Source organism: Staurois parvus, unplaced genomic scaffold, assembly GCF_062004578.1.
Source record: "Staurois parvus isolate SC_StPar_1 unplaced genomic scaffold, SC_StPar_1.0 ptg000017l, whole genome shotgun sequence".
NCBI classification, from domain to species: domain Eukaryota; kingdom Metazoa; phylum Chordata; class Amphibia; order Anura; family Ranidae; genus Staurois; species Staurois parvus.
In genome coordinates this window covers 13,881,339-14,007,073 of record NW_028317813.1, presented here as the reverse complement: position 1 = coordinate 14,007,073, position 125,735 = coordinate 13,881,339, and the positions used below count along the sequence as shown (strand labels likewise).

General features: G+C 42.2%; 1 protein-coding gene across 2 annotated transcripts; it reads left to right on the top strand.

Moving 5' to 3' along the window:
• The first annotated feature begins 12,111 nt into the window (after positions 1-12,111).
• On the top strand, positions 12,112-90,474 carry RAB5B (RAB5B, member RAS oncogene family). 2 transcript variants are annotated; one of them, XM_089680160.1, is made up of 6 exons: positions 12,112-12,266; positions 56,759-57,027; positions 57,604-57,755; positions 66,278-66,400; positions 69,702-69,795; positions 85,693-90,474. In XM_089680160.1, exons 2-6 carry the CDS (start codon positions 56,865-56,867, stop codon positions 85,806-85,808), a joined length of 648 nt encoding a protein of 215 aa, XP_089536286.1. In that variant the 5' UTR covers positions 12,112-12,266; positions 56,759-56,864; the 3' UTR covers positions 85,809-90,474. The 2 variants fall into 2 exon arrangements, with proteins under 2 accessions (XP_089536286.1, XP_089536290.1); XM_089680164.1 differs by lacking the exon at positions 12,112-12,266 and adding an exon at positions 12,487-12,610.
• The last annotated feature ends 35,261 nt before the right edge of the window (positions 90,475-125,735 follow it).

Here is a 125,735-nt window from a genome sequence, read left to right as displayed (position 1 = left end):
TATAGCGGCATACACGTGCCCCCTACCCGGAAGTACAAAATCGCGTGTATATATAAATGCTCCCAAGGAGCTTATAGCCCTAGCTTAAAGTTTTAAGGACACACACATTAATTTTCCCAATGTCTGCTGCAGTTTTTATGATGGCACTTTACATATACTCCAGACTGTTACGAAGAGTGATCAGATGAATTGCATTTGAAAAGTCCCTCTTTGCCATGAAAATAAACTTAATCCCCCAAAAAAAAACATTTCAGCCCTGCCACAAAAGGACCAGCTGATATAATGTCACCCCTGATTCACATCTGTGCGGGTGGTGCTGCTGCTGATCCGCACAAAAATCTGTGCAGCCTCACCACCCGCACAGAAATGCGGACCAACGTGCGGGTGCCATTAATTCTAATGGCATGCCGCCCACACTGGAAATCGCAACCGTACTTGGAACCGAGGTTCCTGTGTGGGCTGTTTTTTATGAAGATATGCAGTGACTTCTTCCCTGCGTGTCCCGGGCATGGGAGTTCATTCAAATGAATGGGCTCTCCTGCCCATGCAAAACATGGCCCACAGGAACACAGAGATGTGAACCTAGCCTCAGTGATTCTTTCATTAACACAGGTGTCATTGTTGATGAGGACAAGGCCGTAGGATGGAGTATAGCCTGGTGTCAAGTAGGGCAGCAAAGAAGTCACTTCTCTCCAGGAAAAACATCAGGGACAGACTGATATTCTGCAAAAGGTACATGGACTGGGGTAAAGTCATTTTCTCTGATGAATCCCCTTTCTGATTTATTTGGGGCATCCAGAAAAACCTTGTCCGGAGAAGAAAAGGTGAGCAGTACGATCAGTCCTGTGTCTTGCCAACAGTAAATCATCCTGAGACCATTCATGTGTGGGGTTGCTTCTCAGCCAAGGGAGTGGGATCACTCTCACAATTTTGCCTAAGAGTACAGCCATGAATATAGAATGGTACAAAAGCATCCTCCCAGCTATCCAAGAACAGTTTGGTGATGAACAATGCTTTTTCCAGCATGATGGATCACCTTGCCATAAGGCAAAAGTGATAACTAAGAAGCTTGGGGAACAAAGCATTGACATTTTTGGTCCATGGCCAGGAAACTCCCCAGACCTTAATCCCATTGAGAACTTGTGATCAATCCTCGAGGCGAGTGAACAAAAAAAAAAAACTCACACAGATTCTAATAAACACCAAACCTTGATTATACAAGAATGGACTGCCATCAGTCAGGGTGTGGCCCAGAGAATGATTGACAGCATGCCAGGTTGAATTGCAGAGATCTTGAAAAAGAAGGGTCAACACTGCAAATATTGATTGTGCAGAAACTTAATGTAATTGTCAAAAAAAGCCTTTGACACTTATGAGATGCTTGAAATTATACTTCAGTATACCGTAGTAACATCTGACAAAAAGATCTAAAAACACTGAAGCAGCAGATTTTGTGAAAAGTAATATTTGTGTCATTCACAAAACCTTTGGCCAGGGCTGTACAATATAAAGTCCCTAACCTTCAGTCAAACATACACATTCTAGGCTTATGGGGACAGTCTGTCCTTCAGGAAAATGGGGAACCTGTTATTTAGTCACATTGATTTTCTAAAACTGGAGAGTGCAAAATCTGGTGCGGCTCTGCAAAGAAACCAATCCGCTTCCAGGTTTTATTGTCAAAACATAACCATTTGTCCGGCAGAGGATTTATCCCCCCATCTGACCAGGCCATTTTTTGCGATACTTTAACTGACAATTGCGCGGTCATGCAACACTGCACCCAAATGAAATGTCCCTTTTTTCCCCACAAATGGAGCTTTCTTTTGGCGGTATTTGATCGCCTCTGTGGTTTTTTTTTTTTTATTTTTTGCGCTACAAACAAAAATTATAATTTTAAGAAAAAAACAATATTTTTTACTTTTTTTTTTTTTTGCTATAAAACATATCCAGTAAAAAAAAATCAAATTTTGTCAAATTTAGGCCAAAATGTATTCAATACGTGTAAATTAATTGGTTTACGTGAAAGTTATAGCGTCTACAAATGGCAGTACATATACTGGAATTATTTTTTTTTTAATACTTGTAATGGCGGTGATCAGCGACGTATAGCGGGACTGCAGCAGGCATTCTGACACTGGGGGGGAACTGACTGTCACTGACATCCCCAGTGACACTAATACAGTGATCATTGCTAATAAAAAGCCCTGACACTGTACTAATAACACAGGCCAGGAAGGGGTTAACATCTGGGGCTATCAAAGGGTTAACTGTGTGTATTTCACATTATGTGCTGTTTTATTATGTAAGCATGCTGCTTTGTATTGCTCTGCTATGCTGTGAATGGGGCACTGTGCCCTGCATTTATCCAGTGTGGAAAATTGTAGGTTTCTGCACATAGTGTGAATGAGCCTTCAATTTTCTAGCATGTTGGCAGGTTATATGGGAGCATTAAAAACATTGCTAGTATACTTTGTTTTTTTTCTGCATTTCTAAGCCCATGTGAAAGAAACCTTATTATTGGATAGCTTAGCTTAGGTAGGTCCTCTTTATATTATAATTTTTGTAAATCTAAAATTGACTGTATGGTCAGATTGTAATTTTGTAAGGTGACCCGTACAGACAATTTAAGAGATAATGTGCCCTATTCTGCATCATGTAGACTTGTGGCCAAAGCAATTTACCCGTTATTTTAATTGGGGGGGGGGGGGGGGACAAGAAGAAGTGAGTATGTGAGAAGTGAGTATGTGGAGGATTGAGTGGCTATATGTCCTATTCACACTGGTGCAATTTCTCCTGTGTCTGCTGGTGCACTGCAGTGCACAACATTGGAAATTGCACCATTTCTATGCTGCCTATTTACAACAATGAGGCATACTACGTTTGTGGCCCCATAGACTTCAATGGGAGTGCAGGAGAAACACATGTACATGTGTTTTTGGCAGGGTTTTGTTCTTAAAGCAGTTATAAAGGCTCAAGGTTTTTTTTACCTTCATGCATTCTATGCATGAAGGTAAAAAAAACCTGTGTGCAGCAGTGCCTCCATGCCTCTCAATACTTGCCTAAGCCTTATTGTGATCTAGTGATGTGAACAACCGCCTTGGCTGTCCGGGGTCTCTGCCTCCACATTGGCTGAGACAGAAAGCAGGAGCGATTGGCTCCCACTGCTGTCAATCACAGCCAGTCAGCCAATGAGAGAGGGGGCGGGGCCAAGCAGCGGCTCCGTGAATGGACACATGGAGCAGTGGGTGCCCCCATAGCAAGCTACTTGCTGTGGGGGCACCTGACGAGAGCAAGGGGCCAGGAGAGTGTGCGATGGATGCGGGCTGCTCTGTGCAAAACCACTTCACACAGGTAAGTATAGCATGTTTGTTATTTTAAAAAAAATTATTAACCTTTAGAATCGCTTTCAAGCTGATCTCCATGTTTTGGCGAACTTTAGTTTGTTTGGACCAAGGTGGTCTGTAATGTCTCTCCAATCTAAGCATTGAAAGTTTGATCTCTGTAACTTACAGTTGTGATGAGATAGCGATAACACCAATCTTAGTTGAATGACACTGACAGTGACTCGATCCAGATGACACCTTGTAGATTTTGTGAAGTTTATTCCATAAACTGAGAGGATCTTACAACAATGAACATCGGATAGGTCAAAAGATCATAATGTGATCTACTTCATGAGACATGAGGCTTGAAGCTGAGGTGCATTACTGGGAAAATGAATAAAAGGGTGGGGCTATCTATGTAGCATGAACTAAACCAAACGAAAGGGAGGAGCAGAGACAAAATACAAAGAACACTTAAAGGCATATGACAGTCATGTGAATCATGACATGGTTCAAACAAACTATTTTACTTTGGTAACAGATGCAGTGGCTGTGTGCTGTATAAACTGTATGTAGCCTAAACGTTGCATACAGTTTAAAGCACTGAGTTCTGGCAGTGGGACAGGAACTTCCCATCCCACTCCGGGAACAAAACCCGGTCAGGCTGCTCAGCCATTCACAGGAGGCTTTGTATTTTATTTAGGAATACAAGACTCTTATTGGCCGAGGTGGAGACTGTGACATTATCCACCCACCTCAGCTACTTTCATTCAGAAAATACAAAGCTTCCTTCAAATGGCTTTGCAGCGCTCAGCCTGACTCGATTTTGTTTCAGGAATGTTCCTGGCCCACTGCTGGAACATAGTGCTTTATACTGTATTTAACATTTAGGCTGCACACAGTATAAAACCCCTGTTCTGGCAGTGGGACGGGAACTTTCCTGGAACAAAATCGAGTCAGGCTGAGCACTTTTGGGAGCTCCAGCAGCAAGATCTATCTCCTCTACATGTTCAGTACATGTTCCCACACCTCCTGTTGCATCCTGTATTATTTATAACAATACAAGGAAACGTGTGCTGACCTCATTGTGAAAATGTTAGATGCCCAGCTGTCATGCTGTTCCATTCTGAGTTTTGGACCCAGCCTAAGAAGTCAAACCAGCAAGATCAGCGTGCAGGCATACTTGTTTGACATGAAGGCAGAGGCTCAATATGACAGCTGGACAACTAGCATTCTCTAAGAAGATCACAATACCAGCCTTTATGGTTCTCTCTATTTTGATTTTAAAGTGTGTCCAAAATAAAACATTGCATATAGAATACAGCGTGCCAGTAGCAATAACAATGCAGACTTTGTTTTTCGGAGTCCTTCCTGTAACATAGTTTCACTTGGTGATCCGGCCAGCAAGTCTGTTATTTTTCAACTGCCCTTAACTTCCACCTTTCCTGGATAGCTTGAGAAAAAATATTTACAACTGACAGGTTCGTTTTTATTCATTTATGTAAAACCTTTATCCCAAAAAGAAACCTGTTGAGGCAACTGCTTAATAAGTGTTAGCTGGAGTTGGGTTTTATGTTGTTAGTTACTAATGTAAAGTCCGTCTAAATATACTAGTTCACACACTACCCTTTCCTCTGGCCATACAAGGATGGCCATGTTGCTCCCCCATACATACCGGGGAGGACTGAATGTAGCCAGCCTAAAATAGGAGGTGTTAATGGCCAATCACCAATGAAAATAAAGGAATAAAAGAAAACTAATGCAGCCACCACATCCAATGATTGGTAAGCTGCAATATATTACATTTTTGTTTTTGGGTTCAGTTATGCTTTATCTAACCACTTTTTTTGGCATGTTGATAAGGGTTAGACCTCCTGTCAGGTTTGTATTGTTCTTGGAGTCCCCCTTGGAGAGATTCACCACTTTATTGTCACTGAGAAAGTGAAGGGAATTCCAAAATTTAAGATCTGTCCCTATAAGAAAAGGTGAAGGGACATCTTGTAATGGGCAAAGGGCCAACTTTCTAAAGCAGCTTTTCTTAACCTTTTTACCTTCGAGGAACCCTTGAAATAATTTTCAGGTTTTGGGGAACCCCTACTAAAAACACTTCATTGGGGTCAGTGGGACAAATGCACCTTAACATTGGTGGTCAGTGTGATGAATACCCCCTTAGGGCTGGTTCACACCATGTCCGCACATGAATCTCACAGAAATGCACTGTCTGATTCAGACCACATGCACTCTGTTTGCAATCTGCGGCAGGTGTCAATAGAAAGCTAATAACACTCCAAAAGAAGGTTGCAGACGCAGTGCATTTGCCTGTACTGCCGCGCATGGTAATTCTTCCTTGTGATTCGGTGACGGTGCTTTGTAAAAAAGTACAGCATGTACTACATTTTGGTGTAGTGCTATTTTGAGCCCATTCAAAATGAATGAGATGAGACCACACCGAACCGCCTGCGAATCGCACAGCGCATTCCTGTGCGGGCATAGTATGAAACGGCCCTTAAAGCTGAACATTGATTTAACAGTTTCAGGAAACCGATACATTGCTGGTAATGTAATAGTCACATTTGTGTGTGCTCTCAACCCAAATGGCTGGTGTCATAACTGATGATGTGTGCAGCACCATGGCAGTTTCAGATCAAGCAGGGGCGTAGATGGCAGCTTCCTTAGCTGTAAAGGATAGGGGGATTTAGTTTCACTTTAAAGTGGTGGTCAGAATTACACTTTATAGATGGGGGGAAAAGATTGTCAAGCTGCTGACTGCCAATTGACTTTGGCCCCAGAGCTATGCGGGCGCTGCCAATCAGGACCATCAGTCACCGCTCAAGGAACCCCTTGAGCCTCTGGAAAAACCCTGGTTGAAAATGGCTGGTCTAAAGGCTCATTCACACAGGGGTTGGTAAAAGCAGGTTGAGCTGTGGTTGTACTGCCCCCTCACACCCCCCCCCCCCATAAAGCATAGCAGCCACTTAGGGTTGTACCCATGCTGTGACTATAATGCTTTGTGGCAAAGGTTAAACAGTGTGGTGCATTCAGCAGATGGCACGGTACATGAATACAATCCATTTAAGTGAACACATGCAATTGCAGTGAAAGAGCTCTAAGATCTAAGAGTGACATATCTCACTCAGAAATTTTCTTTGAGAGGGTGAAGTTCCACATATCCCCTTCCTGCCCAGGCCAATTTTCAGCTTTAAGCGCTGTCGCATTTTGAATGACAATTGCGCGGTCATGCAACACTATACCCATATGATATTGTTATCATTGTTTTTACACAAATCAGAGTTTTCTTTTGGTGGTATTTAATTGCAGCTGGGTGTTTTATTGTTTGTGCTATAAACAAAAAAGCAAAAAAAATTTGAAACCGTTTTTCTTTGTTTTCCATTATAAAATTTAGCAAACAGGTAATTTTTCTCCTTCACTGATGTGCGTTGACGGGTGGCACTGATGAGGTGGCACGGATATGCAACAATGATGGGCACTGATAGCACTGTTCAACAAATTTTTATTTTTTGCCAGTTTTGGAAACAAAAGGATCCATCTCTTAATGAATTTCACATTCTGAGTTCAAATATAACAATGAAATTTGTCAATTGGCTCTAGTTTTTCTGTAAACGGAAAGTTTTCTACTATAGGCGTAATGACTACATAATGCACAATAATTATATAGATAGATGTCTTTCCACAAATATAAAGCAAGTGATATTGACTACATAACAAAGCCTAAATAGCATAATATATTGCATAGGATTACCAAGAAAAATTATAGCCATAAGCTAAGTTGAATCATTTTAATACTTAGGATTCTCACTAGTTTTGTCTTCAGTTTGTGTCGGTTTTGCTTCTCTTGGCTTTTCTCTTGTATTCGAGGAAAGGGCTATCTCTTACAACTGCACGTGACTACACGCTTCAGGTTCTTCCTCACTTGACTCAACCACGAAGGATTCTGGTGCTTTAGGAATTGGTAGCCCCTCTCCATGAGGAACTGGACGTATTGCCGATGGAATATTTGGATAGTGCACAGATAACTTTTTCTTTTTATTTAGCCCTTTTACAATTGGAGGCACCATACAAAAGTAACAATTACTAACATGATCTGTTGGCTCTCTCCAAATCATTGGCACAGCGAAAGGCATAGATGCCTTTTTTCCATTCAACCATTGCTCCAGTGCCGTCCCACAAGAATTGCAGCATATATGTGGTGCCCAGCTCTTGTCCTGGTCTCCTATCTTGCAGCCAAAATACAAGTTGTAGGCTTTCTTAATCATTCCTGTTATCCTCCTTTTTTGTGAGATAAAAGTTATTTCACCGCAGATATAGCAGAAATTATCTGCTTTATTCACACAAGTTCGAGGCATTACTGAGTAGCCTATATAAGCATAAAACGAAATGTAAAGACGCTGTCGAACTACAATCAGCTACAGATACTGCAGCTTTTATGCAGTGAAGTGATGCAATTAAAGGCTAATATTGCATCATCTCAGTATACATGCAATTTTCTATTGGTCACCAGTATCAATTGCGCAATATGCAGCTGAAGTTGCATCATAATTTTGAATGGCTTACGTCATTAGATGGGTGAATATATCATGGAAACTAGAGCCAATCAACATTTTTTAGGGTCATTTTCGTTTTCAGCACCCCAAAATTATGTAAGATTAGCTAATTTTATGCCCAAAACTTTTTACCTGTTGAACAGTGTAGGTGGCACCGATGGGCAGCACTGATGGGCATGATGGGTGGCACTAGCTGGTGGCACTGCTGGGCAGCACTCATGGGGGGCACTGCTGGACACAAGTGGATGGCACTGCTGGGCACAGGTGGGCAGCACTGCTGGGCACTGATGACCGGTGCCGATCTGTTTTCTGACAACTGCTAGTTATCGGCAGTATCGGCAGCCAATAACTGGCAACTGCATTTACCGGTGACCTGCTGTGTCATTGGACACAGCTGATCACATGGTAAAAGGTTGCTGTGATTGGCCTTTTACAACATGACGTGATCAGCTGTCTCCATAGGACACAGAGATCGCTGGCGGTGCGTTCTGGGAGGGTGTCATATGACGCCCTCCCAGTTCTGGACAATTGCGCTGTAGCCTTCATTCGGTTATAGCGTGGTTGGGCAGTGGTTAATTATCATTTTACCATTTTTATCTTTATACTGCTAACATTAGTAAATAGGAAAGTATATTGTATTTACTTGTTTTAAACTATTTGTTTTTATGTTTCTTCAGTTACTTTCTGGTTTCTTGCTATCATACATCCCAACCACGGCACCACCTGCCCGGAGTTTGCATGTTCTCCCTGTGCCTGCGTGGGTTTCCTCTGGGTACTCTGGTTTCCTCCCACACTCCAAAGACATGCTGGTAGGTTAATTGGCTCCTGTCTAAATTGGCCCTAGTATATGTATGTATGAATGTAAGTTAGGGACCTTAGATTGTACGCCCCTTGAGGGTTAGGGACTCGTGAATGTACAATATATATGTAAAGCGCTGCGTAAATTGATGGTGCTATATAAGTACCTGAAATAAATAAATCCCAGAAGTCTTCTGCAGGGGAGGAGGGGTTTTCTCAGCTAAGCATGCCCTCCTGTTTGTATGCCTGAACTAAGGGCAAATGGATTCCAGGAAGTAAATGTTACATGAATCATCTGTCCATACTCAAGATGGTCACGGCCAGAAATTACAGGGGTTGTTTTTTTAAGTGATTTCTTAGCGAACTAAAGCATGGAGACTTGGATATATGGATGGGGGAGTTTGCTTTGAATAATATAAAATAATTACACATCATGTTTGCTTTGTGGTGATTAGATGCAGTGTAGCTCCACTTTAACTTCATCTTGCATCGCTGAGACGGGGAGTGAAGGGAGATTTCCCCAATGTTACACAGCCAAAAAAAAAAACCTGGCAAGGGATTTTAACCCCTCCATACCCTATCCAAAAACCTTTTGGTTTTACTTCATACACTAACCATTTAACCACTTGCCCTCCTGAGGATTTACCCCCCCCCCCCTTCCTGACCAGGCCGTTTTCTGCATTACGGTACTGTTACTTTTGCTGACAATTGTCATGCAATGCTGCACCCAGATGAAATTTACGTCCTTTTTTTCCGTACAAATTGAGCTTTCTTTTGCTAGTATTTGATCATCTGTGCTTTGATTCGCTACAGAAAAATAAAAAAGCGACAATTTTGAGAAAAAAAAATTATTTTGGACTTTTTTCTATTAATCATGTCCAGTAAAAAAAATCTAAACAAACAAATTTCAAATCAGAAATTTAAGCCAAAATCTATTCTGCTACATGTCTTTGCTAAAAAAAAAAATAAAAAATCCCAATACGTGTAAATTAATTGGTTTACATGAAAGTGATAGTATTTACAAATGGTGGCATATATACTGGGCTTTTTTTTTTTTTTTTTTTTTTTTTTTTTTTACTAGTAATGGCAGTGATCAGGGACTTATTGCGGGACTGTGGTGGGTATTCTGACACTGGGGGGAATTGACCTGGTGTTACTGACATCCCCAGTGACACCAATTCAGTGATCAGTTTTAAAAAAAAAACAAAAAAAAAACACTGACACTACTAATGGCACTGGGCAGGAAGGGGTTAACATGAGGGGCGATCAAAGGGTTAACTGTGTGCTATTTCATTATGTACTCTGTCCATGTGCTTCACTGTAATCACACTGCTTTGAATGGCTGTGCTATCATTGACTCTTGAAGATGTCAATCACCAGGTCCTGGCAGTGATTCATGGCTGGGACTGGGGGTTTGATGGAGAAGCTGACGGGACAGATCTCTCTGTTGTCAGCAGGGACTTCCCCTAGCAAAAAACTCAACACTGTAATTACAACACAGTACACTATTAACCCTTTGATTGCCCCAGATGTTAACCCCTTCCTGCCCAGTGTCGTCATTACAGTGGCTGTGCTTTTTTTTTTTTGCTTTTTTTTTTAGCACTGATCACTGTATTAGTGTCACTGGCGATATCGGTGCCAGTCAGTTCCCCCCCAGTGTCAGAATGCCCACTGCAGTCCCGCTATAAGTCACTGATCGCTACCATTAGTAGTGTTACTAAAAAAAACTAAATCCATTAAATATACAGCCATTTCTTGACGCTATAACTTTTATGTAAACCAATCAATATACACTTATTGGGATTTTTTTTACCAAAGACATCTAGCAGAATACATTTTGGTCTAAATGTATGAAGAAATGTAATTTTTTTTATTGGCTATGTTTTATAGCAAAAAGTCCAAAATACTGTTTTTTGTGTTTTTTTTTTTTTCTAAATTGTTGACTTTTTTTTTTTGTTTATAGTGAGCGCACAAAATAAAAGATGCAGCGGTGAACAAATACCACCAGAAGAAAACTTATTTATGGAGGAAAAAATTACTTAAATGTAATTTATGTACAGTATTGACTGACCATGCAGTTGTCAGTTAAAGTAATGCAACATCGTATCACAAAAAATGGCCTGCTCAGGAGGGGGGGTGGTAAATCCTCTGGAGGACAAATGGTTCTTAAGCCCTTGACACCGACGTCGCACACATATGCGGCCTCACAGAATTGGGCTTTTTTCTGTGGGGCTGCATATTTGCGTACTTGTCTTTGTGCTGGGAGTGTCCCGCTCGGCGCGCTTCGAGCACAAAGACCGTGGTGTCACTGAGAGCCCCGAGTCCTGTGCTAGCGATCGGGACCCAGGACTCCTGCTTCTGGGTCACATGATTGCTGTGATAGCTTCTGATTGGCTATCACAGTGATCAGTCACTGTACAGCCTGGCCCCCCTTGCTTTTTTTTCTCTCTCTATGAATGGAGAAGAGAGATACATTGTATCTCTTTAACTCAAAGCATAGAGAGAAAAAAAAGTTTGTAAAAAAAAAAAAAAAGATAAATATTTAAAAAAATAAAGAAAAATACCTAGATCAAGGTTTGATCTAGTTTAGTGCCAGGGTTAGTGCTTGGGTCAAGGTCAGGGTTTAAAATAAAATGGTGTCAGTGTGTTTTAGGTATAAAAAAAAAAAAGCCGAAAACAAAATGCGCACTATTGTTTCTGGGCTGTACTACAGGTACAAACAACAAATAATATACACATATATAGTATCACTGCGATTGTCAAGAGCTGGAGAATGTATTTTGGGTTGTTCTTTGGTGGTAGGTTATGGTAGTAACAAGAAACACACAGCTAAATAAAAAAAATTTTTTTTTTTACTATTTTGGGCCAGTTTTCCTTTGATAATAAAAAAAAAATCAGGAGATATCCATTACCATTTACCACCAAATGAAAGCAAAATTTCTCCTGAAAAAAAAAAATCAAGGTATAATCCACTTGGATGTACAAAGTAGTTGTGGTGATTTGCACAGATTACTATCACATGTCAACGTTGCAGATTTGTTTTACCCTTTGGCGTGAAAGGGTTAAAGATATGTTGTCATTGCTGGGCCTCTTGTTTGAGGTGATTGTAGCCGTTTTAGTGCATTTGCGACAGGAACAATTGAGTACTATCTGTGATACTTTTTTTTATTTGCACTACAATACAATTTTGAGGACAAGCTTTCAGGGAATGTCCCCTTCTTCAGGTCCAAGCAGTACTTGTTGGAAGGCCTGCTTTCCTGGCTGTAGTACTGTAGGACACACAGCTGTGGAACTATCATGCACCAAATAACCCCGCCCCCAGTCAGGATCACTTGGATCATTCCATTCAGAGGCGAGGACTGGCTGACCTCCTCATCTGACCCCGCCCCCTATCTCCGTTCAAACCTCCCGCCCTCCCCCTCTACTCTTCCCAGCCCCGCAAGTCACGTGACGGAGCTGCGTCACTCCGGGTACGATCACATGATTGTGATGTCAGCGCAGGTCCTCTAGGCCCCCGGAATCCAGCGTACACCGTCCGGCCAGGCGCACCGAGTGCGGGGGAGACCGCGGCTTCCGTTAGCAGGTAATTTCCGCCGGAAGGAGAGCGCCCGTAGTCTCCTTTCCTCCGCCGCAGCCTGCTGACCGTGCCGGCTTGAGGTCTGTGTTCTGCCGGTGTCAGCCCCATGAATGTGACGGTGTGCAACAATAATGTGTGAAGACGTGTCTCCTGTGTGAGCGTACACTGAGCCCGGACAGCTGACAGCCCTCCCGGACTGTGGCCGCGGCCTGGGCCCTGTGTCATGCCGGGTGAGGCCTGTAATGGTGACGTCTGGAGTCCTCCCATTGTCAGCGCTCACAGCCTGGAGTTGTCCTGTGTGTACACCGTGTGTGCTGTGCCCATCGCCTGGAGGAGACCCACCCCCAACGGTGTGTACAGGGGGCCGATCTGACACCCTGTGTGCATACATGCTGATGTGGATATTGCTTCTTCCTAGATGTTAGTACATACCACCATCATTGTACTTTTCTGCCTGTTCTATCCACAGCTGAGCTATGAAGAGCTTGTCATCCTCTGTAGAACAATCCATGGAACAATCTGTCTAGTACATAGTTTCTCATGCATGATCTAGAGCTACCCCAGTCAAAAATCCAGATCCTGCTGCACAAAATGGCCTCGATGCCCCATGCTGTCAGATTAGGAGTCCAGAACCAGAGTGAATATCCAACATAATGTTTGCAATGAAAAGGAGAACTCTCCCTTTAATGCAAATGCCATATCTGTAGGTTTTTTCTGTCACCCATAAAGCCTAGCCAAAATCTTCCCATTGTTTATGTTCCTACTATTGCCAGGACACACTGAGCTCTGCCACTGCTGTGATGGGGGATAGAGACATGCACTGCCCATGCTTGGCTAGAGAATTCGGATGCTCACTCTTCATCTGTGATGCAAGGGGCGATTGCCCAGCAAATGGCAGGTCCTGGAAATAAGGATGTAGGAATGTAAACATTGGGAGCATTGACAGAAGAGACCTACAAGCATGACATTTGCATTAACCACTCATCTGCCAAGTATGTTTATAAATGGCTTGGTAGACAAGTGGTTAAAGCAAGCTTACAACTGCTACTGCAGCCATTAGTTTTGTATCGGCTTTAACAGCCATCAAACAGCTTTCTGATAAAAGTGATCACTTTATGGGGCTGTAAAATTGAGCTCCCCTACCCTCACTGGGGAGCCCAGGATTGCTGGAAATGGCCTGCACAATGAGAGCAGGAGGAACTCTGGGAATGGAAATTCCCTCGTCCTTCCTGCATCTACTGACCCTGGATTGATGGTTGTTATGTAACTTCTTGGGTTACAGCTATCATTCCTTGGTTAGTGTAGTTGAGGATGCAGCTATTCAAGCACACTCAGTGTTTGATTAGCTGAATTGAGTGGAGAAGATATTGGAAGTCTAATAGACCTCCAGTGTCTCCCTAAAGTGATTCTAAAGGATTATATTTTTTTAAGGAAAAAAAATAACAAACATGCCTTTACTTACCTGCTGTGTGCAGTGGTTTTGCACAGAGCAGCCTCTTCTCGGGTCCCCTTCAGGCTCTCCTGGCCCCTCCCTCCTGTCGAGTGCCCCCACAGCAAGCAGTCTGCTATGTGGGCACCCACCGCTCCATGTTTCCATTCACACACGGAGCTGTGGCTTCTCCCCCCCTTCTCATTGGCTTACTGGCTGTGATTGACAGCAGTGGAAGCCAATTGCTCCTGCTTCTGTCTCAGCCAATGAGAAGGAGTCTCAGTATAGCTGAGACTCCAGTGCATGCCGATGGATCAAGAGGGGGCTTAGGCGAGTATTAGGGAAGGATGCTGCACAGAGAAGATTTTCTATGCATGAAGGTAAAAAAAACCTTAAGCCTTTAGAACCACTTTAAAAAAGAATACCTGTCACTGGCCCCTGATAGCTAAAAAAAAATTAAAGCGCCCTAGTCACCCCTGTACTTACCCATATAAAACAAAAACAGTAATTCTAGGGTCATCATTTATGATTAACTGTACACTGATCGCCTGTAAAGGCCGTTTACGTAAAAGGTGAACTTGGCGTTTAAAGTAAAACTGAAAGCAAAGTGATCTTTTTAGATTTGGTGTTCGTGGAGAACAGAAACACTGTCAGGCTTTCAGTACTGTCTGTGTCCACGTTAGGGAGATTCGCTCCAGAAATGGAAGTCAGGGTGAATCCAAAATTTTCAATTACCACCAGAACAGGAATAGAGGGGAAATCTTCCAATAGGAAACTTGCTTCCATGACAGTGATTTATAAGCGGATTTCATTCAAATTGGAAAGAGACCTTTTTCCTTCGTGTTGCGTCTATAGGACAGGAAGTGAAGGGAAATCTCCTTAAAGGAGAGGTACATCCAAAGCTCTTTTGGCTGTGCTGTGGATCACAGGAGTGCAGCTTGTTCTGCACTCCTGTGGATCACAGGAGTGCAGCTTGTTCTGCACTCCTGTGACCTGTTTTCATCTGACAGGAGGCTAAAGCCAGCTGTCAGTTTATGCCACTCAGCTGGTCTGGTGTGGGGAAAGATCCTAACTTTAAAGTCAGGATCCACCCCAGAGTATTGAGCTGCACCTGGGCCAGCTTCTCAGCGATCTCCCCCCGCAGGGGTTGGGGTGCTGCACAGACAGCGGTGACTGACAGTCACCACTTTCTGATCACAGCGGGGGAGGGGGTACTCGGCAATCAGTGGTCATGTGATTGCTCTGGTCATGTTCTCACACTTAGAGTCGGCGGGACAGATGCAGCATCGAACCAATTCTGCATCCACCTAGGTAAGTATAGTTAGGGGGGAAAAAAGACAAACTTCTTTAAGATATGACAGATGGCAAAAACAAAACTGACAACACTCTATGGAATAAAAGTCCAGCACCTTAAAGTGTAAGTTCACCTTTTCAGAAAAAAATGAAAAGTTGAATTAACATGCTAACACCACTCCATCCCAACACCGTTGGTGCAGCAGCTCTTCTCCCCTTTCCTTCTGCAGAGCTTCCAGAAAGGATCAGAGCAATTCTGATTGGTCAGCTCCGGCACAGAAAATTGCTCTGCTCCATCCTGAAAGCCTTGCTAGAAGATGTGGGATTTTTAAATCCCCAGAACGTTGCATCAGTTGCTTGGGTATTGACAGCTCATCACCCACAAAGGTAAGTACATCTGGAACCGGGAGGTGGGAAGGGTGTTCACCTTTTCATTTTTTTTTCCTGAAAAAGGTGAACTAACCCTTAGGGCAAGGCCAGTCTGCCATCTTGGTAGAGGTAGGGCTTTGCTTGTTTTATGTCATAGTCTCCAGCAAAGAGAGCAGTGATTAGCACAATAGTGACATTACCAAATCACACTTGAAATCTCCTGAGACTAGCTGCAGATGTACAGCTATAGGGCTGTAGGAACAGGCGTGCCTAAGCACTCCTTTACCAATGCTATTTTTCAGGGTACAGCTTAGGTACAATTTACAGTTATGGATCTTCACTTTATGAGCTGAAGCCCACTTGAAGGGCCTGTTAAGACTATGAATACATTGGTTATCATGTGTTAAAGCCCAACTCTGGAATTTTGTCAAAATCTGCCCTTGCAGTGGTAGAACAAGAGGCAGTATTACTTTTTCTAACCTCTGAACTGCTGTCCTCTTCTTCATAAATCTCTGGCATGTGGGCAGTCTCTCAGTGCCATCATGTACAACACAAGGCTATTAATGCTACATTGTACGTGGGGCAAGCTTGTGGTCAGGGCTTAAAGAAGGCTGGAGGAACCCTGTAGGGTGAGGAATAAGGTAAGTAGGCTGAACGCGCCTTTAACAACAAAATATTCCCCTGCAGTTGGCCTTCTCTGTATTGCAGGGGTGTTTCATTTATTTTATTTTTTTTTGTGCCTGGAGGCTTTTTAATTTTGAATGGACTAGCAGTGCACCTTATTGTACAACGTAAATTATGATTTACATCTGTGTGTTGTGGTGCTTCAGATCGCCATTGAAAATAGGTGTATTTATTACGTATAAGTGTGAATTGGCCTTAAAGAAAAACCTCATTTCTAAAGAGCAAGCAGTAGGCTGCACGGTGCCATAGACTTCAGAAATGCATCCTCTAAAATGTGTTCTTCTGTTATATGCAGCCAAAGGCACAGCAAGTATGGGCGACTTAGGTGTGGTGTATGACTTGCCTTCTAGGTGGTTCAGCTTACATATTCAGCTGTTTGACTGAAGTTCCCTTTTTATTTTCGGTGAAGTGTTGACTGGGCAGCTGTGTGAAAGTTGCATGTTCATTAGTTTCTCCAGGCATATGAACATTCAGTGCTAGGAAATTCACTTGATGACTCTTTCCCTCTGCTCCTACCTGTTTGTATTCAAGGATTTTCTGTGGATGTACTCCACACATAATTTTGACAGAAAGCAAGGCGCGATCATCACTGAAGGAACTTCATGGAACTGCAGTTTCACAGCAGAGTTGGAAAGGTAAGTAAAAGGCGTCCTCCTAATGAGCAATTATGTCATACACCAGATTCTAGCAGCAAGAATAAGTGGATTCTTGTGGCTGGGGTGACAGGTGTATATGACAGCACCTGTACAAAGCAATGACAGAAGAGAACAGCTGTGGTTCACAGAACGAATGGTTACCTGGGGTTAGTGAACACAGAAAACCAAAACCTCCTGCGCTGCCACTATACCCCAAAAGGAAACACAAATAAATCTATACCCCAAAACCAGGAACGGCTGCTAGCACCCAACTATATAACCAAATAGTGAGAAAACAGCGGGACAATGGTGGTGCTGTGCTAATCCTATATAAAGTAAAGAAAAACTACATAACACTAATCGGCAAAGAAGAATGAAAACATGAAAAAGGATGTGTCCACAGATCTGTGGTCATAAATGAAATATCAACATATATACAACACAAATAAACGCACCCAACTAGAAAATGGTGGACACACAAAGGGAAAAGAGTGCTGCACTACTCCTGTTCAAATGGTGAGCAAATCCAAGACATATGGGAAAATACACAAGTGAATATTGAAAACATATAAATATGAGAGTGAGAACGTAACCGCAAAAGCGTGATCATAAATGAAATATGACCATCCGATAAAGCATGAAACAAAAAAAAAAAAAGAAACGTGAGCAAGTCACGTAACACGTAGGACAGAGGTGTGGTGACGTCAGTTCCGGCGTGCACGGCAGCAGCCATCTTGCTACACCCATGCAAGTACACCCTCTGTGTTTTGTGCTGATTTTGAAGCTTTTGGGTCTGCAGACCCTGTTTATTCATTGTAAGTGGGCATTTGGCGTTTGCCTTCAAAAAATGTTCTAATTACTACACTATGGAACTCCTTTTTTTTGTTACCTCTTTATGGGGAGCGCATGAGAGGCTATCCGGTCCACCATTGCTGGAAGGGGGAAACCACCACTGTTGTTAACGGTTCCTGGATTACTACCTAAGGCCCAAAAACGGTATGTAGACCTTTTTGCTGAGCACCTTTCTGATGTGTGTTGGCCCCTAGGGGTCGCAGCATGGAGGTGAGCAGGCATTTTAGCCGGTGGTGGATACATTTATTATATTGATCACCGTACCTGTCACCAATCAGGTCTTACACGGAGTTATACCATTGGATTTTGCACAAAGTTATTTTGGACATTACACCATTTTGTTCACTTTTTTAATTTTTTTTGGCACTATCCGTCACGTATTGTTCATGCTTTTGTATATGTCTTTTCACATGCATTTTTTTTTTCTTCTATATATATTTTTTTTCTCTTGATACACTCACGAAATTACCCATCACATTGGGGTTTTTTTTGTTTCATGTGTTATTGGATGGTCCTATTTCATTTATGATCACGCTTTTGCTGTTACATTCTCACTCTCATATTTATATGTTTTCAATATTCACTTGTGTATTTTCTCTCATGTCTTGGATTTGCTCACCATTTGAACAGGAGTAGTACAGCACTTTTTTCCCCTTTGTGTGCCCACCTTTTTCTAGTTGGGTGCGTTTATTTGTATTGTATATATGTTGATATTTCATTTATGACCACAGATCTGTGGTCACAGCCTTTTTCATTTGTTTTCATTTTCATTCTTCTTTTCTGATTAGTGTTCTGTAGTTTGTCTTTACTTTATATAGGATTAGCGCAGCACCACCTTTGTCCCGCTACCTGGGGTTAGTGATGTATGTTTGAGACTTCAGTTTGGTTCAGTTTTCATGCTCACTGAAGTGAGTTTTATACACCTTGCAGATTGCTGCGCAGAAAAAAATCCGCATGTGATACCAGTGTTGTGGTGTGAACAGGGCACGTAGAGAACAATTGATTTCGTTGTGCCCTTGCAGAACGTGTGCAGGAAATCTGATGTCTCTGCACACTGGTGTGAATGGTCTTTTTGAAATTCCAACTATATTTTAATGAAGGCTCGTTTGACCTCAGAAATTACAGTATAGCTATTTTTATTCTAGGAGGATCACAAGATTATCTGCTGTTCGGTTGCTTTCTGTTAGTTTAAAGATATAGATCAGCTGTAGAAACATTAACTTCCTTGAAGCATTCATTGGAATCTTAATTCATTTTCTATTGCCCTCCAAGCTTGTTTACATAGCGGCAAGGCAATTGTTATGCAAGTTGGCCATGTCAGCCAGTCTCAAGGGGAGTTATTTACTAATATTGCATGGTGCAAAATTTGATGCATGTCTGCATAGAAACCAATCGGCTTCCAGATTTTATTGTAAAAATTTAATTAAGCTGGTTAGACGCTGATTAGTTACCATGCACAGCTACACCAGATTTTGCACTCTTCAGTTTTAGTAAATCAACCCCAAAGTGTCTTTCTCTGCTTTTTCACTCAGGCTTTTTCAAATCTGCAATAGTGTTTTGTACACCTTGAGCCCTGCTTCACACTGATGCGGTGCGGAATTCACAGCGTTTTCTGTGTGAATTCCGCACCTCATCAGAACCGCACCCAGAAAGTAGCCCGCAAAACGCGGTGCGATGTGCAGAAATGGATTGCATAGGTGTGAATACCCATGCGATCCGATTCTAGCGCGGACCTAAAAAAGGGCCCCGCACCTTTTTTGGAGGGGGAAGGGGGGTGCGGTGCGATTAGAGCCATAAAAAAAAAATCTATGGCTCCAATTGCACCACACACAAATCGCATGTGATTTGCACAAGAGTGCGGTTCCTGTGCGAATTACATGCGATATACCGCACTGCATATATGTGAACCCAGTCTGAATGTTTGCTTGGATGATTATATTTAGAAGACTGTCATCTAGTGTTTGTGGGTATCTTAAAGTATACAGTTGTGCTCAAAAGTTTGCATACCCTGGCAGAAATTGTGAAATTTTGGCATTGTTGTTGAAAATATGACGGATCATGCCAAAAAATGCTCTTTTATTGATGGATGATGATCATATGAAGCCATTTATTATCACATAGTTGTTTGGCTCCTTTTTAAATCATAATAACAGAAATCACCCAAATGGCCATGATGAAAAGTTTACATACCCTGTAATGTTTGGCCTTGGTACAGACACACAAGGTGACACACATGGGCTAAAATCTCAATTAGAGGTTAATGTCCCACATCTGTGGCTTTTTAAATTGCAATTGGTGTCCGTGTATAAATAGTCAATGAGTTTGTTAGCTCTTACGTGGAAGCACTGACTAGGCTAGATACTGTGCCATGGGGATCAGAAAAGAACTGTCAAAAGTTCTGTGTAACAAGATAATGGAATTTTATAAAGATGGAAAAGGACATAAAAAGATGTCCAAAGCTTTGAATATGCCAGTCAGTACTGTTAAACCGCCTATTAAGAAGTGGAAAGTTTGGGGATGATTATATATATATAATTATGTAGTGTGTATATATATATATTTATATTATAGTATATATATATATATATATATATATATATATATATATATATATATATATATAATTTTATTTATTTTTTGTGATCACATACACTCTGTTCTCAGCTGTATGAGGAGCTTAGAGAGCTGGGGGAAGAGAGACAGAAGCCCACTGGTCCTCCCAGTGAATAGATGTGTTGGGGGGGGGGGGGGGGGGGGTGCGTGTCAGTGAATAGCTCTCATGCCTAATGTGGTCAGGTTTTTAATAATAAAGTAGAGGGACTGGCAGCAACACCAGGGATTTCGTACAAAGGACGCAATACAAGGAGAACAGGATACTTTTTCATACAAGTACACAGTATAGTAGGTGCATATCAGGAATATGAAATGTTGCGTTTTCATATTTAAAGTCGATCTAGACCTAATTTATCAATTCTCATATAGGCATTACAATGTTGATTGTATTCCAAATGTTGTTTTAAATATTTTAAGCACCCAACAGACATGGGCAGTTTGTGGCCCTAGAGCCACATCTGGCCCTTTTGGTTGTCCCTGGCCACCCCCCAGTGACTCTATTGTCAGCATGCCTCTCAGCTTCAAAGCCGACAGGCTCAGAGAGGTAAGTTGGCAGATGTCTGTGTGAAGAGCTGTAAAAGCTGGAAGGAGAGAGCCTGAGGAGCTGATCAGTGCAGTGGGGAGGCTCAGTTTTGGCAGGAGAGCATTACCTAGGAGATTTCCCAATGCATTCCTGCCACTCTGTTACCCGTCCACGTTCTTCCTGTGTTAGTGCCAGCATGCTGCAAACCCCAGGAGCTATGCACCTGTTCTTCACTCCGGGTCAGAATCTGCTGAAACCTCCACTGTACAGATGTCAGGCACTCTCCTTCTAGTGACTGTGCTAGCAGCTCTGCCAGTTATTTCCCTGAGCCTAACAGTCACACATCTGCAGATTAGTTAAGGAACGAACCCCTGTGCCTGTCAGCTGCCTCACTGCCTTACTGCTTTTGTCGGCCTGCCCTGCACCAACATTGTGATCAGCAGATAAACAGAGTACATTTCTACAGTACTGCTTCAGATAATCATCAGTGTGCACACTGTTTCTTGAGCAGTTATACCTTTTATTACTAATGCCAGGTGTTTGTTTTCTATATATTTTTGTACTTACACCTTTCCAGTCCAGTTTTTTGTTCACCTAAGACTGCTTTCTTCTACTGGACACTTATATCCACTTCGTGCCTAGGCCAAATTTCAGCTTTCAACGCTGTCGCACTTTGTGTGGCAATTGCACGGTCATGCAACACTGTAACCAATTGAAATTTGCATCATTTTTTTTTTTTCACACAGAACTTTCTTTTGGTGGTATTTATTTGCCATTGGGTGTTTTATTTTTTGCACTATAAACAATAAAAGAGCAAAAAAATGTAATAAACGTTTTTCTTTGTTTCTATTATAACATTTTGCAAACAGGTAATTTTTCTTTGTATGATATAAAGGTGCCACGCTAAAGGTAATTTTTCTCCTTCACTAATGTGTGTTGATTAGGCAGCACTGATAAGGTGGTACGGATAGGCAGCTCTGATGGGCACTGTAGGCTGCATTGATGAGGAACTGAGCATGCTGCACTGATGGGTGACACTGATTATCAGTGCCCTGATGATCAGTGCTGATCTGCTCTGTGACAGCTGCCGGTTATTGGCAGTACTTTCCTCGCGCTGTGACAGCATGAGGAAAGCGATGCCGATAACTGTCAACTGTATTTACTCTGTGATCTGCTGTGTCATTGGACACAGCTGATCACGTGGTAAAAGGCCACCTTGATTGGCCTTTTACCTCATCACGTGATCAGCTGTGTCCGTAGGACACGGAGATCGCCAGGTGCGTACTGCTGGGGGCACACGGGAGGACATCATGTGATGCCCTCCCAGAACTGGCTAACCACGCTGTAGCTGTCATTTGGTTACCATGTGGTTAATGAAAATATTTTTCACTGTACATTAAACTCTGGTTTGGCCCTCCATAACTGACCTTGTTCCTCATGAGGCCCTTCAACCACTTCCTGGCACTTCCTGCCCAAGCCAATTTTCAGCTTTTAGCTGTCTCACAGATTGACGATCTTATTTATTTATATATATATATATATATATATAACTCTGAGACCAGAGTAATGTCACCATATGAACATTGTACTACTCTGGGGAAGTGATCAGTTTGTTTTTTGTTTTTTTTTTAATTTAACTGAATGAAATTGATTCATTCAGTGTTTTTGTTGGCCACAGCTAATCACAAGGCACAGATGGCCAGTGATTGGCCCAGTCTGTACCATGTGATCACTGTCAGCAATCACAGCTAGCCACACAATTTTGTACAATAGATGGCATGAAAGGAACCCATCCATTGTTTACAATTTTCATGTGACCTGCTGTGATTGGTCCGATGGACACAGCCGGCAACGGATCTTGCCGCAGCAAGGCGGAAATCCCTGAGGACTTCATATGGCACGCAATCAAGACAAAAGTCCCTCTCGGCCATCACTTTTCTTATGGGCCTGGGAGGGAACTGGTTAAGAAGATGAATTGCCCACCCCTGCTCCAGAGGAATGCTAGTTGAGAATAGCTGTCACGTACCCCCTTGGACTCATTGCATAGTCAGTTTCCCAGTATTGCAGACTCCAGTATGTCTCCTCTTATAGATGGCTCCTTTACATCTTTTTATCAATCTGATTACAGTGAATAGAAGTGCTAGATGTGGGTCTTTGCAGAATTGCGTTCTCTGCTGCTTTTACAGAATAAGCCCCGGTGGGTATTATTAATCTATGTTGGCCCTGCATGTACATTTTAAGTTTAACCCCTTAGTGACCTAGTTAATGCCTGAATGCAATTGTGAAAAGAATTAGAAGAATTGTCCAAGAGCCAAGGACCACTTGTGGAGAGTTTTAGAAACACCAGGAATTGGCGGGTAGGATTGTTTTACTCATCCACCATGGCCTGTATTCACGCTCACCACGCAAGACTCCATTGCTGAGGAAATTCACATTGAAGCTCCTTTAAACTTTGCTGCACAACATTTAAACAAGCCTGTGCAACACTGGGAGAATATAGTCTGGTCAGATGAGACCAAATTTCACTGCACATCACCCTAAAAACACCATACCAACAGTGAATATTGGAGGTGGGAACATCATGGTGTGGGGATGATTTTCACCATACGGTACTGGCAAACTTCATATCATTGAAGGAACGATGAATGGAAAAATGTACCAAGACATTCTTGATCAAAATCTGCTGCCATCTACCAGGATGATGAAGATGAAACGAGGGTGGACATTCAGCAAGACAATGATCCCAAACACAAAGCCAAGTAAACTCTCAGTTGGTTTCAAAGAAAGAGAATAAAGCTGCTAGAATGGCCCAGCCAATCATCTGACTGTAATCCAATAGAAAATCTATGGAAAGAACTAAAGATTAGAGTTTATAGAAGGGGCCCACGGAAGGTTCAAGATTTGAAGACTGTGTGGGGAAAAAAAAATCACACCTGAGGAATGCATGCGACTAGTTTCTCCATACATGAGGTGTCTTGAAGCTGTCATTTCCAATAAAGGATTTTGTATGAAGTATTCAGTTTCAGTTTGCGTGTTCAATATTTCTCCCTGTGTCATTCCATTTTATTATACATAACCTAATTTCTGAACTTATGTTTTGGTTTCTTTGTATGTATGAATTGCATGGGTTGTTATTGACATGGTGAAAACTTCATGTCAATAGCACCTTTTAGAAATCTATTTACTGCTGTGTTCAATACTTATTTACCCGCTGTATATGTGGCTCCATGGATAAAGGCCCACTTCCGTGAGGCGACCTGTTGGTGGGAGGAGGTTAAAGTGATCTGTTAAGATGAGAGTTCCCATGTTCTGTTTCTTCTTCATTTTGACCTATTCTTTTATCCTGCTTCTTTGGAGCGTGTTTTGTTAAGTCATTTCTCAGTGTGTAAATGCTTGGCTTTGTAGACGTTGAGAATGATTTTCTACAGAGCCCCTGTGTTTGCAGACCCAGTACTGGTGTCCAGATCTGGTCTTGAGTTCCTGTGCTCTGAACCATGCATGATGGGCTTAGAGCGCACACTAATCATGTTATGTTGAACAAGTTTTGCAGTAAGCTGGTAATGCCTTTCTTTTGTTTTCTTGTATTCTAATCATAATTTTGGGTCTTGCGTCTGTACTGAAAAAAAACCCCACACAGCTGTGAACATTTTGCATATTCTGTCTATGGCCACATTTGTGTTACCCACTTGCCAACCACCCACCTGCTTTTTACTGCAGGCAGGTGGCTTGTACAGGCACAATCCTGTACCTGTACGTCAGCAGTGGCTTCCAGTGATTGGGCACGGCAGGATTTTGTCAGAAGGTTTCAGTCAATGATACATGGCTGAGACCTGCTGATCGGCTGTATCCACCTTCAGCCCAGAGCCCTGTTTTAACAAACACAGGGCTTCGTACAGCACGTTGCACACTTAGACACACAGTTAACTCTTTGATCGCCCCTAGATGGTAACCCCTCCTCAGCCAGTGTCATTAGTACAGTGACAGTATATAGTATTATCACTGATCACTTTTTTACTATCGCTGGTGACCTCAGTGTACCTCCCTGTCATATATTGCCTGCTGCACTATCACAGTCCCACTATGTCACTGATCACCACCTCCTACTAGTATAAAAATAAATAAAAATGCAATATATATATATATATATATATATATATATATATATATATATATATATATATATATATAAATTATTATTATTCTTTCACACAAACCAATCAATATACACTTATCTGAATGTTTTTTCACCAAAGACATGTAGCAGAATACATTTTGGTCTAAATTTATGAAAAAGTAGATATTAAAAATTTTCTAATTGTAAAAAGTAAATTGTTTTTTTTTTTTTTATTATTTTTATTATACAGTATTTATATAGCACCAAAAAGTTTGCTCAGCACTGTACAGAGTAGTGGGGGACAGTACAGGAGACAATACAGTAACAGTATACGAGGGGTTCGAGGGCCCTGCTCTTTCGAGCTTACAATCTAGGAGGGAGGGGATAGTGGCACAGGAGGAAGTGGCTGTGAGGGATGGAGTGGTAGGAGGAGTGGAGGAGATCGGCGGTTAGGTGAGGGTGGGGGGTGGGGTAGGCTTCCCTGAAGAGATGGGTTTTCAGGGTGCGCCTGAAGGTGGGAAGGGCAGGTGACAGTCTGATGGATTGGGGTAGTGAGTTCCAGAGGATGGGGAAAGTCCTGCAGTCGGGTGTGGGAGGAGGAGACCAGGGAGCTAGAAAGTAGGAGGTCTTGTGAGGAGCAAAGAGTGCGGGCTGGGTGGTATTTGGGTATCAGGTCGGTGAGGTAGTTCGGGGCAGTGTTATGAATGGCTTTGTACGTCAGTGTTAGTAGTTTGAATTTAATCCGTTGGGCAATCGGAAGTCAGTGGAGGGAATGACAGAGGGGGGTGGCAGATGCGGAGCGGTTGGTAAGGTGGATGAGTCTGGCCGCTGAGTTCAGGATAGACTGAAGCGGGGATAGTCTGTGTTGGGGTAGGCCGGTGAGGAGGGAGTTGCAATAGTCGAGTCGTGAAGTAATGAGGGAGTGAACGAGTTGTTTAGTAGTGTCTGGGGTTAGGAACGAGCGTATTTTGGAGATGTTGCGGAGGTGGAGCCTGCATGAGTTTGCCATCGATTGGACATGGGGTTGGAAGGACAAGTTTGAGTCTAGAGTGACATCTAGGACTTTGGCTTGCGGGGTGGGACTGATGGTGGCGTTGTTGGTCGTGATGGTGGGGGTGGGGGCGCGGCCTGGGGGGAAAATTAGGAGCTGTGTTTTGGAAAGGTTTAATTTGAGGAAGTGGAGCAACATCTAGTCTGAAATGTCTATCAGTAGGTGGGTGATACGGGCAGAGACTAAGGGGGTGAGGCGAGGGGTAGAGAGAGGAGATTTTGGGAATGGAGGAGAGGAGGAGGAGTACAGGTGGCATATTAGGAGGGTAAGCGGAGTGGTGGTCAGGTGAGAGAGATGAAAGGTTACTCAGGGCGCAATGTTGCGGAAAGTCCGTCGTCCAGTGGCGAATCACGTTGACGTAGCTTCTTGTAGCAGGAGTTCGAGTGATTAGGATCTGGGTGGATAGGGATCAGTTCGGGAATTTGTAGGTTGTAAGTTCCAGTTAGCGTGAGTCCCAGGTTGGAAGGTTATGAGGGAGTCGCCAGGTGGGTTGCAGGTCAGGATGGGGTTGAATGTCCAATGGGCATGGGAGGTCCGGGATGGTGGGCCTCGACGAGGCAGGGCCGTTCTCCGGGGGTAGGGTCGCTCGCCAAGTCTACTCCGGGGGTGGATAGAGGGGCCTCGGGTCAGGCCATGTCTTGGTAGGCAGTGGCAGGTCTCGCTACTCACGGGGGTGGGCAGGAGGGCCTCAGGGCCAGGTCAGGCAACGACGTGGGAGGCTCTCGCAGGCCGGGTTCATCTGAGGGTTCAGGTGAAGGAGATGGGGACTGCAGGCCCACGGTTGCGGGCAGCGTGCCGTAGTGGGTCTAGATGATCTTTTTGACTGCAGGCTCATTGCTGGGTGGATTGCCGGAGGAGCATGCAGGGGTAGGCCTCACCAGGCCGGGTGCTGTAATTGCCTTGGAGGGGGAGACTGGGTGATACCGCTCCACCCTCCAGGTGCGTGTGAGGTTGGGGGGTCTTCACTGCTCACCTTCAATCGATTTTGGTATGGTGGGAGAGTGGTGGGCGGCCGGATCTCTGCTGTAGGCCGCGTGCTTGGTTAGCGCAGGCTGCTCCCCTCCGCCAGGTGTGGAAAGGGTAGGGGAGGCTTTCAGAGCTCGCCCTGATGCTGGTTGCTGGCTGTTGCAAGTACGCTTGTTTGCTGGGTGCAGGGTGGCCTGGAGTGGCCCCTGGGCCGACGGGTGCTGGCTGTTGTAGGGTGCTGGCTGGCCCTGAGTGGCCTCTGGGCCGAGGTTGGGTGCCAGCTGCTGGCTGGGTGCTGGGCGCTGGCTGTTGCAGGGTGCTGGGTGGCCTGGAGTGGCCCCTGGATGTTGGTTGCTGGCTGTTGCAGGGTGCTGGGTGGCCTGGAATCAGCCGAGGCTGGGTGCCGGTTGCTGCAGGGTGGCCTGGAATGGACCCAGGGCTGGTGGAGAGGGCCCCAGGGAGGCAGGCAGGTCAGCAGGGGCGGAGTGGCGGCGATTCGGGACGATGACCAGCGATTTCGGGTTGGCCGCGGCAAAAATCGAGGCCGCGGCTTCGTAGGCTCCGGGATTTGGCTGAAAATGGCCCAGCACCCCTCCCTGGGTGCTTATCGGGGGCCGCAGGGTCGTGGGGGCCCCTCCGGAGTCCACTGCCGCCCGGATGGCAGCGGATGGGGACTTGGGTGGTGGAGTTCCTGCCTACAGGAGTGCTCCGGTCGCCATCTTTTTTTGTTTGTTCAAAATTTATTGGCATTTTTGTTTATATAATAAAATGAAAAAACCCAGTGGTGATCAAATACCACTGAAAGAAATCTCTATTTGTGAGAAAAAAAATTATATAAATTTCATTTGGGTACAGCGTTGCATGACCGAGCAGTTACCACTTAAAGTAGCGTAGTGCTAAATAGCAAAACAAATGGCCTGGTTATGAAGGAGGTAAAACCTTATTGAGTGGTTAAAGGCCCATCTCTGAGTATTGGTTGAACCTTTCTAAGGAGACGTGTATACAGAGCTATGAGGGGGCTTTCATTGCTGACCGGCTGTTTCTGGCTTATTTACTTTGAGTCACTGACATGGAACAAGCATGTCTGCCCATATTGTACATAAATTGTGTAAGGTTTGCATAACTTTTCTTCGTCTTCCTCTTCCTCCTCCTCCTTGGGTTGGGTGGCAGTTCCGTGTCTTTAGAAAAGTTTTGTGCCATTGATTGGTGAAGTAGGTGATTTCCTGACCAGGATGGCCCTCCTTTATATATTGCCTATCTCTTCTACACAGATCATGTAATTTAATTATATAACATTGGTCACAGATTTTGCTGTTTCTACCATTTTTGTTGGAATTTGTTTTCAGCATGGCTGTGGAATGTTCCTTGAAATAAATATCTAAAAAACTAAAATCTTGTGTATGCACAAATGTTTTCTTCTTTTTGAATGGGACCATTTTCATCCATGTGGTTATGTAAATGCAAGCATGTTAACATTCATCAGCAAGAGCAAAAATGCACCCTTTTTTGTAAGAGAACCCACAGTAACACACTAGCCTTTGTGGTGCCACACCACGCAAGTTGTGCCTTGCCTTAGTGCTTTGAGATCCCCTTCAAAAATAAATTGCATCACACGTTGCGTTCATTGCCGCAACTGAAAACTGTGAATCAAGATTGAAATTTTTTTTCTGTGTTTTTGGGTGGAAGGGAGTTACTTCTATAGTTGTGCTGTCACTGTATAGTGGTTTCATAGAACTGCGCTAAGCGATTATGGTTTCAACTAGTTGGCCTGTGCTCATGGTCCTAAAGTAGAACTAAAAGCATTTTTTTCATTTTGGGTAGAGTAAGGGAGGGTTATAACCATTGTAACCTTTTTTTGCCATTTGTGTCCCATTGGGGATATTTTCTTTCACTTCCTATCCCATTACAAAAACAGAAAGTGAGAGTAAATCCCTAATATGAGGGAATCTCTTGTCACCAGAACTAGTGTCCCCAATGGAAGGTTTCCTCTCTATTACTGTTATGGTGACAACTCAACAGTTTCTTTCACTTTCAGTGATAACAGTAAGCAGGGCAAATAGGGTGAATCTTTCTAATGATACAGACAGTAAAAAAAAAAACCTGATGGGGCTCTGATACCTCTCCATTCTATGTAGGACAAAAAAAAGTTTATCCTTTGATTCAGGCTAATCAGACTTAACACAGTCTGCACGTTTTTATTTTTTTTTTTGCTTGCATCAAAGAGAGGCAATTGGTATTTGTGTATGTGTGGAGTGCATGCAGTTTTTGAATTTATGAATACAGTAGACAGAGTTTATCAACTTTTTTTCAGTCGAGGCAGTCATCAGTTGTTAGGACGCCAGCAGTTGGAATGCAGAGCCCAAGGTTGTGATGCTGCAGAATGAAAAACCTGAGGCTTTGTGTAACAAAACAGACTTGATCCACCCACCGACTTGTTGACAATTTTTAGGCATTTTTTAAAGGTGCCACTGAAGAACCCAGAAGGTATCCTGGTTGAAAAAGGCTGCAGTGCAGTAAATGCTTGCTGTTCACTTTCCTGTCTTCCAATTTTCTAACTCCATTAAAGTAGATGTAAACCCTAACTTTTACCCCCGGTTCACATATATGCGGCCGTGGGGGCCGCGGTTTGCGTGGGCACGAGAGCCCATTTATTTGAATGGACTCCCATGCCCCGTGATACGCAGGGAAGAAGTACCTGCACTTCTTTAGAAAACGCAGCCCACACGGGAAACTTGGTTCCCAGTACGGTTGCGTTTTGCAGTGCGGGCGGCGTGCCATTAGAATTAATGGCCCCTGCCCACGGGTCTGCATTCCTCTGTGCGGGTGGTGCGGCTGCATGGATTTCCGTGTGGATCCGCAGCGGCACCACCTGCACAGATGTGAACCAGGGGTAAAGTGATTGTAAAGCCTTAAGGTTTTTTACTTTAATGCATTAAGGTAAAAAACTTCTGTCTGTGATTTCTCCCCCCCAGCCCCCCTCAGCCCCCCTCATACTTACCTAAGCAACGTTGCCATCCAGCACTGTGTAATGAAAGCACTTATGGCTCTGTCCCTGGGCAGCTGCAGAAGTGATGTCAATTATTGTATTGTAATGTATATTGTTTGAGCATGCGTGGCCTTGGTCACTCAATTTTTTTTAATTTAATGGATGAAAACAATACTGATTTAAACAAAAATCATTCGTTCTGTAATCATACGAGAAAAATTTTTGTGCTTGTCCCTTCGGATAATTTTGCATGAACAATCAGATAATCGCTCCTAAAGCAGTATTTTTTTTGTCCGATTTTCATTGTACTAGGCATTAGAAAACAGTTGGGACATAGTGACAAAACGTAGTCACCCGATAACAGGACGTGTCTAAACACGGATTTTAATGTCAGGAAAGCTATCATGCTTTATTATAAATTTTCTATTTTCTGGCTTCTGCATACATTTTCATTGTCCTACAATATTACTACTGTGTTGCTCTGCAACCAGCTTGAATATACTTCGTTACATTACACAGCATGCAGGAAATGCCTGGATTTGATGTTTGTTGTTTTCAATGGATAGCATATTGCTCATTCTGGAGATCCTGTTTGTGCTTGCTCAGAGTCGCAGATATCAAGGACAAGATAGACCTTTCTGGCTTTAACTGGAATTGAAGTCAAATTCTTTAAGCCTGAATTTTTTTCCCCTGAACATTTGACAAGTGTATGTGATTCTCCTGTGCTATAGCATGAGCCAGAGCTTAGTTTGTGTGTGGTAGGTGTCTGCTCTACATGGTCTCAATGGTAGGAACAAGATGATGCATTCTTTTATAGTGGACACAAGGATAGGAAAGGCCAGGATGACCACCTTATCGTTACAGTGAATATTAAAAGTCTACACACCCCTGTTAAAATGTCAGGTTTCTGTGATGTAAAAAATTGAGACCAATAAATCATTTCAGAACTTTTTCCACCTTTTTAATGTGACCTATAAACTGTACAACGTAATTGAAGAGGAAACTGAAATCTTTTAAGGGGGGAGCATAAAAAATGAAAATAATGTGGTTACATAAGTGTTCACACCCTCTTATAACTGGGGATGTAGCTGTGTTCATAATTTAAGAAATCACATTCAAAACCATGTTAAATAGGAGTCAGTACACACCTGCCATTATTTTAAAGTGCCTCTGATTAACACCAAATAAAGTTCAGCTGTCTTTCCTAACATTTTCTTAGTTGCATCTTACAGCAAAAGCCATGGTCCACAGAGATCTTCCAAAGCATTAGAGGGATCTCATTATTATAAGGTATCAGTCAGGAGAAGGGTACAAAATAATTTCCAAGGCATTAGATATACCATGGAACACAGTGAAGACAGTCATCATCCATATCATCAGTCATCATCAATATTGGCACAAAACCTTCAGGCTTCTGCTAGAAAGCTGAACATGAAGAGGAACTTCATCTTTCAGCTTGACAATGACCCAAAGCATACATCCAAAGTTGTGGAATGGCCCAGCCAGAGCCCAGACTTGAATCCGATCGAAAATCTGTTAGATGATCTGAAGAGGCCTGTGCACAGGAGATGCCCTCTCAACCTGACAGATTTGGGGTGTTTTTGCAAGGAAGAGTGGGCAAATATTGCCAAGTCAAGATGTGCCATGCTGATAGACTTGTACACAAAAAGACTGAGTGCTGGAATAAAATCAAAAGTTACTTCAACAAAGTATTAGTTTAAGGGTGTGCACAGTTATGCAACCATATTATTTTAGTTTTTTATTTTTACTTCCCTCCACCTAAAATATTTGTTTGTTGTTCAACTGAGTAGTACAGCTTATAGGTTACATTAAAGGTGGAAAAACTCCTGAAATTATTTATCTTTGTCTAATTTTTTTACATCACAGAAACCTGACATTTTAACAGGGGTGTGTAGACGTTTTATATCCATCGCACAGTCAGAAGTCTGGGAGTATGTCTTAAAGTGTGCTGCAGTTTCTGTAGGATCTGGCTGTTATTGAATCTCTGGACTGGCTACATAAAATGTCCAAATCCTCTTGGCAGGTAAAACCATTTCTATAACTCTTTTATATGAGTTTCAAATGTAAATTTAGCTGATAACTTGATAAGTCAGGACTAACAAAAATTAAAAAAAAATTGGGGGGGCGGGTGTGTATTTTCATTCACACTGCCAGCTCCTTTTCATGTTTTCAGGCTCTGCTTGGCACCTTTGTTGCAAAAAGCCTGCTGTTTACAGAGCACAATATCTCTAGTTTAAAATTGTGCATACATGAATAAACCAGAGGAGTTGCTCCTTATTAGGTTAAAACTTCTAAAATATAAAATTGTACCAAAAGCAATATAGTTTACTTTTACGGCCCTTTCATACTGGTTTTCTAAAGAAGTCCACAAATCAGTTTTTCAGGCAGACCTTATCGGAACCTCCATGTGGGTCTACCTCAGTCTGTTCAGGATAATTAAAAAAAAACATATCGGACCAGAAGTAGCTGGATGTAAACGGACACTGGAGTCAGTTGACATCTGGCAACCCACAGATCTATCCCCTGCTGAGCAGAGCAGATCCCACTCCATGTGAAAGAGCTTTTAAATTGAACTTTTCAGGAACTTAACAAATCAGCATTTGTAAATACCTGTTGTTTTCCAATGTATCATTTTTCAAAAACAATTGCACCTGTTGGTAAAAAAAAAAAAAGCGGTTGACATTTTAGCCTAGGCTAGGCTGAGATGTCCATCTACTGTTGGTAGGGGGTAGAATTTCTTCAGTCTACTCTCACTCAAGGATCAGACTACAGCATTATAACCTTTTAGAGGCTGATCTGTGTGAGGTATTTGTGAATGCCAATTACTACACATTACCAGGGTTTACATGATTTCACCATCTGAACTAGCTTTTCAGCCTAGAAAGTAAATGCTGACCCTAGATGCTACCTATACCTAGATTGGTCTGGCTTTCTGATGAGAAATGCACATCATTGTATAGCTAACAGACCTACTGTGGTCTTTGAGAGATTATAAATATAATTACAGGCGTACCTTGGTTTACAAACACCTCGGTTAATGTAATTTTCGGTTTATGAATGAAAATCTTGGTAAAAAGAATGCGCGGCACTCGCTGCCTAAAAAGGTACAGGAGCTTCTTTGGCACATGTAGGACAGCCCATTCAACCGAATGGGCTGCTCTGTGTGCGTCACGTGAAAAAAAGGATGTGTGTTCCCACTATACCTAGTGTGAATTATATGTCTGAACTCCTGCACGTTTTTTAAGGCAAGACACTCACACAATGGGTAGTGAATCCTTTAAAGAACCCTTTAAAAAAAAAACACCCTTTAGTACACCCCCCTACACAAAAAACTAAACAGTTAATAACATTCTTACCATTTAGGAGAAAAATCTAATTGAATTTTCTTGACCTCGTCTTTGTAAATCAAAAGATAACTGCTCTGCCAAGGAGGGATTACATCATATCCTCTCCTCACTCTGCAGTAAAAGAAAACTACAGTGCCCATCAACCACAGGGAATTGTAGTGAATGTGGGTGTGAACATTAGGCCTGTACATGTTGAATGTGTCTGAGAGTATCGGTCCGCTCACCTCTGCAAGTGGGGCTGAATTACATCACTGCATCCTGGAGAAAGAACTACAGAAGGGATGTGCCAAGACCAGTGGCTGGGGGGATAGGAAGCATAGCAGCCACCAGTCTTATAAACAGGAAACCAAAGAGAATTACCAGTTTGATTTGAAAATTAATAGGCTATTTCAGAAAAACTAGTGAGTGAACCAGAAGATGGGTTACATATTTAGTGAGGGTAGGAAATTAGCCACCAGTAACCTGTAAAGAAGTTTTTGCCCAGAATTCTGCTTTAAGCACCCTTTAATCCTTTTGCTGCCATGTCTGTACAATGTACGGTCCTAACAGCAGGGTGTTTATACACATTCCAGTGGCTGCAGCCACTGGGATTCTGTATAAAATTGACACGCAGACTCCTGCCTGTCAGGTGGAAGCAGTCAGGCAGTTCCGCTCCTGCCGATCACTTCCACAGCCCCCAGTTCCGGTGCCCACCTCCCCGCGAGCGCGCAAGCGCCAAGTAACCAGGCTCCACTTGCCTATCTGTGGGTCCGGGGAGAGCCATGGTGGGTGGAGGGGAGAGAGGAGAGCAGACAAGCGTCCACTCCCCTTCTTTGTGTGACCTGGAAGGCAACATCTATGACGTCACTTCCGGGTCTCGGCTTTCACTTTCACAGCTAGAATAGCCAGGGAAAGATGTATTGCAATGCGGTTTACATTGCGATACATCTAATGGCACCCGGAGGAGACCCTGCATGTCTCAATAAAGAGAACCTGTTGCAAAACAAATCACATAGGGGACTTTGTTCCCTAAGTTCAATAAAAAAAAACATTTTTTTTTGTAAAAAAAAAATAGTTACATCCAATCAGATAACATCCCCCCCAAAAAAATATTTTGAGGCCCACCCCCCAGATACGCACGTATAAACGTTAACAGGGCGCCTACATGTGAAATTGTCGATTGTGATGCGCATGTTACATATCCTATTACAAGCTGGAGTGAGAGGAATAATTCTAGCACCAGACCACCTCCATAATGCTAAACTGATGACCTATAGGGGGCTTTTGAAGCAATATCTATAGAAAATATAGGGTACTGAAGTTTGATGCACTTTCATAGACGCACACAAATTTAAGCTTTGGCGTGTTCGGTATCTGTTTACTCGGCACAACCTCATCTTTTATATTTTAACAAACGTTTGAGTATTTTATTGCATTTGTTTGCCTTTAAATTCACTTTAATAGGATTTTTACTGAAATTTTGAGTTTCCTAGACCTTTGTAATAATTATAATGTGACATAAAAAATTGGAACTACCACTATTTTATTCTCTAGGGTATTTGCTTTCAGAAAATATATAATGGTTTGGGGGTTTTGTGTAATCTTCAGGCCTAAAATGATTTTTTAAATGTGTGCAGAAATGGCTCTTGCAGGAAAAAGCAAAAGAGGAACTCCAGCCATTTGCAGAAAAATTAAAAGTCAGCAGTTACAAGTACTGTAGCTGCTGACTTTTAATAAACAGGTACTCACCAGGCTCGGGATCCAGTTCTGTCATCACCCAGGCTGGTTCTGCACCATTCTTCAGGAACCTGACTGAGCTCTCTTCTTACCAGCTCACAGCTGGCACCCCACTGCGCATGCACAAATTGCACTGCACTTTCTGAATGGACCCACATCCTCCTGGGACTGGTGACATGTCCCAGGTGGTTGCTGGTGGGGGATGAAGTTTTAGATGAAGTTCTGCTGTAAAGAATTGTTAGCAATAGCAACAGCCACTAGTTGCCACTCTTGTACAAGATAAATACTTCTATTAGGATATTCTTGTCACTAGCCTTTATGTACTTTGTTGACGAATACTTTTATGCAGAATCTCATTTATTGTCCCTGCTCTTAAAGTGTCTCCTTTTTATATGCCAACAGACTATATGTACTTTTTTTCTGTAATGTTCACTTAATGATTAAGTAAAACCTCTGCTTTTCATATTCCTGATATATGCCTGCTATACCAGCTGTACCTGTGTGAAAAAGTATCCTGTTCTCTTTGTATTGCTCCCTTTGCGCTGCAGCACTGCATAAATTGACGCTATATAAGCGCCTGAAGTAAATCGATAAATTGTGTGAAAGCCATTTTTGCTATTTGGAACTGCTCTACTTTAACTGGTGATTGTGTGGTCATGCAATGCTGTACCCAAACAACATTTATATAATTTGTTTCACACAAATCGAGCTTACTCTTGGTGGTATTTGATCACCAATGGGTTTTTTTATATTTTGTGATCTAAAGGAAAAAATGTTGGCAAAAAAAACTATTTTTTACTTTCTGTTTTAAACATATACATTAAAAAAAAATCTAATTTTCTTGATAAATTTAGGCAAAAATGTATTCATGTCTTTGACAAAAAAAATCCCAGTAAGTGTGTATTGATTGGTTTGCGTGAAAGATATAGAGGCTACAAACTATGGTATGTATGTATATACACTATATTGCCAAAAGTGTTGGGAGACCCCTCCAAATCATTGGACTCAGGTGTTCCAGTCACCTTCATGGTCACAGGTGTATAAAATCAAGCACCTAGGCATGCAGACTGCTTCTACAAACATTTGTGAAAGAATGGGTCGCTCTCAGGAGCTCAGTGAATTCAAGCACAGTACCATGATAGGTTGCCACCTGTGCAATAAATCCATCCCTGAAATGTCCTTTCTAATATTCCATGGTCAACTGTTAGTGATATTATAACAAAGTGCAAGAAACTGGGAACAACAGCAACTCAGCCACGAAGTTGCTGACAGAGTGGAGTCAGGGCATGCTAAAGCACATAGTGCGCAGAAGTCGCCAACTGTATGCAGAGTCCATGGCTAAATCCCTTCATACTTCGTGTGGCCTTCAGATTAGCAAAACTGTACGTAGAGAGATTCATGAAATGGGTTTCCATGGCCAAGCAGCTGCATCCAAGCTTTACATCACCAAGTGCAATGCAAAACGTCAGATGCATTATTGTAAAGCATGGCACCACTGGACTCTAGAGCAGTGCAGACATATTCTTTTTAGTGACGAATCGCGCTTCTCTGTCTGGCAATCCGATGGATGTGTCTGGGTTTGGTGGTTGTCAGAAGAACGGTACTTGCCTGACTGCATTGTGCCAAGTGTAAAGTTTGGTGGAGGGGGGATTATGGTGTGAGGTTTTTTTTTCAGGGGTTGGGCCTGGCCCCTTAGTTACAGTGAAGGGAACTCTGAAGGCACCAGCATACCAAGACATTTTGGACAATTTCATGCTTCCAACAAGGTGGGAACAGTTTGGGGATGACCCCTTCTTGTTCCAACATGACTGCGCACAAGTGCACAAAGCAAGGTCCATAAAGACATGGATGAGCAAGTTTTGGGTGGAGGAACTTCAGTCCTGACCTCAATCCGACAGAACACCTTTGGGATGAATTAGAGCGGAGACTGTGAGCCAGGCCTTCTCATCTGACATCAGCACCTGACCTCACAAGTGCGTTTCTGGAAGAACCATTCCCATAGACTCACTCCTAAACCTTGTGGACGGCCTTCCCAGAAGAGTTGAAGCTGTTATAGCTGCAAAGGGTGGGCCAACTCAATATTGAACCCTACAGACTAAGACTGGGATGCCTTTTTAAAGTAAAGTATGTGCGTGTAAAGGCAGGCATCCCAATACTTTTGGCAATATTGTGTGTGTGTATGTATGTATGTGTGTGTGTATGTATGTATGTATGTATGTGTGTGTATATGTATATATATATATATATATATATATATATATATATATATATATAGTATAGGTTACTATTTTTCTCAGTAAATCTATTTTTAAAAGTGCTATTGACATGAAATTTTCACCACCTGTCGGTAAGTAATGTGCAATAAAATGAAATAACACAGGGAAAAAGTACGCTAACTGAAATTTATTTAATACTTCATACAAAATCCTTTGTTGGCAAAGACAGCCTCAAGACGTCTCCTGTATTGAGAAACTAGTTGCCTGCATTGTTCAGGTGGCCCATTTTTCCACACAAACAGTCTTCAAATCTTAAAGGTTCCGTGGGCCTTTTCTATGAACTCTGATCTTTAGTCTACCCATAGATTTTCTATTGGATTCAGGTCAGGTGATTGGCTGGGCCATTCTAGCAGCTTTATTTTCTTTCTTTGAAACCAATTGAGAGTTTCCTTGGCTTTGTGTTTGGGATAATTGTCTTGCTGAAATGTCCACCCTTGTTTCATCTTTATGATCTTGGTAGATGGCAGCAGATTTTTATCAAGAATGTCTTGGTAAAATTCATTCTTCCTTCAGCAATATGAAGTTTGCCCGTACTGTATGCTGGAAAACAGCCCCACACCATGATGTTCCCACCTCCAAACATCACTGTTAGTATGGTGTTTGTTTCTGGGGTGATGTGCAGTGCCATTTGACCTCTAAACATGGTGTGTATTATGGCATCCAAAGAGTTCAATTTTGGCTTCATCTGACCAGACTGTATCCTTCCAGTATTTCACGGGCTTGTCTAAATTTTGTGCAGCAGACCTTTAAACGAGCTTCAACATGCTTTTTCTTTAGCAATGGAGTCTTGTGTGGTGACCGGGCATACAGGCCATGGCGGTTTGAAACCATTGTACCTGCTAATTTTAGGTCTTTCTGAAGCTCTCCACAAGTGGTCCTTGGCTCTTGGACAATTCTTCTGAAAATTCTTTTCACTCCTGTCTCAGAAATCTTGCGAGAAGAACCTGGTCATGACTGGTTTATGGTGAAAAGATGTTCTTTCCACTTCCAGCTTATGGCCTCAACAGTGCTTACTGGAACATTCAGAAGTTTAGAAATCCTTCTGTAACTAATGCCATCAGTATGTTTTGCAACAATTAGGTTGCAAAGGTCTTGAGAGGGCTCTTTGCTGTTACCCATCATTAGATGTTTGTTGTGACACCTTTCTTGAGACTGAACCAGCTGATATTAATTTGCACTGATAAGGGGTGGGATTGCTTTCTAATTACTAATAGATTTCAGTTGGTGTCTTGGCTTTCCATCCCTTTTTTGCACCTCCCTTTTTTCATGTGTTTAATATGTTTTCCCTGTGTCATACCATTTTATTACACATAACTTAATTTCTGAATTTATTTGTTTTGGTTTGGATTGCATGGGCTTAGAAATATATTTGCCTAGGAAAATGGTGACCTGTACAATATTTATCTTTACCGTGTGTGTATATGATTAATAAATAGAGTCCACCTGTGTGTAATTTAAATCTCAGTATAAATACAGTTGTTCTCTGAAGCTGTCAGAGTTTGTTAGAGAACATTCGTGAACAAACAGCATCATGAAGGCCATGGAACACAGCAGACAGGTCAGGGATAAAGTTGTGGAGAGGTTTAAAGCAGGGTTAGGTTCTAAAAAATATCCCAAGCTTTGAACATCTCACGGAGCACTGTTCAATCTATCATCCGAAACTGGAAAGAGTATGGCACAACTGCAAACCTACCAAGACATGGCTGTCCACCTAAACTGACAAGCCGGGCAAGGAGAGCATTAATTAGAGAAGCAGCCAAGAGGCCCATGGTAACTCTGGAGGAGCTGCAGAGATCCACAGCTCAGGTGGGAGAATCTGTCCACAGGACAACTATTAGTTGTACACTCCACAAATCTGGCCTTTATGGAAGAGTGGCAAGGAGAATGCCATTGTTGAAAGAGAAAGCCATAAGTCCCATTTGCAGTTTGGGAGAAGCCATGTGGGAGACACCGCAAACATGTGGAAGAAGGTGCTCTGCTCAGGTGAGACCAAAACTGAACTTTCTGGCCTAAAAGCAAAACACTATGTGTGGCGGAAAATGAACACTGCACATCACTTTGAACACACCATCCCCACTGTGAAATGTGGTGGCAGCATCATGTTGTGGGGATGTTTTTCTTCAGCAAGGACAGGGAAGCTGGTCAGAGTTGATGAGAAGATGGATGGAGCCAAATACAGAGCAATCTTAGAAGAAAACTTGTTAGGGTCTTCAAAAGACTTGAGACTGGGGCGTAGGTTCTCCTTCCAGCAGGACAACGACCCTAAACATACATCCAGAGCTACAATGAAATGGTTTATACCAAAGCATATTCATGTGTTTTAGAATGGCCCAGTCAAAGTGCAGATCACAGATTATCTCCATCCAATGGAAGAGACATCCCCAAAAAGACTTGCAGTTGTAAGTGCAGTGAAAGGTGGTTCTACAAAGAATTGACTCGGGGGCTGAATGCAAATGCACTCCACACTTTTCACATATTTATCTGTAAAAAAAATTATGAAAACCATTTATCATTTTCTTTCCACTTCACAATTATGTGCCACTTTTTGTCTGTCTATCACATAAAATGCCAATAAAATACATTTACATTTTTGGTTATAACATTACAAAATATGAAAAATTTCAAGAGGTATGAATACTTTCTAGGCACTGTACTATCAGTGGCGGTGATCAGTGGGGCTGTGATAGTGCAGTGGGCAATCTAATCTATACTATGCACTGTTACTGTACTAATGACACCGGCTGAGAAGAGGTTAACATCTAGGGCAATCAAGGAATTAATTGTGTGCCTAACAATGTGTAACGTGTGTTGCTTTTACTAACAAATCTTTGTTTTTTATTCCTGATTGGTAGGAAAAAGAAACCGAGAAATCCTTCCCTCTGTTAATTGTCAACACAGGGCTCTTGATTGGACACAGCCGATCAGCAGGTCCCAGCCATAAATCATTGGCCAGGGCTCGCTGACAGACTCCCACTTTGTACAATCACAGCGTGTGTCGGGGAAATATGCGCACTCTATACCCTGGAGCAGGCAGCAACATACCAGTACGTGGCTGTGCCTGCATGGGCCACACATCCACAGTACATTGCAGAGCTTCAGTGAAACAAAAAATAAACACATAAAAGTCCAGCAGCTAAAAAAAACTGTAGCTGCTGACTTTTAAAGGCTCCTCAGCACCGGCATCTTAAGTGTGACACTTTACTGCTTCACAGCCGGGTTCCCACTGCGCCTGTATGAGTAGCGCTGAACCGTGTGAATGGTTTCAGTCTTCTGGTACCTGTCACATGTCCCAGAAGACTACGAGGGGGGTGTGGGGACAGCTTCCGCTTCCAATCACCTAGGCCAATTCCTCACTGGGAGCAGAGGAATAATAGTTAAAGCGGAATTTCCCCTTTTGGGTGGTGGTCCACTTTAAGCGGTTATTATATCCGCTTTTAATCCTGCCATTCCCCTCTTGCTGTTGTATACTATTTCTGATTCAGCACTGACCACACTAATCAGCCATCTTGCAAATAGCTGATTCATTTAGTGTTGTCAGTATCTGGAATTCAGTTTGCTTTGTTAGTAATGCAGAAGCCTTGCATTTTCCAGCTGCTTCCATCTCTTGCACTATTACCAAAAAATGCCCTGTCTGCCACTCACTGCAGGGATTCGAATGATAGCAGTCAATTGCCTGCACATCACCAAACAGTTCTGCTTACTGTAGGGACTTGGGTCGGAGGTATAACAGTAACATGATCACAAGTAAAAAGGAGAGAGTTCAGGTACTTAAATGGGGATTATTATAAATTAAACATCATGGCTTCATGCACAATTTAAACACTGTTTTTAAAAGACATTTTGCGTGTTTTTTTTGTTTTTCTTTCTGCCTCTGACCACCCCTTGGTGTTAGACTGTGTCCATGCACTAAACTCGGATGCCCAAAAATACCCAGTACACAGCGCTCAAGTCTGGTCTAAATCAATAATGGTTAGAACACTGTGTCGTGAACCAGGTGGAGAAGCAGAGTAACCTATATTTACGTATATGTGAAGGAGACAAATATGTACATCAGTAATAAAAAATGATAAATGTGGGTAGCCCAGAACTAGACAGTAAGGCTAAGTATGCTGCTATTTGGATCGAAAGGCCATACACCATCCACAAGCCCAGGGGAAGCAGTTCCTGGAAGCCTGCACTGAATCAATAACATCCTTGAGCCAGGCCCCCGGTATGACCACAGTGTTGAAGGGAGGGAAATCCTTCCAACAGTGCTATTTTCTGCTGACTGGGAACCTTCTGTGTTGGCAGAAGACAATGATTAGTGTTGCCGGCTCTAGAAAGCAGCACTAATCATTTTGGAAAAATCTGACAGGCTGGTTGTACTGAAGTCGATCAATAGATCAACTTCTGTGCAATCAGGGTGCCCTATACATGAATCGAAATTTCAGCCATTCCCTGCTGAACCGGCCGAATTTTGGTCCACGAATGGCCAGCTTTAGACTGATATATAGCGGTAAATAAAAAAAAAAAATACAACACAATAAAACATAGGATATAAACAGAGGATACACATGCATTTTTTTGTGTGTGTATTGCATAATCTAATGGATATTTAAAAGCACCTTTTATAATTAGCATGCATATTTTCAAAAACACTTATGTTTATGTAGCATCTGGGGGATGAAGGAAAAAAAAAAAAGTTGGGGAAAAGAGGAAAAAGGAAAAAAAAGGAGAGAAAATGATGTAATACATAATAATGATAAACAAATTGATGACAATAATAATAAAAATGATGAGAGTCAAAATTGATTAAGGTTTATGGGTAAAACCAACATATCCATATACAAAAAGACTAAGAAAAACCTTAAAGCAGAGTTCCACTCAAAAGCGGAAGCTCTACTTATTTGCCTCCCCCCTCTCCACTGCCATATTTGGCACCTTTTGGGTGGGGGGGGGGGTGTTGATACCTGTTTTTGACAGGTACCCACTCCCACTTCCGGCTCAGTTCGCCGCGGTGAAGTGAGCCGGAAGTTTGACTCCCTCCTCCCTCCCACATTCTCCTGGGAACTTTCACAGGTCCCAAAAGTCTGCCGCACCAATTAGGAGGTGCAGCGCAACTCGCGCATGTGCAGTGAGCACTAGGCTGTGAAGCCGCAAGCTGTCACAGCCTGGTGCCCACAGTTGAGATGCTGGCACCGTGGAGGAGGGAAGGGGAGAAGGGACGGCACAGGTGAGAACATTGCTGGACCCTGGGACAGGTAAATGTGTGTTTATTAAAAGTCAGCAGCTACAGTTTTTGTAGCTGCTGATTTTTAACAAACACGGCTGGAACGCTTTAAGAAAGAAGCAATCTTGGAAAATTAGGCAGCGCATAAGAACACACCTCAAACCTTGTGCGTGTAAATGCACATAAAACCGGTACATCTGAATAAATGAAAAACAGATGGACTCCAACCCCCCTTATTGATGTAAATGTTTCTCACCTTTTAACCTCAGAAGAACCCATTAAATACTTTTCTGATCTCAGGGAACACACAAAGATCTAAGGACCTGCTGCCTCTAACTGCTAGTCTTATGATGTTTGGAGTGAGTTTTGGTTATAGTCTCTACTGTCTTGCTCACTATTCTGGAGGCTTACTGGAGAGAAAGCTGTATCTGAGAGCCTGCAGGACCTCCCTAATTTTACTTCATCCATTCTGTGGACCTACTACCGCCACTGCACCAGGTGCTTCTTAGTTATTACGCCACTAGTCTTCAGACAGAAAGGAAAGTGTCAAAAACAGATCAACTACAGGGAGATCAGTATTCCTACAGACAATACTGGTGAATAGACTTGCCTTTTGCTTGCCTATTGTGGACACTGTGTACACATTACAGGTTTTTTGTCCCCTATGTTGGTCTTTCGAATCCTGTTACTTTCAGAAGGTATTTTTCCCATGGAAGTAAAAAGGATTTGCCTAGCTCAGATTTATCACTTTCTATTGCTAAACATTCTCAAGGCTATGGCAAGCACATCATTCTCATGGTCTGGGTGAATCCAGGAAAGGAAATGCTCCTGGTATGCACAAACTCTTATAAATGGACCCCACTGTTTTAATCCAGTTTGACTTTCCTAACCCTAAGCACATGCAGAAGCTAAGAAGTTGAAGGTATCAGGCTAGCTGGTCATGCACAGATTGCCACAAAAATCCCAGATTTATTGCTTCGTTTTTTAGGAATAAAAGCACAACCCATGTGATGTTGGCCCTAATCACAGGACACGATGGATTAACTTCTCCAATTAGCCATTGTTTCTGATTTATTGGCATCTGTAGAGGAATGTGCAAGTGGCTCCACACTAGTCTACGCACCATAATGTGTACTAATGTTGTAGTAATATGCTTACACAGTGCTAATAGGCTGCCTAATGTTCTTGTAAAAATCCAATCAAGCTGTATTATTATTAGATAATAATGAATGTACTTTATTGTATTATACATTGTTTTAGAATTTTACTATAAAGGTTACAGAAGATCACTGGGATGACTTCAAAGCCAAATATTATTTCTTTATTGTTCAGTAGAGGACACAAGTTATTCAAACGCAATTGGTTATACTAATGGAAGATTTGGACACTGGCAAACCAGAAACAGTGGTTAGTCAGGTCTAACCCCTCCCACTCCCAGAATGCTTCAGTTTTATTCTAGTGTACAAGGATGGTGGACATCTTTTCTCTACTGAGAGCGGTTTATCTACTTTTTATTAGCTATTTTCTTATTTTCAAGATTAATTTGTTTCTTTATTTAATATTACTTCTACTTTCTGCTGAACTAGGCTTTTATGCAGCTATCTGGATCAGCATATCCTCTAACCACTTGAGAGGCCGTACCTGGACCCCACAAATACTGCAGGGCCTACCTATAATGTGACCTTTTGGGTGTTCTGTATTTATTAGTCGTAGAATGCTTTCCAAGTAAAGAGCCATTGCACAGTCTCTGGTGTGACCCAGTTTCTGATGACTCTTTAATAAGTATGCCATGTAGGCTCGGCATTGGGGCATTGGGAATTACTATTCTTATTGGAACCATTGAGCATTCCCCATTGCCCCCCTTTTCCTTTTTGGCTTCCATGGGCAGGGTTAAAGTATGTTACCCCATATTTCTGATATGTGTATGTTGTAACATTTACAAAAAAACTCTAGCCATTTGAATCTCTCTGCTTTCAGTAGCTGGTTTGTGAGTACCATCCATGTTTTTTTACCTGGTATTCTCAATTAAGTTGTCTCTGTGAAACTCTTCAGATCCAAAGTGCTGGGGGAGCAGTACTGCTGCATCAGGGCTCCCCAGCACACTATTCACTAGCCATTCTGAAGTGGCCTACAGTGTAGATCCCCATAGACCTAACACCAACAGCCTGCATCATTGTTCCTTGTCCATATACATTTTATACATTCCCTAAAGTCCACAAAAATGTGGGGTGCCCTCCTGGAAAGCCAGTAATCTCAGGCACAGAGGTAGCCTGTTTGAACAAATTGGTAAATCCATAGACAGAAAGTTGCAACAGCTAGTCATGAAACAACCCTCCTTTTATCTTGGATATAGATGAGGTTTTGTGGAAACTATAGAATTTCACATCTCATCACAGATCACTGTCTTCCTGTGGGTATTGACTTGATTAACATTATAAATCTATCCCACACAATGTAAGCCAATACCAGTTGGTTGGATCAACAGCGTCCTCTGGTTGGGGCCCATAACGAATTCATTGTGGAGTCACTTGAATCTTTTGTACAACTTTTTTATCACTTTTAATGGAAAATAATATTATAGACAAAAACGAGGTTTGGCTTTCAGGAAGTCCATGGTAGGAAATACCCTTCTACACACCACTAGTCATAACCCATTGCCTTTTGCTAAAAGGAATAATTAATGAATGATATGGAAAGTTGGATTTTTATAATTACCTTTTTTAAAATCAGTTTCTTGGAGTTCATTAATGGACACAAGTCCCACCCTCTGTGTTTGTTTGTGATCTGCTCCTAGTACTCTTTTGTATGAAAATGAAGCATGCTAGGAGTGGAAGGGATTATACTGGCTTTTTTTTTTTTTTTTTTTAAATTGCCAGTGTCCTAATTCCAGATCCTCCTGTAGGTGACAGTTCTTTTCTGAATAAATGAATCCTGTTTCCCATAAAACAGAACTAAACTTTCTCGGTCATCATTACCTATTTGTAATCCTTAGGCTCCTTTCACACAGCAGCTCCACTCTGCTCAGCAGGGGATTTGTGACCAGATCCACTGCTGGATTGGAGTGGAACGAATGTTGGTGTTTTGTCATCCGTGCTTGTTCAGTGTCTCCACATTTACAGTGGACAACGGAGGACCTGTCATAGCTCTTTGGGTGGTCAGAGGTAAACATCAGGCTACCTCCAATCCACCACGTTTTAGGTCCTGAAAAAATTAAAAAGGATGCAGGCTGACCTGACTGGAATGCCCCAGTGAAAGGGCCCTTATGCTACTAGGGATGCTAGAGTTGGTACCACATCCAAAATATCTTTGTAGCAAAGAATCGCTCCCTTTTAAGGAGAAAAATGCAGCTTTTACTGGTGCCCAGGGAAGACACAAACAGTTGTAAAATTTATAAAACAAACACTTTATTTACAATGTATTAACTGCTTGCCATCCAGCCACTGCGGAAAAACGGCCACAAGGTGGCACCGTTGGGCAAAATCACGCTTTAAAATGTGATATTGCAAAACAAGTAGGGGGCGCGCCCGCCCTACCCGTGCCGCCGATCGCGGCCACGGGTGTCAATCATCGGGTCCCTGCCGGTCATTACCCACCGGGTCCCGGCGATTGCCAGCAAACAGTGGCACAGAGTACAGCTGCAGTTTACAATGCAGCTCTGCTCCCTGTCAGTTCCGAGCACACTGATCCCGAGAGAGGAGTTTATCTCTCGAGATCAGTGTGTTCCTGTGAAGCACCCCCCCCCCCCCCCCCCCGGCCACTAGTAAAACACTCCCCTCACACAGTTAACCCTTTGAATAAAAAAGTTAACCCCTTCCTCCCCAGTGCCATTAGTACAGTGTCGGTGGTTTTTTTTTTGCACTGATCACTGTATTGGTGTCACTAGGGATGTCAGTGACCCCAAGTCAGTTTCCCCCCCAGTGTCAAAATGTCCGCCGCAGTCCCGCCATAAGTCGCTGATCACTGTCATAAATCGCTGATCACCGCCATAAGTTGCTGATCGCCGCCATTATTAGTATAAAAAAAAAAATCCCAGTATCTTGACTGCCATTTGTAGACACTATAACTTTCACGTAAACCAATTAATTTACACGTATTGGGATTTTTTTTTAGCAAAGACATGTCGCAGAATACATTTTGGCTGAAATCTATGATGAAATTTGATTTTTAAATTTTTTTGCAGGACATGTTTTTTAGCAAAAAGTCCAAAATGTTGTTTTTTTTCTCAAAATTGTCAGTCTTTTTTTTTTTTTATAGCGCAAAAATTAAAAAAAAACGCACAGGCGATCAAATACCACCGAAAAAAAGCTCAATTCGTGGGGAAAAAGGACGTAAATTTAATTTGGGTGCAGTGTTGCATGACCGCGCAATTGTTAGGTAAAATAACACAGCGCGTTAAAACAAACCGCTTCTGTAACTGCTTCCTGACCGCCCTTATAGCAGAAATACTGCTACAGGGCGGCATGGGTGCACAAAATCACATATATATACACTTGATTTGTGCTCCCGTGGTTTTCACCCCCCTCTCAGATAGCGTCAGATTGCCCGTCCTTACACCAGTCATCACATTTAACCCCTTGATTGCCAGGAAGACGCTCATGCACAATAAACCTCCATTGCTAGTATAGTGTCTGAACAGATCAATATCTTTGATCAGATCAGCACTATACCAGCGTTCACATTAGTATAGCGTCCCCAAAAATGCAGCGTTAGTTGGATTAGCCCCAGCACCTGCGTTTAGCCCCTATGCTTACCCCCCGCCCTCTCCCCCAGCAAGTGCAGTGTCAGTAGGTCACTGTCACTTGATACATTGCACACAACCGCAGTGTTCGCAGAATCAGTCCTGATCTCTGTTAGCACTTGCCTGTAAATTTTGATGACTCTCATATGCAGCAGAGTGCCAGTACTAGTGCCGCACTACCTTTTGGTGAACTGGCGAGTACCAGCGGTCTAGTACATCTTGGTCTTTCACATACCTCTTAAATTGTAAGCTCCCAAGAACAGGGCCCTCACCCTCTTGTATTGAACTGTATTGTCTCCCGTTATACTGTAAAGCACTGAGCAAACTGTTGGCGCTATATAAATCCTTTATAATAATAATACCAGCACTGCAGTATGACTTGGTGACGTGGCGAGTCCTATAAGTGCAGTACAAGCTGGTGGTGAGCACAAGTATTATCCCGCAGCCACCAAGAATTCGCACACAGGCCCATAGAGCTCCTAGTATCCTTCCGGATGTGCTTGCAAATCCCGATTGACAGCCCACAAATTCTGCAGCACCTGTACTTCTCACATTCACTGCCCAACCCGGAATTCAGGTGGAAATAGCAAATTTAACTACTCCCCTTGATTTTTGGAGCTGTTTTTCACGGAATATCTGTATGCATTGATTGTGGATCAAAGCAATTTATATGCACAACAATTTATCGCCGCCAACCCAAATTCAAACCTTACCAGACCAGTCACATGGAAACTCATTACGGTTTCCGAATTTACATTTTTTTGGGGTCTAACCCTCAGCATGGACATTACTAAAATAAATGAATTGTGGTTGTATTGGTCCCCAGACCCGATTCATCATATGCCGTGTTCTCTGCTGCCATGGCCAGGCATAGATATGAGAGTATAATGTGTTTTATGCATTTTAATGACAATACACTCTGTCATCCTCGGGGTGACCCTGAATTTGTCATTTGAATTTGTCATTTGAATTTGTCATTCCACAAAATTCAGCCCCTCGCAAATCACCTTAACCAAAAATTTGCAGATGTCTATACTCCCCAGCAAAACATCTGTGTTGATGAGTCCCTCATTAATTTTTCTGGCCGCCTTGCATTCAAACAATTTCTCCCCAGCAAGCGTGCCAGATATGGGGTCAAAATGTAGAAGACCTGTGAGAGGACAACAGGCTATACTTATAAGTTTCAGATTTACGAGGGAAAAGGGTCACGTGGAGCCCCCCAGATGCCCAGACTACATGGGGAGTAGTGGCAAGATAGTTTGGAACTTGGTGTCATCCCTTTTTCCATATGGGGTACCACTTATACGTGGACAATGTTTATTCAAGCGTGCCACTATTTAGACATTTGTACAATCTTGGAACTGGCGCATGTGGCAAAGTGAGACCTAATGTGTGCCCACCATTAGAAGTGGGTGGATGCAGGGCAGTATAATCTAATGGTGGGCATACCACACACTTTTTCTGGCAGAGATTTCTACTCTTTTTTTTTTTTTTTTTTTTTTTTTTTTTTTTTTTTTTTTTTCATTCAGTCCACAGGCTGCATACAAAAAAAAAAAAAAGAACTTGGCATATACACCCAACAAGGACCAGCGACGTACTGGTACATCACTGGACTTTGAATGGTTATACAGCTGCAGGCATCATCCTCGTATCATTTTTTTCAGCCAGCAATCAGCTTTCATGTAAAAACAATCCTAGTGGCTAATTAGCTGCAGGATTGCTTTTACAATATGATGCCCTCCCCCGCTGCCTTCCACGGCCTTCTCGGGCAGACCCGTGCCATCGTGGGAACTTGAGAATGCAGCCAGTGTTTGTCAGCTGACGATAGAGCTGATTGGAGACCAGAGTGGTGCCAATCATCTCTATAGTCTAAGAATTCGGAAGCTACGAGCATTTCATAACTTCAGTTTTGCAGGATATAAACAGCGCCATTTGTAAATTGGGAAAGCATCTGATCACACTGATTTTTATTTGATTAGATAATGTAAGAGCAGAGGAGATATCTAGAGCCTGATAGACCCCAGATTTCTCAAAAAAGAATATATGACAATGGCCATTGAAGTTACAGGAGATATTGGCATTCCCTGTGATAGCATTAAAAGTGATCAAAAAAAAAAAAATGAAAGGTACAGTGTAAAAATAATTTAAAAAATCAAAATAACTTGCCCCTCCCATGCACGCACACCTGTGTGCACAAGCGGTGACCCTGTGCTGGTATGTAAACAGCGGTTGCACCATACATGTGAGGTATCGCCGTGAACGTTAGATCAAGGGCAGTAATTCTAACACTAGACCTCCTCTGTAAATCTAAAATGGTAGCTTGTAAAGGCTTTTAAAGCGTTGCCTATGGATATTAAAAATGTATGCAGTTTGTCGCCATTGCATGGGGCATGCACAGTTTTAAAGCATGTCATGTTTGGTATCTATTTACTCGGCATACCATCATCTTTTATATCTTGCCAAATAATTTTGTGCATTAAAAGTAAAAAAAAGTGTATTTTTTTTTTTTTAACTTCTGAAAAATCGCTGCGCGAGTACTATGTGCCATAAAAAATTGTAGTACCCACCATTTTATTCACTAGGGTGTCTGCTTTAAAAAAAATATAATGTTTGGGGTTTAAATTAATTTCCTAGCAAAAAATACTGATTTTATTTTCATGTGAACAAAAAGAGTCAGAAAAGGCTTGATCTTCAGGCGGTTAGAAGAGTGAGTGATGTGTGGCATAAACTTCTAATGCTAGGCATAAAACGCCCACCCCCCAAAATGACCCGTTTGGAAAGTAGACACCCCAAACTATTTGCTGAGAGGCATGTTGAATCAATAGAAGAATTTATGTTTTTACCACAAGTTTTTGGAAAATGACAATTTTTTTTTTTTTTTTTTACACAAAATTGTCAACTAAATGATTTATTGCTCACACAATCATTACATTACATTACATTACATTGAGTTTATATAGCGCCAAAGGGTTTGCTCAGCGCTGTACAATAGAGGGGGGGACAATACATGAAACATTACAGCAGTTACGAACAGCACACGAGGGGTAAGAGGGCCCTACTCTTTCGAGCTTACAATCTGGGAGGGAGGGGGTAGTGGTACAGGAGGAAGTGGCTGTGGGGGATGGAGTGGTAGGTGGAATGAAGGAGAGCAGCAGTTAGGTGAGGGTGGGGTAGGCTTCCCTGAAGAGGTGGGTTTTCAGGGAGCGCCTGAAGGTGAGGAGGGAAGGTGACAGTCTGATGGATTGGGGTAGTGAGTTCCAGAGGATGGGGGAGGACCTGGAGAAGTCTTGCAGACGTGCGTGTGAGGAGGAGACCAGGGAGCAAGATAGAAGGAGGTCCTGTGAAGAGCGAAGGGTACGGGTAGGGTGGTACTTGGGAATCAGGTCGGTGAGGTAGTTAGGGGCAGTGTTGTGAATGGCTTTGTAGGTCAGAGTGAGTAGTTTGAATTTGATGCGTTGGGCGATAGGGAGCCAGTGGAGGGAGAGGCAGAGGGGGGTGGCAGAGGTGGAGCGGCTGGTGAGGTGGATGAGTCTGGCAGCTGAGTTCAGGATGGTCTGAAGCGGGGAGAGTTTGCACTGGGGTAGGCCGGTGAGGAGGGAGTTGCAGTAGTCAAGGCGTGAGATTATCAGGGAGTGCACAAGTAGTTTAGCGGTGTCTGGGGTAAGGAAGGTGCGTATTTTGGCGATATTGCGGAGGTGGAGCCTTCATGTGTTTGTCAGTGATTTGACATGAGGTTGGAAGGAGAGGTTAAGAGTCCAGAATGACCCCAAGGACTTTGGCTTGCGGGGCGGGATTGATGGTGGTGATGTTAGTAGTGATGGATAGGATGGGGGGGGGGGCGCGGGCAGGAGGGAAGACGAGAAGCTCGGTTTTGGAGAGGTTGAGTTTGAGGAAATGGAGCGACATCCAGTCAGAGATGTCGTTTAGGAGGTGAGTGATGCGGGCGGAGAAAGTGGAGGTGAGGTGAGGGGTGGAGAGGTAAATTTGAGTGTCATCAGCATAGAGATGGTAGTTGAAGCCGTGGGAGTGTATGAGTTTGCCAAGGGAGGAGGTGTAGATGGAGAAGAGAAGGGGTCCAAGGACAGAGCCCTGGGGGACCCCAACAGAGAGGGGGAGGGAAGGGGAGGTGGCACCATTGTAGGAAACGCTGAAGGAGCGTCGGGATAGGTAAGAGGAGAACCAGGAGAGAGCGGTGTCTCTGATGCCAAGGGAGAATAGTTTATTAAGGAGGAGGGGGTGGTCAACTGTGTCGAAGGCCGCGGAGAGGTCCAGGAGGAGGAGGACAGAGTAGTCGCCTTTGGCTTTGGCGGTAAGTAGGTCGTTGGTGATTTTGAGGAGGGCGGTTTCGGTGGAGTGTAGGGGACGGAAGCCGGACTGTAGTGGATCAAGGAGGTTGTTGTCAGTTAGGTGGGCGCTTAGGCGGTTGTAGATTAAGCGCTCCAGGAGTTTGGAAGTGAGTGGCAGCAGGGAGATGGGTCTGAGGTTGTTTGGGTCAGAGGGGTCCAGGGAGGGCTTTTTGAGTATGGGGGTGATGTGCGCATGCTTTAGGGGGGAGGGGAATACGCCGGTAGAGAGGGAGAGATTGAAGATGTGGGTGAGGGAGCAGATGAGGGAAGAGGGGGGTGACTGGAGGAGTCGAGAGGGGATAGGGTCTAGGGGGCAGGTAGTGAGGCGGGCTTCAGAGAAGACCCTGGTGACTTCCTCAGTGGTAGCGGGGCTGAAGGAGTGCAGAGCTGGTGGGGTTACGGTAAGCGGGGTCTTGGGTGTGGAGGGGGGCAGTGCGGTTGCGAGGTCAGAGGAGGGAAGAGATGAGGGGGAGATAGGGGGGGGGAGGCTAGGTGGGGAGGTAGATTGCGAGTTGACTATGTCCTGACGGATAGCATCAATTTTATTGTGGAAATGAGTGGCAATCTCGTGGGCGGTGAGTGAGGTACTGAGTGGAGGAGGGGGGGGAGAGAGCAGGGAGTTGAAGGTGGAGAAGAGTCGGCGAGGGCAGGAGGAGAGGGTGTTAATCAGGTTTACGTAGTAAGCCTGCTTGGCGGCGTGGAGGGAGGAGGTGTAAGTGAGGAAGGCAGATTTGTAGAGGGAGAATGAACGGGGGGACCTGGTTTTGCGCCATAGTCTCTCCAGCGCACGACTGCGACGTTTGAGGCATTTAGTGTGGTCGTTCTGCCATGGTTGGAGCGGTCTGGGTTTGATGTAGCGTGTGGTTAGGGGTGCCAGAGAGTCTAGGGTAGCTGATAGTGAGTCGTTATACGTGTTAGTGGCTAGGTCAGGACAAGACAGTGGAAGGATGCTGTCGTGTAGGCGGTCGGCAGCTGAGTGGAGGGGTGCCGGGTTCAGGTTGCGAAGGTTGCGGCTGGTGATGGTTTGGCGCTCTGGGGGGGGGGAGTTAGGGGAAGGGGAGATGGAGAACGTGAGGAGGTGGTGGTCGGAAAGAGGGAAGGGGGTGTTAGAGAACTGGTTGAGGGTACAGAGGTGGGAGAAGACGAGGTCCAGGGTGTTCCCAATGATGTGGGTGGAGGATTGAGTGTGCTGTGTGAGCGTGAAGGAGGAGGTTAGGTGGAGGAATTGGGAAGTAGCCGGGCTGTTGTCATTGATGGGGATATTGAAGTCCCCGAGGATGATGGTTGGTAGCTCAGAGGAGAGGAAGAAGGGAAGCCAGGCAGCGAAGTCATCCAGGAAGCGGGGTATGGATCCGGGAGGCCTGTAGATCACTGCGATCCTTAGGGGGGTGGGTGAGAAGAGCCGGATGCAGTGAGCCTCGAAGGAGGAGAAAGTTAGGGAGGGAGGATTAGGGAGGACCTGGAAGGTGCTCAGCGGTGATAGGAGCAGGCCGACCCCACCACCTTTGTGACCGCTCAGTCTTGGTGAATGGGACCAGACGAGACCTCCATAGGAGAGTGCCGCAGGGGAGGTGGAGTCAGTGGCACAGTCAATCAATGGGTATATGTGGAATTACTCCCCAAAATACATTCTGCTACTTCTCCCGAGTATGGGGGTACCACATATGAGAGACGTTTTGGCAGTCTAGCCAAGTACAGGACCCCAAAATGCAATAAGCACCTTCAGGCTTTTAAAGGACTATTTTCTCACTACACTTCCAGTCTACCTATCACAGTTTTGGAGGCCCTGAAATGCCAGGATAGCACCTAACCCCCCCAAATGACCCTTTTTGGAAAGTAGACACCCCAAGGAATTTGATAAGAAGCATGGTGAGTATTTTGCAGATCTCATTTGTTGCCACAAGTTTGTTGCCAAATGAAGAAAAAAACCAAAAACATATTTTTTCAGTTTTTTTTATATTTCAAAACCTTGTGAGAAAAAATGAGATCTGCAAAATACTCAACATACCTCTTTTTAAATTCCTTGGGGTGTCTACTTTCCAGAAAGGGGTCATTTGGGGGGGGGGGGGTTGGTGCTATCCTGGCATGTCAGGGCCTTCGAAACTGTGATAGGTATTGAGGAAGTGAAATGAGGAAGTGAAATGAGGAAGAAATGAGGAAGCACCTTCAGGCTTTCAAAGTGGTCATTGGATTTCAGGCTCCTGTATGTGGCTAGGCTCCCAGAAAGTCTCAAATGTGGTATCCCCATACTCGGTAGAAGTAGCAGAATGTATTTTGGGATGTAATTCCACATATACCCATGGTTTGTGTGAGAAATAAATAATTTAAATGACAACTTTGTGTAAAAAAAAAAAAAAAAAAAAAGTTTGTCATTTTCCAGAATCTTGTGGAAAAAAAAAATAAATCTTACATGGACTCAATATGCCTCTCAGCAGATGGCTTAGTGTGTCTACTTTCCAAAAAGGGGTCGTTTGAGGGTGTTTGTACTATCCTGGTATTTTAGCATCTCAAGAAATGTGATAGGCAGTCAGAAAGTAAAAGCTGTGTAAATTCCATTATCTATACCATAGTTTGTAGACGCTATAACTTTCACACAAAGCAATAAATATACACTTACTGGGATTTTTTTTAACCAAAAACATGTAGCAGCATACATTTTGGCATAAATTTGACAAAAGTTTAGTTTTTTTTTGGATATTTTTTATATCCGAAATGAGAAAATATTGTTTTTTTTAAAAAAAACAAATTTTCTTCAAAAACTTTTTCTGTTTATAGCTCCAAAAATAAAAAGTGCACAGGTGATCAAATACCACCAAAAGAAAGCTCTATTCGTGTGAAAAAAGGACATAAATTTCATTTATGTATCGTATTGCATGACCGCGCAATTGTCCATTTAGCGCAGCGCTGTATAGCAAAAAAAAATGGCGTAAATTCCATTATCTATACCATATTTTGTAGACGCTATAACTTTCACACAAAGCAATCAATATACACTTATTGGGATTTTTTTTACCAAAAAAATGTAGCAGAATACATTTTGGCCTAAATTTATAACTAACTTTGAGTTTACTATATATTTTTTATAGCTGAAAGTAAAAAATATTGTTTTCCTTCAAAACGTTCTGTCTTTTATTGTTTTATAGCGTGAAAAATAAAAAGCGCACAGGTGATCAAATACCACCGAAAGAAAGCTATATTTGTGTGAAAAAAAGGACGTAAATTTTGTTTGGGTGCAGCATTGCATGACCGCGCAATTATCAGTTGAATTAGTGCAGCGCCGAGTAGCAAAAAGAGGCCTGGTCATTAAGGGGGGTAAATCCTCAGGAGTGCAAGTGGTTAAAAAGAGCACAATAAAAACTGGGAACTAAATACTCCCATACATTAGTATACAATTTAATTTTCCATTACCAAATAACAAAAGGGGTTTTTACATATCTTTGGAATAAGGTAGGTCAAAAGTGTTAAAAAATTGCTTTTAAGGAAGAATGACCTAACCCCATAGAGCAGATGAAATGGGCATCAGTTGGTTGCTGCCAGTAGGCTCAAAAACATACTGTATATCATGATCACTTCAGCATGAAGCTGAGCAGCAAAAGAATGTAATATTCCATACCATTTTTATCTGTTTCACTAGAATACATATGCTTAGGAAAACATTGTTAAAGAAGTACAGCTAAAGGTCTTTTGGGTGTACTTCTGTGGATCACAGGAGTGCAGTTCGTTCACTCCTGTGACCCATTTGCAGCTGACTGTGGGCTTAAGCTCGCTGTCGGCTGACGTCACTCAGCCGGTCCACACTGGGGAAAGATCCCAACTTTAAAGTTGGGATCCATCCCAGTGTTCCAGTGAGCGCTGGGGGTGGGGCAGAGCAGACATCAGTGACTGACCTTCATGGCTCTCTGCTCAGAGCGGCTGTTGGTTCTCACACTTAGAGCTGGCGGGGGACAGATGCAGCATTGGACGGTTGCTGCATAGGTAAGTATGATTGGGGAGGGGGGGAAGCCCATACTTCTCTTTTAACAGAGGTAAACTTGATTTATGTCTTACAAATGGACAAAAGGAACATTGAAAGAACCAAAAGTATAAGTATGAAGGGTCGGCACCCTGCAATGGCGCCCCAGGATGCCGCCTCAGAGCCCTCCAATATAAGGCAGGTACTTATGACATTTAGGAGTCTGTTGGATATCAGCCTTATGCAGGTGATGTATTTAAAAGAAGAAAAAATCTCTTATCCATATAGACCCCCTTTGGCAAGATAAAACCTCTGCGTGGAACTGTTTTTTTTTATCCTTTAGATTTCTTCAGTTGGTTTCTGGCCTAGGCTGGAATGTCATACATCACATATGTCTTCATGGGCATTTCTGTCTCATCTGGAGAAGGGGCTTTCTCGGCTAAGCACACCTGCCTGCATTCTTGAGATGCTAGATGGATTCCAGGAAGTAAATGTTACATTAATCATCTTCCCTTACTCAAGATGGCCAGAGCTAGATATGCTAGGGGGGTGCAAAGTGAAGTCTCAACAAAATAAAGCACAGAGACATGAATAATTGGGTTAATTTAATTTGAATATTAAAAAGTGTTTTCAGTTTGTGGTCCTCAGATACAGTTTAGTTGTGCTGTAAAGTGGTAGTAAAGCAAGATAGTTATGACAGAAGAGACCCTGTCACTCTCTTCTGCCATAAAAGCTTCCTGCTGCCTATCAGCTGTCATGTACACTGAGCCTCACACGCGCAGCTCAATGGACATTTAGGTCCCCCTATCTGTGCCACAGCGATGTGACTCCCACATACGTGCGCAGAACAGAAGTGATGTCATTGCAGCCCGGCCATTTAAGTGGTGAAGACACAGAACCTGAAGGGACGATGGGGCAAAGATCGACAAACCTGGGACCTGCAGGATTGATCACACCACAGCGCTGGAGGACTACTTTGGCAGGCAAAACTTCCATTATATTAATTTCACTGTAAGTACATAAATATCTTATTTTTAACATGAAATGCTGTTATTTGAACTGTAACCTTATAACAACAGAGCTGCTTAGCAGCTCCTTAGAGTTTACATTTCATAAGCAACAGTGCAGCTTTCACAGTGCAAGTAAGCTGTGCACCAGGCAGGCTATCCATATGGACCCCATGAATAGTGTGTATTGCGGCCTTAATATTTACGGATACCAGTGAATTCAGTCATTCATTGTCTAAAACCTTGGACAGTTGCACAATATAAAACAATCCTGTACTTCCATCTTCTTTCTCTAAGTAAACATATATAAATATATTGTAGTTATCTGGTGACATTAATATACCTTTTTATATTCTTTTGTTTTCCCATAGATTCTTGCAGCACCTGAACACCAGCTGCCTTTCACTACCAACTTCTAGGGAGTCTCGCACAGTCCTCCAACCTTTGGAGTGCTCCTTGTAAGTTAATTTCAAGGAAATGGCTGGAAGAGGAGCAGCAAGGCCGAATGGTCAGTCACAGGCCAGTAAAATCTGCCAGTTCAAGTTGGTGTTGCTGGGTGAATCTGCAGTGGGCAAATCCAGTCTGGTGTTGCGTTTTGTCAAGGGCCAGTTTCATGAATTCCAGGAGAGCACAATTGGAGGTAGGTGAAGCAAAGGAATAGTGGTTTCTGGAAATGTTGTAAGCTGTATTTCCTTGTCCTCTTACATGCCACGCTTCTTTATTTCAAGTTATTAAGACCAAGTCAAAAGAAATGTGTTCTTACATTTATAAAAATAAAATAAACATAGTGTACATACTTACTGTTATTACTGCAATGCTGCAGCTGTCCCACTTTGGGAATTGGGGGGGGGGGTGGGGTGGGGAGAATCTCCTCTTGCCTCTCAGCCGCATCTTGAGATCTGGAGCCAGCTATTAGTCAGGCAGCACTAGTCAGGCACTATGTTTGTGATCCTTCTAGTGCCTGGAGTGGCTCTGCCATGTCAGCTGACAATGGGCAACAGCCCATTGACATGGGTCATAGGAGTGAAAAAACAAGAGCACTCACAAAAGAGGGACCCACAAAAGAAGTATGGCCAGAAAAGCTTTGGCCACACCTCTCGTTTAAGTTTATACTTCCTGTATACATATTTTATAAATAGTTTGTTTTCTGTGCAGTATCTACAAAATATAATTGTAATCCTTTTATTTTTTATTTTCTTATTTTTTTCTCTTTTAGCTGCATTTCTCACACAGTCGGTTTGCCTGGATGACACAACAGTAAAATTTGAGATCTGGGACACAGCGGGACAAGAGCGATATCACAGTCTGGCTCCTATGTACTATAGGGGCGCACAAGCTGCCATTGTGGTCTATGACATCACCAACCAGGTATATTTTGAAAGGAGTAATTGCTGTTCATGTTTTCTGTAATATGATTTACAGACACCAGGCTTAAATATGTCGGGTTTTTGGAACCTGTATAATGAGTTAGTAAATACAGATTAAACTTTATAAAATCATTTTGCTAAAAATTGTTAGAATTTTGAAATTACAGTGGTACCTCGGTTTACAAATGCCTCGGTTAACGTAATTTTCGGTTTACGAATGAAAATCCATTGAAAATAATGCCTTGGTTTATGAATTTTCTACTAATGGTTTTTGCAATACGTAGTGTATGTCGGTGCTGATTTTTAAAAGCAATTGCCGGCGCTTTTTTTTTTTTTTTTTTCACTATAGCTCACAAGATTAGCTTTCACTTTCCCCGGAGTTACAGGAAACTTTGTTCTTCATTAATTTCTGTGTACCCGCTGGGTGGATTCACCCTCACTATTGGTCTCATTGATTTGTCACCAGAAATGAAGGTGAAAAAAAATTGAGGACACACATTCCAGTGACAGCTAAGGGCACATTCACACCAGTTGCGTTGTGGTAATGTGCTAAATGCCATTGTGAATAACACCCCCCCATCTCCAAAATTTACAGGCAATATAGCAATGTCTTGTGCATTGCATTGACTGCAAAACAAATGCAGGCATAATCTATTTTCTATGTATTGAGGTACATTGCAGCCCATTATTTTGATTGGAAGGCCTACTGCAGCACACCACAATACACACCCAAACTCATGCACTGAAGCCCACTGCATTAAGGTGTGAATGGGGCCCTAAGAAAGGAAATCTCCTTGATTTTGGAGAGATCTCCTATTACTTAGTGCCATATTTCTGGAACAGAAAGTGAAGTGAAATCTCCCCACCAGGACACCTGGGACGGGTCAATCCCGTTTGGGCTTTTTATTCAGTGAAAAATAATCATTTGTATAGTCTCCTTTTGCAAACCTTGATTTTTTTTTTTTTTTTAAATTCAGGTAGGCATGGGACTGAAAATGTGTTTGATATACTCTTTAAGAATTGTATTCTGGGCTGGTATCATTTTATATGGTCGGTTTTTCAATATCTCAAGCCTGGTTCTCACTTATCACTGTGTGCCTTGCGAGCTGCTGTGTGTATACCAATACAAGTTCTAAGTTCCTAACAGAAAAGAATATATCATGTGAAGCAAAGAAACTAAAATTTGAAATAAAAAAATATAGAAATAAGTAAAGAACTATATCATGTGCGCTACAAAAAAACGGAAGGCTACCAGCAACTAATCACCACATATGACTTGTACACATCAGTACAAACATAATATCCTAGTTAGTGCTGTGTTGGGCAACTATTAGTGTGCAGAATTATTACGCAACTAAATGAAAAACGAAAATTTTCTATTCTCAGATGTTTATTATTCTCACTTTAACAGATGAAAATAAACAACTCAAAATCTACAAATAAACATTTCTGATATTTCAAAAATAAATAATCAGTGTCCAATATAGCCACCCTTCTTTTCAATAACTGTCATAAGGCTTCCATTGATGGAGTCTGTCTGTGTCTTGATCTGTTGACAATCAGCAACCACAGCCTTTCAGACAGTGTTCAGAGAGGTGTATTGTTTTTTTTTTCACCATAAATCTCCCGTTTAAGCAGGGCCCACAAGTTTTTAATAGGGTTTAGGTCAGGTGAGGAAGGGGGCCATGTCGTCATTCTTTCATCTTCAAGGCCTTTACTGGCTAGCCACATAGTGGAGTACTTTGATGCATGCAATGGTGCAAGGTCCTGCATAAATATCAAGGTTTTCTTGAGATATGCAGACTTTTTCCTGTACCACTGCTTGAAGAAGGTGCCTTCTAAAAACTTGCAGTAGGTTTGGGAGTTGATTTTAAGTCCATCTTCAGCCCGAAAAGCTCCATCTAGCTCATCCAGCCCATACCAGTACTCCACCTTCCTAGCATTTGAATCAAAGTGGAGCTCTGTGCCCTTTTACTAATCTAGCCACAGACCCATCCATCTGGTCCATGAAGAGTCACTCTCATCTCATCAGTCACACATTTTATTACTGAACACTCAGTGGGAGGTCAGAATGCTAAGATGAGAGTGCACAGCGTGGTTTGGTCGAACACAGACGTGGAAATGGTATTTGGCACATCAGCACAGCACATCTCTGATGAACTGATGATTTTTGATCTTTGATTTTTGATTTCTTGGCTTTATATGCAGAGTTTGTTTGTGAATACAGGCATTTTTTTGCTTATTTATTTACATCCATATATGTCACTGATTATATATAGCATTGGGAGAATATATATTCACAGGTTTATCAGTGCAGCATTAACTAGGATATTCTGGTTCTCACTATTGTGTATGCTAACCATATACCAAATGTACTACTGGTGTGAAATTACCTGACCAGTCTATTATCTTAATTGTGTCCTCAACCTGTCTTCTGCTGGCTACACTTTGATGTATTCTGTTAAAGGATAATTTCACCTTTTGACAAAAAAATAATAAATGCACGTTTTGCAGGTAAAAAAATGTGCTTTTATTTTTTGTTGCAGAAGCCTGTAAAGCATTGCACTAGCAATCAGCAGATCACTGTTGCCATGCAGGTCTCCTGGAGACCTGTCCGTATATCTCCTTGCCCGTACGGGATGTAGAATCAGTGAACTGTCATGGTGCTCCACAGCCACTAAGGGACTTGCAGTTCATTCATTCACAGAACTCTGTGAATGAATGACGTGGCCCTGTGGGCAGAGCCCTGCATGGCCGCACTGTTATTGAAAAGTGTCAGCTAGTATGGGGAGCTTCTCCCTGTACTGCAGTCACAGGGAGTACAGGGATAGGGCAGCTGCTGTAGCATTGGGAACATGTTGCATGTTCCACCCTACAAATGGGTGGAACATGTAACATGTTCCCAAAGGTGAATCTATCCTTTAATAATTAAAACAACTAAACTTGTAGCTCTATCGAGATACTTTCTAACCATCTTAATTCAATTGCCCCTCCACCACAGTATATCAGCAGTAGGTTTTGAAAGATATTCGGTTTCCCATTTCTCTGGAAATGCCATCTAAAAGGAACTATATAATAGCTTTGTTTTTTTTTTTGTTTTTTTGTTTTTTTTTGTGTTATGACAGGAATAAAAATAACATTTCTAAAAAGATCTCATGTTAGGTAGATATGAAAGTTTGCATATTAATATTTGTATATTTTTATCCAGTAGATGGAGCTGTAGTCCTTTCATGTCTTCCAGAGACTAATTAACATAGAAAAATCATAATGGTCCCTGAAGGCTTTGTCATGTGTAAATATTTATTAAACAAAGATTGTTTTGTAAGGAAAGATAAATATAAATATAGTTTTAATAACTCAAGAAAAAAAAAATTTGCCCTAAAACTAATATTGTTGTATTGTAAAGTCTACCTCTTGTAAACTTTTTTCTTTAATTCTTTATTTTGAATTTTTCATACAAGGACAAGAAATGGACATAACATAGCAGTACAGCTTAAGGCAGGCCATAGATGATGTGATTTTCTTTTCTGCAACCACTAACGCAATCAGTGTTGATGGGAGAATCCTTCCCGCTGAGCTATTTTGTTCTCCCTGTAGGGGTGGGTTTAGGGGTATGGGAAGCTGTCCCTGCTGGGAGAACACAGTGATTATTGCTAGAGGCTATAGCCGCTTGCAATAATTGCCTGCTAGAAATTCAACATGCTGGTTGTACCCAAGTTCATTGATGGATATACTTGGGTACACTCAGCCTGCTCATATATGGATCATAACTCAGCTGGTCCCTGCTGAACTGGCCGATATTTGAGCCGTCTATGGCCAGCTTAAGGGGTTTACCAAATTAAGACATTAACTATATAACGCTAGGATCCATATCATGTAGAAAAAAATTCCGTATTTGTATAATGTCTTGTAGCATGGAACAGTGTCTTCCTGTTATGAGAAGAGTAAAGCATGTAAACCGATACGGATTCAAGATAATTAGTGGGAATGAAAAGAAGGGTAGATTGGGTTGGGGAAAAAGTAGGGAGGTGCCAGGGCAAGTCCCCTCATAATAAGAACAGTAAGACTTATCAAACTTTTATTTTGTTTTATAGAAAATAAATAAGGCCTAAAATTCCCACCATGCTGTTATTTCTGTTTGTGACCCCATTCTGTCATAGAATAAATATAGTGAGTGGTTGTCACCAGGTTAGGAATGCCTAGATAGCAATAAAAACATTATCAAAAGTTCCTACCCCTTTACTCTGCTCACCTCCCCTCCAGGGATGTAGTGTCCTGGGGCATCAGACACTGACATCTTTGGCCAGTCTTCTTCCGGGTTCTAGTCTTAAGCGCTGGTTCACATATATACAAATTGGGTATGTTTTTGAACCGCATCCAGTTCGCATAAGTTCAACCATTCTGGCTTTCTATGGAGCCAGCTTACATACAGTCATGGCAAAAACTGTTGGTACCGCTGCATTTCTGTCAGATAATGCACCCCTTTGCCGAGAAAATTGTTGCAATTACAAATGTTTAGGCATTCTCATGTTTATTTCTTTTGTTTGTATTGGTATGACACAAAAAAAAGTGGTGAAACAAAAAGCCAAATCTGACACATTCAATGCAAAACCCCAAAAATGGACTGGACAAAATTTATTGGCACCTTCTCAAAATTGTAAGAAATAATTGCGTTCCAAGTTTGTGATGCTCCTGTAATTTTGGTATTAAACTCGCCTGTATCAATTAACAGGTACTGACAATATAGAAATCACACCGCAGCCAGTTTGGTGAAAAATTGACTCAACCTATCAGTTGTTTGTCTCTGTGTGCCACATGGAGCATGAAGAAGAGCAAGAGCAGCAAAGAATTATATGAGGATTTGAGAACAAAAATTGTGGAAAGCATGGGTTAGAAGTCCATCTCCAGAAATCTTAATAGTGTGTCCACTGTGCGTAACATTGTCAATAAGTTTGCAGTCCATGGCACTGTAGCTAATCTCTGGATGTGGAAAAAGAGAATGAAAGAATGTTTGAATGGTGGATAAAGAACCTCGATCAACTTTCAGACAAATTCAAGCTGACCTTCAGACACAGGATACAACTGTGTCCGCTTGCACTATACGTCACCATCTGAATGAAAGTGAACGCTATGGTAGGAGACCCAGGACGACCCCACTGCTGACACAGAATTATAAAAAAGCCAGATTGGAGTTTGGCAAAACTCGCCTGAGGAAGCCAAAATCCTTTTGGGAGAATTGTGCTATGGACAGAAGAAACAAAATTACAGCTTTTTGGTAAAGCACATCATTCTGCTGTTTTCAGAAAAAGCGATGAGGGTTTTAAAGAAAAGAATACAGTCCCTACAGTCAAACGTGGTGGAGGTTCACTGATGTTTTGGGGTTACTTTGCTGCTTCAGGCACTGGATGTCTTGACCGTGTGCATGGCATTAGGAAATCTGAAGACTAGCAAAGAATTCTGGGGTGTAATGTAGGGCCTAGTGTACAGATAGTTGGGTCACCCTCAAGGGTCATGGGTCTTACAGCAGAACAATGACCCAAATCACACATAAAAAAGCACCAAGAAATGGTTTAAGACAAAGCGCTCAAGAGTATAGAACTAGCCAGCAATGAGTTCAGATCTCAGTCCTATAGAGCACCTGTGGAGAGATCTCAAAACAGCAGTTGGGAAAAGGAACCCTTCCAATCGGAGAGACCTGGAGCAGTTGGCGAAAGAAGAGTGGTCCAAAATTCCAGTAGAGAGGTGTAAGAAACTCATTGATGGTTACAGGAAGCCATTGATTTCAGTTATTTTTTTTCATGGGGTGTGCTACCAAATATTAAATCGAGGGTGCCAAAAATGTTGGTCAGTCCATTTTTGGGGTTTTGCGTGGAATGTGTCAGATTTGGCTTTTTGTTTCTCTATTTTTTTGTGTCATACCAATGTAAACAAAAGAAATATGAAAATGTCAAAACATTTGTAATTTCAACAATTTTGAGAGAAGTGGCGCATTATCTCACAGAAATGAAGGGGCGCCAATATTTTTGGCCATGACTGTATGTGCAGGCCAGCCGCAGTGCATTTTTAAAAAGAGTCGGGTACGATTTTCAGTCAGGTTCAGGTGTGATTTCAAGTGTCATAAACTTTAAAAATTTGCACCTGAACCACTGAATGAAACGGCACTGAAAGCCAAAATCTTTGAAACATCGTACCGAGACTGGCCCCGCACATATATTAACCCAGTCATATTGTACATTTCAGAGAAGCCAGTAAGAATATTTTCATGCAAAGGGGACGTTTGTCTCTTCTGCATTAAAAATCCTGCCTGTTCAAAAATATCTATTTACTGAGATAAAATTAAAACATAAGTTTCAATCTTTTTGTAAGTGTACGCTTTAACTAAAATATCTGTTCTGTAATGAAGGTCCTTGTTCAGGCATTTACTGTTTTTGGTGACAGGGTTTGCCTCTGCATGGTTGCCCTGTCACATGCATGCCTGGTGGCTACAAATGGCCATGATGACAATCAAACCAGTAATTCTCTTTGATTTTCTGTTTATAAGATCAGTGGCTGCTATGCCTCCTATCCCCCCAACCACTGGTCTTGGCACATCCCTTCTGTATTTCTTTCTCCAGGTAGAAGTGATGCAATTCAGCCCTAATTCCAGTGGTGGGCAGACCGAGACTCTCAGACACATTAAACATGTACAGGCCTAGTGTCCTCACCCACATTCACTACAATTACCTGTGGTTGATAGGAACTGTAGTTTCCGTTTACTGCAGAGTGAGGGGAGGATATGTAATCCCTGCTGTTATACCTCCTCCTTGGCAAAGCAGATGCTGTTATCTTTTGAATTATAGAGACGAGGTCATGAAAAGTCAATTAGACTTTTCAACTAAATGGTAAGGATCTTCAAAATGGGCAGCACAGTGTCTAAATGGTTAGCACTTCCGCCTGGCAGTACTAGGGTCGTTGGTTCGAATCCCAACCATGGCACCACCTGCCTGGAGCTTGCATGTTCTCCCTGTGCCTGCGTGGGTTTCCTGCTCCGGTTTCCTCCCACACTCCAAAGACAGGCTGGTAGGTTAATTGACTCCTGTCTAAATTGGCCCTAGTATATGTATGTATGAATGTGAGTTATGGACCTTAGATTGTACGCCCCTTGAGGGTTAGGGACTGATGTGAATGTACAATATATATGTAAAGCTCTGCGTAAAATTATGGTGCTAAATAAGTACCTATAATAAATAAAATTGTATTTGTAGTGTTTTGTGTAGTGGGGTGCACTAATGGGTGATTGTTTGTTTTTGCCTATCCTGGGGTTCTGATTTAAGCAGTTTAGTTCAGAACACTCTTCCGTCAGTTATAAGAACAGTTTTTACTTCTAGGGCCCTTTCACAGTCTCCGCACGCTAAAATGACCTGTTGTTACAAAGCAAGGCACTGTTTGTTTGTTTTTTCACTTCGGTGACATTTTATTCTGTTCAATGCAATGCTGAGCTGTGGCACGAAAATGGACGTAGACATAAGGTGAGCTCCATCTCAAGTCTGCATTTTTATACAATATACTTCAACCCATCTGAACACAGCATTGCATTATACACAGGGTGCATAGGAACAGAGTCCAGTCCACAGGAGCAGAAAAATGCCAGTTACCTCACAGTGTTAGAGTAAATAAAGGAATTAAATTATTCAAACTGAATCTAAGTTAGATTATGGTTTGATCATTATTTCTCAAAATGATTTCACCGATACGCAAAGGGAGTCTGATAATATTTTTAAATGTTAAAGTTTCCATTTTACCAGTGTGTGTGTGTGTGTGTGTTTTTATTATGTGATCAGTGCTGAGTCACATATTGCCCTTATCAAACCTAGTACAGCAACCTCCAGGGAGGAAAAGAACTTGGGGTACTTGCAGAAGATATTCCTTTTACTGAGACTTATCAAGCTTAGGGCAAAATTGAGAAAGGGTCTGTGGTGACCTGAAACATAACTGTTAATATGGACTACTTACCTATGCTACTGAGGCTTAATATATCTTATCCTTCTGCAGTTCCAGTAAGGGAACTTCTAAAGAACACCTCTGTGCAAAGGTTATTGCAAGTATCACATAGGATCATATAAAGGAGCAGTGTTATAAACTGATAAACTTACTTTGATCCACGGTTATAGTAAATTTTCACAATTTCATACACTGCAGCCAGGTTGTCATATTTCATGTGGATGAAACTGTTGTGGAAAAAGCAATCAGTGTCAATGGCCACCCATATATTCCAGTTTAATGACAGCTTTAATGCATGCAGTATTTCTTTGGACTTTATTTGTGGGGAAATGATTTGCTCTCACCAAGAGCTGTTGAAGGTTGTCAGTATTTATTGTTGGTATGTTTTTATGACTTTTTTCTTTTATTGTGGGTAATATAAGGATGTGGTTAGTGAAAAATTCACAACTGTCATCTGCTGTTATTTTGACTATTCATGACATTCTTTCCCAGGACTGTAATGTTAGCTGCCTTTTTCACCTTTTTGATTTCTTGTGTTCATAGGAGACCTTTGCTAGAGCAAAGACATGGGTTAAAGAGCTGCAGAGACAAGCCAGCCCAAACATTGTGATTGCACTCTCAGGCAACAAAGCAGACCTTACTAATAAGCGCATGGTTGAATATGAAGTGAGTACTCTTCACAATAAAATAATTTTTGCTGTGTTTTATTGAATAGGTGTTTACAAAAAAAATGCAGAAAATATAAGTCTATGGTTTGAATGGCTTGTATATTAACTTGACTTGAGGAGCCAAAAAATCCACTCCAGGTAAGTTTTTTTTCTTCAAGCCGTCCCTGAAGACTTAAATTCAGCGAAATGCATAGGGCAAAGCCTACTAGATATGAATGTCATCCCATACAGCCAATGCCTGGTCACAGTCTGTGTGTTGCAGTTGGAGCCAGCACGGCTTAAAGCTGAATGCGGTTCTCCGTAGGGTTGGGAATGACACTTGTTTGATGTAAGTGCAATATGTTATGTTGAGTTTTTAAAAATAAAAGGTTTTACTCAATGGAGCCTATTTTTTGTTCTTTGCTTTCCACTGGTTATTATCTAAGGGTTAATGAGAATCTGGGATGATATTAAAGATCCTGTGGATGGTGGAAGAAAGCAGATCCTGTGGAGTAGTGTGGTTCTAAGCTAGATACAAGTTGTCTATTCATTACCTCTGGTGAGTTATCAGATTGGAAGATGTTGGACACGGGTGTGAGCACTTTAAATTAAGATTGTGTTTTATAGCTGAAGATTTTTGCGCTTTATTAAAGCACTGGACACTTTTCTATTTGCAATTCTTAGATGCACTGGACACGTTAATGAGTTTATGAAGTTTGATAAATTATATCACGTGGTGTTTTATGACCGTATAGTTTTTTTATATAGATTTATGTATGCCACCTATGAATTGAGTATATACATTTATAGGTACAGTTGCAAGAAAAAGTATGTGAACCCCTTGGGATTACGTGGAGTTTTGCATGAATTGGGCATAAAATTGCTCTGACCGTCATCTAAGTCACAACAATAGAAGAACACAGTCTGCTGAACATAATACTACACAAACATTAGATGTTGCCATGGTTTAATTGCACATAACATGTAAACATTCACAGTGCAGGGAGGAGAAAGTATGTGAGGCCCTAGCTTAATGACTTCTCCCAGAGCTAATTGGAGCCAGGAGTGAGCCAACCTTGACTCCAATCAGTGTGATGATATTGGATGTGTTGCTGACAGCTGTCCTGCCCTTAATAAACACACACCTGTTTTGGGTTTACTGGTTTCAAGAAGCACTGTCTGATGTGAACCATGCCTCGCAGAAAAGAGCTCTCAGAAGACCTTCCATCAAGAATTGTTGACTTGCATGAAGCTGGAAAGGGTTACAAAAGTATCTCCAAAAGCCTTGATGTTCACGTGTCCACGGTAAGACAGACTGTCTACAAATGGAGAAAGTTTAGCACTGTTGCTACTCTCCCTAGGCGTGGTCGTCCTGTAAAAATGACTGCAAGAGCACAGCACAGAATGCTGCATGACGTAAAGAAGAATCCCAGAGTGTCAGCTAAAGACCTACAGAAATCTCTGGCACATGCTAACATTTTTTTTGACACATCTACAATAAGGAAAACATTAAACAAGAATGGAGTACATGGGAGGACACCACGGAGGAAGCCATTGCTGTCCAAAAAGAATATTGCAGCGTGTTTGAAGTTTGCAAAAGAGCACCTGGATGTTCCACAGCACTACTGGCAAAATATACTGTGGACAGATAAAACCAAGATTGAGTTGTTTGGGAAGAACACACAACACTATGTGTGGAGAAAAAAAGGCACAGAACACCAACATCAAAACCTCATCCCCACTGTAAAACATGGCGGAGGGAGCATCATGGTTTGGGGCTGCTTTGCTGCCTCAGGGCCTGGACGGATTGTTGTCATTGATGGGAAAAGGAATTCCAGAGTTTATCAAGACATTTTGCAGGAAAACGTACGACCATCTGTCCGCCAATCGAAGCTCCGCAGAGGATGGGTGATGCAACAGGACAATGACCCAAAGCATACAAGTAAATCAACAAAACAATGGCTGCAACAGCACAGAATACGCCTTCTGAAGTGGCCCAGTCTGAGTCCTGACCTCAACCCGATTGAAATGCTGTGGCATGATCTTAAGAGAGCGATTCACACCAGACATCCCAAGAATATTTCTACACTGAAACAGTTTTGTGAAGAGGAGTGGTCCAAAATTACTCCAGATCGTTGTGCAGGTCTGATCTGCAACTACAGGAAATGTTTGGTTGAGGTTATTGCTGCCAAAGGAGGGTCAACCAGTTATTAAGTCCAAAGGTTCACATACTTTTTCCTCCCTGCACTGTGAATGTTTACATGTTATGTGCAATTAAACCATAGCAACATCTAATGTTTGTGTAGTATTATGTTCAGCAGACTGTGTTCTTCTATTGTTGTGACTTGGATGACGTTCAGAGCACATTTTATGCCCAATTCATGCAAAACTCCACGTAATCCCAAGGGGTTCACATACTTTTTCTTGCAACTGTATATTTGTATTGAACACAAAGGGATTGATAGCGCTGTCAAATATTTACAATTTTATACAAGTTTATGTGATACTTGTCTGTGTTGGCAAAGCAAAAAATGGGCTGCATCTACTATTTAGTTGGCAACTGTTGTCATGTATAGAAAGACGATTGCTATGAGGTTGAGTTACTAAAAGCAAATAGACTGTTCACTTTTACCAGGAAATTTTCCCTTAGCATTTTGAATGTGGTGAAAATTTGTGGTGAAAATACCCAATCATGTGCAAGGAGAAAAAAAACTTCTATATTTGTGTACACTTGATTTGATTAAATGATGATGATAACCATACACTAGTCGAAAAATCGTTTTGCATGGGTTTCTGAAACACAAAAACATGGTCATGAGAGCAAATGATATTTCCATCGTTTTTAACCAAATTTTGAAGAATAAATCGTTCAATGGACTTCTCCAGAGCCTCTCCCATCCTCTGGAACTCCCTGCCCCAGTATGTCCAGTTAGCGCCTACCCTGTCTGTCTTTAGGCGATCCTTGAAAACTCATTTATTCAGGGAAGCCTAGCTAACCTCCACCTAAGAACTGTACTTGAGTTACAACATATCATCCCCTGCAGCTGTTATCTTTTGTACCACCTCCCCCTCCCTTTAGATTGTAAGCTTCATGAGCAGGGCCCTTCTGTATTGAACTGTATTGTAAATGTACTGTCCCCTTTATATTATAAAACTCTTTATTGAAACTGCTCTCAACTTTATTGAAGTTTTTGAAAATGTTATATTATATATCGTGGCCTAAAATGTCACCTGAATCTACATACTTATGAGATATCCACACACACATTTATTGCCTACCTAGTAACTTTGGAGTTATTGACCCCTTTTGTTCTTTACAGGAAGCCCAGGCATATGCAGATGACAACAGCCTGTTATTTATGGAAACCTCCGCCAAGACAGCCATGAATGTCAATGACCTGTTTCTTGCAATAGGTAAAGCAGTATCTTTCTGATAGTAAATGTGTTTGTAGATGAACTGGTTTACTTCTGTCCTCAAATGATAACATGTCATTTTATGGCAATCTTACACCATTAGACATATCAAAGTATCATTTGACAGCACTTTAAAAAGTAAAGGTTTCTTGATAATTAAATAAGTTATTAGGTTAGAGTTGTATGACCAATGGGTCAGGATCCCAGCTGATATTTTATTTTACATTTATTTCAAAGTCTTAATACATGGGGGTTAAGATTGTTGTAGAATGTGAACAATTCCAGCACAGACGAGAATACATTTTATAGTATTTAATTTGATGTTCATTACTAGGATCTCTGCTTAGTGTCTTTTACAGTTTTTGAAAGGTATCTGCTGATCTGCACAAATAAGATGGCACCAATGAAGAAAACAGTTACCGTATTTGCCGGCGTATAAGACGACTGGGCGTATAAGACGACCCCCCTACTTTTCCTGCTAAAATGTAGTGTTTGGGCTATACTCGCCGTATAAGACTACCCCTCTTCCAATGCACACCAGTGGGAGGAATAGTGCCCCATCATTGATGTCAGTGGGAGGAATAGTGCCCCATCATTGGTGTCAGTGGGAGGAATAGTGCCCCATCATTGGTATCAGTGGCAGGAATGGTGCCCCATCATTGGTATCAGTGGCAGGAATAGTGCCCCATCATTGGTATCAGTGGCAGGAATAGTGCCCCATCATTGGTATCAGTGGCAGGAATAGTGCCCCATCATTGGTATCAGTGGCAGGAATAGTGCCCCATCATTGGTGTCAGTGGGAGGAATGGTGTCCCATCATTGGTGTCAGTGAGGGGTGGAATAGTGCCCCATCATTGGTGTCAGTGGGGGGTGGAATAGTGCCCCATCGTTGGTGTCAGTGGGGGGGGGAATAGTGCCCCATCGTTGGTGTCAGTGGGGGGGAGGAATAGTGCCCCATCGTTGGTGTCAGTGGGAGGAATAGTGCCCCATCGTTGGTGTCAGTGGGAGGAATAGTGCCCCATCGTTGGTGTCAGTGGGGGGGAGGAATAGTGCCCCATCGTTGGTATCAGTGGGAGGAATAGTGCCCCATCATTGGTATCAGTGACACCAATGATGGGGCACTATTCCTCCCACTGAGACTTGCTGACCCTGTTCTCGTATGGTGCTGCTGCAGCCAGCATATGTGGTTGCAGCAGCACCTCTACACAGAACACTTACCTGCTGCTCCGGCACTCAATTTTCGCGGGGCCGCTCGGCTCTGCCCCCTCGCCGGTGATTGGCCGCCTGTGTGCCTTTCCTGAGCTACAGTTCTGGCGGCCAATTACCGGTGAGGAGGCGGAGCCGAGCAGCCGCACGAACATCCAGTGGCCGAACTGAAGGAGACGCCGCGCTTCCTGGACCGGATCGTCGTGGGACTGGATCCAGGTAAGAGACATCAGCCCCTGCAAACCCCTGTACTTAATGCCGCAGCCCCCCTAACATGTGTATCGGCGTATAAGACGACCCCCGACTTTTGAGAAGATTTTCAAGGGTCAAAAAGTCGTCTTATACGCCGGCAAATACGGTATGTACCAAAAAAATACTAGAACCAAAGTCCAGCACATTGCTATTGAACCTGTGAGTGCAGTTCATTGCCCCTGCTCATAACTGAATTGATCAATGAAGAGCTCTGTGATGCCAACTTAAAGCTGATCATTGGGACAAGTAAATATTGTCTAAATACAAAAGGCACGACTGTGCTTGAATCTTGCTGTGCTTTGTGTATTTCTTTCAGGTATGTGCTGCAATCCAGTGTTAACTTTGCCTCTGTGCAGGAGCTTCCTTTAATAAAGACTGGGTAACTGACCTTGTCTCCACCCCCTCCTGTAGTTTTCTGCTGGCAACCTGAAGTAGGTAGACCTGTTCAGTTCTTCCCACTGTTCTGCTCTCTGCACAAGTTATGTGCAAGTACAACTAAAGCCAAAACTCCTGCTGGGGACATTTCACCTTTTTATTTATGTTCTGTAGACCCCTTTTAGACAGTTGTCAACTGTGTCCCCATTTGAAGAATTCCCCTCTATTCCTGTTCTGGTGGAAACTTAAAACTTTGGTTTCTTTTCTCACTTTCGGTCCCAGTGACAGTGGTCACCCGGACAAATCAAGAGAGTGTATCTCTGTACCGGGAACACAGACCGCAAAAAAAAAAAAAGTGACATAACTTAGAAAAAAGGTAGTGCTCTAACCAAATCTATATTCATAAAAAAAAAAATGTAAAAACATTATTTATATATATATATATATATATATATATATATACGCACCCAGAAAGTTAAAAAAGTGCATCAAAAGCTATAATCTTATTGCAACTATAAACTGTAAATGTAAAAAGAAAAACTTTTTATAAGTCAATCAATTTCCAATGTGCAATATAGTGAAGAAATAAAACTTTAACTTCAGTGCTCCAAACTATTCTTAAAATAAATATGAAAAATCCACCACCAGATGAATTAAATAAACTCACCAGAGCAATATGCCGGTCAAATTATAAACCAGCACACACGCTTTCGCTTTGGGAGCAACAATCTGCAGATTGATAGCAGGCAATAGGGATGCGATTCAATGAACATAAATATCTTCTTGACATAAAACTCATAAAAGAGAGCGGAAAACTAATAGTGTAAAAAGAAGAAAAAAAAACAGCTAACTTGGGGTTGTAACCCCTCACCACTCTATCAAAAACTAAAATAAGTTTTTTCTTTAGATGTATTGTACTTGTAGCACAGTGATGATGTCGCCACAACTTTTACAAGGTGATCTACAAAGTGCATTCATATCCGTTTTGGCTATTGATGAATATATTTAGACTAAAGACACAAAAGTTGAATCCAACTACTTTCCTAAGCCCTGTCTCTGTGAATATCGAACACTGACTGATGGGACATAGAAGAAATAGGGAGGGTCTAGCTAGGACTAAACTAACTGGCAGTAAAGAGAAGTAGAAGATAGCAGAAGATCCCAAAATAACAGTAAACAAGTTGTAGTGGCCCAAAAATGCCACTAGATGTCAGCATACTACAAAATAACAACCTAATGTAGTTTAATACAACACAGAAAAATGACATGAAGTTCTGTTGTGTCCCCAGATCAGGAAGGCCCTCAAGGGCAAGCTTGCTAATGGGGCAAAGAAAGCAACAAATTAAATTCCCCAAGGATAAGACTGCAATGTTGTAACTATGTAGAAGGCCACATGGTGGGAGGCTGCAGCAGGGGGCTGATCAGTGTTAGACATTTGTGAGCACAGCCAAGAACTGACAGGCACCAGGATTTACATGGATGTTTAATTTTAAACCAACATTCTAGCTAAGGAAATAGATGCTGAGTTGAGAGGATTCCTGAACAAAGACCATTCTGTTCTTTTGGTGAGAAAAGCAGATGCAGTCATTGTCTGGGGATGTACTGTGATCTCTGAGAGTTAATAAATACTTGGAAGTATTGAAAAAAACTACTTGCCTATTAATGTCTGAAGATAGATTCATTTCCTTTAATACGTTTATTTGCAAAGTTTAGATGATCTCACTAAATATTTTAGTAGACTTTTTAGAATAGCAAAACCAGCAACCCATACAGATCTCAGGTCTGAAGGAAGTGGGTGGGGTTGAATATCTGCTGCATTCAGCTCCCACTATGCTCTTCCAACCCACTGAAAGCCTCCGGCTACCTGCAAATTCCCCAACCTTTCATTGAGCCCCCTCCAGAGCCCTCGTCCCCATCCTATAGGGTCACCAAGTCTGCTGCAGTCTTTCCTAATCCCCTCCAAAACCCCCATGCCCCACAGTGACCCCCAGCTCTATGCAGAGCCTTCAAGCATTTCGATAATTATTTTGCATTTCTTTACTTTTTGTGCCAGTATAAACCCATAAGGTTGTACAATAAGCCAATAAAAGTTATACAGTTTTGCAGTAGATTAGAAAATGATGACAAGTCTAGTCGATGGATAATTGACCTGTTAGTGCACAAAGTGCAGAGGCTGGGGTTGGGCACAATGACTTGTAGTTCATTCACCTGAAGTCTGAACCTTCACCTTTTGACAGTCCTGATGCTTTCAGCTGTTGTGACTAAATCACAATTTAATTTTCATATGCAGATCTTTCTAGAAACATCATGTCCTAGTAAGCTATACAGTCTTTTTTTTTTTCTTTGTTTAATGCCTCGTGTGTACTCTGTACTGTAGGGACTATTGATCTGACCCACTGTAGAATCCTGGGTTCTGATAGACTGCAATGTTAGCCCTAAATTCCTTGGGATAGAGTCCCACATTGGGGGGGGGAGAATAAAACTGTATACTATCCCGATCCTCCACTCAGCGGGCAAATGGCGCTCCCCCACGATCCATCAGTGGACTGTTCCTGGTCTATGGCCGTGATAACATCACAAGACCACTTGGGGTGGGGGTGCAGTGCAGGAGCCACAGGGACCTGTGCAATGTAGGTAAAGCCTCATTGCATGGGAATACTTTTTTTTTATTTTTATGCTTTTGCCTGGAGTTCATCTTTAAGCAACCCGAGAGTACTGGCACACCGGGTTCAATATGTAGACTGCAGGTAAAAAAAATCTCTGGTTACCTTAAAGCTGAACTCCCAGGAAAAGCAAATATTTTTCTAAATACAAGAGTCATGTGTACAGTGGAACCTCAACTTACGAGTTTAATTCGTTCCGTGGCCGAGCTCGTAACTCAAAATGCTCGCTCGTTAAATCAATTTTCCCCATAAGAAATAATGGAAACGGCCGTAATCCGTTCCAACCCTCAAAATGGCACCTCATATTTTTCATTTTTCTTGTTATTTCATAAGGAAAAAAGCTTTTTACATAACTAATATTATATAAAAACAAAATAGAAAGAAAATATGAAGATATAATAAGGTTGTATACAATTTACTTACCTTGGAGATGATTTTTGTTTTCGCTTAATTCTCATCACTCTCTTCACTTTCACTAGTTCTTGGCCTTTTTGCCACACTTTGCTCACTTCGAGCTGAAGGCCTTTTCTTAAGAAACATGTCTAAGGAAGTCTGTTTCATTCTCCCTTTGAGAATGTTTCTGAAACGACATAGGCACGTGTCGTTGAAAAGCTCTGTCGCACGACTCGTTGCAATTTTTTCAGGATGGTTCTTTTCAACAAAACCTGCCACCCTCTCCCACATTGCCAAAATATCCTTGAGGTCCTTTGTACTGATTATCTCTGGCTCCTCTCCCTCCGAAGTAGCTTCAGTTAATGCTTCTGTGTGCCGTTGCTCTTGTAACTCCTTTAACTCGTCAGTCGTAAGTTCCTCGGAGTGCTCCTCAACGAGTTCCTCGATGTCTCTTTCATCCACCTCCAGACCTATAGTCTTGCCAATGGACACGATCTCTTCCTCCACTGGCTCCTCTTCTTCCTCAATCTCAAACCCTTCAAAATCTCTTTCAGCCACATTTTCAGGCCACAGCTTCTTCCAAGCAGAGGTCAAGGTCCTTTTCGTAACCCCCTGCCAGGCAATATCGATGATTTTGAGGCCTATTGCTATGTTAAAATGCTCCTTCCAAAACTCTCGAAGGGTGAGGTTTGTGTTCTCCGTCACCTCAAAGCAACGGCGAAACAGGTGCTTGGTGTAGAGTTTCTTGAAATTTGATATTACCTGTTGGTCCATTGGCTGGAGAATAGGGGTGGTGTTTGGAGGAAGGTAGAGAACCTTCACAAAATTATACTCATCAAGTATTTCTTCCTCGATCTGTGGTGGATGTGCAGGAGCATTGTCGAGGACGAGAAGGGCTCGCAAGGGCAGGTTGTTGTTCTTCAAATATTTCTTCACCGAAGGACCAAACACAAGGTTTACCCAGTCGATAAAGAACTGCCTGGTGACCCACGCCTTAGGGTTTGCCCTCCACATAACATGGAGTTTCTCCTTTATTATCTTGTGTGCTTTAAAGGCTCTGGGGTTCTCCGAATGGTATACGAGTAGCGGCTTTATTTTGCAGTCACCACTCGCATTAGCACACAGGGCGAGGGTCAACCTATCCTTCATAGGTTTGTGTCCTGGCATCCTCTTCTCCTCTTCGGTGATGTATGTTCTCCTGGGCATCTTCTTCCAGAACAGCCCTGTCTCGTCACAGTTGAAGATTTGCTGGGGGATGTATCCTTCTTCCTCGACGAATTCTGCGAAAGTTTTCACAAACTCCTCTGCTGCCTTTACATCAGCACTTGCTGCCTCACCATGCCTAACAACGGAGTGAATCCCCGTCCTTTTCTTAAAATTATCAAACCAGCCCCGACTGGCTTTAAAGGATTCCTCCTCCGTTGAAGTGCCTGGGGTTTGCTGTTGTAAATCTGAAAAAATACTGCGCGCCTTCTCGCAGATTATTCCCTCGGTGACGGTATCTCCGGCAAGTTGTTTTTCCGTCAGCCACACCAACAGCAGATTCTCCATCTTCTCATGCACATCTGTACGGCGCTTTGAAATAATCTTGACACCTTTGGCTGGCTTAATTTTCTTTAGGGACTCCTTCTGTTTTAAGATGGTGCAGATCGTTGACGTTGTACGGTCGTAGTGCTTGGCCAGTTCCTTTACTCGCATGCCTTGCTCATGCTTCTCGACGATTTCAAGCTTTATTTCGAGGGACATCATCCTCCTCTTCTCGGTACTCGCACTACCACTTGCTTTCTTTGGTGCCATGGTTACAACAAAGTTAGAAGTTGGGATTTCAATCACGTGTAGACAGCGAGAGAGAGAGAAAGGCTCGGAGATGGGATGCTGTGACTCATACCCTCTGAGCTGCGCGCGCCTTGAAAATATACACTTAGAGCTGCGCGCGCCTCGAACTCGTATCTTAAAATTCTGCTCGCGTGCCGAAGCAAAAAATCGTCCGAGCGACTGCTCGTATCTCGGAAAACTCGCACGTTAGTTCGCTCGTAGGTTGAGGTTCCACTGTATTCTTCAATGAATTGTGGCATGTTCTGTGTATTTCTTCCAGATCTGTAAAGTAATCAAATGTGAAACTTTGCCTCTGTGCAGGAGGTTCCTGTCAGACCGGTCACTGCTGCTCTCGCTCCTTGTGCAGGGTAACTGGTCTGGTCTCCGCCCCTCCTGTAATTTTCTGCAGGAAGCCTATAGTGGGTGGACCTGTTGGGTCCCTCCTACAGCTTGCGCTCTGGACAGGCTATGTACAACATAGGGATGATGTCACTCACTCCTACTATTAAAAGTCAATAACTGGGTTTGCAAAAGAATTTGGTGCACAAAATGTGCATTTATTTCTTTTGTGGCTATTGATGTATATATTTAAATGAGAGTTTTTGTGTCCAGAGTTCAGCTTTAACATGTTACTTTCAGATAAATTTTTAGGGAAAGACAGGTGTGTTTTTGTTAAAGTAGTTTAGAAATTGTGCCAATTGAAGCTCTCCTGAAACTGAGTGATCAAAGATAGTTAAAGGGCTGGTCTCTATGCAAGAACCAGAACTTTCATGTTAAAAGAGCAACTCCACTTTTGTAGAGGAAAAAAAAAAACATTTCCCTCTGGGTGACCTATGTACATTGGAAGGATTTTAACAAACTTTGTTGCAGATTTCTTCCTTAGTTATTCTGCAGAAACAGCTGTTTGTTTCTCTGTGTCCATGGGTAGAGTGAATCAGTATGGGAGTGGTTTCATAATTATCAATCAACGGCTGCATCCCTTTTTAGATCTGTTTTCCCTTTTGGAGTATCTCACCAAAAAGGATATTTTTGTTGCAGGGGATTCCTAAAATCTGACTTTTATTCAGACTTCTGGGAAAATCAGCCACTCACTCAAGCAGGAATCAATATTTTGGGGGGGGGGGGCGTTCTGTACACCATTTGTGCACAGAACACCTCCAGGTAGCCATATTGCATTGCAATGCGCTGCAGATTGAAGAGGAAAGGTCATTTTAAATAAGATTCAATTAGAATAGGACTTGTCGTAATTGTATGTTACTTTTTTTTTTTCCTCCACGCAAGGAGAGTTACCCTTTAAATATTTAGTATATATTTGCAAATATTTACTTTTAAAACATTCATATTTGCCCCCTTTATTTAGCTTGAATTACTTTATCTAGAGCCTCATTTAAAAAGACAAAGTTCAGTTTACGTCTGTTTTTGCAGCTTCTTTTTTTTTTTTTTTGCAACCCATTCAGTTTAAAATAGAAATGCAAGGTAAAGTAAGTGAGTGTGTGTGTAATATTGAGTTGGCCCACCCTTTGCAGCTATAACAGCTTCAACTCTTCTGGGAAGGCTGTCCACAAGGTTTAGGAGTGTGTCTATGGGAATGTTTGACCATTCTTCCAGAAGCGCATTTGTGAGGTCAGGCACTGATGTCGGACAAGAAGGCCTGGCTTGCAGTCTCCGCTCCAATACATCCAAAAGGTATTCTGTCAGGTTGAAGTCAGGAATCTGTGCAGGTCAGTCAAGTTCCTCCACCCCAAATTCGCTCATCCATGTCTTTATGGACCTTGCTTTGTGCACTGGTGTGCAGTCATGTTGGAATAGGAAGAGGCCATCCCCAAACTGTTCCCACAAAGTTGGGAGCATGAAATTGTCCAAAATGTCTTGGTATGCTAACACCTTAAGAGTTCCCTTCATTAGAAGTAAAGGCCAAGCCCAAATCCTGAAAAACAACCCCAAACCATATTCCCCCCTCCACCAAACTTTACACTTGGCACTATGCAGTCAGGCAAGTACTGTTTCCTGGCAACCACCAAACCCAGACACATCCATCAGATGGCCAGACAAGTGTGATTCGTTACTCCAAAGAACACGTCTGCACTGCTCTAGAGTCCAGTGGCAGCGTGCTTTACACCACTGCATCCAACGCTTTTCATTGCACTTGGTGATGCAAGGCTTGGATGCAGCTGCTTGGCCATGGCAGCCCATTCCATGACGCTTTCTATGCACTGTTGTTGTGCTAATTTGAAAGCCACACGAAGTTTAGAGTCTTTAATTATTGACTCTGCAGACAGTTGGCGACTTCTGCGCACTGTGCGCTTCAGCATGCGCTGACTCCGCTCTGTCATTGTACACGGCCTACCACTTCGTGGCTGAGCTGCTGTTGTTCCCAGTTGCTTCCACTTTGTTATAATACCAATAACAGTTGACCGTGGAATATTTAGTAGCTAGGAAATTTCATGGATGGACTTCTTGCACAGGTGGTACCACGCTTGAATTAATTGAGCTCCTGAGAGCGACCCATTCTTTCACAAATGATTGTAGAAGCAGTCTGCATGCCTAGGTGCTTGATTTTATACACCTGTGGCCATGGAGATGATTGGAACACCTATATTCAAGGAGTGTGTGTGTGTGTGTGTGTGTGTGTGTGTGTGTGTGTGAGTGTGTACACACCGGGTAAAATAAGTATTGAACACGTCACCATTTTTCTCAGTAAATATATTTCTAGAGGTGCTATTGACATGAAATTTTCACCACATGTCGGAAACCACTAATGCAATCCATACATACAAGGAAACAAATAAGTTCAGAAATTGAGTTGTGTAATAAAATGGAATGACACAGGGAAAAAGTATTAAATGCATGAAGAAAGGGAAGTGCAAAAAGGCATGGAAAGCCAAGACACCAGCTGGAATCTGTCAGTAATTAGAAAGCAATCCTGCCCCTTGTCGGTGCAAATTAATATCAGTTGGTTCAATCTCAACTGATGTCCTATAAAAAGGTGTCACAAACATCTCATGATTGGTAAAAGCAAAGAGCTCTCTCAAGACCTTTGCAACCTTATTGTTGTAAAACATACTGATGGTATTGGTTACAGAAGAGTTTCTAAACTTCTGAATGTTCCAGTGAGCACTGTTGGGGCCATAATCTGGAAGTGGAAAGAACATCAGTTCACCATAAACCGGGTGCTCCTCACAAGGTTTCTGGAGAGCTTCAGAATTAGCAGGTACAATTGTTTCAAAGAAAACCATAAGTAATGCACTCAGTTGCCATGGCCTGTATGCACGCTCGCCAAGTAAGACTCCATTACTGAAGAAAAAGCACGTTGAAGCTCATTTAAAGTTTGCTGCACAACATTTAGACAAGCCTGTGAAATACTGGGAGAATATAGTCTGGTCAGATGAGACCAAAATTGAACTCTTTGGATGCCATAATACACACCATGTTTGAGGCCAAATGGAACTGCACATCACCCCAAAACACCATACCAACAGTGAAGTTTGGAAGTGGAAACATGGTGTGGGGCTGTTTTTCAGCATATGGTACTGGCAAACTTCATGTCATTAAAGGAAGGATGAATGGAAAAATGTACCAAGACATTCTTGATTAAAATCTGCTGCCATCTACCAGGATGACTAAAATGAAATGAGGGTGGACATTTCAGCAATGTAATGATCCCAAACACAAAGCCAAGGAAACTCTCCATATGTTTCAAAGAGAGAAAAAAAAAAAGCTGCTAGAATGGCCCAGCCAATCACCTGACTGTAATCCAATAGAAAATCTATGGAAAGCACTAGAGATCAGAGTTCATAGAAGAGGTCCACAAAACCTTCAATATTTGAAGACTGTGTCGACAAATAAGCCAAAATCACACCTGAGCAATGAATGTGACTAGTTTCTCCATGCAGGAGGCATCATGAGGCTGTCAATACCAGCATAGGATTTTGTTGAAGTATTAAATAAGTTTCAGTTAATGTGTTCAATGCTTTTTCCCCTTTGTCATTCAATTTTATAACACATAAGTTAATTTTTTAACATATTTGTTTTGGTTTCTTAGTATGTATAGATTGCATGGGTTGTTACTGACATGTGGTGAAAACTTCATGTCAATGACACCTTTAGAAATATATTTACCAAGAAAATTTATGGCATGTTCAGTACTTATTTTACCCACTGTATATACAGTCAGGTCCATAAATATTGGGACATCGACACAATTCTAACATTTTTGGCTCTATACACAACCACAATGGATTTGAAATGAAACAAACAAGATGTGTTTTAATTGCAGACTGTCAGCTTTAATTTGAGGATATTTACATCTAAATCAGGTGAACGGTGTAGGAATTACAACAGTTTGCATATGTGCCTCTCACTTGTTAAGGGGCCAAAAGTAATGTGACAGAATAATAATCATAAATCAAACTTTCACTTTTTAATACTTGGTTGCAAATCCTTTGCAGTCAATTACAGCCTGAAGTCTGGAACGCATAGACATCACCAGACGCTGGGTTTCATCCCTGGTGATGCTCTGCCAGGCCTCTACTGCAACTGTCTTCAGTTCCTGCTTGTTCTTGGGGCATTTTCCCTTCAGTTTTGTCTTCAGCAAGTGAAATGCATGCTCAATCGGATTCAGGTCAGGTGATTGACTTGGCCATTGCATAACATTCCACTTCTTTCCCTTAAAAAACTCTGGTTGCTTTTGCAGTATGCTTTGGGTCATTGTCTATCTGCACTGTGAAGCGGCATCCAATGAGTTGTGAAGCATTTGGCTGAATATGAGCAGATAATATTGCCCGAAACACTTCAGAATTCATCCTGCTGCTTTTGTCAGCAGTCACATCATCAATAAATACAAGAGAAGCAGTTCCATTGGCAGCCATACATGCCCACGCCATGACACTACCACCACCATGCTTCACTGATGAGGTGGTATGCTTAGGATCATGAGCAGTTCCTTTCCTTCTCCATAATCTTCTCTTCCCATCACTCTGGTACAAGTTGATCTTGGTCTCATCTGTCCATAGGATGTTGTTCCAGAACTGTGAAGGCTTTTTTAGATGTCGTTTGGCAAACTCTAATCTGGCCTTCCTGTTTTTGAGGCTCACCAATGGTTTCCATCTTGTGGTGAACCCTCTGTATTCACTCTGGTGAAGTTTTCTCTTGATTGTTGACTTTGACACACATACACCTACCTCCTGGAGAGTGTTCTTGATCTGGCCAACTGTTGTGAAGGGTGTTTTCTTCACCAGGGAAAGAATTCTTCGGTCATCCACCACAGTTGTTTTCCGTTGTCTTCCGGGTCTTTTGGTGTTGCTGAGCCCACCGGTGCGTTCCTTCTTTTTAAGAATGTTCCAAACAGTTGTTTTGGCCACACCTAATGTTTTTGCTATCTCTCTGATGGGTTTGTTTTGTTTTTTCAGCCTAATGATGGCTTGCTTCACTGATAGTGACAGCTCTTTGGATCTCATCTTGAGAGTTGACCGGAACAGATTCCAAATGCAAATAGCACACTTGAAATGAACTCTGGACCTTTTATCTGCTCATTGTAATTGGGATAATGAGGGAACAACACACACCTGGCCATAGAACAGCTGAGAAGCCAAATTGTCCCATTACTTTTGGTCCCTTAACAAGTGGGAGGCACATATGCAAACTGTTGTAATTCCTACACCGTTCACCTGATTTGGATGTAAATACCCTTAAATTAAAGCTGACAGTCTGCAGTTAAAGCACATCTTGTTCGTTTTATTTCAAATCCATTGTGGTGGTGTATAGAGCCAAAAATGTTAGAATTATGTTGATGTCCCAATATTTATGGACCTGACTGTACATCTTTCTTACAAAGGTTAGTCAACATGAGTGTTAGGAGGGATGTAGGAGCATTTTTAAGATTAGTTAGGTTTAGCCTGGAATTCTACTTTAATGATAGCTTATCTTGTGACTGCTAATTATTATTTTTTTAATATGGATGTTTTTCATTCTATCCAATCCTTATTTCATTGTGAACAATAGTCCTGGCCATGGCACGTATACACAATTAATGGTTACACTAAAAATAGCCTGGCATTCATGTAATTCTTATTTTGACACTCCTAGTACTTTTGTTTACCATATCTGTCCTTCACCAGTCTTGCTATGCAATATGCTTGGTGATTTATCACTAGGGGTGTGTACATAATGAATAGTAATGCCAAACTGCAGGGCCAGCAGACTGTTATACATTAAAAATGGTATTTACTCAAGAGATTAAACTATAATTCTACCACTTTGCCAAACTCTGGTTCAGCAACATCTTAAGCATGCCGTCCAGTCCTCAGGACAGATGTGCTGGAACTGGAGAAAGTCCAGAGATGAGCAAGAAAGCTGATGAGGCAGCCTGGAGGACCTCATAATGAAGTGGGAGGGGACACACGACCACATAATGAAGTTGGACAAGAAGCAGTTCATTTTTAAACTGCTTAAGGAAGGGGTTCTTTACTGTTGGAGTGGTAAGGATTTGGAATGCCATTCAACATTTGGTGGTGTCACATACATACACACTCTCAGGTTGAACTGGATGGACCAGTGTTTTTTTTTTTTTGTTTTCTTTTGTTGTTTTTTTTATTCAACCTTACAACTATGTCATAAGTATTTTTTTTGTTAAAATAGAACTGTAAAAAATGTATATTTAGCAGACCAAAAGGAAGCAAATAACTGGATTTAAATATACATTATTGGTGCCTTGCACTCCTTACTGCACATACACTCAATGCAACACACTGAAAATGCATGTACATTCAACATTCACTTTCATGCACATTGGCATGTGTTTTCATGTCACTTATGAAAAGTAGCAGGTCCCTATTATTTTATTTTACTTATTTTTTTTTTTATCTTAAAGGTGCCTTCACACTCTTTTTGGTGACCTGACCTGCATTTTTTTCTGCACTGAATAAATGTATGTCAGTGCTAGGGTACACAGCACAGTGCTGTTTGGAGATAGGCATCACAAAAGCACTTCAGTGTGAAAGGGCCCTTAGGCTGCACAAAAGCGCATCAGTATGAAAGGGCCTTTAGGCTGCACAAAAGCGCTTTAGTGTGAAAGGGCCCTTAGGCTGCACAAAAGCGCGTCAGTGTGAAAGCGCCCTTAGGCTGCACAAAAGCACGTCAGTGTGAAAGGGCCCTTAGGCTGCACAAAAGCGCTTTAGTGTGAAAGGGCGCTTAGGCTGTACAAAAGCGCATCATTGTGAAAGGGCCCTTAGGCTGCACAAAAGAGCATCATTGTGAAAGTTCCCTTAGGCTGCACAAAAGCGCTTTAGTGTGAAAGGGCGCTTAGGCTGTACAAAAGCGCATCATTGTGAAAGGGCCCTTAGGCTGCACAAAAGAGCATCATTGTGAAAGTTCCCTTAGGCTGCACAAAAGCGCATCATTGTGAAAGGGCCCTTAGGCTGCACAAAAGCGCATCATTGTGAAAGGGCCCTTAGGCTGCGCAAAAGCGCTTTAGTGTGAAAGGGCCTTTAGGCTGCACAAAAGCGCATCAATGTGATCTGGCCCTAAGTGTAAACTTTAGGGCAACTCCAGCCATTTTTTTTTTCTTTGGGTGGGGGGGGGGGGGGATTTTGGCTCTAATGGGGAAGTGTTCTAATTTTTGTCATAATTGAAGGCTACTTGTGTCTTCTTTTGGCAAGATTCCTTTTCACTTCATGCTCTTTCTAACACCATATCACCAGGAAAAGAAGTGAGGGTAAATATCCTTAAGAGGGACCCAGGCAGCAATAAAATCCAGACAGAGGCACAAGCTGGTCCCTACTGTACTAAAAACTGCTCCAACATTAGTGTGGCTTTCTTGATTTACATGCTGGTAATAATTCAATGTTTCAGAAAGTAATAAAGTCATAAGCAGCTTTGCAACTCGTAGTTGGAGGTCAGTAACAGCAGCCTCCTCCAGAGCTATACAAGCTTCATTCAACCTATCTAGACAACTTGATCCAAATCTGCCTGAGAAAATGAACCAGAATAATGGACAGACTTGATAGAGGCATATTTATAAAGCAGAAAATTCACTGGTGACTCGGGGCTTGTTCACACTTGGCTAAATTTCTAACTCTTCAAAAACGCCCCTATAGCGTTAGACAGGCATTAATGAGCTTTAGTATGGGTGTTCTACAAGTATTAAAAATGCTCCGTACACGCCCTATGCGTGGTTTTAAGGCATTTTATGCATGTTTTACAAGTGTTAAAACCGCACTACAAACGCCTAAAATAAACTCTAATGGTATTAACACTCTACAAACGCCAGGTGTTTGAGGAATATCACCATAGACTTGAATGGGAGGCATTGAAAGGCTTCAACTCTTCCTGACTTGACATGAGGCTTCAATTTTGAAGCGAAGCATAGAATGCTTGAAGGTAAAAAAAACTTTGAGCCTTTACAACTACTTTAACAGTGTCTTCTAAAAATCAAGGCATATTTTGATATTCTTTAATTGTTCTTTCTGTGAACAAACAATTGTGGCTTTTATTGTAATTCTTGTTAAATAAAACTTCAAATGTGTTTGGCATTACATGGTTACATAGTCTGGCTGAAAAAAGACAAAAGTCCATCCAGTTCAGCCATAGAAAAAAAAAAAAGTTATAATCCTATACCCAAATGCCAAATGAAAATACTTCCAGATATAGTAAAAATTGTTTTCTGTGGTTTGAAATATACAAAGATTTTAGTAGACTGTTGTATTGTAAAATAAAACCGTTGGTTGCAGGTCTGGTTCACAGGTTTGTGTAGACAGTCCAGCTACGTTAATGCTGTTGAGCTCACTAAACACTAGTCCCATTGTAAAGCTGGCCACACACATATAGATTTTTCTCCATTCAACCAACAGACTGAGGACAGATTCCTCCATTAATGCTATACAGCGCAGATGGACAAATCTCATGCTGCAGCTCTTGTATTCTGACAGCTGGCCCCACCTGCTGCCAACATACCCAAACAGCAGATTCATCTGATTGGTTCATCAGGAATTGGCCAAAATTCAAGCAGTATATGACCAACTTAACAGAAGTTGACTTGACATTCCTCATTGGTCCCACAAAGTTCCTGTAGAACTTTATTATTTGCCATTTTATGCTTTGTTTGGTGAGCAAGAAGAACAAAGGAAGCTTGTTGCTTGTAAGAAATTCTAATGTGATGTGTCTATTTTTACCTAATTTCTTGTTTTTCATTCAACAGCTAAGAAACTGCCAAAAAATGAGCCTCAGAACACAAGCGGGGTTGCTGGCCGGAGCCGAGGTGTAGATCTACATGAGCAGACACAGCAGAACAAGAGCCAGTGCTGCAGCAATTAATGGAAAAGACAAAGAGCGCAATGGGGAACCAAGATAAGATTATAACCTCTCTTCTTGCACCTGCCCTGCTACCCTCCAGAACTACAACTAAACAACTTTCCAGCACCTCACTCTTCTGCCAGGACTTTCCCTTTTGCACTTCCTTTCTTTCCCTTCACCAACGGATAACAGCACACACACGGAAACAAAGCAGCCAGCTTGAAACTGTCCCTTCCTCCTCCCACACCTCTGCAGCCCTCAGAGACCTCCCTGCTAACTGCACTATTGTGGGTTTTAATTTTTATTTTGTTTTTTTAACGCTTCCAACAAACACACACAGACTACTCTTGGTGACACAGCAAATGAAAGCATCTGGGGATCTCGCCTTCAGAATCAGAGTAAAGAAGAAAAAAAACAAAAAAACTGATACTACTTTGTATAATAGATGCATATAGTGACTTTAATATTGATTTTGTTTTGATTTCATGTAAGTTTCTTTGCTTCCATCTACCTTCTTTTCAAGTTTCTCTCTGTTTTGCAGCTTATCACATCACTCAGTAGAACTTCCAGGAGCCTCATACTTCCTACCACTTGTAAACAATTGATTTCTTGCCTGCATCTTCTGTCAAATGCGTAATTTGTGTGCCTAAACTTTTGACAGTTGTATCTGGTAAATGATCTAATCATGGTGAGCTTTTAATTGCTTTAGCCTGAAAAGTTAAATGATTGTAGATACACAGGTGCTGAGTTGGTGTAGAATGGGATCGTGAGACAAGCTTGTGAGATGTCCTGATTATTGTAAGCACTGGAATGGGTGAGTACATCTTTAGACAGTGAAGTTTATGTTCTGTATCTTTATCTATTGTAAGATTTTATAGGCAGCAGGTTTGACCTTTTATTGAAGTAATAACTTTCATTCATTTTCTATTGTGAATGAAAAACACATTTTGTGTCTGAAATATAAAGCACATAAAATGGTTTAAAAGAACCTGAAGAGGGAAATAGTTCTGCGTTTTGCAATACTTTATATGCCTTTAGCAGTTTAGGAGCTCATATTGGATTTAATGCAATGCTAGCGTTTCTAGGAGCACTACATCTCTGCTTTCTAGAACAGGCATCTCTGTAAATTCGTCTGTGTACAATACGTATTCGCTGCCGTGGGAATGTACAAAACCATCGAAATATACATCGAGGACTCAGAGGGACTGCTTATTTTGTTTTCAAGTACCCATATCTGAAAACTCTGGCAACCTCCTTTGGAGTTCCAACAATGGAAAACAAATTCTCTGAGTCTAAGGAAAATCATCAAATGATGCTTAAAAATAGGTTGAGCACCACAGTTGACACTGTTTGGTAAATACGGAGACACAACTGTAACTAGCTGCCTGCAATACCTGATGCAGCAAAGGCACACTGTTAAAGAGGGCTAAACTCACATTTTGTACTTAGCAATCATCTCCACAAGTAGTGTAAACACGGCATAGATGTTCATGTTCTCTTTTTATTTTTTAACTGATTATAGTTACTGATTTTCTTTGTCTACTTATTGTTTTTAAAATTGTCTTCAAACCTGTGTGTTATGTATTGCTTAAAGCAATAGCTGCCTCGGGCAGCATGCACTTTATTTCAGAAGTCATTGATTGAAAGATAGTTGGTATGTTCATACATACATATATACATATATATACATGCACATACACACACACATGTATATATATATGTATATATATATATATATATATATATATATATATATATATATATATATATATATATATATACACATACACACACACACACACACACTCACTCTGCTTCAATTTAATTTAAAAATGATTTTTAAAGCCTGCTATCCTATCTGTAGCGAATGAGCAACTGCACACCATTTACTAATGTTTATCAGCATTCCTGTGGTTTAGGATTGCCTTTCCTTAACCCATCACAACACATATATACTGTAAGTACATCTAAGTGAGAAACGCTGGGCCACACTACCAGGTCTAAGGCGTGAGGTTCTCTTTAAGTCTTACACCAGGTGACATGGCAGGTATGTGCCTTTCTGTGTGTTTAAAGTGTTCTTACTGATGTCGGTGGCTTTACGGATTGCCATGAAATGTGCCTTCCTTCCATAGCTAGGCTGGGATGTTTGTGTGTGGTATGGTTTTAAATACAACTTATATAATATAATCAGGACAAGACGGAGTAAAATATATCTGTTTAGCTAGTGTCCAAGAGCACTTAATACTAAGATCTAGTGGTCACCTAAATGACAAAGCTTTGGGTGAATTTTAGCAGTGATCGAAATTAAATTTATTAAAGAGAAAGAGCTGTGTGCTTCCTAGCTGCCATTTAAAGTTGCATTTCATTTTTCCATTGCAGGTTAGAAAACAAAAGAGGTTTGAGAGAAGTGTGCAACACAGGCAGTTATTCAAACACTTTGTATTTTAGTAGTCTGAAATCACTGAAATGCTATTTAAAACCACTTTATTACAAACCTGCTTATATCACTTTTTTTCTCCTGATCAGAGGAAATTGTTCTATGTTTTATGATGTCTTGAAAGACATGTGACTTCTAAATATTACTTCTAAATATTACTGCAGTGTTAAAAATGATGAATGTCTAGGTTCACACTACATTACAGAACAGGATCAATTTAACAGGGTTGTTATTTAGTGCCCTTTTACGTATATGCGGTATACTTTGTATTTGGCAACATGCTTTTGACACCTATCATGTGTAATCATATTTTATTCTGAAGTAGTTTTAAAGGATCTCAGCTCATCCTTTTGATTACTGACCTATCTAAATGATCCAGGTTCTTTGGCTGATTGGATTTAGTTAGTGTCTTAGCTAGGTTTAATCATCCAACTAACCTATGTTTGTCATTTGTGTCAGTATTTAAAGGTTAATATTTGTGGACTATAAAATCCTTGCTCTAACAGTGGTTCTGTTACCATGCACTCACCATCTGATGGAGGAGCCAGATTTGACAGTTTTGGACTGAGTGAGTCCTGTCCTGTGTTCGGTTATTAAATTCAGAAGGAACATCCATTGGCCATGTTGACTCTCATTCATCCTTGAGTTGATTTGCATCAGAAAGTGAGGCGGTTTTTCTAACAAACCTGATCGGTGTTCTCCCTGACACCAACCAGTCGGTGTCGGGCTGCTCTCCATCAATGCCATATCGTACAACTGTTTAAGTGTACAATTACACTTAAAAAATAAAGTTACAAAATAGAGTATCATTTATGATTAGGCTGTGTTGAGGTCAACAGCTAAATGTGAACAATGGCTTCTGAGAAGTCACACCCAGAATTTTCTTTTTAATGTTGTAAAATCTGTACACAATTGATTATTCCCTTACCTATAGAAATAAAGGATCAAGCTCTCATGGCACATGGGCCACAAGGCCACATGACCCAAGGTTGGTAGAAGGTTGTCATTGATCTTAAGAGTGTGCATTGTGTGTAAGGACTGGCGGGTTAAGCTGGTCATACACCAGTAGAATCTCATCCAAAATGTTCATTCTTGGACCATTTGTTTAATTTTTTTTTTATGGTTATTAGAGTCAAATCAATAGTCACTTTCAACTGTAGTAATGAGAACATTTTTGAAGTAGCAGGATGGAAAAATGTTTTTTCTCCAAGAAAGAAAGTTCTAACTAAAATCATACATATTATAATGAAACCTGTTTGATAAATCTGGTATTCTATCGAATAGCAGGACTAGATGAAATTAAGGTTTTCAAATGAAATTATTTGGTTCAATGATGGCAAGAAAGAATGTCCTAACAAATGATTTTTCTATGAACGTTCAAATGAAAAAACAGTGTATGGTCAGCTGTACTTCACTGCCTTATGTTCTTGGTGGGAGGTTTGTTTTCACTCTTGCAGCTTTATCCAGCTAATCAATCAATCATGTAATATAAGGGAGATCAGTGAATGCCCGGTGAGCATTTTTTTTGTTTTATTACAGTGGCACTGGTTGATTTCAAACATCAGGCACTATGTAAGCACTCCAATGTTTCTGAATAGTGCACTGTTGAGAGAGGTTATTCATAGAGAAGCTGCTGTATAGTAATGTTATGAAACAAAACCGTTTTGCTATGCTGTGTAATTCTGCCCACAGAAGATGCAAGTTGGCAAATGACCATTTACTTTGTTTGAAAAAAAAAAACATGATTGTTGACTTTAAACATAAGTGTATTTTTTACTTGGTTGTGTAAAATTGCATTGCTAGCCATGGTTTTAAAGTGCCTGGCATTACAGCTGGGTCCAGCCAGTAGCCCAGCCTCAACATAGTCTTCTTTGGAGTAGCAATTTACTGCTGTAGTCATGGTGTTGGTGCTCAGGGACACCAGAAGTAATGCGTTTGTAACTCTTTAGGGAGTGAAGCAGGCTGTATTGCCACATACAATTCTCAATGTCCACAGGAAGGCCATAGTGCAACCTTCCCCCTTCTTTTCTGATTTCGTATGAATAGAACCTGGCAAGTTGGTACATTGCAACTCTGACAGTTTAAATGCCCTCTATTTTAGTATGCATTTTCTTTTTGTCTTATTTGCATTAAAAAAAATTCTAACTTTAGGTTATAATCATAATGGACTTTTACCCCGATCTGCCAATGTATTTAATGTAAGTAAAAACAGAAACTGTGTGTGTATAATAAATGAACTTAGCTTCTTAAGTTGTCTAATTTCTTTTTTTTAAACACATTTTGTTTAAAAAAAAATGTTTAATACTTTTTTTTTTTTTTTTGCATTATCTTCATTTTTCATTGTTATTGATTTTATAGTACTGTCATCTTCTTGGGCACTGTACAATGTAAGACTAACGTGGGTAATACTGATAAAATTGCATTAAATGTTACCAAAAACAAGGCAAGATGTATAACACGTACAAACATTCATCAGCAAGATACAATAAAAATGAGAGCCCTGCCTGTTCTTTAGGATGAAGGGTAAAAACAAGAGCTAAGGGAATACATAAGTTTTATATGATGATAGCAGGTGTCTTGTTAATTTTAGGTAAAAGTTTATGCTAGTCTGAAAAGGTATGTTTTAAGGGTGTGCTTGAGTGAGGGCAATTTCAGTAGCTTGTTTAACTGGAACCTACATGTAACATGATTATACAGAGAAAAAGGGGAGAGGTAGGTTTTCAAGTCCAGCATCCTAGGCCAGTTAGGTGATATTCTGCATCATCTATTGACTGTCTAGGGAGTTGCAATGGAAGAGAGTTGTCATAGCACAGGTGCCCGTGTTTTGCATTGGCGAGTTGGGGTTTTTGTCAGTGTGGGGGGTGTTATTTCTGGTGATATATATGGAAATATCTGGTGACCCTCCCACCTCCCCTATTTTAAAGCCGGCTTCTAGATTACATTAGGTCCTCCTCACAAACCTCTACATCCACTGAGCCAGGGATATGAAAAAGAGGCACTTGTTCTCCTCAACATGGGGACAAGGTGCCTTGCTAAGTGAATGAGAAAGGGGTACAGTCCTGAGAGACTGTAATAAGGCAGTTTGGATAGGAATAAGGAGACTTGAAATAGGCAGAAGGGATTCTTTTTTTTTCATTATTCTATTATGACAGTTTGATAAGTTAAGAAATAAGAGAAAAACTTTATTCAGTTGGGTGTAAGCAAATTATGTAAATACAAGGTTGAATGGGGCTTCATAATGTATCTGATAAAGGAGACATTTTTTTTGTTTTATGGGAGCTATAAACCATAGCACCAAGCCTATCTTTGCAAGGACATTTGAAGATGAATTGGTAATAAACTGAAAATTTTTATCCCATGAGGAGCATTTGACTGAATGCAATTTTCTTGAGGTAAGTTTTTAAAATGGAACTTTCGTTAACTTCACATGTCTGCATAACACAATTTCTGACATCACATAAAAAGCAACCGTATATTGGTTCAGAAAGGCTTTACTTTTTATCATTAAGTGTTCTTTTATAGCAGGAACACTTATTGTATTCTCACATATATATTCTTATTCTTATTATTATAGCCATATTTACCACCCTAACTCCTCCCACAGTTTTTACACTACATAGACAAGTAATATACCGAAACGTGCGGATTGTTCCCGATTGGTGTGCTATTACTTTGTGGAACGTTTCGCCGAATCGTTCAAGAAATATTGCGGTTTTTGTGGCAAAATTTTCCCATAGGAATGAATGGTGCATCTAGAGTAGCAGCAGAGCACAGCTAGAGTGTGCAAAGGAAAAATCAGAACATGATTTGTAAACTGCCATCACTATGTCATTTTCAAGCCCACCTACACATATCTTATATCAAAACGTTCAGCTAACCCTGCTGTCACTAAAAATGTTCACGGCTAGGACATACTCCTGATAGTTTTCAGAATATGACCATTTGTTTGCAACTCACCCCTCCCATTGACTTTCATTGAAACTTCACTCACAGCCACCTGAAATGTTAAGGGACGTTTTTAAACTGCAACTGTGCCTTCATTTTTAATATTGCAGAGACATACTATACATCAAAATTTAGATCTGTTGCTTGTGATTGTCACAATATAAACCTTTTCATGGTAGCATTTATACTTTTAAAACTACAAGTGTTTGAAGATGGCAATCGCCAGTGAAGTTGGCAAGTTTGAGCAGTGTGTTTAGAGCAGCACTTCTAACATTCCTGACTGAGTGAGTTGCTATAGCAACCAAAGGTCACTCAAGGGGCAGATGACTCACCAGGCTGGACTGTGAGCTTCAACATACAAGCTGAAATGCATTTCTCACTATCAGGCTTGCAATGTACACTGCTTACATTTCATCAATCATTTGGTAAAGGTTGCGGCAAGAACACTTTACACAATTTCCCCAGAAATTGTAGATTTTCTAGTTTTAAAAGCTTTCCTTTAGCTCCAGTCAAGTGACTTTGCCTAGGCTGAGATGAGCAAGAGGAAGCATTTCTTGTCTACAGTTCATTTGCCCGTGGCTCTAGTGACCAGGCTGCAGTGAGTTACAAGGTAAGAGGCTGCATCAGGGGCAGTGAGTTACAAGGTAAGAGGCTGCATCAGGGGAATAGACAGATACATGCTTTTGATGAAAAAAGCCAAGAACTGCACAGGCATTGTAATTTACATGGCTGTGTCATTTTTACATCAGCAGGACCTTGAATTAAAGCTCCTGTCATGTGACCGTACCTAGAGTGAGGTGAAGTCATCAGTCCACTGCAGTCAGGGGATACTATTTCCTGTCCCCCAGTGATCAGACTTCAGATTGTAAATTTATAGAATGTCACAGCATGTGAATACAAGAACGGACCCCAAGAATTTATAAGATTGTGCCAATTCTGAGACCGTATACTTCTGTAGAGAAAAATAAAGACATTGGGGTTTATTTGCTAAAAGCAAATTCACTGATCTCTTTGCAAGGGAAATTTTCTTTTTGCTTAGTAAATGAGGTGAATTTCTGCTGACTTCCATCATTCAATCAGATAAAAAGAAATAAATTGGTTGATTTTCCTTGCAAAATTGGGTGTTCTTTGCAAAGTGAATTTTCACCACATTCACTAAGCTAAGACCGGCCTAGATGAAGCAATTTTCTTTCCTGCAACCATGGGTTGCGGAACCATTGTGCTCTCCCGGCAGGGCGAGCCGTCCCCACTGGGAGAACATAGTGATTACTGCTAGCGACTATAATAGCCACTAGTAATAATTGCATGTAAAATCCCACAGGCTGGTTGTACCCAAATTGATCAGTCGATCAACTTTGGTACATTCAGCCTACCTATACGTGGTTTGAATCTTGGCCGGTCCCTGCTGAATCAGCTGAGATTTGAACCATCTATGGCTGGCTTAAGCATAAGTTCTTTTGCAAAGTGAACAGCCTACTTTTCCTCAGTTAATCAACTACATTTCCTGGGGCAGTACTGTGATCTTTGAGCACAAAGACCGGTATGCTAGTTAGCGGCCCCATGGAAAAAAGCCCATTTCAATGGGGCTGCTAATTTGCGTATGGTCAGCATCAAGGGTTAAATTGGCCACATCCGCCATTTCCTCCCTCCTCTGAATAGCTTCCAGCATAGACTGAGCACACTAGAAGAATATTGCTCAGACAGGGGTGCTCTTCCTCATGCTATATCGAAGCTATATTCGCTTTTGTCTCCAGCTCCAGAGGATTTTACACTGCCCTACTTCGAGAAATGGGAAGATGATATGGGGAGGAATTTTACAGTCACAAACGGGCGGACTAACAACTCATGGGGCCCCCCGGGCAATAGGGGATCATGGGGCCCCTGTGTCCTTGCCCAAACGCAAAAAAGCCTATGAAAAAGGTACCAGGGGCATCTCATGGGACCCACTACTGACCCCGGGTCCTCGGGCAGTGCCCGAGTTTGCAAATGGTCAGTCCGCCCCTGGTCACAAAAAACTATTCTGGTTTGATGTGCCTTGAAATCGTCACTTTGCTCAAAGATCTAACGATTGGGACTCCTGATTCCGGGTCACATGCTCGTTGTGATAGCCACTGATTGGCTATCACAGTGATCAGTCACTGTGAAGCCTGCCCCCCTTGTTTTCTCTCTCTGAATGGAGGAGAGAGATACATTGTATCTCTCTTTGTCCTTTCAGAGCGGAATAAAAAGTGTGTGTAAAGTAAATAAAAATACCTAGATCAAGGTTTGCTCTAGGTCAGTACCAGGGTTAGTGTTTGGGTCGGGGTATTTTTTTTTTTTTTAATTTAGTGTCAGTGGCAGGATAAAGGCGCTTTACTTGATCCATTGTAGCTAACGTGACCAATTGCATGTTTCTGGGAAAAGGCCTTTGACTGGGTAAGTTGGTGATTTATGTCGGCAGTCCGTCACCATATTGGTCTGACCAATATAGTGGTGGACTGCCAACATAAATAACCAACTTACACAGTCAAAGGCCTTTTCCCAGAAACATGCAATTGGTCAAGTTAGCTACAATGGATCAAGTTAAGCGCCTTACAGTGGAACTTTAGGTGAAAAAAATTTCAAAATGGCCGGACAGGCAGGATTTTTAATGCAGAAGAGTTATATGCTTTGTCTCTTTTGCATTAAAGCTACCTACTCCCTGTCCACCCCTGTACAGTGGGGGGGGGGGGGGAGGCTTATGATTCTGTACTGTCTAAAATAAAGGTCAGCTTTAAGCTGTGCTTGAAGGTGTTCTCCTGTGAGATGCCTGTAAGGCATGCTGTTGTTGACTTTGGGTCTACCATACCTGCTCCTTTCAGAGTTTCCTCCAGATTTAAAATGGCATGTGATGTGTAAGAAGCTCTGCTCATTAACTCCTTGGCTTTGTATTTGCTCTGCTCATTAACTCCTTGGCTTTGTATTTGAGGAAAGACCTTTAATGGTCTATTTTCATTTAATAACCCTTTCCTCAAAATTTGAGAGCATATTTGTGAATGGCAATGCATTAATGCGGCACATTTATTGTGGAAGGATGGCGCTCAATCACATGGACCCAACTCACAGACTGAGCTATCGCTGACAGCTAATGGTCTTAGATGAACAATTTGGAGCCAGGAAGATGAGCCGATCACTTGTTTTATACGCCTCCCCTGCATCTGTTTCTCCTCTCTATGAGAACTCTGTGAAAAAGTAGACTGTTTAAAAAAAAAAAAAGCGGGGTACTTTGGTCAGTGCTAGTGTTTTAGGTAGGATATAAAAAATGAGTACAAACAACAAATATGCATATTTGTGGCATCCTCATGCAAGTCAGAAGTAGCGGAGTATATTTTGGTTTGTTTTTTTAGCAGTTCAAAAATGCAAAAAGAAAATATGGACTTCTGAGATGCCAGACTCCAAACTGCAAAATTTAAAATCCATATTTTATTTTTTTTTTACATTAACTGCCATTATCCACCAAATGAAGGCCCAATTTCTCTTTAAAAATGTACTTCAAATACTATAGAAAAGCTGTAACTTAGTTTTCAGGTTTTGACAAGCTAAAAAATTTTTATATACCCTTACCTATGCACCCTTTCAGGTTATTCACTGAACTTGGGGAAAAAAGTTGAAAAAATGCTGATGTTCTAAAGTTGTGTGTATATGCACATGCATCGTCAGAAGACACAACAGCATGGTTAAGGACTAGATAAGCATGATTCTGCCATAGAGCAAAAAACAAGAAATACAGTTGCAAGAAAAAGTATATGAACCCCTTGGGACTACGTGGAGTTTTGCATGAATTGGGCATAAAATGTGTTCTGAACGTCATCTAAGTCACAACAATAGAAGAACACAGTCTGCTGAACATAATATTACACAAACATTAGATGTTGCCATGGTTTAATTGCACATAACATATAAACATTCACAGTGCAGGGAGGAAAAAGTAGATGAACCTTTGGACTTAATAACTGGTTGACCCTCCTTTGGCAGCAATAACCTCAACCAAACGTTTCCTGTAGTTTCAGATCAGACCTGCACAACGATCTGGAGTAATTTTGGACCACTCCTCTTCACAAAACTGTTTCAGTGTAGCAATATTCTTGGGATGTCTGGTGTGAATCGCTCTCTTAAGGTCATGCCACAGCATTTCAATCAGGTTGAGGTCAGGACTCTGACTGGGCCACTCCTGGAGGCGTATTCTGTGCTGTTGCAGCCATTGTTTTGTTGATTTACTTGTATGCTTTGGGTCATTGTCCTGTTGCATCACCCATCCTCTGCGGAGCTTCAGTTGGCGGACAGATGGTCGTACGTTTTCCTGCAAAATGTCTTGATAAACTCTGGAATTGATTTTCCCATCAATGACAACAATCCGTCCAGGCCCTGAGGCAGCAAAGCAGCCCCAAACCATGATGCTCCCTCCGCCATGTTTTACAGTGGGGATGAGGTTTTGATGTTGGTGTGCTGTGCCTTTTTTTCTCCACACATAGTGTTGTGTGTTCTTCCCAAACAACTCAATCTTGGTTTTATCTGTCCACAGTATATTTTGCCAGTAGTGCTGTGGAACATCCAAACTTCAAACGTGCTGCAATATTCTTTTGGACAGCAATGGCTTCCTCCGTGGTGTCCTCCCATGTACTCCATTCTTGTTTAATGTTTTCCTTATTGTAGATGTGTCAACAAAAATGTTAGCATGTGCCAGAGATTTCTGTAGGTCTTTAGCTGACACTCTGGGATTCTTCTTTACCTCATGCAGCATTCTGCGCTGTGCTCTTGCAGTCATTTTTACAGGATGACCACGCCTAGGGAGAGTAGCAACAGTGCTAAACTTTCTCCATTTCAGACAGTCTGTCTTACCGTAGACACATGAACATCAAGGCTTTTGGAGATACTTTTGTAACCCTTTCCAGCTTCATGCAAGTCAACAATTCTTGATCGTAGGTCTTCTGAGAGCTCTTTTCTGCGAGGCATGGTTCACATCAGACAGTGCTTCTTGAAACCAGTAAACCCAAAGCAGGTGTGTGTTTTTTAAGGGCAGGACAGCTGTCAGCAAAACATCCAATATCATCACACTGATTGGAGTCAAGGTTGGCTCACTCCTGGCTCCAATTAGCTCTGGGAGAAGTCATTAAGCTAGGGCCTCACATACTTTTTCCTCCCTGCACTGTGAATGTTTACATGTTATGTGCAATTAAACCATGGCAACATCTAATGTTTGTGTAGTATTATGTTCAGCAGACTGTGTTCTTCTATTGTTGTGACTTAGATGACGTTCAGAGCACATTTTATGCCCAATTCATGCAAAACTCCACGTAATCCCAAGGGGTTCACATACTTTTTCTTGCAACTGTACATTAACTGTACAGCACTTCTAAATTACTAGATGTTTAGAACTGATGTCCGCTCAGAATTGGCAGAAACCATTGGGGCTCTGGTATACTCATCTACAGTCTTATCAGAAGTGGTGTACATAGGGGAAATCGTCACATGACTCGTGAAAATACTGACTGCAGTTTCAGAAGAACATCTGCAGGCTCTCTGAGCTGATAACTAAGAATATAATAACCACCTGCTTTAGAGCTTAATTTTTTGCCTAGACTCTTGCGAAGTGTCATAGTTTGTGAGCTATAACTGCAGACATGCAAGCCAAGACAGCCACAATTCTTTACACTGAAATAAATTATACAAATTCCTCCTGCGCTTATATGGAGTATACCTATAATTTAAAGCAGCTCACACTCAAAACTGAAACCTCAATCAGTGAAATAAAATAAGTAGTGATATAGTGCAGCGCTATTAAACCAACATCATATCATATAAATAACATATATAACTATTAAAAAAGTGATGCAAAATTCTATATAAATAAATAAAGTGCCACAATGTGCTCCAATATGAGTGTTCAAATACTATGTGACCTGAGGTCCTGGTGAAAAATTTCAGAACCTGTGCCTTATTAGCCAATCAATACGTGTATCATTACATATAAACAAACCCCTCATGAATAAAATAAATAAACCACACTTCAAGTGACCAGTGATGGTGACCAAATTAACTCAAATATAGGATTTCAAAATATGTTCCACTCAAAATTAAATAAAGTTCATAAATCCTCCAAATAGTGCTCCAAACAACAATAATTCATGCAGAGTGATGAAAGTGATGATTTCTGTGTTGGTGTCAGCACACTTATCCTCCGTGGCTAAAATGCCCCCTCACCTCCACTCTGTGACCCAAAAGGGCCACTAAGCCTCCAGGATCACACCTAGATCCTTCTCCAGTAATGGCTGGTATCCTCTGTACTCCTCATGTGGTTCCCCTCTCAGGTAAGTGATCTGTACTACAGACCTCTCAGGATAGGTACACCAGCTCATAAACCATGGTAAGTGAAAGAAAGATCCTTCATAGTGCAGTATTACTGGGTAAATCAGACTCTTTAATGTATAAAATGCCCACTCACTTGTTGTACATCAAATCACAGCAACAAACCGTAGAAAAACCTCATGCCTGCGTGTACTGCATGGGTTAGGACTCGTCTGGGTGTGCCAAGATGGCGCCTGCGCCGGATGTATGTCACCGGACCGGAAGCTGCATCATGGCGTATCTACGCGTTGCGTCACTATACTACGTGACTTCATCAGGATCATTTTCACTACTGGAGGGACAACTTCAATAAATCCTTTCTTGCATGCTTGAAGGATGGACCTATCCCTCCCTGTATTGAGCCTTGCCAATGTTCTTTGTGAACCGCCATCCCGTTACCTGTCCTGGAAAAGATTTGCCAGCGATCTCACTACCTCAAGCGCAATGGCCGACATAACATCGGTGTTAAAAGGCAAAAGCCTTGGAATCCTTTGCTGGTCACATGTGCAATAGGGCCTGTGACATGGACTATATGATGGCCTCCTCCTCAAAAAACTACACTCCCTCGGCCTCAGAGATTCTGCTCTCTCCTGGCTCTCATCCTACCTGTCACAACGCTCTTTCAGCGTTACCTATAATGCTACCACCTCCCCCCTCACTCCCCTTCTCTATTGGGGTCCCTCAAGGCTCTGTCCTTGGGCCCTTTCTCTTCTCCATCTACACCTCCTCCCTTGGCCAACTCATACACTCTCATGGCTTCAACTACCACCTCTATGCCGACGACACACAAATCTATCTCTCAACCCCCCACCTCACCCCCTCGGTCTCCGCCTGAATCACACACCTACTGAGCGACATATCTGACTGGATGTCGCTCCACTTCCTTAAACTGAACCTCTCCAAAACCAAGTTTCTTGTCTTCCCCCCAGCCCGGACCCCACCCCCCCATTGACTTCTCCATCATATCCAACAACGCCAACATCAAACCTGCCCTGCAGGCCAGAGTACTTGGTGTCATTCTGGACTCCAACCTATCCTTCCAGCCCAAAGTCCAATCTTTAACAAACTCGTGCAGACTCCACCTCCGCAACATCGCCAAAATACGCACGTTCCTAACCCCAGAAACCACTAAACAGCTCATCCACTCCCTCATCATATCACGACTCGACTACTGCAACTCCCTCCTCACTGGCCTGTCTCGCCGCTGGCTATCCCCGCTTCAGTCGATCCTGAATACGGCTCCCAGACTCATTCACCTTTCCAACCGCTCCATCTCCGTCACCCCCCTCTGCCAATCCCTCCACTGGCTTCCGATTGCGCAACGGATCAAATTCAAAATCCTAACACTGACGTACAAAGTTGTCCACCATACTGCCCCGAACTACATCACTGACCTAATATCCAAGTACTGCCCAGCACGCACACTCCGCTCCTCACAAGACCTCCTTCTCTCTAGTTCCCTGGTCTCCTCCTATGCCGGCCTCCAGGACTTCTCCAGGGTGTCACCCATCCTCTGGAACTCCCTGCCCCAACCCATCAGACTATCACCTACTCTCCTGTCCTTTAGGTGCACCCTGAAAACCCATCTCTTCAGGGAAGCCTACCCCACCCCCTGCTAACTTGCCGACCTCCTCCACTCTTCCTACCACACCATCCCCCACAGCTATCTCCTCCTGTGCCACCATCTCCTCCCTCCTAGATTGCAAGCTCGAAAGAGCAGGGCCCTCAATCCCCTCATGTTTTGCATTGTATTGGTATTGTTCTGTCACATGTTCTGTCCTCCTGTGTAATGTACAGCGCTGAGCGAACTATTGGCGCTTTATAAATACTGTATAATAATAATAATAGATGGTGGAGGAAAGGGTGATAAAAGCACATGATAAAGCTGCCTGTGCACAATTATTCTACAGTCTGCCTGTGGAGGTGAGGCCTCTGTTAGACTTGCTCGTTTTATTCTGCCAGGTGCATGAAGCAGGATAGGACATCCTGTTTGTCCTAGTTCTAAGTTGCTGCCAAAGGTGTCAGCTTATACAATAAAAGAGAAATCGCATCTGTTTGGGTGTTTAGAAAAATTCAGCTCTATCTTAATGGATGCATGGTTTCAGTAGTCACAGATCACAATATTTTAAATAAAGGTAAGAGGAGTGGCTGAGGATCATGATCTTGGTTCTCCAGCAACATGATTTTCCCATTACAAGAAATTGTATTGTAATCTTTTTTGTAAGGCATAAATATGAGGTTAGACACATTTAGGCTCAATTCATAAAACCAGTACACCAGAATAAAGATCATTCTTTGTAACAAAGTAACTTCACAAAGCTTAAAACACCAGGATAGGGCCTGTGTCGAATTGTATTTGTTTGCTTCAAGCAGCACTTCCCACATCTATAGGCAGGGCTTTTTTTCAGTGGGAGCATGGGGGAACACCGTCACCTCCCGCACTAAATGTATGTAATAGCAAAGGCTGGTGGGGTGTACTGCAGGGTCTGTTGATGCTCGTGGCTGGAGGATCTATTGTTGTTGAAGGGGATTTTGTTTTTGTGTGTGTGGTCGTCTGTTGATTCTGGGAAGGTCTACTGTTGATGGTGGGGAAACTATTGTTGCTGCAGGTGCATCTTATGTTGCTGTGTGATCAATTGTTGCTGGGAGGGATCTGCTGTTGAGGGGAGGGCTTTATCATTGCTAGCTGATGAAGGGTCTATGTGGCTATTTTGTTGCAGGTGGTCCATTGTTGCTGGGAAAAGGGGTCTATTTTTGCTGGCTGCAGGGATCGATTTTATTGCTTTTCTTAACAAATTCCATACAAATTGATACTTGGTTGTATATTCTCTAAAAGGGTGGTGCTGGGAGGTACGTAAGGGGTGGAACCAAGGGACTGTGCAAGATGGAGACAAGGGGTGACTTGGAAAGGGAGAGTTCGTGCACCTCTTTGAGAAAAAAAGCCCTGTCTATAGAAATGCAAAACCTTCTTGAGGCTGGTCAAATGTAGGTCAGAAGGAGGTTACCTGCTTGCCAAAGACCAAAGGAAGATACTTGTAACCAGCAGTCTGTCCATCTCTATGGCTACAGCTGCTGGTCAATGGGGCAGGCTCCCACAAGGAACAAAGAAACTAACCACACTCTAATGATATCAGCAACATCACAGGAAGTCCACACTGAGTGAGACTTGGTCTGGATAGACTTCCTGTGATCTTGTCCTGGATCATCAAAGTTTAGTGAAGCCTGAAGTCATTGGAGTGGGGCCAGTTTCTTTGTTGCAGGTCAAACACGCCAGTTGACTAATTCTGGATGATCTCAAACTGATGTCAAAATGATGCCATCAACACTATTCCAAAGTCCAGCAAAAAAAGGCCCTTAGTATACTTATTTTCAAAAATCCGTGAAGATTTCAAAATTGTAGCCACATTGCTAAATTAAAGTGCTGTAAAGTGGTTGTAAAGGCTGCAGGTTTTTACCTTCATATATTCTATACCTTCATAGACTGCATTAAGGTAGAAAGCCAGTGTGTTGCTCCCCCCACAGGCCCCCTAATAGTTACCTGAGCCCGATCTTAATCCAGCACTGTGCATGGGCTCCCACTGCTGTCAATAACAGTCACTGAGTGAGAAGGGGGGGGCAGGGTTCCTGAGCTGTGTCTTACAGATGCACAGAGCTGAGGTCAGGAGTGAGCACTCAGGGGGGAGGGGCCAGGAGTGTCAGCGGGGGACCTGAGAGGAGGAGAATCAGGGCTACTCTGTGCAAAACCATTGCACAGAGCAGGTTAAAGCGGAGTTCCAGTTGAAAAAAAAATAAAAGTCAGCAGCTACAAAAACTGTAGCTGCCGACTTTTAAAATACATACTTACCTGTCCGTTGGTCCAGTGGTGTCCTCACCACAGCTGGTTTCACTGGACATCTTCTCTCCCCAGTGCGGGCATCTTCAGTGTGGGCACCTGGCTGTGACAGCTTGCGACTTCAAAGCCAGGTGCCCACTGCACATGCATGAGTAGCACTGTGCTTTGAGAATGGTCCTGTAGTCTTCTGGGACCTGTCACATGTCCCAGAAGATTATGAAGAGGGAGGACAACGTCTGCTTCCGTTGTCCTTCAAATTAATACGTGGTGATCCTGCCAAGAAGGTACACTATATTGCCAAACGTATTGAGACGCCCGCCTTTACACACACGCACAAACTTTAATGCCATCCCAGTCTTAGTCCGTAGGGTTCAATATTGAGTTGGCCCACCCTTTGCAACTATAACAGCTTCAACTCTTCTGGGAAAGCTGTCCACAAGGTTTAGGAGTGTGTTTATGGGAATGTTTGACCATTCTTCCAGAAGCGCATTTGTGATGTCAGGCACTGATGTAAGATGAGAAAGTCAGGCTTGCAGTCTCCGCTTCAATTCATCCCAAAGGTGTTCTATCAGGTTGAGGTGCAGGCCAGTCAAGTTTCTCCACCCCAAACTCGCTCATCCATGTCTTTATGGACCTTGCTTTGTGCACTGGTGTGCAGTCATGTTGGAACAGGGAGGAGCCATCCCCAAACTGTTCCCACAAGGTTGGGAGCATGAAATTGTCCAAAATGTCTTGGTATACTGACACCTCAAGAGTTCCCTTCACTGGAACTAAGGGGCCAAGCCCAACCCCTGAATACCAGCCCCACCCCATAATCCCCCCACCACCAAACTTTACACTTGACACAATGCAGTCAGGCAAGTACCGTTCTCCTGGAAACCACCAAACCCAGACACGTCTATCGGATTGCCCGACAGAGAAGCGTGATTTGTCACTCCAGAGAACACGTCTCCACTGCTCTAGAGTCCAGTGGCGACATACTTTACACCACTGCATCTGACATTTTGCATTGCACTTGGTGATGTACATCTTGGATGAAGCTGCTCAGCCATGGAAACCCATTCCATGAAGCTCTATATGCACTGTTGTCATGCTAATCTGAAGGCCACATGAAGTTTGGAGGTCTTTAGCTATTGACTCTGCAGACAGTTGGCGACTTCTGCGCACTGTATCCTTCAGCATGCTCTGACATCGCTCTGTCATTTTAAGCTGCTCAGCCATGGCAGCCCATTCCATGAAGCTCTCTACGCACTGTTGTTGTGCTAAACTGAAGGCTACATGAAGTTTAGAGTCTTTAATTATTGACTCTGTGCGCTTCAGCATGCGCTGACTCCACTCTGTCATTTTACATGGCCTACCACTTCGTGGCTGAGTTGCTGTTGTTCCCAGTTGCTTCCACTTTGTTATAATACCACTAACAGTTGACTGTGGAATATTAAATAGCAAGAAAATTTCACGGATGGACTTATTGCACAGGTGGCAACCTATCACAGTACCACACTTGAATTCACTGAGCTCCTGAGAGCAACCCATTCTTTCACAAATGTTTGTAGAAGCAGTCTGCATGCCTAGGTGCTTGATTTTATACACCTGTGGTCATGGAGGTGATTGGAACACCTGAATCTAATGATTTGGAGGGGTGTCCCAATACTTTTGGCAATATAGTGTATGTGTCTGCACACTTCTGTTATGGGGTGACAACTGTCTCTCAGCAGTGCTCCTGTGTTGTCACCCTGTCACATGAGCCCCTAGGGTAGAGACTGCAGGATCACGGCTATGCCAACTGGATTACATACAAAAAAAAATTAAAAAGTGAAAACTGTATATTTAAAGCGTATCTGTGATCAAAATGTAAAATCATTTATTAATTTCCATTTTTGAATTCCAACTATTTATAGTCTACTCTTATTCTGCATGATCTTGAAGTTTGTAAACTTAGCAAAATTCCTGAACCCATTTATTTCTTTGAATTCTCTGATGTAGTCACCGTGTCACACATTACACAGAGCCTGCCTTCTACAAAGGTGCTGAGAGGCGTTACAGGAGGTGAAGTTAGTATAGGCAGGTGTGCAGGCAGCAAGGTACTATGGGATATGTAGTCCTTGGAGCTCAAAATTAAACCAAAGGAATGGCAAGAGGAGAAGTTGCAACGCATGCCGAAAACCCAGGAAGTTGTGGAAAGAGATGGCCAATAGATCTCAGAAGATGAGAGATTTTTTCCCAAGTAAGCTTGTCAATAAAATCACTATTGTTTTTATTGTTGGTACAATACTTATGTTATAAAATGAAAATATATGCTGTTACCATAGACTTCCTTTAATGAAAAATACAGTTCTTTAGCAAACTATCCATCTGTTTACACAGGGCTTAAAATATTCTACAACCTTGGCCCTGTGCACCTTTTGCCACCGCTTGTTTTCTTGGCTGGTAGGGAAGTGGTATTGACTCTTTGGAGTGTATAAACATCTATAGACGGCAGATAACAGTTGTTATACTTCTGGGGCATGACTAGGGTTGGCAGTGTTCCAGGTCTGCTAGCACCAACTCCTAAGTGATTTCAGCAATTGAGCTCCAGCGTTTAAAATATATGTCATCTCTATAAATAGGTTTATTTTATTTGCTTCTCTTTGGTCTGTAAATAACCATCGAAAGCATTTTGTTATCTCTGTTTCATAAAATTTCCCATTGATTTTGCCGAAAACCTTGAGAGCTGATGCTGTGTTCTTTGTTTCTGCACAAGGCGGCATTATGGTGTTGAGGAGGGGGTTTTGTTCTTTGTAATTCATCAGTATTTAAGTACACAGAGCAGAAAACTCATGCCAAGAATTTCAAATCTGCTAATACACTGTGTCATAGACGAAGGTAAGAATACACTATATTTCAGACACCTCAACAGTTATTTCTCTGTACCTGTTTTGTGTTGAAGGGGATAAAGGGTAAAATGTGCACATAAATGTACTAAACCTATTTTTTTTTTTTCCCTCTTTAAAACCTAAGCTCACAAAAAAGAAAAAATAAACCCAAAAATACTGCTTTTATGAATGGTGGATGGGCGGATGATATGAAAGGTCCACTCCCCTCCATGCATAGAACTTGTTTTATTCATCGAATCTGTAGTACAGCTTCTATGAATGAAAAGGGTGGGCATAGTCAATGAGTGCCTGTGACAACTCCCTTAGTCCTATCAACCCCCACCACATTGGAAGATTATGGGGTGGCATCGAAGGAGGAAGATTTCTGCTAAATGGGGACACAACAGCACAAGGGACGCGTCTCACTGAAGGTTACTCATGCTTATTTTATTTATTTTTTTAGGCCCTTTTCACACAGGGTGTATCTGCTTTCATCCATCCCTTGATGGATGAAAAATGGACAGCACTTAATTGCTTTGGGCAAACAGATGTAAACAGATCACAGCGCAGATCGTGTTTGATCAGCATCTTTCCCAGTCACAGTAGCCAGGGAATAACCACACTTAGCTGAAAGAGCAAATGAGGAATATGCCATTTCTGTGTTAAGTCCTGCCATGACCATCCTGGGGCAGGGGAGAGGGGGGCCCTAGGATACAAGGTTTGGGACAGCACATTACAGGAGATGTGTAAGTGATCAGATGGCATTTCAGCAACCTGATTAATTCCAGCAGAAAGCCTGCAGTTGTCTTGACAAACACATTATGCAATAATATCTGGGAATGTGTGTAAAAGCCCATACTGTCACAGATGTATCTTTATGTTGGAGGTAGTAAAAGAGTTAAGACATTGCTGCCTCTTACTGCTAGTCATATGACATTTGGATTATGATTAAGGGTGCATTCACACTTCCGAATGCACCCACGGAGCAATTACAGGCAAGAACCCCAGCAGGGGTTCTCACGATTAGCCATAAGAGGCAACCCCATTGAAAGCAGTGGGAGTCTGATGATTCTGGCAGGCAATCACACCCACTCCCATGCAATCAATCATGTAGCAATCATATACAAGCAATTGGCCCTGGATGTAGACTAACTGCGTCCAAGGCCGATTACTCACATGTGATCACTTACATGCTAATGGGAACGATTGGCTGTGAGAGCTGGCAGCCTCCCATTTCAATGGAGCTGTCTCCCGCAGCTAATCGTGGGAACCCTTGCTGGGTTCTCACATGTAATTGCTGAGCATGTGCATTTGCAAGTGTGAATGTGATGCCACTACTGTCCTGCTCAGTGGTTTTCTTGCTGAAAGCTCTGACCTGAGGAAGCAAAGCCCTGCCTCTGTTGACCGCTTCCCATCTGCCCTATAGCAGATATACTGCTACAGGTGGCATGGGTGCGCAAAATCACGTATATATACAATTTTGCATTTCCAGGTAGGGGGCACATGGGAGCCGCTCACGGGCCCTACCTGCGCTGCCATTCACACCAGCTGCTGTCAATCACCAGGTCCCGGCTGATGATTACTCGCCAGCACCTGGTGATTTCCGGCGATCTCCGACGGGGAGGAGAACTGTTTTGTTTACTAACAGTTCTCCCTCCTGTCAGCTCGGCACACTGCTTTGGCTAACTGTGCACAGCACAACCTTCCAAAGAAGTGTGCTTACAGTGAAGTAAATGGACACAGCCCCCTAGTAGAACACTCTCAGCACAAGGTTAATCCTTTGATCGCCCCTCATGTTAACCCCTTCCTGCCCAATGCCATTAGCACAATGTCGGGGTTTTTTTTGTTTTTTGGAGCACTGATCACTGTATTGGTGTCACTGGGAATGTCCGTGACACCAAGTCAGTTCCTCCCAGTGTCAGAATTCCCGCCACAGTCCTGCTATAAGCTGCTGATCACCGCCATTACTAGTAAGAAAAAAAAAAACAATTTCAGTATCTATACCGCCATTTGTAAAACTTTCATGGAAACCATTTTGTTTACACGTAGTAGAATTTTTTATTTTTTTTTAGCAAAGACGTAGCAGAATACATTTTGGCCTAAAGTTATGATGAAATTTGATTTTTAAAATGTATTAATAGCAAAAAGTAAAAAAAAAAAAAAATTTTTTTATAGCACAAAAAATAAAAACTGCACAGACAATCAAATACCACAGAAAGAAAGCTCAATTTGTGGGGGAAAAGAACAGTACATACATTTCATTTGGGTGCAGCGTGGCATGATCGCGCAATTGTCAAAGTAACACAGCGTCGTAACGCAAAAAATGGCCTGGTCAGGAAGGGGGGGGGGGGTAAATCCTCAGGAGATCAAGTGATTAAGATCACTGCCTCTATACACAGGCAGAGAGCAGAACCAAGACATGGAAGTCATTGTGAGAAAAGATCAGCTGCAGGTCGACCAAGGGCAATGCTTTGGTAACTGCCTGCCTTTTGTTGGGCAAAGCTTTCATGGTTCAGTTTCACTTTAATGAATGCCAATGTCTATTACTAGACAGGAATCAAGTTACAATACAGTGTCCCACTATTCATATAATTGTTTTGTTACTATAAAACATTTTATACATTAACTGCGTTTTATTTTAAATGTAAGACAGCGATGTGAAATGACGGCAGCTTCAGAGCTCATCTCTATTTTATTTTCGGCTCTGCTCCAGCTCCACCCCCTGAACTATCAAATTGAGCCAGAGCCTTGCAAACCCAAATTTGTAATCGTGACAGCAGCTGCAATGTCACTCGTAAGTATCGGATACTGGAACAAGGAGTTACATAGTTGATCAGGTTAAAAAAAGACATAAATCCATCTAGTTTAACCAACGGGGATGGAAAAAGAAAACCAAACAAACCCATACACACAGTCCTATACCTACAGTTAATCCAGAGGCAGGCAAAAAGACCTGATAAAGCATGGTGCAATTTGCTCCAGAGGGGCAAAAATTAAAATTCCGTCCTAATCCCCCCAGGAGGCAATTGGATATTCCCTGGATCAATTAGCCGTGTGTTATTACCTAGAAATGTTAATATCCAGTTATATTTTGTGTATTTAAGAATGCTTCCAGCACGTTTTTAAAACATTCTACTGGCCAGGATTTGTTCTCTAGGGAGTCTAATCCACATTTTCAGATTGAAACATAATCCTATAAAATTGGGGAGCTGCACTTTAAATTGTCACAGATGTGTTTTCCTCTCATACATACTAATATTGGTAACATAGAAAATAGTTATTTTTTAACCACTTACCCTTCAGAGTCGTTACCCCCCTCCCCACTTCCTGACCAGGCCATTTTTTTTGCTGTTCCACACTGCGCTATTTCAACTGGTCATTGCACGGTCATGCTATGCTGTACCCAAATTAAATTTATGTCCTTTATTCACACAAATAGAGATTTCTTTTGGTGGTATTTGATCACCTTTGCAGTTTTTACATTTTGCGCTATAAACAAAAAAAGACAGAAAATTTTGGAATTAAAATATTTTTCACGTTTGGTTATAAAAAGAGTTATCCAATAAACTCAGTCATAAATTTAGGCCAAAATGTATTCTGCTACATGTCTTTGCTAAAAAAAAAAAAAAATCTCAATACATTTATATTAACCTCTTCACACTGACATAACACAAATATGTGGCCTCGCAGAACTGGGCTTTTTCTGTGGGGTCGCATATTTGAGTCTTCTCTTTGTACTGGGAGCGTGCCATGAGTGTCACTGAGAGACCCGGGTCCTGTTCTAACGATCGGGACCCGGGACTCCCGATTCCAGGTCACATGATCGCTGTGATAGCCTCTGATTGTAATAATATTACAGTGATCATTCACTGTATAGCCTGCTCCCCTTGTTTGTTTGTTTTTTTTCTCTATGAATGGAGGAGAAAGGTACATTGTATTTCTCTAACTCCTTGCATAGAGAATAAAAAAACCTGTTTGTTAAAAAAAGATAAAGATAAAAATTAAAAAATAAAGAAAAAATACCTAGATCAAGGTTTGATCCAGTTAAGGGTTAGTGTTTGGGTCAAAGTCAGGGTCAAAGGTCAGGATTTTTTTTCTTTTATTGGTGTCAGTGTGTTTTAGGTAAAAAAATAAAATAAAATGCGCACTATTGTTTCTGGGCTGTATTTCAGGTACAAACAACATACACATACAGTGGGGATCAAAAGTTTGGGCACCCCAGCTAAAAATTTGTATTAATGTGCATAAAGAAGCCAAGGAAAGATGGAAAAAATCTCCAAAAGGCATCAAATTACAGATTAGACATTCTTATAATATGTCAACAAAAGTTAGATTTTATTTCCATCATTTACACTTTCAAAATAACAGAAAACAAAAAAAAGTTTGGGCACCCTGCAGACTTAATATCTTGTACTGCCCCCTTTGGCAAGTATCACAGCTTGTAAACGCTTTTTGTAGCCAGCCAAGAGTCTTTCAATTCTTGTTTGAGGTATCTTTGCCCATTCTTCCTTACAAAAGTCTTCCAGTTCTTTGAGATTTCTGGGCTGTCTGTCACGCACTGCTCTTTTAAGGTCTATCCATAGATTTTCAATTATGTTGAGGTCAGAAGATTGTGAAGGCCATGGCAAAACCTTCAGTTTACGCCTCTTGATGTAATCCCCCGTGGATTTCGAGGTGTGTTTAGGATTATTATCCATTTGTAGAAGCCATCCTCTCTTTAACTTCAGCTTTTTCACAGATGGCATCAAGTTACCATCCAAAATTTGCTGAAATTTTATTGAATCCATTTTTCCTTCTACTCGTGAGATGTTCCTGTGCCACTGGCTGCAACACAACCCCAAAGCATGATTGATCCAACCCCATGCTTAACAGTTGGACAGAGGTTCTTTTCATTAAATTCTGTGCCCCTTCTTTTCCATACGTACCTTTGCTCATTCCAGCCAAAAAGTTAAATTTTAACCTCATCGGTCCACAGAACTTGTTTCCAAAATGCATCAGGCTTGTCTATATGTTCATTTGCAAAGTTCAAACGATGATTTTTGTGGTGAGGACGTAGAAGAGGTTTTCTTCTGATGACTCTTCCATGAAGACCATATTTGTACAAGTATCTCTTTATAGTGGAATAGTGTACCACAACTCCAGTGTCTGCCAGATCTTTCTGGAGGGATCGTGCAGTCAAACGTGGGTTTTGAATTGTTTTTCTCACAATCCTGCTAGCTGTTCTGTCTGATATTTTTCTTGGTCTTCCAGATCTTGCTTTAACTTCCACTGTTCCTGATGACTGCCATTTCTTAATTACATTCCGAACAGAGGATATTGACATCTGAAAACGCTTTGCTATCTTCTTATAGCCTTCTCCAGCTTTGTGAGCGTCAACTATTTTCAGTTTCAGTTTTCTAGACAACTGCTTAGAAGAACCCATGGTGCTGATTGTTGGGGCAAGGTCAGATGAGTCTGGTCATTTAAAACCTTTGAGATTGACATCATCTGGTCTTCCCAGACGATGATTGAGAACAATCCATGACACTGGCAGGTCTCAGCTTTGCAAAGGGGGCAGTGCATGCTATAAATTCTGCAGGGTGCCCAAACTTTTGCAGACGCCATTTTTTTGTTTTCTGTTATTTTGAAAGTGTAAATGATGGAAATAAAATCTAACTTTTGTTGACATATTATAAGAATGTCTAATCTGTAATTTGATGCCTTTTGGAGATTTTTCCATCTTTCCTTGGCTTCTTTATGCACATTAATACAAATTTTTAGCTGGGGTGCCCAAACTTTCGATCCCCACTGTATATGGTATCACTAAGATTGTCAAGAGCTGGAAAATTTATTTTGGGTTGTTCTTTAGGGCTCGTTCACACTAGGCTGTTTTGCCAACGCTTGCCAAACGCCCCTATAGCATTTGGCAAGCGTTGGTCCGGTGTTTGCGGAGCGTTTTTAACGCTCGGCAAACGCTCCGCAAACGCCGCATGCGCGGTTTAGCGGCGGTTGCTAGGCGTTTGCCGAGCGTTAATAACGCCCCACAAACGCCTATAATGCATTTGAGTGGTGTTACCGCTCCGCAAACACCCCGCAACCGCGTCGCAAACGCCGGCCGGGCGTTTGCGGAGCGGCACCATAGACGAGAATAGGAGGCTTCAAAGCCTCCTGACTCGACCAGAGGCGTCCGTTTTGCCGCGACGCGACACAAACGCTCCTGTTAAAACAGCACCATGTGCTGTAATGTGCAGAATTGGCAGAGGCGTTTGGGAAGCGGTAAAAACGCTTCCCAAACGCCTCTCTGCCGCCTGCACACAAGGCTAGTGTGAACGTAGCCTTAGTGGTAGGTTGTGGTAGTAACAAGAAACACACAGCTAAATTAGAAAAAATTATTTGTTTTTACTATTTTGGGCCAGTTTTCCTTTGATAGTAAAGAAAAAAAATCAGGAGATATACATTACTATTTACCACCAAATGAAAGCCCAATTTGTCCTGAAAAAAAACAAGGTATAATTCACCTGGATGTACAAAGTAGTTGTGGTGATACGGTTTTACGAACACATGTCAACTTTGCAAAATTGTGCTTAGGCGTTAAGATTTGTTTTACCCTTAGGCGTGAAGGGGTTAATTGATTTGTGTGAACGTTTTTTATAGCGTCTACAAACTACGGTATAGATAATTGAATTTACGCAGCTTTTACTTTCTGACTGCCTATCACATTTCTTGAGGTGCTAAAATGCCAGGGCAGTACAAACCCCCCTAAATGACCCCTTTTTGGAAAATAGACACCCCAAAGATTTTGTAGAGAGACATGTTGAGTCCATGGAACATTTTTTGCCACAAATTTTTTGAAAATGACAATTTAAATAAAAACTTTTTTTTTTTTTTTTTTTTTTACACAAAGTTGTCAATTTAATGATATATTGCTCATGCATGCAATGGGTATATGTGGAATAACACCCCAAAACACATTCTTCTACTTCTCGCAAGTATGGAGATACCACGTGAGAGAATTTTTGGCAGCCTAGCTACATACAAGCCCCCAAAATCCAATGACCACCTCCAGGTTTTCAAAGGGCATATTTCCCCACTACCTATCACAGTTTTGGAGGCCCTAAAATGCCAGGATAGTACAACCCCCCTCCCAAATGACCCCTTTTTGGAAAGTGGACACCCCAAGGAATTTGATAAGAGGGAAGAGGTATGGTGAGTATTTTACAGATATCATTTTTGTCACAGGGGTTTTTTTTACACTGTCCCTTTCTTCTTTTCCTTTTTTTTTTTTTTTTTTTTTTTTTTTTATTGCTATCACAGGGAATGTAAATATCCCCTCTGACTGCAATAAGCATTGACAGATATTCTTTTTTGAGAAATCTGGGGTCTATTAAGCTCTAGATATCTCCTCTGCCCTTACATCATCTGATCCCACCAAGATTGATTTGATCAGATGCTTTCCCAATTTACAAATGGCGCTGTTTATATCCTGGGAAACTGAAGTGATGAAATGCTCATAGCTTCCGATTTCTTAGACTATAGAGATGATTGGAGCCATTCTGGTCTCTGGTCAGCTCTATGGTCAGCCAGTAGATCTGCCGGCTGCATTCTCTGATTCCCCTAAGGAACAAGGGAGCCCAAGAAAACTGTGGAAGGCGGCGAGGAGGGGATGTCCCTTCCCGCTGCTTGTAAAAACAATTCAGCAGCTAATTGGCTACTAGGATTGCTTTTACATTAAAGCTGACCACCAGCTAAAAAAAAAAAAATGATAGCAGGATGATGCCTGTAGCTGCAGGCATCATCCCGGTATAACCACTCAAAGTCCAGCGACGTACCAGTAGATTGCTGGTCCATGTTGGCCATATATGTAACAGCAGAGAACACGGGCATATGATGAATCTGCTCTGTGGACCAATATGACCGCAATTCATTTTTTTTGTAATGTCCATGTTGAGGGTTAGGCCCAAAAAAGTTTTAAATTCAGAAACCATGATAGGTTTCCATGCGAATTGTCTCACAAGAGTTGAATTTGGGTGGGCGGCAATGTATTGTTGTGAGTATAAATTGCCTTGGTCCACAATCAATTGGTACAAAGCTAACATGAATAACAGCAGATAGGCTAAACACTAGTGCTGGCAGTGAATGGCTGTGATCCTGCTAACATTGCGCTTTTGGGGACACTATACAAAGGAGACACTAGTATAGTTTTGTTCATTATCATTTTATTGATTCGTACAAACACTATACTAGTAATGGGGGATGATCAGCGACCTATAGTGTGCGAGAAATCTAACACTAGCTGACCCTGGCTGGGTGGGCACTTACTGACCTTGATGTTATCGGATGTTGCTAGTGGCAGGAATGCAGTGATCAGTGAACAATTTAATGTACTGACACTAAATCTAACGTGTGTGTGTGTAAAATGCAGTGCTTTCTCTCTCCTCTCCCTGGACCAACCGGCGGTTGGGGGGGTTGGTCAGTCAGCAGGGGCCGTAGGTGCGTTCACACCCCGAAACACGAAGCAACACAAGATTACAACACAAAAGTTGTTTAAAAAAAAAAAAAACACCTTAATTTTTTTTTTCAATTCTCAATATGGTATTCCTTTTATTTTTTAACATTTTATTTATTTTTATACTTTTATCAGAATAGTACAATGTTTACATAGTAACATTGTACTATTCTGATAAAAGTATAAAAATAAATAAAATGTTAAAAAATAAAAGGAATACCATATTGAGAATTGAAAAAAAAAATTAAGGTGTTTTTTTTTTTTTTTAAACAACTTTTGTGTTGTAATCTTGTGTTGCTTCGTGTTTCGGGGTGTGAACGCACCTACGGCCCCTGCTGACTGACCAACCCCCCCAACCGCCGGTTGGTCCAGGGAGAGGAGAGAGAAAGCACTGCATTTTACACACACACACGTTAGATTTAGTATTCATCACTTCAGTTTCCCAGGATATAAACAGCGCCATTTGTAAATTGGGAAAGCATCTGATCAAATCAATCTTGGTGGGATCAGATGATGTAAGGGCAGAGGAGATATCTAGAGCTTAATAGACCCCAGATTTCTCAAAAAAGAATATCTGTCAATGCTTATTGCAGTCAGAGGGGATATTTACATTCCCTGTGATAGCAATAAAAAAAAAAAAAAAAAAAAAAATGTTACCATAGTAACATTGTACTACTGTGTGTGTGGGGGGATCAGGGATTTTGTTTTTTTTACACTTTGCAGGAGAAATAAAGATTATTTCTCATGCAATTGAAAGCTTGCTGTCATGAACCTAACTCATTCAACTGTCATTAATGAGTTAGGTTTTTGACAGCTCGAGATAGTGATCTGTGATTGGCTGGAGCTGGTCACATGGTACAGAGTGCTGTGATTGGCCCCATGTATCATGTGACAGCTATGGGACAATCACAGCTCACTAGGAGGAGAAGCAGAGCTGTTATGAATGAGAATGATTAACAGCTTTGCTTACATTGTGATCATGTGATTGCACAGCGATCAGATGATCGCCAGGATCTTCAATTCACTGTGTTCGACACAAGCATTAGTGGGGGGTGCCACGCGACCCCCTGTGTTGGTACAGCCAGAGCGACGTATGGGTATGTCGCTTTGCCTTCTGCCCTGCCGCAGTACATTGCAGGCGGGCGGTCAGGAAACGGTTAAGTAATCTTTATTTTCAAACAAAGGTTTTCATATACAAAGAAACAAGAACAAGGCAAAACATGCATAGGGATTTGAGTTAGTTGTATCAAGCATCATGGCTAACACTAAATTCCACATAGGCGAAAAAAAACAAGAATCTCCACGTGCCTAAGTGCCATGTGCAATAATGTGTAGGCATGACAATACAAACAACAATAACAATAACAATAATAAAAGGGAAAGGGAAAAAAAACAAGATTCTCGTCAACCGCTCTGGCAGGAAAGATATCGATTACAGGACTTAGCTTGCAGGTCCAACTTAAACGTGGACACACTAGGGTTTAGGTTCAGATGGCATATGGCTTCAAGTAGTCAGAGGCTCATATAAAGGTGCTCTGGGAGCAAGTGGCTTTTGGAGGTCCCAAAACCTCTACCCTTTAGTATCAGGAAGGCCCTGAAGGAGGAGGTTGTGATGTCCCCAAAGACCCTGAAGTCCCAGAAGTGTAGTGAATTCATGTAGCCCAAATGGAGTAAAACTTGTTATAGAGGTCTTTGTATGTGGCCATCCATTCCTCTGCCCTAGAAAATAGGTTTTAATTTCCAGGGTCACATTCTAGACAGTTCACCAAATTCAACATGCTAGATTCTTTCAGGGATAGGGCTTCTTCAGGAGACAGCCCTAATGCTGTTCCAGGACCACTCAACAGGCGTCCATTCCTAACGCTGCTCAAATTTTCAGCACACAGTTATTACAGCACTTATTTTTTTTCACTCAGAATTTCATTTGAAAAAATTTGTGAATTTTTTCAGGGCTGTCTTCTGAAATCTTTTTTTAAGTTGACTCTGAGCCCCTTTTGCCTCAGACGTCACAACTTTCATCATGCTTTGTAATTCACAATATCTGTTTAAAGTGACAGAAGTGATGCTAGAGGCCCCTGAGGACACACAATTGCATGAAATGTGTTGGGCGGAGCATAGGGCCTGACATCAAGCTGCCACACCGTTTGGGTTAGTGGCGGTGATTGTTATAAGTGTATAAGCGGCATTTTATGATTATTTCTTTTATGAGGATGTGGATGTTTTTTAACCACAGTTTTAACACATTGTACTATGAAGTTTTACTAATAAATACTACATCTAGGGATATTAAATTAAGCTCATATTGCTGTTTTTTTCTTCTGGTAGCATGGCTGTGTGATGAGTGTGTAGTCTCTGTGTTCGGTGAAAGGAGTTTCACAGATTTTGGTGAAAGTTCTGGAATTGTGGTGGAGGAAGTCACTTATATGTGGATGGAACTGATATTTATTATATTCACTATATATTATTCAATTGGACTTATCACACAAGTTACTTTTGGTGGAATTTATTATTTTGTTGCGTTTGGTTATATGATTTTTTTCACTTTTTTATAAGCACTGCAATTTATCATTTCTAAAGTGTTTAAAGCTTTGTCATGCCTGGTCTGAAGTTACTAAAAGGGGTGCATGGGGGTAATGGCATATAAAAGAACAGGACTGTGGTGACATGTTGTTGCTCGGGTCAACAAGTACAAGAAAAGGATGATATGACAGACAACAAGACTGACGGGTCTCAGGTATAGTGAAGGGGGTGGTTCAGAGCCTACCTCCCGAGCGGTTGGTGCCCCAGCAACCGTGACCAGGCCTGCAAGATGGAGACCCTATGGACCAAACCACATGGTGCAGAAGTTAATTATGCGTGGACATGGGGTCCGCGCTGGTTGCCAACTGGACCTACTTTGTCACTGGGAGATGGGTGGTGGAGTCTAGCTGGACTGGTGGAACAGGAAACTGCAATGTGGCTTCTCCTTCAAAATGTTGCATCCTGAGCAAGTGTATGTATCGTTGGATCAGGAGACACCTGTACACAGCAAAGAGATTGAAAGGCCATTGTGTACACCTGGCCCCACATACAAGCTCAACCCACAGAGAAAAAAAACATACACAACCTCCATATATGCAATTATATACCCACAGTTGATCCAGAACAAGTTAGAAAATAAACAAACAATAAAGCATGATCCACTTTGCTCCAGTGGGAGTAAAACATTCCTTATTCCCTGTATCACCTTTACCTCTAAATATTAGTATGCATTTATATTTTGTGCATTTATGAAAGAATCCAGGCCTTTTTAAAAAAAAACACAAAATAAACAAACCTCTATTGAGCTGGCCAGAACCCACTTTTGAGGGAGTTTATTACACATTTTCACAGCTCTTACATATTTGGAGGTTAAACCCCCTTTCTTTTCAGATGTAAAGAATATCTCTTAAAGTGAATAACTACTCCATGTATTTAATCCAGTTGATCATATCCCCCCTTAAATAAATCCAGTTCAGCTAATCTTTCCTTATGGCCTGAGTGCCTCCATGCCACTTATCAGTTTGGTTGTCCTGCCATTTCTCCAGTTCCCCCGATATGCAATTTTGGGCACCAGTTCACAAAAAGAACTACATATTCCAGATGAGGTCTTACTAATGGTTTGTTAATACAAGAAAGGATTTTGCTCGCTTTGGAAACCGCAGCTTGGCATTGTATGCTATTGTTGAGCTATGATCTACACCCAGATCTCCCAGCTGTTCTCTTCCTAGTATGTATGCATAATTGTATCCCCAAGTGCATAACTTTACATTTATCAACATTAGGCCTCAGTTCCCAAATAGTTGCTCACTCAGTCTCTAACAAGCTTGCCTGTCAATGACCTTTTCTTCTCCAACTTGCGATTACTGAAACCTGGTTCCAGTAATCTGACTCTGCCTCTCCAGCTGCCCTCTCCCATGGTGGCCTCCTTTTGGATTCACTTACTCAGAACCAGCAGACGAAAAGGAGGTGGAGCTGAACTTCTCCTTTCCCCACAAAGTATCTTCCAAGTTCTTCCTACATGTCCCAATCTTGCCCCTCTGAGTTTCTGAAGTGCACTATGTTTGTCTATTCTCTACAGTTTGTCTGAAGATTGCAGTCATTTAGCGGTCTCCTGACCCAGTGTCCTACTGTTACGAATCCGCCTGGTGGTGCCTCTGGCAGCCCACTAGGCAGGATTACCCAGAGCGTGGAGTCTAAGTCCCGGTCTGCGTGTTCACCAGGGCCCCTGATGGTGGGGATGGACTTGAAGCAGACCAGGACCAGGTCACGACCTCCGAGCAATCTCACCCGTGGCAGAGGGAACCCCCGGGGATGGATACAGGTGGAGAGCCAGATTTGAGGAGGCCGGCAGGCCCAGGCAGGATGGATGGATGGAGGGATGGATGGACGGATCGTGGTCAAACTAGCCAGTTGTCACCGAGGGGGCAGCGAGGTACAGAAACGGCAGGCAAAGGATAGTCAGGTCACACGCAGGGTCAGTATAGGGAAGGTCAGTCCGCAGAGAGGTCAAAACAAGGTCAGGACAGGAGAAGGCAGCGTAGTCAGGGCAATCCGGGTCAATATTAGGAGAAGGCAGCGTAGTCAGAGCAATCCGGGCCAACAATGGTACAGGCACAGGAACTCAGGTACAGGAAGAGACCTTGCGGCAATCCATGACAACGCAGGGCATCTTTAAATACCGCGCCCTGCACTGTCATTGGCTGCCCAGCAGAGACTCGCGGCGCCTACTGCGCATGCGCGAGTCTCCCTCAGCCGCGGCCGGCCGGGACCTAGTGCCCGTATCCCAGCGTGAGCTGACAAGCTGCGCATGCGTCGGGCACGATGCCGCGGCGGACCCTGACACCTACTTTCTCTAGGACTTCTCTGTATGCCTACCCTACTTTCTCTCCTCTGAAGTACCTGCCATCATCCTCGGTGACTTTAGCATTCCAGTCATTCTTAACACCTCAGCCACTTCTCAACCACTCAAACTAACCTTGTCTTTTAACCTAACACAATGGATACAAACCATCACCCACTCCAATGGCAACACCCTCAACCTTGTACTGTATTCTCTCACCTCTGCACTCCCAGCAACCTCTCTAACACCCCTTTTCCTCTCTGATCACAGCCTTTATCAGTTTCACATTCTCTGTCTCCTACCTCCCATGCCTCCAACCTGCAAACAGTTACCCGTAGAAACAGTCGCCACCTCAATCCTTTCCTTTTTCATTCTGCTACTGACTGCTTTTTTGATAAAATCATACACCTGTCCTGCCCAAACCTGGCCATTTCTGTCTACGACAACAACATACTATCATCCTCCCTGGACACATTTGCTCCTCTCTCTACACACAGAACCAGGCCTCACCTGCTACAACCCTGGCAAGCAGGTGACACCAGAAGTCTCGAGAGATGCAGCTGCACTGTTGAGCGAGTGTGGTGTAAGACTAAATACCTGCAAGACTTCACCATCTACAAATCTGCCCTTCACAGATATGACTCGTGCCTCCACGCTGCTAAACAAACCTACTACACCACTCTCAAAACCCTCTCATCCAATCCTCAACTATTCTAAACACTTAATTCTTTACTTCAACCCCCAATGCCTCCACCCACCAACTTACTGCCCAGGAGATTGCCAATGAATTCAAAAACAAGATCAACACAATTTGTGATGAGATATCCAGTGTTCATCTTTCTCCTTGAACCAACATACCAGATCCAACACCACACTAGATACTTTCCTCCTTTGACCCTGTTTCCACTGAGGAATTTGCCAAACTCCTTTCCAAGGCCCACCTCACCACCTGGACCCTCTCCCCTCACAATTACTACAACACCCTTCCTACACTAGTTAAGTTTTCTAACTAACATCTTCAACCTCTCCGTCTCCATGGGCACCTTTCCCTCCCCACTTAAACATGCTCTGGTTACCCACATACTTAAAAAAAAAAAAAAAAAAAAAAACCCTCACTGGACCCCACCTGTTTGAGCAACTTAAGACCCATATCTCCAGTTTTGCATCCAAGATTCTTGAATGCCTTGTCCACAAATGTTTGTGTTGCTACCTCACTGACAACAACCTTCTTGATCCCCTGCAGTCTGGCTTCTGCCCACAACATTCCACTGAAACTGCCCAACTAAAACTCACTAACCTACTAACTGCTAAAACCAATAGCCATTACTCCATAGTCCTACTCTTAGATGTTTCTGCTGCCTTTGACACAGTTGACCACCCACTGCTCAATAAACTCCACTCTCTTGGCCCCCGCGACCCTGCTCTCTCCTGGTTCTCCTCCTACCTATTTCAGTGTACTTTTCAGTGTCACCTACCCCTCTTCCTTGAGCCAGTTGATAATCTCCCATGGCTTCCAATACCACTGCTACACTGACGACACCCAGATATCTCTCTCTACTCCCTATCTCATCCCCTCGATCTCCTCACGTATCACAGATTTACTGAGCAATATATCAGAATGGATGTCGCACAATTTTCTTAAAGTCAAGCTTGTATTATTTCCCCCTCCCCGATGACTTTACCATTGAGATCAACCGCACAACCTTGGTTCTTCCGCACATGCCAGGGTGCTAGGTATAATCCTAAACTCTGACCTCTTCTTTGAGTCCCACACCCATTCACTGGCTAAATCTTGCCTCCTTAACCCCTGAAACATTTCCAGAATTCGCCTCTTCATGACAAAGATGGGGTGGAGCCACTAGTTAAGGGGACAAAGCCTGTAAACACATTAAGCGATAACACTTTTAATCCCATATGTCACAATCGCAGCGTCAGACCCCAGACCTTCTCACCAAACTCGTGACCGAAGGGCTAACCGATCTACAACCGCAATGTGACGTGCGTAACAATGCCACACCCAGCTGCACCCTGCACAATGATTTTCCAGCTAATAGATACTGATCAATGTGCCAGCAGCCTGAATTGATTGTTACTGGGTCAGGTTAATTACACAATTATCCCCTTCACACTGCCACCACCTCCTTTTTGATCAAAGAAAGAGGAAACTCGGTGTTCAGCTATAACACTATGATGGTTGATATAATCGACTGCATAACCTGGTCATAATACAGGCCTCTTATACAGAGGGTTAAAACAAACAGTAGTGTTTCTTTAAAGGCAGGGATTCATAAATTGCAATTAAGAGCTATAGAAACAGTTCAACACTTTCAGAAAGAGAGATTTATTACTAAAAGGGTCAAATAGGTGCAATAAAAATATTTACAGAGAAGATGTAACTAAGATATATATATATATATATATATATATATAAATAAATAAAACAGCACAGAAAAGAGATCAGGGAGAAGTTAAAGGGTTAAGTTACTTGCCATTAAGCCTTGGATGTAAGCAGATCACGTTTCACATTTCAGAGCGAAAAGCACAGGTCTCCCCAGGGGGTATATTGATGTTAAAATGGGAGATGTCTTCAACTTACTACTCTTGGGCTTGACAGCCTGCTTTAAAGTTTCCCAGCAGGGGGTGGTTCTGAAGTAAAAGACCAATCCCCTGTTTAGGGAGGGATCGTCAAGCGGAACCCTAAACTGGAGCCCACATCTTTCATAATTCATATTCTGGTCCATAACTTTCCATCTGCACAAGTGACAGTCCACCCACGGGTATATTATTATGCAGACAAGTCTGAGGAATATTTAGATATGAATTATGAAATTATATAGTGCACGGTTCACGAGTTCTATGTTTCGGCTTCCCTGATGGTCCGAGATAAGGGAGTGACCCATCAAACTGTTCTCCTGCTCATTGGCCATCTGACGAGGTGTCCGTTTTATATGTAAGTCTCTCATATTCCAAGATATGAGACATAGGGAAAAATTGATTTGAGAAGTGTTCATCTAATTCTGTCACCTAAGCTGAGCTAGGTTTATTAGCCAGAGTCCCTTTCAACTCCTGGGAAGGCTCCGCTATCCCTTCAAGAGGATGAAATTACACAGGTATTTTGGCCAGTGAGACTCCAGCTCTCTTGGTAAAAAGCTGGTCCTATCTCTTCCTAGGTGAGAAAGGATACAGCTTTCATAGACAGCTCGGCACCTAGCTAGAGATGCCTTGGCCGGCCAGTGACCCATAAACAGTACACACACACACACACACTGGCCAGATGTCTCCTCTCAGTGAGAGGGAGGGGTGGGGGAAGGATATGGGAGAAATATATGTGTCAGGACAGTTAACCCCTTTGCCAAGATGGAGGTTGAAACCAAAATGGTTGAACCGCGTCCATATCTGGGTATACGCTGTTACACCATACACTATATCATTTTAAATATAATAAGGGTCCCAACACTGAACCTTGGGGTACACCACCAATAACCTTAGGGCTTTTGTTTCTCAGAGAATAGGTGCAGGAACTCTTCCTTTCTGAGTCACCCCTTGTCCCCGTCCTGCACCGTCCCTTGGTTAACCCCTACCTACCTGCCAGTACCACCCTTTAGGGAATACAGAACCAAGTATCAATTTATATGGAATTTGTTAATGATAACAAGAAAAACCTTAAAATAGATCCCTTGCAGCCAGCAACAATAGACCTCAGGGGCAAGAACAACAGATCTCTCCATAGCCAGCATCAATAGACTTTCCAGCAGCCAGCAACGATAGACCCCCTCCCTCTACAGTGGATCCCCCCTAGCAACAATTGACCACACAGAAACATAAGACCCACCCCGGCAACAGTAGACCTCCCCAGCATGAATAAACATCCCCCCCGCAAAAATAAATCCCCTCCAGCAACAATAGATTAACCAGCATCAATGGACCCTGCAGTACACACCACCATCCCTTGCCAATTACATACTTTTAGACTGGAGGTGCTGGAACTGCATTCCCCCATGATCCCACTGAAAAAAAGCCCTGCCCTTAGTCCATTCACAGTATGAATCATTAAAGTGATTCTCCAGTATTCCCCTTAAAAATTAAAAGTCATCAGCTACAAATACTGTAGCTGTTGACTTTTACTATAATGACACTTACCTGCCCAAGGATCCAGTGCTGTCACCTGAGCAATTCTTCAATCGGCTTTGGGTCCAGGATCCATCATCTTAACTAAGGGAAACTGGCAGTGAAGCCAGTTCTCTCTCTCTTCCATCAATGCACATCAGTGAAGGAGAAAAATTACCTGTTCGCAAAATGTTACAATAGAACCAAAGAAAAACTTTTTTTTTTTTCAAATTGTTTTTTTGTTTATAGCTCAAAAAATAAAACACCCAGTGGCAATTAAATCCCACCAAAAGTAATCTCTATTTGTGTGAAAAAAATGATAAAAATGTAATATATGTACAGTGTTGCATGACCGCGCAATTGTCATTCAAAGTGGGACAGGGCTGAAAGCTGAAAATTGGCCTGGGCAGGAAGGGGGTATAAGTACCCAGTAGGCAAAGCGTTGAAAGAGTAACTGCACTTTTTTTTTTTTTTTTTAATAAAAAAACATTTCCCTCCGGGTGATCTATGTACATTGCAAGGATTTCAACAAACTTTGTCGCAGATTGCTACCTTTTTTTTATTCCGAGGAAAGAGCTGTTTTTTGTCTGTGTCCACATGGAAAGTGAATCTAAGGCTGATTTCATACAGATCCTAGCAAAAGCAATTTTAACGCTTTTTTTTTTTTTTTACAGGACTTGTGGCTTTTTTATGTGTTTTCCATTGATTTAAATTTTTTTTTTTTCTTAATACTGCACCAAAAATGCAGCCAGCAGGATTTTAAAAGACACACCTGACCCACAACGGATCAATGTGAAGAGTTCCATAGGAATACTTGGTCACATTTTTCTTCTGATTTTTTAAATGCAAAAGTGGAAGAAAACCAGATCAGTGTAAAACCTGCCTAATGGGAGTGGTTTTATAATGCTCAATTAGCTGCTGCACCTGTAGAGCACTAATGAAGAAAACTGCAGAGAGTATCTCACCAAAAATGACAATTTTGTTACAGGGGATTCTCAAAATCTGACTTGTATCTTTGTGCAGACTGCAGGGAAAATTAGTGAGTCAATCACACAAATGACATTTCTGGGTGGCATTCTGTATACCATCTGTGTACAGAATTCCTCCAGGTTGCCATGTTACATTGCATTTTACAGAAAATGACAGCTCTGCAGATTAAAAAGGAAAGGTCATTTTTAATAACATTCAATTACAATATGTCTTGAGTCACAACAACTGTATATGCCAGCCCTCAAAATTTCCACTCGCCCCCTCGTTTTGGGGATGAGTCGAGACTACTAGGGGTGTGTGGGATGGGCGGCAGTTATAAGGACCAATCGCCTATATGGCTTTCAATGAAGCAACTGAAAGCTGTGGGAGATCAGCCAGCTGCTTCATTGAAAGCCATATAGGAGATTGCTGCTCGTCACTACCCCCACCACTGCACCAATCATCCCTGATCATTCTGTTTCTCCACCCTCCGTGTGCTCCTCAGTGCCTGGTCCCACCCCCCAGCCTCCTCACCCATAGGAGAAGAGGGGAGAGAGGCTGGATCTGTTCTGCCTCCCCCTGCGCCTGCCTACACTCCAGTCCATGTAACGTCTCAGAAGGGGGATATGTGGGCTGGAAATTGTACATAGAGCAGCCGACAGTTCTGATGGTTCTGCCTCAGCATGTAAATCTGACCTCCCTTTCACTCCTCCCTCTCTTTCTTTCACCCCTCCTGCCCTCTTTTACCCCTCCCTTTTTTTTACTCCTCCCTCCCTCTCACCCCTCCCTCCCTCACTCCACCCTTTCCTTCACCCCTCCATCCTTCTCACCCACCCCTCCCACACCTCTCCTTCCTCCATCCCACTCCTCTCTCTCTCTCCTTCCTCCCCTCCCACTCCTCTCTCTCTCTCTCCTTCCTCCCCCTCCTCTCTCTCTCTCTCCTTCCTCCCCTCCTCTCTCTCTCTCCTTCCTCCCCTCCCTCTCTCCCACCTCTCTGTCCCACTACTCTCTCTCTCTCTCTCACCTCTCCTCCCTCCGCCCCACTCCTCTCCCTCTCTCCCACCTCTCCGTCCCACTACTCTCTCACCTCTCCTCCCTCCGTCCCACTCCTCTCTCTCTCCCACTTCTCTCTCCCTTCCTTCATTCTGCATAAAACATTTAACAGTGCCATTTCATGAGATGATTTATGAGGGCATGTTTAGGGGTGGAATCAGAGGCGGGGTAAGGTAGGGGTTGGGTGGGGAAACTGGTGGCAAGTAACTCTTAAGTCCTGGCTAGTAGCTCAGGACTAGAAATTTGCACCGTGGGCACTCCGGACACAACCACGGTGGTCACATGATCAGAAACCCTGCCTCCTGAAACCCCTTAAAGGGTGGGGAGGTGCTGGCACTAAGGCGTTAACCACTACTCTCTGACAACGGTCTATTAGCCAGTTTTCTATCATTTACATACAGATTTTTCCAAGCCCATAGACTTTACCTTACACATTAACCGTGTGTGGGGAACTGTGTCAAACGCTTTTGCAAAAATCTAAAGCCGCCTATACACTGGCTGAATTCCAAAAGACTTTTCTATGAATTTTCATTTGAATTTCTTACCATTTGTGGGCCAGAGCAATGGCTGATTTTCATGCGACCATTGAATTTGGGTGATTGAGCATATTGGAAATTTTTTTGAAAATGAATGATGAAAGAATCGTGCGAGAAATATAATTGAAAAAGAAATGAGCTTTAACTGTGACCTGGAAAGAAAAGGAAGTTCTTGGCCACAAAAATTATTTTCTGTAGCAACATGAGGTAAAGTGGAAGGCTTGGTTGGTCGAATTTCAAAATCAATGGTGGCACTGTCGGGTTACAAAACGCATGAAATTTCTGATTTTCTAAAGAAAATTTGTTTGGAATTTGACCCATGTATGGCCTGCATTAGTACCGTATTTGCCGGCGTATAAGACGACTTTTTACCCCTTGAAAATCTTCTCAAAAGTCGGGGGTCGTCTTATACGCCGGTGTACGGCATACTGACACTTTTTAGGGGGGCGGCGCGTTGCCGCCGCCGCCCCCCCCTTCCCCCAATGGAAGGGACACTAAGTACAGGGGT

Coding starts and splice junctions, on each gene's coding strand:
- RAB5B (XM_089680160.1), top strand. CDS start 56,865: ATGGCTGGAAGAGGAGCAGCAAGGCCGAATGGTCAGTCACAGGCCAGT. Junction 57,756..66,277: donor TCTATGACATCACCAACCAG/GTATATTTTGAA, acceptor TTGTGTTCATAG/GAGACCTTTGCTAGAGCAAA. Junction 69,796..85,692: donor TGACCTGTTTCTTGCAATAG/GTAAAGCAGTAT, acceptor TTCATTCAACAG/CTAAGAAACTGCCAAAAAAT.